This window comes from Medicago sativa, chromosome 1, assembly GCF_051527215.1.
Source record: "Medicago sativa cultivar Bolivia chromosome 1, Bolivia_mono, whole genome shotgun sequence".
NCBI lineage: Eukaryota > Viridiplantae > Streptophyta > Magnoliopsida > Fabales > Fabaceae > Medicago > Medicago sativa.
The window spans coordinates 72,803,520-72,947,698 of NC_140749.1; the positions used below are offsets into that span (position 1 = coordinate 72,803,520).

General features: G+C 32.8%; 9 protein-coding genes, 3 long non-coding RNA genes and 2 pseudogenes across 23 annotated transcripts; 9 read left to right on the plus strand and 5 right to left on the minus strand.

The window, feature by feature from the left end:
* Positions 1-5,739: 5,739 nt before the first annotated feature.
* On the minus strand, positions 5,740-7,975 carry LOC146957159 (uncharacterized). 2 transcript variants are annotated; one of them, XR_015022306.1, is made up of 2 exons: positions 7,307-7,975; positions 5,740-6,250 (listed from the first exon to the last, which is right to left on the minus strand). It is a non-coding gene; the product is annotated as an uncharacterized LOC146957159 (long non-coding RNA). The 2 variants fall into 2 exon arrangements; XR_015022307.1 differs by lacking the exon at positions 7,307-7,975 and adding an exon at positions 7,184-7,265.
* A 1,556-nt stretch (positions 7,976-9,531) lies between these two features.
* Positions 9,532-10,529, plus strand: LOC146957160 (uncharacterized). The gene is made up of 3 exons (XR_015017915.1): positions 9,532-9,745; positions 9,881-9,977; positions 10,057-10,529. It is a non-coding gene; the product is annotated as an uncharacterized LOC146957160 (long non-coding RNA).
* Positions 10,530-15,967: 5,438 nt separating this feature from the next.
* On the plus strand, positions 15,968-19,065 carry LOC146957161 (uncharacterized). The gene is made up of 5 exons (XM_085734530.1): positions 15,968-16,120; positions 16,210-16,305; positions 16,412-16,504; positions 18,064-18,553; positions 18,644-19,065. The coding sequence occupies exons 1-5, from the start codon at positions 16,097-16,099 to the stop codon at positions 18,823-18,825; spliced, it is 885 nt and encodes a 294-aa protein (XP_085590656.1). The 5' UTR covers positions 15,968-16,096; the 3' UTR covers positions 18,826-19,065.
* A 3,120-nt stretch (positions 19,066-22,185) lies between these two features.
* EDR1 (Protein kinase superfamily protein) lies at positions 22,186-29,684 on the plus strand. Its single transcript, XM_085741148.1, has 13 exons — positions 22,186-22,816; positions 23,638-24,060; positions 24,681-24,796; positions 25,003-26,120; positions 26,519-26,559; positions 27,228-27,296; positions 27,589-27,689; positions 27,828-27,906; positions 27,990-28,088; positions 28,274-28,342; positions 28,452-28,501; positions 29,117-29,293; positions 29,445-29,684. The coding sequence occupies exons 1-13, from the start codon at positions 22,367-22,369 to the stop codon at positions 29,578-29,580; spliced, it is 2,928 nt and encodes a 975-aa protein (XP_085597274.1). The 5' UTR covers positions 22,186-22,366; the 3' UTR covers positions 29,581-29,684.
* A 2,428-nt stretch (positions 29,685-32,112) lies between these two features.
* LOC146957163 (P-loop containing nucleoside triphosphate hydrolases superfamily protein) lies at positions 32,113-36,446 on the minus strand. Its single transcript, XM_085741149.1, has 10 exons — positions 35,653-36,446; positions 35,459-35,542; positions 35,181-35,342; positions 34,963-35,069; positions 34,626-34,810; positions 34,078-34,242; positions 33,769-33,987; positions 33,433-33,470; positions 33,130-33,257; positions 32,113-33,047 (listed from the first exon to the last, which is right to left on the minus strand). The coding sequence occupies exons 1-10, from the start codon at positions 35,825-35,827 to the stop codon at positions 32,415-32,417; spliced, it is 1,896 nt and encodes a 631-aa protein (XP_085597275.1). The 5' UTR covers positions 35,828-36,446; the 3' UTR covers positions 32,113-32,414.
* A 5,955-nt stretch (positions 36,447-42,401) lies between these two features.
* Positions 42,402-58,335, plus strand: LOC146957164 (uncharacterized). Of its 5 annotated transcripts, none has more exons than XR_015024981.1 (20): positions 42,402-43,710; positions 43,907-44,013; positions 46,064-46,222; positions 47,552-47,617; positions 47,722-47,811; positions 48,124-48,426; positions 48,601-48,698; positions 50,462-50,497; positions 50,599-50,719; positions 50,846-51,082; positions 51,754-51,849; positions 51,955-52,020; positions 52,181-52,219; positions 52,337-52,471; positions 53,149-53,510; positions 54,126-54,219; positions 56,661-56,852; positions 57,418-57,543; positions 57,934-58,002; positions 58,126-58,335. XR_015024981.1 is itself a non-coding variant. In XM_085741151.1 (19 exons), the coding sequence occupies exons 2-18, from the start codon at positions 43,915-43,917 to the stop codon at positions 57,514-57,516; spliced, it is 2,292 nt and encodes a 763-aa protein (XP_085597277.1). In that variant the 5' UTR covers positions 42,402-43,710; positions 43,907-43,914; the 3' UTR covers positions 57,517-57,543; positions 57,934-58,335. The 5 variants fall into 5 exon arrangements, 2 of the variants coding, with proteins under 2 accessions (XP_085597277.1, XP_085597276.1); XR_015024982.1 differs by having other exon boundaries at positions 42,402-42,502; positions 57,934-58,013; XR_015024980.1 differs by having other exon boundaries at positions 42,402-42,502.
* Positions 58,336-59,094: 759 nt separating this feature from the next.
* On the minus strand, positions 59,095-59,680 carry LOC146957165 (uncharacterized). Its single transcript, XR_015024983.1, has 2 exons — positions 59,542-59,680; positions 59,095-59,317 (listed from the first exon to the last, which is right to left on the minus strand). It is a non-coding gene; the product is annotated as an uncharacterized LOC146957165 (long non-coding RNA).
* A 4,634-nt stretch (positions 59,681-64,314) lies between these two features.
* On the plus strand, positions 64,315-70,539 carry LOC146957166 (gibberellin 20 oxidase 2-like). Its single transcript, XM_085734535.1, has 3 exons — positions 64,315-64,929; positions 65,530-65,851; positions 70,016-70,539. Exons 1-3 carry the CDS (start codon positions 64,400-64,402, stop codon positions 70,289-70,291), a joined length of 1,128 nt encoding a protein of 375 aa, XP_085590661.1. The 5' UTR covers positions 64,315-64,399; the 3' UTR covers positions 70,292-70,539.
* Positions 70,540-73,121: 2,582 nt separating this feature from the next.
* On the minus strand, positions 73,122-75,128 carry LOC146957167 (pectate lyase 1-like; annotated as a pseudogene).
* A 3,018-nt stretch (positions 75,129-78,146) lies between these two features.
* Positions 78,147-80,257, plus strand: LOC146957168 (uncharacterized). Its single transcript, XM_085741152.1, has one exon. The coding sequence runs from the start codon at positions 78,195-78,197 to the stop codon at positions 80,025-80,027; it is 1,833 nt and encodes a 610-aa protein (XP_085597278.1). The 5' UTR covers positions 78,147-78,194; the 3' UTR covers positions 80,028-80,257.
* Positions 80,258-83,076: 2,819 nt separating this feature from the next.
* Positions 83,077-90,149, plus strand: LOC146957169 (putative serine/threonine-protein kinase At1g54610). Of its 4 annotated transcripts, none has more exons than XM_085741153.1 (8): positions 83,077-83,218; positions 83,592-84,064; positions 84,338-84,622; positions 84,734-85,051; positions 86,932-87,159; positions 88,411-88,511; positions 89,027-89,144; positions 89,463-90,149. In XM_085741153.1, exons 2-8 carry the CDS (start codon positions 83,684-83,686, stop codon positions 89,787-89,789), a joined length of 1,758 nt encoding a protein of 585 aa, XP_085597279.1. In that variant the 5' UTR covers positions 83,077-83,218; positions 83,592-83,683; the 3' UTR covers positions 89,790-90,149. The 4 variants fall into 4 exon arrangements, with proteins under 4 accessions (XP_085597279.1, XP_085597282.1, XP_085597280.1 ...); XM_085741156.1 differs by having other exon boundaries at positions 89,466-90,149; XM_085741154.1 differs by having other exon boundaries at positions 83,597-84,064.
* A 14,969-nt stretch (positions 90,150-105,118) lies between these two features.
* Positions 105,119-111,406, plus strand: LOC146957170 (sodium/hydrogen exchanger 2-like). Of its 3 annotated transcripts, none has more exons than XM_085741159.1 (15): positions 105,119-105,548; positions 105,944-106,282; positions 106,628-106,746; positions 107,501-107,598; positions 107,843-107,902; positions 107,980-108,026; positions 108,110-108,304; positions 108,420-108,466; positions 109,147-109,213; positions 109,302-109,402; positions 109,514-109,615; positions 109,829-109,967; positions 110,065-110,127; positions 110,309-110,392; positions 110,767-111,406. In XM_085741159.1, the coding sequence occupies exons 2-15, from the start codon at positions 106,109-106,111 to the stop codon at positions 111,094-111,096; spliced, it is 1,626 nt and encodes a 541-aa protein (XP_085597285.1). In that variant the 5' UTR covers positions 105,119-105,548; positions 105,944-106,108; the 3' UTR covers positions 111,097-111,406. The 3 variants fall into 3 exon arrangements, with proteins under 3 accessions (XP_085597285.1, XP_085597286.1, XP_085597284.1); XM_085741160.1 differs by having other exon boundaries at positions 105,119-105,356; XM_085741158.1 differs by having other exon boundaries at positions 105,119-105,283.
* A 991-nt stretch (positions 111,407-112,397) lies between these two features.
* Positions 112,398-114,832, plus strand: LOC146957171 (protein CANDIDATE G PROTEIN-COUPLED RECEPTOR 2-like). Its single transcript, XM_085741161.1, has 6 exons — positions 112,398-112,922; positions 113,647-113,838; positions 113,918-114,080; positions 114,163-114,265; positions 114,353-114,434; positions 114,542-114,832. The coding sequence occupies exons 1-6, from the start codon at positions 112,647-112,649 to the stop codon at positions 114,617-114,619; spliced, it is 894 nt and encodes a 297-aa protein (XP_085597287.1). The 5' UTR covers positions 112,398-112,646; the 3' UTR covers positions 114,620-114,832.
* A 436-nt stretch (positions 114,833-115,268) lies between these two features.
* On the minus strand, positions 115,269-120,053 carry LOC146957172 (acyl carrier protein 1, chloroplastic-like; annotated as a pseudogene). The gene is made up of 4 exons (XR_015030054.1): positions 120,007-120,053; positions 116,497-116,563; positions 115,692-115,809; positions 115,269-115,559 (listed from the first exon to the last, which is right to left on the minus strand). The product of XR_015030054.1 is annotated as an acyl carrier protein 1, chloroplastic-like (transcript).
* Between the last annotated feature and the right edge of the window lie 24,126 nt (positions 120,054-144,179).

The following is a 144,179-nucleotide window of genomic DNA, read 5'->3' on the forward strand; positions in this document are numbered from 1 at the left end:
CGTGCATTTACATTGCTTTTGGAAATTTTAGTCAATCCTCACTTCTTCCAAGTATTTCAACTTATCCCTTTCTTATATTGTGGAGACTTTTTTACATTGTATAGAATTTTAGCAACGACAATTATTTAAGTGTATAATAATTTTCGACTTATAAAATTTTATAATATGTTTGCCAACTTCTCGTGTGTATTAGTGAGGACTTGTCCAAGGTATAATAATTATTTAAAAATTTATATCAATGACAACATGACTCGTGTATTATAATTACTTTAAGTTTTTATCAATGAAAACATGACTCTTGTATTAGTGACGACTTATCTCGTGTATAAAGATAATTTTTATATTTTTAACAGCAACAATTTTTCAAGTATAAAATAATAAATTTAAAAATTTATTTGTGACAACCTGTCATGAGTATAATAATCATTTTAAAACATGATCTGACGGCGTATTCCATGTATAATTATTATTTTTAACTCTTTAGCAGTAACAACTTATCCCTTTCTTATATGGCGCAGACTTTTTTACATTGTATAGAATTTTAGCAACGACAATATTATAAATAGCAGGAATATTTTTTTATAAATAACAGTCGGTTTTCTGCATCAAGGTTAGTTTAGTCAGCGACAACTTATCCCGTGCATTTACATTGCTTTTGGAAATTTTAGTCAATCCTCACTTCTTCCAAGTATTTCAACTTATCCCTTTCTTATATTGTGGAGACTTTTTTACATTGTATAGAATTTTAGCAACGACAACTATTTAAGTGTATAATAATTTTCGACTTAAAATTTTTTATAATATGTTTGCCAACTTCTAGTGTGTATTAGTGATGACTTGTCCCAGGTATAATAATTATTTAAAAATTTATATCAATGACAACATGACTCGTGTATTATAATTACTTTAAGTTTTTATCAATGAAAACATGTCTCTTGTATTAGTGACGACTTATCTTGTGTATAAAGATAATTTTTATATTTTTAACAGCAACAATTTTTCAAGTATAAAATAATCATTTTAAAAATTTATTTGTGACAACCTATCATGAGTATAATAATCATTTTAAAACATGATCTGACGGCGTATTCCATGTATAATTATTATTTTTAACTCTTTAGCAGTAACAACTTATCCCTTTCTTATATGGCGCAGACTTTTTTACATTGTATAGAATTTTAGCAACGACAATATTATAAATAGCAGGAATAGTTTTTTATAAATAACAGTCGGTTTTCTGCATCAAGGTTAGTTTAGTCAGCGACAACTTATCCCGTGCATTTACATTGCTTTTGGAAATTTTAGTCAATCCTCACTTCTTCCAAGTATTTCAACTTATCCCTTTCTTATATTGTGGAGACTTTTTTACATTGTATAGAATTTTAGCAACGACAATTATTTAAGTGTATAATAATTTTCGACTTATAAAATTTTATAATATGTTTGCCAACTTCTCGTGTGTATTAGTGAGGACTTGTCCAAGGTATAATAATTATTTAAAAATTTATATCAATGACAACATGACTCGTGTATTATAATTACTTTAAGTTTTTATCAATGAAAACATGACTCTTGTATTAGTGACGACTTATCTCGTGTATAAAGATAATTTTTATATTTTTAATAGCAACAATTTTTCAAGTATAAAATAATAATTTTAAAAATTTATTTGTGACAACCTGTCATGAGTATAATAATCATTTTAAAACATGATCTGACGGCGTATTCCATGTATAATTATTATTTTTAACTCTTTAGCAGTAACAACTTATCCCTTTCTTATATGGCGCAGACTTTTTTACATTGTATAGAATTTTAGCAACGACAATATTATAAATAGCAGGAATAGTTTTTTATAAATAACAGTCGGTTTTCTGCATCAAGGTTAGTTTAGTCAGCGACAACTTATCCCGTGCATTTACATTGCTTTTGGAAATTTTAGTCAATCCTCACTTCTTCCAAGTATTTCAACTTATCCCTTTCTTATATTGTGGAGACTTTTTTACATTGTATAGAATTTTAGCAACGACAATTATTTAAGTGTATAATAATTTTCGACTTATAAAATTTTATAATATGTTTGCCAACTTCTCGTGTGTATTAGTGAGGACTTGTCCAAGGTATAATAATTATTTAAAAATTTATATCAATGACAACATGACTCGTGTATTATAATTACTTTAAGTTTTTATCAATGAAAACATGACTCTTGTATTAGTGACGACTTATCTCGTGTATAAAGATAATTTTTATATTTTTAACAGCAACAATTTTTCAAGTATAAAATAATAATTTTAAAAATTTATTTGTGACAACCTGTCATGAGTATAATAATCATTTTAAAACATGATCTGACGGCGTATTCCATGTATAATTATTATTTTTAACTCTTTAGCAGTAACAACTTATCCCTTTCTTATATGGCGCAGACTTTTTTACATTGTATAGAATTTTAGCAACGACAATATTATAAATAGCAGGAATAGTTTTTTATAAATAACAGTCGGTTTTCTGCATCAAGGTTAGTTTAGTCAGCGACAACTTATCCCGTGCATTTACATTGCTTTTGGAAATTTTAGTCAATCCTCACTTCTTCCAAGTATTTCAACTTATCCCTTTCTTATATTGTGGAGACTTTTTTACATTGTATAGAATTTTAGCAACGACAATTATTTAAGTGTATAATAATTTTCGACTTATAAAATTTTATAATATGTTTGCCAACTTCTCGTGTGTATTAGTGAGGACTTGTCCAAGGTATAATAATTATTTAAAAATTTATATCAATGACAACATGACTCGTGTATTATAATTACTTTAAGTTTTTATCAATGAAAACATGACTCTTGTATTAGTGACGACTTATCTCGTGTATAAAGATAATTTTTATATTTTTAACAGCAACAATTTTTCAAGTATAAAATAATAATTTTAAAAATTTATTTGTGACAACCTGTCATGAGTATAATAATCATTTTAAAACATGATCTGACGGCGTATTCCATGTATAATTATTATTTTTAACTCTTTAGCAGTAACAACTTATCCCTTTCTTATATGGCGCAGACTTTTTTACATTGTATAGAATTTTAGCAACGACAATATTATAAATAGCAGGAATATTTTTTTATAAATAACAGTCGGTTTTCTGCATCAAGGTTAGTTTAGTCAGCGACAACTTATCCCGTGCATTTACATTGCTTTTGGAAATTTTAGTCAATCCTCACTTCTTCCAAGTATTTCAACTTATCCCTTTCTTATATTGTGGAGACTTTTTTACATTGTATAGAATTTTAGCAACGACAATTATTTAAGTGTATAATAATTTTCGACTTATAAAATTTTATAATATGTTTGCCAACTTCTCGTGTGTATTAGTGATGACTTGTCCCAGGTATAATAATTATTTAAAAATTTATATCAATGACAACATGACTCGTGTATTATAATTACTTTAAGTTTTTATCAATGAAAACATGTCTCTTGTATTAGTGACGACTTATCTTGTGTATAAAGATAATTTTTATATTTTTAAAAGGAATAATAAAATCAATAAAAGGAATGATTTACATGATAGACAAAAAGAAATAATTTTTTTAAATTTCATATGTAAACTGTGTTTAATATATTTTTTCTATCATTTAAATGATTTATTTATGTGGATAGAAAAACAGATTTTTAACTTGTTCTTGTAGAAAGATTAATGAAAAAATATTTGTTTTAATTTTGTTATTTATTATTATGTTTAAATTTCTCACTCTCAAAAGAGTATGTATACCCAGATTTCATGTGTCTTTTTTTTTGTTGAAAATAATAATTTAAAAGATATTTCATTCATATTTTACAGATAATCGGTCTACCGGAGAATGAAGAGAAACTTTTAATTCCTGCAAAATGAAGTGCATTAGCAAAAGGTAAGGAGTAAAAAGTGAACAAAAGCTCTCAATCAGAGAAGTGTAAGATGTTCTTGTTGAAAATGTGTTTGGATCTATGTTTCTTCTTCATCATTTTCTTAATATAATATAGAGAGCAGTTATGATTTTCTTAATATAATTTAGAGAGCAATAATAAAATTTTTTTGGACAATTTGTTAAATACAGTTTGTTATATAATATATCTATGTAGATCTACAAAAGTAGGTTTGTAAGATTTTTGTCTGACATAATAGATATATTTAGATATAAACGAATAAAAGATTAAAACTGTTGAATAAAATAAGAACTATTTTGAATGTAACACCGAAAACCAAAATCAAGGTAGTTTATATCTACTCACGTTTAGTATATTTTTTGAACTTTGTTGAATGAGAGAAGATGAAAATAAGAGAATGGTGAGATAGAGTATATGAGTATTCACTTGAATATATACTCAAATTTAATTTGATTGAATTTGAAATTTGAATTTGAGCACTTTCCCCCAAATTTGGTTGGTAATTGTGTAGAGGACACATAAAATATATTGATTTTAGACATACTAACACAAATCAATTGTTGTCATTGGTAGTTGCAATTTTTTCAAGTAAAAACAAACTATCTTATTTTCCTCTCAAACGTACTCAACCATCTTTAGTTGGAATTGAATGTTACTAAGTTTTTTATTAAGCAAACTAACCAACATACAAGTTATTAGTAGTTACATGACATCATATTAGCGAAAACTTGTCGAGTGCATGCTAGTTTAATTCAAGCAATCCCTAAAAAAAAAGTTCAATTCAATCAATGTCATCTTCTCTTGTGTATTTATTAATGAAAACTTGTCTCGTGCATGATAGTTCTATTTTTTTTACGGGGCATGGTAGCTTTATTCTATTTTGGTTTAAATGTGTAATTGGTCCCTGCACTTTTAACAGATTTTGGCATTGGTCCCTGCACTTTTTTTTATTTGGCATTGGTCCCTGCACTTTGTAAAAATATTGGCATTGGTCCCTGCACTTTTTTTGTTTGACATTGGTCCCTGCACTTTGTAAAAATATTGGTATTGGTCCCTGCACTTTGAAAAAATATTGGTATTGGTGCCACGTGGCATGAAATGATTGGGACCAATACCAATATTTTTTCAAAGTGCATGGACCAATACCAATATTTTTACAAAGTGCAGGGACCAATGCCAAACAAAAAAAAGTACAGGGACCAATGCCAATATTTTTACAAAGTGCAGGGACCAATGCCAAACAAAAAAAAGTGCAGGGACCAATGCCAAAATCTGTTGAAAGTGCAGGGACCAATTACACATTTAAACCTTCTATTTTTTAGGGAGCATGATCTTTCTATTTTACGGGGCATGATCTTTTCGTTGTGATAGTTCTATTGATGCTTTCTATTAAATTTTTAATTTACGTGATGCTAGTTAAGAATCCTTATATAATGTTTTTTTTACGGAATCCTTATATAATGTTGAATCACAACGAAATAAATACTTAAATTCAATTTTATATGTGAGTTTATAATGTATTAGTTACAAATAATTATATTATTTTTTTCCCCTAAACAAATATTTTTATAATTTTCCTTTGAAACGAAATATAATTTTCTAATAATGAATTAGTGACAAATATTTATTTAATTTTTTATTTATCAATGACAAATCTTTTAAAAATATTCCCTAAACAATCTTTCTTTGTATATTTTTTATTAGTGAAATATAGGGTCCCTAGTTTTTATAAATTATTAACAAAATTCAAGTGCACCAATAAAAAAATATAATTCATTTTATACAATCGAAGAAAGTTTTTTCTCAATTTTTTTTTTCAAGAAAGAATTTATTATTCATTCATTAATAGGAAAAAAAAAATTAAAACATAAAAAAAAAATTTAGAATGAAAAAAAATTGAATGGGCTCAAAAGCCCAACCCACACATTAAAACACCTATCATCACCAAAATTCATCCTTTTCCTTTAACCCTAGCCGCCACCTTACTTCTCTCTCTGGTCTGTGTTTTTTCGTTCCTTCTCTTCTCTACAACAACCATCACCTTCTCTCTAATTTTCAACAAAATCCAACCACCATCTTCAAAAAATTAAACCGCCATTCTTTTCCTCTCATTCTCCTCAAGAAGCCCCATAAATTTATTTTAAGTTTTGAGGATATTAAATTTCGAGTCTGCATCTTCTCCCATGTTTTTCGGCCACCGTGAGCCACATGCACGAAAATCATACTCTCCATCTGCCTACTGTGTGCATCAACAACAAAATCCACAAAAAATTACAGTTGGAGGAACTCCGTCGGACAATATCGCCGGAGACAACAACCTCTGTCTTGCCATCATTCATGCAACAACAACAACAATCAAAAGATTAAATTAGATAAGATTTTATTGTATTTTCAATTGTTGTAAGTTTTTTTAGATCAGTGGATCTGGTATAGCTTTTTTAGATCTGATACTAATGATATTCTTTGGTAATCCTTGTATAAGATTTTTGATAAAAAAAAAAAAAGATTTTTTTGTTCCTGCAAAAATCATATAAACAGAAGTCGGTTTTTTGGTAAATAAAAGATGACAATTTTCTTCTTATGAAATAGGAAGTGTTTTTTTATTACTGACGAATATTTTTTATTTGGCAACTCAAATTTTTTTTTTTCTCTCAACATTCACTCTCTGTAATTATTTGTTTTTATGATTTAATAAAAATAATTATAATTATATTTTACATTTCAAAAATTAAAATAAAGATAACATAAATGGTAAGGTTTTAGATTTTCCTTTCAGAAATAAAGGACATATTTCTCTAACTTTTCTTTTCAAAGATTAATTATCATATTACTCACAATTTTCTAATTATTATTTTTTTTATAAATAAAGAAGAGAATCTGAAAAAGTTGTTTTTTTGTATTTTAAGAATAGCAAGACATTATAAAAACATAAATAAAAGTTTAAATTTTTTTTTGTAAATTTGTTTTTTGATGGTAGTATTCATCATCTTTATTTGTACTGTATTTGTTTTTTTTTTAATCAAAACTTGTAATGAAACATGGAAAGAAGTATTTGAAGAAAATTGATCATAGGACAAAATCAGTTTCATTGGTTTAAATTTTCAGATTTTCTTTTTTTCATTCTACAGTTTGTTGGCTCTATCCTTTTTCTTTGACTATTTTTTTTGAAGTAAAAAGAAGGAAAAGGTAATAGAACATAAATACACCATATGAATAGAATAGAAATACACAACATGAATGATTTTTTGTATACCTTGATGTTGCACATGTCATGTTGATTCAGCTAGGAAAAAAAAGTGTAGTCATTTTGATATGATGATATGAAGAAATAAAATACGATAATACTTTTTAGCAAGAAAAAAAGAGTTCTTGTTACCTTCCCGTGTTTTTGATTTCTCTTGCACCTTTTTCAATAAAAAGGAAAATCTTCCTGCATAATAAGAAAAAGGGGACGAATTTGTGCAGAATATTGTATATAGAAGTATCTTAGAAGATGATGAAATATAGATGAGAAAAGTGAGAAAGAAAGAGGTAGAAGAATGAGTGAAATGGAAGAGGTAGAAGAATGAGTGAAATGGAGTACAGAATAGTGTATTTATCTTAGAATAAAATGAGTTTGAATATAAATTTCAAATTAGAGAGCCAATTTTTTTGGGAAGAGTGTAGAAATGAGTGAATAAAGTAGATATCTTTGAAAAAGCAAAAGGTTAAGTTAGCTTTCAACTAATCATTTCCAGGAATTAAAGCAATGTGTGTTGGTAAGACAAAGTATCTAGTTACATGACATCATAATACTTACATGGTGTAATCTTGTTAGAAAAAGCATTATTTAGACTTGTTTTACCCCTAATAATGGGACGTGGCAGTCAGCAAGGATAGGTAATAATGGATTTTCCACAACATACAATCTTCTTATATTAAGGAGGATGTTGCCCTAACCCTAGATTCCTACTAAGATTCACAATGCATGCTCCATGTGTAAGCCCTAAACCTAATTCAAGTCTCGCAATTACCTTTGTGTCCTCCTGCCTTTTTTGAGGGTTTTGAAAAATATTTATGAAAAAAATTCTCTCCAAAGATTCAAACCCATGACATGTTGGTTACTTCAAAGAATTTTGACCACCAAGCCACTTACTTTTTTTGTGATATCATTTGGCTTCCACTACTTGATATCCAACATTAAACTCCCTTTTCTAAAAACCAATTAATTCTTTTTCCTTTCTTTCCAAATGGTTTTGAATCCTTTTTTCTCCTTCGCAATCTAAACCCAAAAGTTTGTGATTTTCAACCATTTTTTCCCTTCATACAGTAACTTTTTTCCAAAAATTTGTTCATTGTTTAAATATGTCAACAACTAATGATATAGTCAATCTGATGCTTATATATGAAAATCGAAATAAACCATCTCTTTTACTTTATCTGTGTCATCTCTTTTTTTTCAACTTCAATACCCCATTTTTTTTCATTGTTCCATCTCCCTCTCTCTCACTTCTCTGAACCTTATGGATTCATGAATTCAGGGAAGTATCCCTACACTTGCAACCCCCTACGAAAGTGTTTTTTTTTTTTTTTAACCAAGTAGTCGTTCATTGTTGAACTGAGGCATTTCTTCAAAAATTATAGCACATGAATCTTAATAATCGATATCTAAGATAAATTTGACACATTACCACTATAAAGTATATAATTATTTACCAAAAGAAAACTAAAAAAAATGTTGGTTTTTAATTAAAAAAATTATTTCTTTGATATTTAATAAGAGTGGACTTTGGGAATTTAATAAAAGTGGATTTTTGTTCATAAAAGTGATTTTTGGTGTTTAATAAAAAAAATTATTTTATTATTATTTAACATTGATGGCTAAACATTGATATGTTAGTTTCAAAAAAAAAAAAATCTTCCAAAGCAATATTTGACTGTTCTCATTTCTAATACATATGCTAAATGCACGTGTGTGTAAGTTGGAATTGATAAAGATCATTTTCCCATGGTTGATTGAAAAGATACATATGTTAGTGGCAATTATTTTGATGGAATATCAATTGCCATAACTACTTTTAATTCTAATTATTGGGACTTTTCACTCTCAATGGGAAGAGCGTTACTCATTCAATATGAAGCTAGACCAACACTAAAAAAAAACTGATGTTACCAAAGACTGTTTGGTTGAGTAGTGGGATTTTAATGAGATACCACAAATTGTGCTATATATATGGACCATGATCATCACTCTATTATTCACGTATCCACTAAACATTGAATTCGCATATCTTAGTTCAGAACTTCTGTAAGGCGCTTGCTACCACCATGGCTCCACTCATCACTCCTGTTGCCGCCATTGTTGTTGGAAGATCAACATCAAACTTCGAGTTCGTGTCGTCCATGTTTGGACCGTGCCTGAGTTCACCAACCTAAATGAGGATAACTCTATTCACATGCTATTGCTTGATGACAAGGTTGGTATTTTGAAATTCTATTATGTGGTCTTATTTTTTGAAAAATGAAATATGACTCAAGTTGTCTTATGTTTCACCTTTGTTTATTTCAAAAAAACAGCTTGGGAAGATACAAGCATCTGCTAAAAAACATCTGGTGCCAAAGATTAGGTCAAACGTAGAAGAGGGATCTGCATACGACATTGAGAATGTTTTGGTGACTAAAAACGATCTTAAGTATCAGGTTACCCAACATAGGTTCAAGCTAAACCTTATAGCCAAGACAAAGTTCCTTAAAGTGGATGCAAGCACCATTCCTTTGAATCATTTCGATTTCGTCCCTTTTAATGAAATATAAGAGAGGGAGGAAAAGATTGTCGGTTAGTGTATACAGTTGGAGCAGTATATTAAGCATATAGATATTACAACTGACAGTAAATAATTTTCTTTTCATTTGTTCATGCATATAATATTTTTTGAACATAAGCATTTTACCTTCAATCCATTACGTGCAGATGTGATTGGACAAGTCGTTGAGAGAGATGAATTGAAAGAGAAGGATGTCAATGGCCGCAGGAGTAAGCTGATGGATCTTACACTGCAGGATTCTGAGTATATGGTTTAAAAATTACTCAATTTTTTATGTCAGCAAATTTTGGTGAGAAATAACCAAGTGATATGTATGTTTCAGAAGTAGGAGGGTTCATTGCACACTATGGGCTAACTATGCTGAGAGGATGAATTCATTCCTGGCAGCTCATGATCCATCATCACATGTCATTGTTTTGATCCAACAATGCAAAGCTAAAAAAATACCAAGGAATCATGGGCGTTTCGAATGCTTTTTTTGGAACTAAACTACTGCTGGATGGTGATATTCCAGAAGCTATTGAATTCAAGTCTAAGTAATATAATTTCAGTTTGTCTATATATGTTTTTTTTCAGTTTTTTAAATTATTACTGGACTTTAGTTTTCTAACTGACCTCTGCCCTTGGTTGCTAACTGACCTCTGCCCTTGGTTGCTAACCAGAATTGATGGTGGAGAAGTGCAAGTGTCCCAATGTATAAGCCAGAATACAACTTCAACAGTTGTCTCTTTGGTTGATGATATGCTTCAGACTAAGAGAATGACAATTGTAATCAAGTGTTTCAAATTCAATTGTGGTTTGTGTTATGAATACATCACTTGTCTCTTTGTTCTTGAGCATGTAGCTCAGTGTTTGTTTTAAATCATGTTCAATTGTGGTCCTTTTTTAGAATTGGTGAATGAAATAAGCTGGGTCGAATGTACTCAGAATTCCTATTGTTCAATTAATTTTATTTCCAGTATAATTTTATGAGTAACAAGTAACTATATATTAGTAATAATCACAATGCTGAGCTAACATATAATTCTAATTAAGATTGCAACTCAACTATCATTCATTATAAAACAAATGTCAGCTTAAACATCTTTGCGTGTGTTCTTATGCTCAATTTATGGTAAGAATAATCAATGCAAGAGTCCATCTGATGTAAGAAATGTTCATTGGTTCGAATGTTTTTTTTTTTTGAAAGAATTGGTTCGAATGTTTAATCTACAGAAGTTCAACCATGATTTCCTGAAGTAAACAGAAATTAATGAAACAATCTTTAGTAATTCCATTAAGCTATACTGCTGATTTTAATATTAGGAAAAACTTATTGCAGACAAAAAATCAATTATAATGGTGTAGTAGTTTATATTATGAGGGGTTAACTCATCCACTATTTATAGCTTCATTACAAACTTGAAATATATTAAGATCATATTCATGCAATGGTGATAAAGTTATCGTTCTGAACCATACAAACAATCTATGTCGCTTTTAAAATTTAACATGGTTACACATATGCAATTTGTATGACCCGTGCGGCAGCACGGGTGCAAGGTCTAGTAGGTATAAAATGGAAAACTTGAGAACAAGAATTTGATGTGGCCACCCTAATAGGAGTATAAGGGACTCCACTTTGGTGCCATTAATGGCAACAATGGCACCATACCATTGCATCTCCACCACACACACACATCACACACACATTCCCACACACATCCACACACATCAACGGCCAGGATTGGTTCTATGGCACCAATGGCACCATTGCTATGGCACTGAAGTATTTTCCGAGTATAAGTGATATCACATTGACACTGCAATATTTTAAGGTTTAGGCACCACTTTTGTGCTCATAACATTAAATAGGAAATAGTGTATTTATTAAACTTCTTTGTTGTACTCGAGAAAATATATTTTCCTCATTGGTTGGCTTGCAATTTATGTGGAGCCTTATGCCTGAAGCCAATGGCCTACCCTATCAGCTTGTTAATTAATGTTCCTATTACGATTTTCATCCCCTTAGCTTTGTTTGGGAGTTTGGAGGGGAAGGGAGGGTTTGAAAAGAAAGAAAAAAAAAGGAAGAAATGTGTCTACTCAGGTGGGTCGTGAGTTGAGGGGTGCCTTTTGTAACACCCCGTTTTCCCAACGTAAAAATTTTCATAATTAAAAATCAGAGTATTTCACTTTAAACGGAATGCTACACTTCTTAAAAATTCATAAACTGAATGAATAACAATTTATTCTTCAAAATTATTTAACATAAGTAATTCAAAACTTCGCTGCGGAAATTAGTTCAACAATAAAAATAATCTTTGGCACGCAGGCCTCAACATAAAAATCTCATAAGTCTTGTTCAACATTTATTCATAAAAATCTATAAGTAATACGTAAGGAATAGAAATAGAAGACATAATCCCATCCCGTTACGTATCAGAGCACCTAAGACACACTTGTGAGGAGTCCACTCACGACCGCAACTAATCCTGGTTACCTGCAAGTTACCCATACGAAGAGCAACATTTCCAAGCAAAGGGGTGAGATTTCTCAAACAATAATATTAAGCATATAAATCATATAAAGTACATTCAACAACTTAAACATCTTATAATTCATTAATCATATCTAACAACTTAAACTTCCTTAACTAGTGTCATTATCTTCTTATATTGGTCGTAAAACTATCTTAATACTAATCATAAACATCTTCATATATTATCAATTACTAATCTTAACATCATCATATAACATCAAATAATAGTCTCCAACAATCATCACATGACATCAATATTAATCACAAACGTCACCACATTTCATCAAACATTATTTATAAGCATCAACACCTAATATCAAATATAATCATATGCATCATCATGTAATTTCACATAAGTATTATTATCAAAACATAGCATTACCGAAAACAACTTCATAATCAAATTCGTAATCAACTTCATATATCAACATAATTATAACTCACGTAACATCTTATCATAAATCATTCATGTTCATTCATCATAGCACTTCATTAATAACTTATCAACTTGACAACTTAACAACTTGACAACTTGACATCTCAACATCTTAACAACTTCGACTCGACTATGCAACTTTTACTTCTCGAATCATCTTAAATCATCTTAGACATCTTCATTATGCATGTGGTACCACCACGGCATTAAGCCCTCTTCTCTAAGGTCATAAGGGACCTATCGGGCATTAAGCCCCCATCTCTAAGGTCGTAAAGGACCTGTCGGGCATTGAGCCCCCATCTCTAAGGTCGTAAAGGACCTGTCGGGCATTGAGCCCCCATCTCTAAGGTCGTAAAGGATCTGCCGGGCATTGAGCCCCCATATCTGACTAAGCAACGACACAACTCTAATGCAACGACATAACTTTCGTACAACTTAGACAACTTCATGAACATCTAAGACATCCTAACATCTTGACAACATAACATCTTAACAACTTGATGACTTCATAACAACTCGACGACTTAACAACTCTTATCATCTTAACGTCTTAACATCTTAGCATCTTGACAACATATGGATCACATAAATAATTCATATCATATCATAATATAACAATATCAAATGATAATAAACAACATCTTAAAACATCATATTCATCAATCATAAACAACTTCATATAACATCGTATTTAAACATCGACAATAATTCACTATGTATCTTTGTAAAAACATAATAAATTATCCACAACATATTTTCATGTCAAACCAAAGCTACTGGAAAGATATCACAAATATCAACAACTTTCATGTTTACAACAAGGATCAATTCAAAACAGAAACATATGAACAAAACGCAAAAACATGAAACAGAGAATGTTGTCACCGTACAATTTTGCTAAGACCTCCCTGTAGTATTTTCATCATAACTCAAAGACCAAACATCATTTTCACGTCAAACCAAAGCCACTAAAAAGCTAACAAAATTATCTAAAACTTTTATGTTTACGCCTAAGACCAATTCTGTACCGATCAATACCAGTTTTCATTTTAAATTCGGAAAAGTTGTGCTGAAAGTCTATAAATCGTTTTGACGTGAGACCAACGGCATTAGAGAGCTAACATCCATACCTACAACTTTCGTGTTTACACCTAAGACCAATTCCGCACCGATCAATACCAGTTTTAATATCAAAATTCGGGCAGAATGCAGATTTTCTTCAAGTTTCACCTAATCTCATGGTGCTAACCTCAAAACTACTTCCAATAATCATCCTATGGATTATCTAAGGTATGTACACAATTTCTACATCAATTCAACAAGTTTTCATCATCTAATCATCAAATCTCTCTCAAAACCCTAATTCTCAAATTCTCACAAACTCTCCCCAACTTGTTAGATGTAATCTAATGATTTAACAACTTAATATTAATGCAAAATAGTCTCACCCTCACCTTAGATTAATTCCTGAATCAGCAGCAGCGTTCTTCTTTCCTAAGGTATTCTCCTCTTCTCTTGACTTTTCACTTCTCTTCTCTTCTTTCTTGTTCTCATCTTTTCCAAACCTAAGCTTCTCTATTTATAATACTAAAATATTTTTCCCAAATCTATTTAGGCCCAACAACTTATTCTTCTTTCTATTCTAACCCCCAAATCCACTCACACTAATAACCCTCATATTCTAATAAATAATATTTATCTACTAAATATATAATAATACACCAAATAACAAATATATATTTATAACAATTAACAAATATATTATGCTAGTAAATACCAACATATAACATAACAAAATATCACTCAACAAAATATATTAATTAAATTATAAAAAGACATCTAATCTCAACAAATCATATATCCCTCATATACATCATATAAATATATAAATATATTCTAAAACTTATTAAAATAATTAAATAAAAAGGAGGGCGTTACACCTTTTGATTTGTGTTGGGAGTCTGGTGGGTCGATCGCTTTTGATTCGTGATCAGGAGCTAGTTTCTTTGACGCAAATTCTTTTAGGCTTTTTGATGTCTCCTCCGGCTTATCGGATGTTGAGTGGTGGGCGAATCTGATCGTTTGAAGCAACTTATCGTCGTCGGCTGCTTTTTTTGATCTCCGTTGGTGGTGTTGGAAAATTGTTTGTTGTTGATTTTTCAATGGGTGTTTTGGTGTATTTTTATTTTCTTTTTGGTGTAATATATATTTGGGATTTAATCCCTTTTTATATATAATATATTTTGCCATTCAAATTTTTTTTTTTTGAAGAAATAGAGGACATCGGGAGGAGAGAGTTTATTCTTCTTCAAATATAAAACTATCCTCATTTGGAGGAACTAAATATTGTATTAGGTTCTGAAGAGTTTGGATGAGTTTATATAAATTCTTTAAATTTAATTAATTTATGTTGTTATAATATTCTTAAAATTAAAAATGTATTAATCATAAGTATTAATTTATCACTCTTTAAAAAAAAAACACTGTTTCAAAAAATGTGAAAATTTCTCAATCTTTCATATGTTTCTCACCCCCCAAAACCCTTTCTTCCCCTCCCCTCCAAACTCCCAAACAAAGTCTTAGGCTTTGGGAGTTTAGAGGAGAGACGAGGGTTTTGGAAAAAATGAATGAGCAAGTGGAAGAAACATAAGACATTGAGAGAAGGTTTTGAGGGTTAATTTTTTATTAATACAGAATCTTCTTCATTTGGGATAACTTAAAAATTGTATTGAGGGAGGGTTTACAGAGATTTTGGAGGGTATTGATTTTTTCAAATTCAAACTATGATGCTATAATATTTTTAAAGTTAAAATTATAAATATTTCTCCATTTTTCTATATATTTCTCACCTCAAATCCCTCTCTTCCTCACTCCTCCAAACTCTCAAACAAAATCCTAATGATCGTGAGAGACTCTACGATGACTTAAACATACAAATAAAACTTGAAAAATGATGCAAGTCTGCTACTAGATCAAGGTTAAAAGAGTTGATGAGTTAAAGATCAAGATTCAAAATCTCGACTAAAAAAAATCATCTTCAATTTAAAACTCAAAACAAAGATTAAAAAAAAAAAAAAAAAGCAAACTTTGTTAAATCAAAACCCAAAAAAATATCCTAATTATTCACCTTCTGCTCCACGTTTCTACTGCTCTGCTGGCTCACACCACTAGAATAAAATAAAATTACATTGATTATAGTAACACCTAATTTTGAGCATAAAAAACAAAAATAGGTATATTTTAATATTTACACGTAATAAAGTGATAACTACAAAAACCTATTTTAAACTAAAATATTAAAGAGGAGTCTATTCACCTTCTTCGTTCACTATCTGAATCCAAAATTCACCCTAATAACCTTTTTTTTTTTTCCTTTCTACATTCTCAGTTCTCACCTTCCTTCCAACAATGGCTCCAAGAGGACGACCAAAGGTTCTTTCACATTCATCTAATTCATATTTCATTTCCACCATTTTTATTTTCTTCATTTCTCATTCTCATTGTTTCATTTCATTTCACAGAAAGGTGAGAGGAGAATGGACGCAGCTCTCGACGCTATGATTCCGTATGGTTTTCCTAACAAACTCGTTCGTCAAACCGTTGATCAATTGCTCAAAGTAATGCTTCGTTTCTTTTTCTCCGCTTAATCCTCGTTATTACCTTCTAATTTCGTTTCATTTTCGTTAATTAATTAATTAATAACAATGCTTAATTTGTGTTTAGGTTTATGACGGTAGTTGGTTTTTCATTGAAGAATCTGCTTATACTCTTCTCATTGATACTATTCTTGAAAAACAACAACAAAATCAGAATCAGGTAATTTTCTCTCTTCATTTTGCTTATCCCCCAAGCAAAGCATAATAAACAATTATTATATTTTCTAAACACGTTTAGTTTTTAAACTTTCAATTATTGATATAATTTGTGGGGAAAAAATTTAAGCATTTCCAATACTAGTTATTTTGATTGACAGATGTTAGTAGTTAGGGTTTGAATGTTAAGTCATTGACTTGTAGACAAAATCCAATATGATCGAAGGGAGAGGGGAGGAGAGGGATTTTATGATCATATTATTAAATTAAAGGATATTTAATTTCAAATATGAAACAAATATTCCCTCACTTTTGGAGATGAGGTAAAATTGGGTCAGGAGGGATTTTACTGCACTCCCCTCCAAATAATTGAACCAAACAACTCAAATTTAAGATAATTCTTCCCCTCCATTTCTCTCCAACCAAACACACCCTTAAATTACTACTTAATGAAATTAAGAAAAGTAAGAATCTCCTTTAATAGAACAGTTAATTAAGAACAAAAATTAATATTGGTCTGATTTGATTTGAAAGCAGCTCATGATATGTGATACAATGAGAAATATATTTATGGTTTTATAAGAAGAGTGTATTTGTAACTGTGTAAGAGATGGCGTCCCATAGAGTCAATAACGGGGACTTATACCTCATGTATAATGGTGTGATTATATACAAATAAGTGATATCTAATGACCCTTTTCAAGTTACAGATGTCTTGTAACTTGACTATAAATTTCTCTGCAAATTGACCGATGTTTGATGGTGGTGTACGTTAATCATTACGATTTGGTTGTTGTTGGTTATTTAACTACTCGTATAGTAGGTGAAACAATGATCCCAATTTGCTAATTTGCAATCCTCTTTTGTCTGTTGTTACACTTTGAATTGTATCTCCCAGTTTTATGTCCTGCTCAGCTCAAGTTATGATTCATGCTCTCTCTCACAAAATCAGTATTTTGTTTATGTTATGGGATGCAATGAGCTAGTTCCAATGTCCTACATTGTTTCAGGCTTAGGTCTGGTTATGAATCACATTTTTCCAAATTCAGTATTTGTTTCAATTTATGTTGATAGAGGGTATATCTTGACAGCATCTAGTGTGCAGTTGTATATCTTGAATTCCTTCATGGTTTCTTCTTTTTCATCTCAATGTTAACTTCAAATTATACTCATTCATTTTTTAAGAAAGATTATTAGCTCCAACCTCCTAGTATGGTTAATCAACATGTTATAATTTTGAGATATTCATATACTATTTTAACAATGCTTGAGAGGCTAAATGAAATTTGCTCAAAGTACTCCAATGAAATTTCTTTATCTTTTTGAAAGTGTTCCTCATGAAAATCCTCTACTAGCTCCTTAATCTAATGGCCTGTATATCATAAAGAATTTTGATTAATAATGTCCTGTTTTGTCTGTGTATCGTATAGAATTTTGATTAATAATGTCCTGTTTTGTCTGTGTATCGTATAGAATTTTGATTAATAATGTCCTGTTCTGTCTGTATATCGTATAGAATTTTGACTAATAATGGTCTGTGATCTTGTATTGCTATGTGTGAAGGATTATTTGATAGAGGGTAATCCAGGAAATGGTCCCAATGAGGCATCGGCTTCTGGTTGCTCAAACAGAACCCTTCTCCTACCTTGCTCTTCTAACATGGACATGTCCGATGATGCGCCATTACCTAGTCAGGCTGTTGGCACTATATCAGCAGCCAGTGAAACTGGTCATCAACTTCCTATGACTGTGGACACTGCATCAGCTACAAGCAAAGCTGTTATTGAGCTTCCCATCAAGCCCGTCAACAATTCAGCCGCCACCAGTCAACCAAGTAATCAACTTTCCATTATGGCCGCAGACACTGAAACAGCTGCGAGCAAAACTGTTAATGAACGTCCCATCAAGCCCGTTGACACTTCATCCGCCACCAGCCAACCTAGTAATCCACCTTCCATTAAGGCTGCAGGCACTGTATCTGCAACCAATGAAATTAACAACCAAGTTCCCATCAAGGCTATTATAGAGACTGTATCAGCAGACAATGGATATGGTAATTAACTTCTTATCCTTGTTAATTAATTTTATTTAATTTTGAAGCATAACTTGAGCATCTTGTGTACTACTGTCATCCTTCTTGCAGAAATTCCTCAAACAAAGTCCTCACAACCTATTGGAAAGCTTTGTCACAAGAGGCGTCGACCTTGCCATGGTTGGATTTCTGATGATGAGGAGGAGGAGGGGGAGTTAATAGAACTACCTGCATTGTATAAGCTAGTGAATGGGGTGCCCATGAAAAAAAAGCTAGTGAATGGAGTCAAGTAGTGTTTAAAGAGCAGGATATTACATGTAAGTAGTCTAAGAGTTGTATCAGATTAGCTCCAAGGTTTCAGAATGATAGGTGCTAGAGTGCTACATGCTCCCCTGTGTCTAGAATGCATGGCTTTCTATTACTAGACTATTCGTCAGACCATCGTATGGTTCAACAACAATACTTGTTTTGGCGAGTTAAGTTTTACTATATAAACCTTTTTGGTTTCTTAATTATAAATCTTACTTAGTTAAGTCTTTGGTGGATACATGATTATTAGAGTTATATTCTGATGACTATTGTTTTTTTATGTGACGAAAATTTTTGTGCGTCCATAATAACGATTACATGAATGATGCAATTACATTTTCCCCTTTAAGAGGGTTCAATCCTTTTCACATTCTTCTATCCATTTGATGGTGCGTTTGGATCCGCGGTGCAGCAAGTCATTATCGCATTTCAAGGAACTTTTCCTTGAAGCTACTTTTTATAGCTTTTGTTGAACGCATGCACTATGGCGGTGGGCAACATGGGCATGAAAACACACATTGAGTCTTACAGATTACCGGAATCCTAAGAAATCTTTGAACGAATATGCCAATAGAACTATGGGTAAAACCTTCATAAAGTTTCTTCAATATTTGTGGAATTGTCGTCCTTTGAATCAGAAATTATTGATATCGCACACGTATTATATTTTTATTCAGATAATTTTGTTTTTGTTTTTGTTTCAATAGTTGAGCCATTGAAGTATCTAAAATGCCATTTTTGTTAGACCATAGCATCACAAATACCTTGAAAGTGTCCCTAAATAAGCTATCCATGTTTTTTTTACTGCTATCCATGATATAAAATTAATTCATTTCTTGTTCAAAAAATTAAATTAATTCATTTGAATTGTTTGCTTATAACTCTGTATTCCAAGGTTCGTAACACTAAAAAAGAATTGAGCACAGAAAAATGTACAAAATGTATTAATTATATGTGTATATGGTATGGTATGGTTCAGAAATGAGAAATCAGTCGGTAAATTGAGAAACACTGAAGCAATTTGAACAAAGGAGTGAAATGTTCAAACCCTACAAATAAACATAGCATCTAACTATTATTCAAAAAAAAAAAAAAATAGCATCCAACTAAAAAATTGAAGTATGTGTAATTTGTAAGAATTTGCTGTCATCAATGGAGATAACACACTTCTTCAAAAAAATCAATATAAATAACACAAATACCATCGAAAGAGAAAAGTAAAATTTATAATATGAGTTTATTGATTATTCATTGATTACTCAATAAAGAAAATAAAAAAGTACTATTCATGAATGAATCAGACCACTACTTAGAAAACCCCATTTAGCTTCTTGAAGAAAAGAAGTTTCATATGCCGTGGAGAAAGTTCAACTTTTTATTTTGAATAAACTCTCAAACTTAGTTTATGAACTATCACCCCCTTCAACTTAGTTTATAAAACTTGGTCAAGGATAAACATAGTTTATAAGGTATATTTTAGTTCTCCTTAAAACTCTTTTTTTTTTAATTTCCAAAATAATTGAAGAAATTTGAAGTCTATTTTATTCTCCTCGTCCCAAACTTTACATTATTTCGACAATTATACACAAATTAATAAATGTGATTAATTTTATATTTGTATGAGAAAGATAAATCAAATCACATGATTTTACAAAACCAACATATGCATGTCGAAAGAGTTGTCCCATTTAGTGCAAATATGATCATTGGTGGAGGAACTTTGTAGAAAAAGAAATGTATAATTGTCCATGTTTTTTTAAGGCATGTTTTGTTGATCTTTAGAATTGAACATAAGACCTCAAAGAAAAACACATTTTAAGATCTTAATTCAACATCATTAGATCAACCTAAATGGGTTAAGTGGCGTTGACTTGAAATTTTACAGTGTACTCTTTTGAATTAGATTTTCCGTGTCAATTTTGATTGACTAGCGAAAGAAGAGTTTTCTCTAACTTTAAATGACACCTTTAACAAGTGGTCTAGTTAGATTAAAAAAGTCATGTGAACTTAATTCAGTTGGTAAAGACAATGCATAATATATGCAATGTTCAGGGTTCGAACCTCAGACACCACAAACAAAAATTTTATTTTTTAAAAAAATATTAATCGATTTTTAAATCAAATACACAAATAGTTTTAAAAAAATTTATTTCAACTTATTTATTTATCCCCACTATAAAATAAGGGGTTAATTATGTTTTTGGTCCCTACAAAATTGCGACCTTATAAGTTTAGTCGTTACTTAATTTTAATAGCATTTTTAATCCCTACAAAAAATTTCTGCACTCAATATTAATCTTTACTCAATCCAAATTTATTTAATTTATGCTTAAACTCTTAAGTTTTTCAACAATTTTTTACAGGCGTGTTAAGAACGTTATTAAAAGGTCCTCCGAAAAAATATCGCAAAAATTTGATTTCTACGTCCATATTTTTGTTACTTATATCTTAAACTTTTGTCGTTGTAAAAAAATCATATTTAATTTATTTCATGTTAAAAAATTATAGATTTTAGTAAATGAACCTTTCATAGTGTTCTAAACTTGTATAAAAAGAAGGCAAATTCTATGGTACACTCAAAAATTTGAGTGTACCGGTACACCATAAATCATTAAATTAACAATTAAATGAGTTTTTTTTTTAAGAAAAAAATTATTTTTTATCATTGACAATTATAATAATCAAATCTTATTTACCAAAAGCTTCGACGAAATAAAATTTACTTTTTTTTAATTTTTATTACTTATAATAAAGAATATTGATTATTTTTTATGAGAAAATGTTAAAAATTTAATATGATTCTTATAAACAATGAAATGATGTTTTTTCTTATGAAATGATGTTTTATAAAATATAAATATTGACAAATAGCTTTTTATTTCATAAAATGATCGTTAATTTATAATTTTATGGTGCAAGAGTACCGGTACACCTCAATTTGTGAGGTGTACCGTAGAAGTTCCCGTATAAAAAGAATCGTTAAAAAATTTAAGAGTTTAAGGATAATTAAACAAAATTTATTTTAGGAGGGACTAAAATTATAAGTAATTTTTTTCAATAGGGATTAAAAATGCTATTAAAATTAAGTAAGGACTAAACTTAGAAGGTCGCAATTTTGTAGGGACCAAAAACATAATTAACCCTAAAATAAGCGTCAACATAATTTTCTCCTGAGAAAGGATCACTCCTTCCACGTAGACTATTTTAATATGACATGTAGGTTCTGATGTCGTCATCAAACTGTGGCGCGCTGTGATATTAGCGCGTCCAACTCCGCGTGGTATTTTCGTTAATTATCATCCTTTTTCGCCCATTTTATTAACCGACCATTGCCATCAGCACTCGTTCCCCATTTTCACCCCGAAGTTTTTCCCTCCCAACACTTTCCTCTCGACTCCCTTCCTTCCAAGGCTTCAGAAGAAAAATTAAAATTTCCGAGTGGAAAAGAAAATCACAGTCACAGAAATACTCAAGTGATTGCGATTATAATTTAAAAAATTAAGAAGTGATTCTGATTTCGCCTGAATGAGTGAAAGAGGGAAGAAAGAGAGAATGAAGAACATCTTCAAGAAGCTTCATATAGGTGGCAGTAACAACCACGATCCTAATCGATCCAATGATACTCCGCCACGTGTACCATCGCCAACCGATGACGCTCAGAGTTCCGCCGCCGCCGCTTCTACAGTTACTCCTTCTTCGTCTTCGCCGTCCGCGACTGGAGTTGCTGCTGCTGCTTCCGGTGGTGGTGGTGGTTTGTCTGCGATGGTTAATCGGCAGGATTTTTTCTCGTCGGAGGAGGAGTTTCAGGTGCAGTTAGCCCTAGCTATCAGTGCTTCCAATTCAGAGTTTCGTGGTGGTGATGATCCGGAGAAGGATCAGATCCATGCGGCGACCATGCTTAGTTTGGGAGGAAATCGAATTGATTCGACACAGAGTAAGGATGATGTGGCAGAGGCGCTTTCCAGGCAGTATTGGGTGAGTTTCGTTGATTTTTTAAATTAATTGGTGGCAATGTTGGTGTTTTTTCATAATTAATTTAAATTAACATGTTTATACTTAGTGATTTTGATCTTAGGTTTTAATAGGTTTAGTCAATTTGTTCTTGTAGTAGATTTAACTGTGTTTGGAGCTTATTTAGGGATTTATGCCTTGAGGGATATTAAGAATTATGTGAATATCTTCTCCCCATTTATACTCTGAATTGAACTGTGATTGTTTGGACTAAACTATATTGATGATTTATGTGCGCCATTGGAAGTGTAATACTAATATATACATAGCTAGACTAGAAATAAGAAATGTGGATCATTATTTTTACAATCACTGGACGATTATTTATGTGCTTTAATTTAATCAGCAATTGGTTGTTTTATAGACACATGTGTTTGTGATTGACTTCCTCTGGAGAGGGATAACATTGAATAAAATTTATGTAGAGTTGAAAGTTGCAAGTTAATGATTTTATAGGGACTAAAAACATATTTAACCCGATTTTTTTTTAAGGAAATTGTATCAATGTGTCTTTATGCTTTAATGCCTCTTTAGGTAAAGTTTCTATACACACACATGCTTCATCATATTATATTAGTTGCTGCACATGGTTACTTGCAACAAGTGAACTGAACATGTACTCTTTCATTTATATTCGTCAGTTTGAGCACCAAAATTTAAACACTCAAATTATTAATTCTATTTTCTGAATATGCAATGTTCATCAGTTTTTTTTTATCTGCATTAATTCTTTTTTCACCTTTCCATTAATGTTGTCTTGCATTTATATTTTCTGTTGGGACCAGGAATACAATGTGCTTGACTATGAAGAGAAAGTAGTAGATGGTTTTTATGATGTATATGGGCTCTCTAATGACCCGGCAATGCAAGGAAAGATGCCATCTCTAGCAGATCTTGAAGCAAACCCAGGTGGTTCTAGCTTTGAAGTGGTCATAGTTAATCGAACAATCGATCCTGCCCTCGAAGAGCTGGTGCAAATTGCACAATGTATATCATTGGACTGCCCTGTCACCGAGATTGGTATTTTGGTACAAAGGCTTGCTGAACTAGTTACTAGCCATATGGGTGGCCCTGTAAAGGATGCTAATATTATATTGGCAAAATGGACTGAAAGAAGTACACAGTTAAGGATGTCTCTTCACACAAGTGTATTACCTCTTGGGTCCTTAGATATTGGGCTCTCTAGGCACCGTGCTTTACTTTTCAAGGTTAGCATCATGGCCTGCCAGGGCTTAAAACCTTGTGGGCCATATATAATTTGATGTTAAGTCTAGTCATTATCTGCAAAAAGAATTTGTTTACATGATATATGCAGTACTATTTAGTATTGCAATCACTTCAAAACATTTTTTGAAAATAAATGTTTTATGAATTAATAAAATTGAATCTGATGATTTTTCGTTTTAGAACTAATCACACTGGGTGGGAAAGTACTCCCTGCTATTCTAGCCTAGGCTTGTATTCAGAAATAAAATTTAAGGATGTATGTATGCTTAAATCAAGTACTCCCTGCTAATCTAGCCTAGGCTTGTATTCAGAAATAAAATTTCAGGATGTATGTATGATTAAATCAATCGGAAAATGCTGCTTAATCACTAAAGATTGAGTCATCAAAATTATGGCCGACTCTGTTCATCAGTTCCCCTAACACTGTTACAGGTTTCTAAGCTTTGATTCGTGGTGTATACCTGCTAAGTCTAGTTTTTCATATTGAGAATTAGTTGTCTTATTAGGTTTAGTATCTTTTCTGTGCATTTTAGATTAATCCTACTCTTCTCCTTTTCAATCTGTTAGCTGTGTAATACAGTTTCTGTTTTTATGTATGTAGATATTAGCAGACAACATTAAAGACAACATTAAGATGCCTTGTAGACTGGTTAAAGGTAGTCATTACACTGGTGTTGAGGATGATGCTGTCAACATTATAAAGTTGGAGGATGAAAGGTAAGCCTTTTGTTGTTCAAGTATTTTTTATGTGATTGTTGTTCACTTACTCAATTGTATGTGTATGTCTATATGTAGCCTTTTTTTTTTTATCTTCTATTATGTGTTGCCAATGGTTGATAATCATTGGAAATCTCCGTAAGTGTGCCCAGAAATTTGTGAATGTTCTGGTCCCTTGGTCTGATATTATACTATTATGCTTTTAGGGAGTTTTTAGTTGATCTCATGGCTGCTCCTGGAACACTCATCCCAGCTGATATTTTAAATGCAAAGGATAATGCTTTTAAGCCTTACAACCCCAAGATTGTGCCGAGTTTGCCTTCCAGTGTGGAAACTGAGCTTTCTTACTCAAAACCTATACTACCATCTAATGGTGAAGGCAGTAGTCAAACTTCTGTGATAAAAGGTCATACACCGTCTTGGAATGGAAAATCGTATACCGAGAAGTCAGAGTATATGCCTTCAAACTTTGGTTTGAGCACAGACGCTGCTGTTGGTCCTTCTAAAATTCCCAATAAAGGCAGTCCTAATCAACGGGAAAATTTGCCACCCTCATATGGTAATTCTCTGTACAAAGGTACTCTTGGAATGAATGCAGTTGGTGATGGGACAAGATTGAATGTCAATGTTGTGCCGTATGCACAGAACACCCACAATGACCCTCAGAACCTTTTTGCAGATCTGAACCCTTTCTTGATAAAAGGGACTGGGAAGCCCTCTGTGCATAACAAACCTGTGGAAAATAAACCTCTTGAGTACGGTACAAAAAACAATACCATTTCTGGTCGACCTGTGTCACCATTGATGTGGAAGAATCGGCATGCCTTCAACGAAGTCCCTAGGAAAACTAATCAGAACCCTAATGAATATAAACCTCCTTTATTTGTTTCCAATATTTCTTCCACATCTGGAAATACTGATCTCAGCACTTCCAATTCATCATACAATTCAAATATAAATAATCATATTAGTTCTCAAACTTCGGCACAAATTACTGGTTCAGTCTCTCCAGCTGGTGTAAGTGAACTGAACCGGACTGAGGGTCTCAATGCTGATTTTAAAAGGGGTGGTTTGGGAAGTTCTCAAAATGTCATGCTAGATGCGGTTAACGAACCCGAAAATACCGAGCTCAGACATCATGACAGGAGGAAGTGCACACATGACAGATTCATGGGAAGCAATTTCCAATTAAAAGATTCAGATAGACCTAGCTCTTCAATCGATTCCATTACAAATAGGGCCGATCAAATATTGGACGATGCAGATGTTGGTGAATGTGAGATTCCATGGGAAGATCTGGTTATTGGTGAAAGAATTGGTCTAGGTAATGTAAATAATTTGTCTTTATCCTATTGTAGGAATGTCATTAACATTTACTGTGAAGTTAATGTAGCACTGTTTTTTCTATTTTAGTAAGTATGTATGTGAAGCGTATAGTCATTAATCACCTAGATCTAACATTAATTTCTATTTCTATTTTTTTATTAATTAAATTACTATTTTTCCTCTTCTATTTGTGCTAGCATGTAATCTAAGGTTGTCGCCAACATGTCTTAACTTCTCAAATTTTCCTATTTTTTACTTATGATTTACCTTTCACTTGGATTGAAAAGGATTGTCAGTAGTTGTTTGGGATGTTCTTGGCATGTTTAAATTTTGCATGTCTGTTGATATGTTTCTTAGAGTATTAATCTGTTAATGTTTCTGCTTTCTTTGAAATAGGTTCATATGGCGAGGTCTACCGTGCAGACTGGAATGGCACAGTGAGTACTTTATTTCCTTTACATACTTGCATGGAAGATTATTATTGTAGATTGAATTGAAAGTTGTTTATATTGTATTATTGTCTTATTTTTAGTGATAAGTGATAACTGTTGTATACTCTGTCTGCATGATAGAAATGTAATTTAAATCACACATTAATAATAACTGCAAAGATCTGGCCGGCCCTTCTTTATACTGTCATTTGTTATATGTACTTGCTTCTTGCATATATGCCTTTTACTGGGAGAAGGGAGATTGGATGGTTAGTATAATTGACCTGCTTAAGAATGAGTATACCTTGATTAACCAAAAACTGAATATATGTGAAAAACTTTCTACTCGGCTCTTTTTTGTGCTTGCTTTTGTTATGCAATCCTTCTCCATTAATGGATATTCTGCTCTTATTATGGACCTATGACATCAAAATCATTTGCTCCAATTCTAACTAAGACTGCTATTTAAAGAGGTTAGGGAAGTTATATTTTAAATCGTTGTTAAATTCCATGTAAGTCTGAATAGATGAAAGAAGGAAACAAATAAGGGTGAAAAGCCTGTCTCTTGCAAGGCTAATAAAATCTCAAATCATTTTTCTTGGTTTACTTTCTTCATACCAGAAGCATTTGCCCTGAAGGTAATGAGTTCTTGTCTCCGATTTTCTGAATATCAGGAGGTTGCTGTGAAGAAATTTTTGGATCAGGATTTTTCAGGCGCTGCCTTGTCTGAATTCAAAAGAGAAGTAAGCACTATTTAGGCTTCTTGCATGCAACAATTATTTTTCTTATTTGCATAAAATAAATAGAAAGGAAACGGTGAATCCTTGTGAACTTTAAGAAATTATTATGTTTCTTTCCAAATGACTTATCAGAGGTTTAGTTTGAGATACCAATCTGAAAAAAATTTCGAGGGAGTGAATAATGTGTAAGAAATGCAATAATAAAATGAAAGGCAGTGATTATATAGGAAAGGTTCCACCATCGTTATGTCCTTTAAGGCCAAAGTTAATATGTTTTCCATCCTTTTGTTGCAAGGTACGGATAATGCGTAGGCTGCGTCATCCAAATGTTGTTCTTTTTATGGGTGCTGTCACCCGGCCGCCCAACCTCTCAATCATTTCAGAGTTTCTCCCAAGGTAGATATATTTTTGCTTTTTCCATCATCATTTTTTTTAAACATAATAATGGTACTTCATATAAGCGACATTGGTCTTTCAAGTTACTCTTTTCGTATTTGAGTGTCACACTGACATTACTGTTAATTTTTTTTACAGAGGAAGCTTGTACCGAATTCTTCATCGGCCAAATTGTCAGATCGATGAGAAACAAAGAATAAAAATGGCTCTGGATGTGGTATGAAATAATTATCCATCTTCCCTGTCAACCATTATATATACGTTGATGAACTTCAAATTTTAGAACATCCCAATTTACAGGCTAGGGGTATGAATTGCTTGCACGCCAGCACACCTACAATTGTTCACCGAGATCTGAAGTCGCCAAATCTTTTAGTTGATAATAATTGGAATGTTAAGGTATACGATTGAAAATTCACTGAGTTGTTCCGTTTGCCTTGTGTATGTGAAGGCTATTTTCGTGTGATTTGTGGTTTTTCGTTTTTTTAGTTTTTCTGGACATCTATTGAACTGTGGAGAAATCAATTTCAGTGCTAAGTGGATTTTACTTTTATGATCTTGAAAGCTAGCCGTTGTTTCTACAGGTATGCGATTTTGGGTTGTCAAGATTGAAGCATAACACATTTTTATCGTCCAAATCAACTGCTGGAACGGTGAGAATTAAGAAAAATGTTTTATTCTGGAGCTCATTTGTTTAGTCGCATGTGATATGTGCCTTATCTGTCTTTTGTATACCTGACATGATGATCGTCAACTTGTTAGCCGGAATGGATGGCTCCTGAAGTTCTCCGCAATGAGCCTTCAAATGAAAAGTGAGTTGTTATTAATTCAAGATAAAGGTCTTTTCTGGATTGTAATTGTTATTTTATATCCTATCTGTGTAATCAATATTTGTTTATGATTTGTGGCTAAATCTTTACCGAGTCTATAATGTGGAAGGTATTAAGCTAGTCCAGCTGCCAGCCTTCTCCCAACAATAAATATATCAACTGCTTCATAGCTCAAAATTGGTCCAGTGGCCGTTTTTAATAGGCTTTTGCTAGATGAAAAATATTTTTTCCCGAGATGCTGCATTGACAATTTTTTTTATGGTTTGCCAATTCATAGTGATTCCCTTTTCTTTTCTTTTTTTTTTTTTTGATAAAAGTGATTCCCTTTTTCATTCAATGAATTATATAAATTTCTCCTTCAATAAACAGTGTTGTAATGGCCGTTTGTACCCAATGATCTTAAATAAGTGGAATTTCATTTTTTCCATGTTTTTTGTGATAAAAATTTAATTATTGGTAGACTGCAGTTTGAGAAGGATGATGCCAAAATTTCTGAACACACACACACACCCCACACTAATTTATGTTTTCTACTCTGCTTTCAACAACAGCTGTTTCTTGAGCGTATCTCTGTTAATTATCATTTCAAATGTGCAGGTGTGATGTTTATAGTTTCGGTGTTATCCTATGGGAGCTTGCCACTCTTAGGTTGCCATGGAGTGGAATGAATCCTATGCAAGTTGTTGGCGCCGTAGGTTTCCAAAATCGTCGCCTTGAAATTCCTAAGGAACTTGATCCTTTAGTTGCAAGAATAATCTGGGAATGTTGGCAACAGTAAGTCTGTTCGACTTGAAGTTTGATTTTACTCTTCTTTTCTTCTATATTTTTTCACTTCAAATGTTGAGGAAAATGTGGATTTAAACATTATTTTCATTTGATGACCTTTTTCTGTTTCCTCTCTCTCTCTCTCCCACTCTTGTGTCAGGGATCCAAATTTGCGCCCCTCGTTTGCACAGCTCACAGTGGCTCTTAAGCCCTTGCAGCGTCTGGTTATCCCATCTCATCAGGACCAGGTAGCTTCACCTTTGCCTCAGGAGATTTCTGTAAATTCTACCCCATGAAAAATCTCCCTTTTCTAAAGTGTGAATAACTAGGATTTCTGCATAGTACTCTTGTGCGTATAAAGGTAACAAGCAAAATAAAATGAAAAAAGAAAAAAAAAAAATCAGCTAAACTTGTAACGGCAAAGTTTAAATTATTGAGGAATGCATCAAATTGTCAATTGCTGCTGCAGCCAAACAACTGTGGAGCGATTTTTTCATTGTGGTGATACCTTGTCCGAGGAATCAAAACTCGGTTAATATAATGTGTAAATTACTGTACTCAAGGCTCGAAATGGTTTCTTGTAAAGAAAAGAGGTCTCTAAATTGTCCATACCAAAAAAGAAGTCTCGAAATTGTCTTTGTTAAAAATGTTTTGCGCTGAATATCTTGAATTTAGTGTAGTAGTTTTTGTTCGACATTTTATCTTGTGATGGTATTTTCGATGAAAGGGTTATTAACATCCTTTTCTATGTGAGGGTTGGGTTACCATGAAGCATGAAAATAAATATCTTGTGATGGTATCTTCATGGAAACTTTATTCCCACCCTTTTTCTTTAAAGAAAAACATGAATATAATGAAGCATGCACTATAACCTCTTCAATATTTCATGATTTTGATGTCAGCAAATTTATATATTTAATCTGGAGGATAGAGGAATGAAAAAAAAAAAAACCTTACTGGAATTTAGGCCTTGACATGCATATTCTATTTTTCTCAATATCTCTCAGAGGACTCCATCCTTTTCAATGACCTATTCGTCCGTAGAGCAAAGAAAGCTCGTAGACCATGCTTAAAAGACTGGATAGTTATACAACTGATAAAGTTGTTCATCTAGTTCATTAGTCAAGTATGATTCAATTTGGTAGTAAAATAATTTTATTTTATACAATACTAGCGTACATACGGACAGTATGCGTTTGTTTGTCCGCTCTTCTTGAATCAATGTAGACGTAAATGTATTTTTTTTTTTTAAATCAAATCGATACTTAAATTAATATAAAATGATTATATTGTATATTTTATGAGATTAATAATAATAACCAACGGATGTTGGGTTTTGCTAAAGGGACTAGACTTAACAAATTGATTAATCAATAATCAATATTTGAGTTTCGGAATAATTTTCAAGTAGAATTTCATGTACCAAAAAGAAAATTGAAAAACCAAAAATATTACAATGCATTTGTTTCAAGTTATTTTCGTAGATTTTCGGAAATAAAATGATAAAAATATGTATTTATACGTTTTTTTACGAGTTTATTAAATTTTATTCTTGGATATAAAATATTCTGGAGACTAGAAAAAAAATTCAAAGAAAAGGATGGGAATAAAGTTTCCATGAAAATAAATTGTATAACTACCTTTTAACCTCCTTATTAGAAAAGTTCTTATGAATATTATTATATTAATCAAACATCTTTTTTAAAAATACCTTAGAATGAAACTTTCATCCTTATATTTTCAAGAAAGTTATTCCTAGGAATGAAACGAACACCCCTAACAGGTTACTGTTGCCTTAAAAAAAATGTTAGCATCATTAATTAATAGCTTCTCTCGTTCAGTGTGTGGTCACAAGTTTACATTTCTTGGTTTAGGCTCAAGATGCCAAGGATCGAACCTGCAACAACTAATTCTTACATGACCAGTGTTGAGATGCGATGATGGCACAAGTTTACATCTATTTCTTATCGAACTTAAATGTCAACAAAAAAGTATATCTTGTGAAATAATTCCATTCCAAGAAAATGAAAGCGAAACAGAAAACGGCAAGGTAAGTTAGTTGTTTTTTTTACTTATAATTTATTAAAACGGCAAAGCTGGGATTAGCATGGCAATGGGGCGGGGTGGGGACGGGTTTTACCTTCCCCGTCCCCATACCCGATTCTCATATACTTACCCGTTACCCTACCCATACCCAACGGGGATGAGAAATTGAATCCCATCCCCGTCCCCGACGGGTTCGGGTATCCCCACCCCATCCCCATCCCCGCATTGAATAATTTTCTTTATTAAAAAATAGAAGTTTTTTGGCATCCCAAAAGCAATGTTGTAATACATTATCCAACAATGCGCTCACTTTAACATTTGTTAGACGGAATGATTTAGTTGATCTTTAAATATCAATGGTAGTTTTTATTAACATGACAATTATCAAACAAAATAACATGACATATCAACATAAAGTAATTTTTTACATTTGGGACGGGTTTGGGTATGGGTTCGGGGTGGGTACCTATATACCCGTTACCCATCCCATACCCGTGTTTTGTAATCGGGGAAAACCCATACTCATACCCAAACCCAGTCAAAACGGGGAAAACCCGTCAAATTGGATTTGGTTCGGGCGGGTAACCGTGGGTATGGGTTTTGTTGCCATGCCTAGCTGGGATCCAAATTCCTAACTATCCATTTTTGCAAGTTGATCGAAAGAAAACATGACATACATCATAATAATGCCCCTTTCCCTCAAAAAAAAAAAATCATAATAATGCCCCTTATATAGGAATTTTAGTAACACACTCTTACATTACAAAATCCATGCTACTACATAGTCAAGCCTGAAAAACTGTTGTATTCATAATTCCTTTTAAAGGTTCGTGACAAACTTAGCTAAAAGTTAGTTGCCACTAAATAAGTTTTCATCACATAAGCAAATTACTATAAGGACCCAACATGCTCAAAAACCAAAAAAGACCATGTTAAACAAGTAATTAACAGATACCAACCACCAACACCCCCAAGAAAACATGCATATTAACACACCTTTGGCTACCATTTGTTAAAGACAAGTGAAAGGAGTTTAACACTCAACCACTTGATAACATTAGCAATATAAAATGTCTTGTAACCCTTAGATCAGATTAGACATCCTTCTTCTATGATGACATAATGTTACTCTCAAATTTGAATCTGATGAGGTAACCTTTGTACTTCGAGGAGTTACGACTTTTGATTCCAATTCATTGCAGTTAGGCCTTTCTGTATGAATGGTATTTGGAACGTTATTTGTTTCGGCATGCCGAGATTTTCCAATTCCAGTTGAACTTCGCAATACTGCTTTGATGCGAAGATCTGAATAACTTAATGATTGAGAACATGGAAACTGGATTGAATTTCTGGTGACTACTGATCTTAAACTTTTTGTTCTCCCCCCAATTTCTTGCTCAGAAGCAATTTGCCTATGCCGACTAGCAACAGTTGAACTCATGAATCGAGGCACTGAATTGGAGACACTTCTTGGAGTAGACTTCTTAGATGCTTTAGGAGTTTCGGTGACCTCTTTGAAATCATCTTTGAGGCTAGTAGAGGTTTCCAAGTCATCACTTTCCTGAAGATTATATGTGGCTGAAAAGAGCTTTTTATTCTCGCATAACTTTAACTCGACATTCTGTATTTGATCCCCTAAACTCTGACGTTGTTTTTCAGCTTCCTTAATGTCTTCCTCGAGCTCCATAATCTTCGTCTCCTTTTGTTTCTTCAATTCCTGCATTACATGTATGCGGTAATCAATGTTCAAACAGTTTCCACTTAGAAACTTGGTTTAGGACAATTTTTATTAAGTTTACCATGGGTACTTCTTTATTGGACTCTATTGCTCTTGCTCTCTTTGCAAAGTTTAAAGAACAAATCGTCTCGCAAACATCTTCTTCAGACGGGCTAATATGCACAAGCATCAAGACCTTCGAGCCATCACCTTAAGTATTTCATGATAAAGATCAGACATTTTTAATATTATAGGAAAAAAAAAATGTGCTTAAAACATAAACGGTCCATATTACATTTGCACATGCACGTTCTTACTCATCTCAATTTTTCACTATTTTGGTATACTAAAGTTCGTAGTGTTAGAGAAGAAAGTAGTATCATACCAAGAGAATCTCTCAGTAGTTGGGTCAGCTTGCTATTTCTGCAAACAAAGTAACATAAAATTATTGATTTGGATGCACTGGCAGTATAAAACATTCACACTGTTAACTAATAACAAATTATATTTTGCATGGCCTTTAAAGTAGTTATGAACTTATGATTAATGTCAAACATTTTTAGTAATCTGACAAATATGATTTTGATCGAGAGTGTAAAACTTTTATTACACAAACAATGTATATCACTTAAATCCTACTTTAATTGTCTAGCCGTCTTAGGCATAAACCGCATAAGAGGCATAATTAAACATGAGAAATCAACACCAGTATAATACTTGCCTGTAAGGTACATGACACCTCTTTCTCTTCAAAGCTGCAAGGACATCAGCTAGAGCTGAAAGAGAAAGATTAATAGCTCGGCCTTCGTCAAGTGTTAGTCCTCGGGCCCCAGTTTTTAGCAACCGCTCGCTGCCTCCAAGATCAACCATCCACAACTTACTTGTTTCGGTTTTGGCTTCTGAAGTATCCCCACGTCTAAATATGCTAATCCTTGTCAAGCTAGATATATAAAGCTAAACAGATAATGTAACTATCAAGCTGAGAAAACCATGAAAATATTTGGAGTATCTAATCAGAGCTATGACTCACCAATGTGACCTGCTTGATGCCTCATTTACGTTAGTCCACGACGTAGATCTGCATCGTCTTCCCTTGTTGTACCACCATCTGGCTTTAGCACAATCAGAAATTTGCACTTCTGAGAGACCCTCAATTTCCACCAATCCCTTTGGATCAGTCTGGATGTTGAGATTGCTGTAGCCAGAGTCTCAAACAAATTACCCTAAGAAACTCAATCATACATAATAGTGTACATTTTGTTCCACTTTTGAAAAAGACAAAATTGATTCAAGAGGTTTAGAAATAATTTTGACGTGTTTGGATGTTCTAAGTAGAATTGGTTTTTGCTTCTAGAATTGATTCTAACTTGAAGTTCAAATTTGAAGTTTTTGGCTCTACGATTGATTTTTAGCCTCAAATTTATTGTCCAACCCGCTTTTATATGAATATTTCTAAACATAAATAAATCATTTTACATTCAACTCGTTTTTAGCCATCATCAAATCATTTAAAATCGAATTTTTGTCACTGCTGAACAAAACGCGCAGAAAAGTTTTAGTGAAAATAGCAAAAGGTACCCATTTGCTAGAGGTTGGTGTGATCTACAAGACTGTCTGGGAGCCAGCAGATCCCTGACACTGCCCATGTAAACTTCCAACATACTCATTGAAAAAGTAAAAGAAGATGAACCATCCATGGATGCTTGACGAAAGAGCTCTTCGAGAGCACGAGGAATAATCCCTGGCTGCTCATTTGTACCATCCTAAAATTAATCATAGCAGAAGCCAACATACATATTAGATAATAGCTATGATGCTACACAAGCACATTAGATAATAGCTATGCTGCTACACAAGAACATACTTAGCAGTAACATTATTTAGCACATGAGCATAAAATATCAACATGACTGACCATGGTGAATGTCTTTCCTGTGCCTGTTTGACCGTAAGCGAAAACGCACACATTGTGTCCGTCCATTGCAGATCTTAGAATCGGCTCGACATCAACAAAAACACTTTCTGCAGATGTTCAAACAATAGTAAACACAAACATTTCCACATCAGTAAATTTCGGTGCTTCAATCAAATAATTAAAATTGGGAAGCAAAGACAATGATTTTTTATACTAACCTTGGCTTGCTTCTTGAGGAAAAACCTTATCAAACTCAAAATCTTTCCTTGTTCCTCCGAACTTAACCCGAATTCTCTCGGATCCAGCTGATACAGGTTCAGAATTTCTTCTCTTTTCGGTCAAATGATCCGGTCGAATTCTACAAAACACTCGAATGCTCCCTGAATATCAAAATGAAATTAATTCTTCAACCCTTTGATCAAAATAACATAACAACAGAATTTTAATCCATACATCAACATATAATAGAATCCCTAATCAACACTACAAGAACTACCTTTTATATCCAATATCTTACTCAATGCTTCTCTCCTCTTTTCATCCACTTTTCTCTGCTTCAGCCTCAGTTCCTCAACTTCTTCTGCACAAAACAAAATCAGCAACATTTATTTCACATTTAATTCAACAAAAACCAAAATGAAAAAAAATAAAAATAAAAAATGTAACTTTGTTTATTATTTATATACATACTTTGCAAATTGAATATGAGGTGTTCAATCTCATTCTTTTGTTGCTCAGGCACAACTCCAACATCAGTAAAAACCGTTGAAACCGGTAACAACCCATCAACTGAATCTGACCTAAAAACCTCAGTTTCATTTTCTGAAAACACCTGAATCTTCTCTTCTTCATTACAAACCATCATTTCTTATTTTATTTTTTTCTCCAACAGACACCTATTTATGGTAAAGTAAAGTAAAGTAGAAAACCTCGTACACAAGACAGACACTGATTGAACAGTAAAGGAAAGAAAACAATCACTGCTTCCTCGTACTACACAAATCTAAGAGAGATCTGTTCTTTTACTGACTCATCATAGGAAGTAACGAACAATCATATCATATATTGCAAATAAATTGGTCAACATGTAAAATAAAAATAAAAATAAAAATAAATAAAATGATGTTTATGCACTTGTTTGAATGAAACTTGAAAGCAGTTGAAGTAAAGAGAAGTTTCTAGAGGTTGAAACTAGGGAACATGTAACTAGTCATGCAACACGACAAGAATCTACAACAACATAATGAAGCATGCGTTATGATGAAGTTATTATGGTTGTTAGAAAAAGAAAAAAAACATTAACCGTGATTCTTGTAACGTGAACTATAAACCACAAATAAAATTATAAAAAGTGGGAAGGTGTGCTAGGGATCAAGGTTCAAATTCAAACAACACAACCACCTCGTGAAAATTCAAGAGCACCAGAGAAAAATATAGTACACTATTATTAAAAAATAAAGTGTTGGTGAGGAGTTAGTTTCAATGATTGAAGACTTTCATGTTATTGGAAATAAAATATGATTGATTGAACACTCTCTTATCATGTGGACCATGATTGTGATTAGACATACTTCTACGGATATCATATTATTGTACTGTCTAGTTGAGATGTCTTCTTAAGAATAACATAATGATTTTTACTTAACTAATTTTTAAAAATGTAAAATATAATAATATGTTAAGACTATAAAACATCAATTTGTGTCAAAAATATTCTTATACTTAGTTCATTATTATTAATTCATCATATAAATGCAACTATTTAAAAAAATAGGAATGAAATTGATAAAAAATTGTGTACTGATTTTTTAAACAACAACTTTGGTATGTTAAATTTTTTATATTGGGTGGGAATACGATTCTTTAACTAGAAAAGTTGTTTGAACATTCCAAAAGTTATCCAACATCGTATTTTTATTTCTCTCTTTTTTAATAAAATTAACAATTATTTTTGACGAGTTTATATATAGTTGTCAACTTTTAGTTGTTCAAACATCATTACTTATTTTTAACTATTCCGCTCAACCATTAAATTTTCTTTACATTCTCTATTGATATTGTCAAATAAAAAATAATTTAAAAACAGGAAATATTCTGATAAATCCAAATACATATATGAGTATATATGCTGTAATAAAGAAAAATAGTGGTGTAGGAATAATTTTGGTTGGTCCAGATGTTGAGCTTGAACAAATTGAAGTGTAAAGTTGTGTTTAGGAGTGGGAGGGAGCGTGAGGAGCGGATTTGTAATGTTGGTTGGAATCAAAGTGTAAAATATGTTTTGTTTTGGTTTTGGTTGGTTGGTTACACACATTTCACTGCCCGTGTCAGTGTTTTTTTTCTTCTTTCTTTTGAGCAAATACTTTGACTAGACGCAAGAAGGAACGTGGTTGGTCCATCCCTTCTCTGCATTTATTTCAAACAAAGAATTTCTCATTTATCCAAAACAAGGCTGGCATACGCTAGGGGGGAACGTGCTTGGTTCTTCATTTCGGCCAATTGTGGGCCTCTCTCTCAAGGTGGAATCCTTACACCGGTGCTTCCTCTATGCTCTAGTTTATGGAGTAAACATAGACAATTTTCTTAAAAGTGAAAACAAGTATTCTTGGATGTATGGTTTAACAAAGGGAAACGCTGAAGAATTTAAGTTTTTTTTCTTTTCAGAGGAAAGATTTTAAATAGTTTTTATAAATAAAAAAAAAATGTTAACCGGTGCTCTAAAGGCAATGATTAAACATCTAAAACAAGTAATTTTTCATGAAAAAGTTTTGTAATCATTAATTTATCAAAAGTAACCTCTTAATTTCCAAGACAAAATTTTTATTTGTAGATTCCTTAACCATTGGCCTCAGAGCACTAGTTAGCAAGACCCATAAAAAAAATTATATTTAAGGCATTGGAATTAAGGCGGCCACAAATCTAGGTACAGTAGTTTGCAGTCAACTGTCTCACTACTCTTCCAGTTGTATTTGTTAAATCTTTGATATTTTAATTATTGTTTCCTTTTAAAATGATATATTGCCCCCATTAAATGGAAATTTATACCATAAAAAAGAATTTAACTCATAAATTTTATAAAATTAAATGTGTAAATGCATTTGAGATGAAATTTTGAATAATTTCTTGCATATTTTTTAAGCATAAAGACACGTAAAGAACAATTTTAATTTGTATATGTTGACAAATCTTTAAATTTTCTAATATATGGTAGGATAGTGTTTATAATCTCGAGTATTTTACTCTATGATAAGATGTTATTATTATATCACTTTTGCATAGCTAAAAACTTTTTATAAATATTTATCATATACAATCGTGCCTCCACAAGTCAACATGACAACATTTATGGATTCGTCACTAAATTGGGGTATTTAATTTTTTTTTAAGAATGAATTTTTAATTTGATATCTTTAAATAATGCAATGAGGGAACTCGTTGGCAAAATTCTTTAAGAAATCAGGGTGATGGCTAAACACTTCTTAAATTAAGAAAGCTAAAAAAATAATTTTGTATTGAAAACAACAATTTTTAAACTTCTAAAATGTTATATTTCATCACTTTTCAACATAATATTTTTATGTCTATTTCCTTCAATGCTCTATGGACACTCCACACTCTTTTGCATTTAGAAATTAAAATATGTATTATCTTCGGTCTCGAATATAAGGAACAAAAAAGTTATCTTTGATGGATCTTAAAAATATGGGAAATGTTAACTTGTGCTCTTAAGGCACAAGTTTATTAATCAATTGTAAAAATTTAATTTTGGAAATCGTGCATTCAATGTCTTGAAAGTTTAAAAACTTATTTTTTCAATACAAAACTTATGTTTAAATTTTTTTTTAGATTCTTAACTTGTGTCCTTACTTAACTTGTGCCCTGAGGGTACAAGTTAGCATGACCTGAAAATATAAGCACGTATCAATCAACTACATATAATTTATTTAATGTTTGTATTCCTAAATTACCCTTCAATTAATGTGAACTTTATTCTTCAATAAAATTTTTGTTTCTCGTTGAACAAGTTCTCGTGAAGAGAAATTTAGAAATTACTACAATTGTAGTATTTTTTTTTTAACCTTAATGCAACATACTTATCTAGATTAGATCGGGGTTCATGTAGGCAATGGTCAAGGTTTGTCAATCACTTGCCTTGGTTCATAACTTTCCCTCTCCATTCTAATCTTACACCACTCTAAAATTTAACAAATCTCTTACTTGTCACATTATGATTCTTCTAAATCCTTTTAAGAGGCATTCTTGGGCATTATGGACTCGACAAATATGACAACATGCCCTTTCCAAGGATGCTTCATGTTCCTTACAAGTTATAAATCTCACAAGTTCCAACTCTTTGATAAATTTGGATTTACACTTAAGTCGCGTTTTCAATTATGCATTGAGTTTCAAGAACTTACTTTGTAATAAAGATAATAATGTCAATATTAATACTTCATTACTTGTTCAATCCACTCCTAGTCAATATCAAATTTGGCATTAAAGGTCAGGTTGCCCAAGTTCCGTCTTCATAAGGTGCTCAAGTATGTACTAAAACATTGTGATGTGCATATTCCTGATAAAAGCTTACTTGATTTTTGCAATCATTGTTGTTTGGGTAAAGTCCACATGCTACCACTGATGCATACACTTCTTCTGATACCAGTCCTCTTGAACTTATTTTATGTGATTTGTATGGTCTTGCCCCAGTTACATATTCTTGTGGATACTTTTTTTTTACTTATGTTGATGCCTATAATCATTTTTACTCGGGTTTATCCTCTAAAAATGAAGTCTCGCACACAATTCAAATCTTTGGTTTAACTTCAGTTAAATCGTAGAATCAAGTCTGTTCAGACTGATGGTGGAGGCGAGTTTCGCCCCTTCATCGACTTTTTAACCTCTCAAGACATCACTCATAAAATTATTTATCCCCATATACATCACCAAGATGGTTCGGTAGAGAGAAAGCACATATACATAGTTAAAAATGGCTTAACTCTTCTTGTTCAAGCAAAATTACCTTTCTGTTGGGACCATGCCTTCCTTACTACCACCTATCTCATTAACAAACTTCTACTTCCCTCATTTAACAAGGGTCGCAAATGTCTTAGTGGCATAATCTTTATCTCTAAGGATGTTCTTTTTTAATGAAACTATATTGTCTTATTTTAAACTATTTTCCTCTTATGAGCCACATTCTTTTAGTTATACCCAATTATATGTTGGATCCTTTCTCACTCCCATGTCACAAATACCTACTTTTAATATTTCGACCCCCCTTGACACTGCTTTATCCTCCAATGTTAAACCTTTTCCCTTGATCTAAATTCCCATTCATCCTCGCCTATGTCCAATCATACTTCATCTACATTCATCTTATCCAATCGTAGAGTTGAGTCGCATAGTAGACTCAACACATGTTGCACCTATTATGCTCATAATTCACCTAAAAACTCCCACTCCATGAAAACCTGAGCCAAGAATGGCATATTTAAACCTAGACTACATCCCATTCTTTATCTCACACTTGGAACTTAATACACCCAAGCACACCTTTACCCTTCATGAAATGGTGTGTTGTTATGAAAGGAGATTATGATGCATTGATAAAAAAATAATACACGGACTCATGCCTCTCCTTTAGCAAACAAGAAACATATTGGTTTTAAATGTGTTTCTAGAATCAAAGAAAACCCGTATGGCAAGATGAAATATACAAAACCAAACTCATCGCCAAAAGTTTTCACCAAGGAGAGGGTTTTTTTTAACTAAACCAGGACATTTTCTCAAGTTGTCAAACCTATAACTATAATAATAGTGTCGACTCTTGTAATCTCTCATCATCAGTCTATTCAATGATTGGACATTAACAACAATACCTTTCTCATTGGGTTCCTTGATGAAGATTTTATATATATGGTTCAACCCCTTGGTTTTGAAGGATTTTTTTTTTTTTTCCTGTGGTGGCCAGGGTTTGAACTCCGGATCTTGCACATATTATGCATTGTCCATACCAACCGAGCTAAGCTCACGAGCACTGGTTTTGAAGGATCCTCTGGTGTGCATGCTCTATAAAACTCTTTATGGTTTGAAACAACTCACAAGGACATGAATTGATAGACTCAATACTGCTTTTCTGTCTTTAGGTTTCACTATCAACAAATGTGATTCTTCACTATCCAAAATAAAATAAAACAGAGATAAACATTTTTTTTAAGGATAGAGAGATAAGCTGTATAATATCACAAATTATAATATTTAATATCTAAAACATATGTCTTATATCATTGCCTAAAAAACACCGTTAGCGTCATATTCTTTAACACAATCTTTTTCATTAATTAAAATTCATTTGAGTCCTAGGAAATCACAAGTGGTTTATGTATATTTAGTGGGATCCATGTGAAATTTAATCAATAAAAAAGAGTGTGCTGAAAAGTGTTAACACAAAGTGTGTTGGTAGCATTATTAAAAAACTAGGATAAGTTCCAAAACATCTTTTTGGATTGGTTAAAATTTACACAAAACCCACTGAACTGTGTTTGTCTCGAATGAATTTAGTGGAATTGATGTAATTTTTACTCCAAAAATAATGTGTTGAAAAATGTATATTAAAAGAGTGCTCTAAATGGTAGAAGATTTGTTGTTAGTGTTAACACACTCTAACGTACATTTTTTCCCACATATTATTTTGACCTGGTTAAAATTCACACAAAATCCCATCGATCAAATCGTGCTAGCCTCACATAAATTTAACGGGTTCCATGTAAATTTTAACAACAAAGAGTATGTTGAAAAATGCATTTAAAAAATGCGTTGGTATCATTACTTCTATTATTTTGTGAGGCTAGAAAATAAAGAAAAAGGATATTTGAAAAACGATAATTTTTTCTTTTAATGTTTTTTACCAATAAAAAGAAGTAAAAAAAGAAAGAGAATTATCATAAAAGTTGTCATTAATTAAATAGTTTAGTTTGTCAAATATCATTCACAATTCACAGGAAATGAATGTGCCAATATGCCTTATGCAATGGATAAGGATTTCCTGCTGTAATATTTACATGCAGTTGCACGCTGTAGCTGTTCTACACTGTCTGATCTGAAGTGAACGGTTAAGATCTGACATTGTGTGAAATTGTTGAAATCCGTGCTGTGAACTGGGACCGTCAGATCATAGATTGATGGCTGAGATTTGCTACTGCGGCAAACTGTGTGAATTTGCTACAGCAGCAAATCCTAATCCCTTATGCAATGCAATGAAACGAAGATGTGGTAAATTGATATTGAACCACGTAATAATCAGTAAAATCAGGAAGAAAGCAGCTAGCACACAGACACAACTGCGTAATTCAATTCAGATCTCTTTGCTTCTATCGCGCGTGAAAAGACAATCTTATCCTCAATTGAAAATCACAACAAACTCAGTCAAAATCAAAATCATAATCCTAATTTAATATACATTTTCACTGTCTTTCTTTCTCCTTCACTAAACTTGAAGAAAAAAAAAACAAACTGAGTAACACATTCACCACTGATCGAGGTTCGCACTTCTTCATTTTATATTATATTTCGAACCTTCTTTTTCAATTATTTGTCAGCACTTAATGTATACTTTTCATAATTAGGTTATCAATTTTCGTAACGGTTCATATTATTATTATGAATTTGATTTTAATTCTTACGTTTTTATATACTCTATTGCTTCGGATGAGTTTGAATCCACATTAAGGATGTGAATTGGAAAAAAAACTGATAATGTAATTTAAGCTCTCAATTTACCAATTATGATTTCCATTTTTTGCTTTGTCTACATAATGCCGCTGTTTTGTTTGAGGTTGCATTGCATTCGCTGCATTTCTTGCGTTTCAGTGAAGTTATTGATCCTACTGAGCTCAATTTTGTCTACGGATGGGTTTTTAATAATGGATAAGTGATAAGCTAGTTTACGCGGATGAGCTTATAGAGAATAGCTTATATCTTATAGCGGATAAGCTAGCTGATTATATTTGTAGTGTTCTGTAGAATTAGCTTTTAAATATGAAATGACATGAAAAAAAAAACATAAGTTTTAACTAGTATTTAATTTTTTGCAAGTAAGATTACGGGGTAAAATTGAGAGAAAAAAAATGATAAGCTATACCTTTTAAGCTTTTAACTAATTTAATTAGCTTATCAAAATAAGCTACAAGCTAGTAAAAATAAGCTATAAGCTCGTGAGGAAAAAAAGGGTTACAAAGGAGTCTTATTTTGTCAATGAATTTATAAGCTATATGCTCAAAGGAGCATTAGTATCATTTTTGTGATTTTGCATTACATGGACTGCTCAAAATCACTACAATTGCAATTTGCAAAGAATTAGATGGACTGGGTTTATTGGATATTGGATGTACTATGAATTGTTGCTGTATTTGTTAAGAATTAGATTTACTAGATTTATTTTAAGTTCAGAACTGTTGGGCATGGGTTATGCCTAATGCATTGGTATAGTTGACATGTGTTTCACAAGTGTTGCTGTTGCAGTTGTTCTAGAAGTGCCTAGATTGGTACAGAGATGCAGCGTTGCTTCTGCAGTTTGACATCTTGTTAGTGGGTTTTGTCTGACAAGTTTACCTGAGACATATTTTAAAAATTCAGGGTATAATTATCAAAAGTTTTAGGGTTGATTGTTGAGCATAAAAATGTCCATGCTTGACTCTCCAAGGTGTTGGACCTAGATTTTCTCTTACAACACTTGTACACTGCAGCAAGGTATTCCGTTATGGTTACCACATCTGCATTGTATCATGCCGACCATTTTCAAATATAATCTGTATATTTTATGTTATGTGGGCTGACTCGTGTAGTTGGAGCAAATTGTTAGTTATAGTATGTCACCTTTTTCATTTTCTTTAATTTACTCCTGGATATATGTGCTATGTGATTTATCATTTATTATCTGCCACAGTTTCGGCAATGCACAAGGTGGGTAGTGTAGGGAACCTAAATAATTCAACTCGCCCGCGTAAGGAGAAGAGGTTGACATATGTGTTGAATGATGCTGATGACACAAAGGTAACTCATTATTTCTTTGTTCTATCTATTCCAGAAAAATGGCCAAGTTTCATTTTTGTTATAACCTGCTTCTTTACCCCCATATAGACCTTTTCTTTGACATGTGCCCCAAACTTGTGAACTGGATGAGATTGAGAACCTGGTTGTTTCAAAAAAATTTCATGAAAAAAACCACCTTTTGAAAAAGAAAAACCACTTTTAAGAATTTTAACTTGTTTTTAAGCTTTTAAAAGTTATCTGAATCAATTTTAATAAAGAAAAGAAAAATCTGAATCAGACAAAATAAATTGTAATATGGGTATAATGCAAAATTGTTGAGTAACTTCTTCTGAGAAATATACTTAACAGAAAAGAGAGGAGTGAAATTGAGAAACTCTTATAGAGACCATCCTGTCCTACACTTCCATAAAGGAGAACTTCATTGTTAACCTGAGATTTAACAACACAAAAGTCAGGGTGAAATTCAAAGAAAACACTATTGTCTTTAGCAAATTTGCTGACATTGATCAAATTCTTAGTTCTTTATCAAATTTGCTGACACTGATCAAATTCTTAGTAATGGATGGAACATGCAGAAAGTTATGCAGAAAATGAGACGTAATAGACTGGGAAGGTGAGTTAAACCGAGAAGAGCCAGGGGAATGAATTTTCAAATCTTGTCCATTCCCTATGAAGATCTGATCTGGACCTTCAAAGGGAACACACTGTTGGATACTTTGGGAGTTGTTTGTGACATGGAAAGGAGGCACCCGAGTCAGGGAACCAAGCTGAGCTAGAAAATGGTGTAGAATTGGTGAGCAAGGCATTTCGTTGAATGGCAAAGGGAGGCCTAGGCTGGTTTGGAGGGCACATCCATCTGTTTGCAAAACCATCAGGAGAAAAATTACCTTGAGAGGGAGAGCCTTGAGAATAGCCTTGGTACATTTGGAAATCAGCAGGAACAGGGGCTTGATACTGCTGATTGAATCGACGATAACCCATTGAAGCAATGTGACCAAAGCGAAAGCACACCTGGCATTGAATATTACCAAACCTGCCACAGCCGCGACGTCTGCCTCCATGACCACAAAAACCACCTCCAGAGCCCAAGTTACAGAAAATAGAATCAGAACCATCCGAATTCGGTGTAGAAACTAGATTAGCTTGTGTAGAGCTTGGATCTGAAGGCAAAGATGAAGGATGAACCTGAGGTTTGGCCTGTGTAGAGCTTTGACAGTATTCGATCATGGTTCAGAACCAGAACTCTATGATACCATAGAAAAGAGAGGAGAGAATTGTGATCTCTTGAGTGTAAAACTCAGTGTACAAGAACTTATATAGGGTTCTTATCCTACACCAACCAAGGAGTCAACCTATACCCCTGTAACTAAATTTCAGACGAGTGTGAAGTGAACTGCTTCTACCTGAAACTGCCACACTGGCAGAATATTCTAGACACCTGTAAACTAACTTTAGAACATTCCAGAAAGGCAGAAAAGAAAGGCAAACAAAAAGCTACATAAACTGATATACTCATACAATACTGATTATTATGAGTATGATAGATGAGAGAAAATGTTAAAAAAGTCATTTTTATAATTTTGAACAAACACAAATTAGCTTATACTTCACATAAACATCTCAAAAATCAATAATCACTTTTTAATACAATATAAAAAACACTTCTTTTAATCCTACTGATTGGCTGTTTGTGTCGTTGTTGTAGTTAATAAAGTTGTATTCATATTGTTCTCTCTTTTTTTTCTTTCAACATTAGATCATTTGGCGGCGTATTTACTTTCCTCCTCATTGTTAATATTTATCACTATTTAACCTAATAAACAATCCAGTAAGAAAAAAGAACTTTATATACAATCAAAGCTTCATAAATAGTTTTTCTACTATACACTTTGGTACCTGTTACCATTTTTCTACTATCACTATTCTCCTTATTGGCATTTTTCTTCTAAAAATACATGTAATATATGCTACTTCTGCTGGTTTTAGTTGAAAGTTGAAAATTTTCTCAGTTTATCTATCTATATTGACTCAATAGTTTTTTTTTCCGCAGCATTGTGCAAGCATAAATTGCTTGGCTGTACTTAAGTCTGCAGCATCTGATGGGTCTGATTATCTTTTCACCGGAAGCCGTGATGGCAAGCTAAAAAGGTGGGCACTGGATGTGGATGCAGCGACATGCTCTGCGACCTTTGAATCTCACTCAGATTGGGTAATCCTCATCTATCTAATCAAAATTTTAACACTCACTGTAACTGTGTCTGGTGACCTATGGTTTATTAAGAATTACCTCATGAACACGACAGTGATTATTTTCTAAGGTTAGTGGTGATGCTTTAGCCACACTACCTCCCCCCTACCCCCTATAGTCTCCATCAATTTCCTAAGATAGATTGGTAAGTGAATTTCAAGTTAAATATCTAGTAATTTTATTGCTTAATTACCAACTTTGATGGTCAAGTTAGAAGATATATATGATGCAGCACGGGAAAGCTATTCACTATGCTATGTGCACATTATATAACATTCTTGGGAGCCTAGCATACATCAGATGGACCCTGTATGTGAAGCGCGATTGAGATGAATATTATTTTCCTACTTCTAGTCTTTTATCGGAGGTAGTCTGGAGTTGTTATAATTTCAGTTGATATATTCATATATGTTGGGAGTTCTTGGAATTTGGGTTTAAGGACTCTCAATCCCATAAAACGACTTGTAAGACGAGGTCTATCGAAGCTTGTAAGCACTCCCTAGGCCATCTCTACAGGAGTACAGTCTGTGGAACTCTCAACACACCCCACACTCAAGATTGGACATATGAAATATAAGATAATGTGGGTTGAATAACAAGGATATCAACTCCCCCCACACGTCCAAGATTGGACATATGAAGCGTGGAAAAATATGGATCTTGTCTCAGGCTCTCAGCAATATAATTTGGGCTCAAGGCTTAACTCAACCCTAGAAAACATGCTTGTAAAGGGAGGACTGTTGAAGCCTTATAAGCAAGGTTATCAAGATCTAGATTTAAATTGTAAAATCTTACAATTTAGCGGTCCTACTCACCCCCTCCGATTTGAATCGCGCACAAGATCCCTTTTTTGTGCAAGATCGTAGCAAAATTGTTTCTGGCTCGATTCTGTTATTTTCTTGGGATTGAAGTTACTCAGTCGCATGCAACCGTTCCTATTTCTCTGTGAAAATATGTTCTCTATATCTTGGAAGAGACGAAGAAGCTTGATTGTAAACCAATTGATACTAGTATGGACCCAACGTGAAACTTCTACTAACTCAAGGGGAGTCATATGTAAGCCAAACAAATATATGAGATTAGTGGAAAAATTGAACTATCTCACCATGATCATACCAAATATCTCATTTGCTGTCAGCATTGAGTCAATTTTGAAACTTACCTTGTGACAACTAACTATGCTTTTTAATACGAGTTTTTTTTTATACCAACTAACATCATAATTTATGATACATGCATTGAATAACAGCGTAAGGTATTGTTACATATATTAAAGTGTTTTTTGAACAGGTAAATGATGCGGTTCTTGTGGGTGATAGTACACTTGTTTCTTGTTCTTCAGATACAACCCTTAAGGTTGGTTAATTGTTAATTTGTTGTAATCAATCTCTGTTCTTCTAATGTGAAAGCAGTACTGATATGATTGTTATCCGTTTTTGGCTGATGTATGTTTGTGCCAGACATGGAATGCTTTGTCCACGGGAACATGTACTAGGACGCTCTGCCAACACTCAGATTATGTTACTTGCCTTGCAGCAGCTGAAAAGAATGTAATGTTGTTGGAACTTCCCATTCTTCTTTTTTAAGTGCATCAAGAAAATTTCGTTCAACCCAAACTTGGGTTGGCCTGGTGGTGTTGGCTTGGTACCTTGGAGTATGCTCCTCCTCAAGGTCTCATGTTCGATTCTCCTCGGTGCCAATTTGGGTGGGCTAGTTTTGCTTCTTCAAAAAAAAAAAAAAAAAATTCCATTCATATATTTTCCATGTTCATCATTGAATCTGATAGATTGTTTGATTCGATTTAAAGTTTGAATCTTATCAAATCCATTTTCTGATCCTTTAATAGTGTCGTGAATTAATAGAGCAATATTGTTGCCTCGGGTGGCCTTGGCGGGGAGGTTTTTATATGGGATATTGAAGCTGCACTTGCTTCAGCTGCAAAGTGCAATGAGGCTATGGACGATGATACTTCAAATTTTGTCAATAGTTCTGGCAACTCATTGCCACTGACTAGCTTGCGTACCATTGGCTCTAGCAACAGTATATCGATGCAAGCTCAAACTGAAGTATACATTCCGGTTACTGCCAAAGGCCATAAGGAATCTGTTTATGCATTGGCAATGAATGAAGGTGGAACACTTCTTGTTTCTGGTGGTACAGAAAAGGTACTACGCGACATCCATGTTCATGTCTATGTTCTAACTGTCTGTGGCTTCTATTATCACCTTAGAATTTTAAGGGGCATTTAGTTTATATTTATTTGCGCTAGCTTGATTATGGATTGTTGTCTCTACCATTAGCATGATTTATTTTTGCTTTTAATTTTTTCACTTTTCTAGGTTGTACGTGTTTGGGATCCAAGATCTGGATCAAAAACTATGAAGCTAAAAGGGCATACAGATAACATTAGGGCTTTGCTTCTGGATTCTACTGGCAGGTTTGTTCAGTGGTCTTACATTTTTAGTTTACAAACTTTACACACAACACACACACACACACAAGTGTGTGTGTATATATATATATATATATATATATATATATATATATATATATATATATAACGAAAACTAGGGGAAATGCACAAACCACAGGTTGCTAGCACCTAAACAGCACCCAATGAACCTGCACACCAGAAGAAAAAAAATAAAAACAAAGCAAAAGAAATGGCCACCTGAAGATTCCCAAGACAAACCAAATGATTTTTTTTTTTGTTTGTTTACATAAGGAGTTTTTTGGTCAGTGGTGAGAAACCATGTTAACCCATATGAAAATATAAATAAAAAATCAAAACAAGTGAACATTGAAAACCATGTTCGGTGGCTTTGAGTTTGAGTATGTTGGTCTCCAGGGGCGGACCTGGACTCACAATATTAGCGAGGCTAAATTTTTTTGTCAAATAATTAAAAAATACTAAATTTAATAAGAAATTATATTAAAAATAGTTGTAGCAACCAAAATTAGATGATCAAATTAAATTGACAACCATATTGACCTGGCCAAAAAAACCACCAACATTTGTATGAGTCTTAGCACAAGCCACAAGTGCCAATTGAAATTGATGAGCGATGGCTGAATGGGCATCATCTTGAAAATGGTTAAAATTGGTATTTTTTTTTTAATAATTTGTAGGCGTATTGGTATAATTGTTAGGGTGTGAGGTAAATTTTACTGTGTTTTGAGAAAAATCAAGAGAGAAGGTGTGTGTAATACTGATGGGCCGGGTTGACTGGAGTGGACATAAAAAAAATTAAAAATTTGGCCTGGGCTGGTGTGGCTATTGCAACACCCTGTTTGAACAGGTTCGCCCTTGTTGGTCTCACAATAGAATACTGTTGCAAGCGTAAAAGTAACAAACGGTTGTTTATTTATTTATTTATTTATTACTTTAGACAAGTTACTCTTTACAAACATTAGAGTTAGAACGTATTTATGACCTACACCTATCTCTTTCTTTTGTCTTTTTCCTTTGGCATTTCTAGTTATTGCCACAAAATATAAATAACTACAGCATAAATAGCATGCAGTATAAACCCCTATTTTCATCCTCCGAAAATACAATACAAGCATCATCATTTTAGCACTCAATATTTTTTTCGTCATTTAGTCTCTATAATTGAAAGTGTAATCATTTTGGTCCTTTTGTTAACTTATATTTGAAGACTAGTCCAGTATCTGCTTGTCATGTCATTGCCTTTCAGACAGCCTTCTAAGTTATATTATGGTAACCAAAATAATGGCATTATTGAGGGGACATTTGATGACAAAATTCTTGTAAGGACTGAATCACTGAATTGATGGTACTTGTATCTATGGACGTAGAGGATGAAAATGCTGATTACTAAGACTGAATATTTCATAGGCCATGTTTCAGTGGGTATCTATTTAATGGGTAATAGTATACTGAATTTTATTTTGGAACAAAATGGAATAGTATACTTTTGTGAGGACTGAATTACTGAATTGACTATGCTTGTCTTTAGACTTAGGATTAAAATGATGATTACTAACGCTTAATATTTTAATTGCCAATGTTCCAAGAGTTTCTATTTGATCGGCAATAGTATACTGAACGGAATGCTGTCTGGTTTTCTTTATCGTTGCATATACATATTATCATTTCATAAGTTATGTTAGGTTGAATTAAGTAATACTTTTTTCTTCCTACATCAGCTGAGATAATTATAACATTTATCTTTGTAGGTTTTGTTTATCAGGATCTTCAGACTCTATGTTAAGGTTGTGTATTTTTTTTTTTTTGACAATAAGATGGTGTGTGGTGTTATAGTATTTTATATTGTTTGTTATAAGCTTGACAAATTTCACACCTTTCCTTGTAGGCTTTGGGATCTCGGTCAGCAACGTTGTGTGCATTCGTATGCGGTTCATACAGATTCTGTTTGGGCTCTTGCTAGCAATTCAATGTTTAGTCATGTTTATAGTGGTGGTAGAGACTCTTCTGTGAGTTCAATTTTTCTTTAAAAATAAATTGACTATTTTAATTATTGTGACTTGAATTTCTGTGACGTATTGTTTTACTGTTTAACCTGTGTGGTCATCTTCTGACCTATTATTTGGTTTGTCCAGTTATACTTGACAGATTTGCATACTAGAGAGAGTGTTTTGCTTAGCACTGGGGAACAACCAATTCTTCAATTGGCTTTGCATGACGATAGCATATGGGTTGCATCAACGGACTCATCGGTTCACAGATGGCCTGCTGAAGCATGCAACCCTCAAAAGATTTTTGAAAGAGGCAATTCTTTTATAGCTGGAAATTTGTCATATTCAAGAGCGAGGGTGTCTCTAGAAGGATCTACCCCTGTATGTTATATTTATGGTTATTTCTCGAAAATATTAATTTTATTATTGCATCTGCTAAATGTTGTATTGCTCTGGGAATACGTCATGCTGGTTGCATATGCACATGTAAAGGTGAAATATATTTGTTAATTTGTCTCTCTTCCAAAGAAGTTTCTCTCCAAATATAAATGTTCATTTGATTAGGTTCATAGAACAGATACAATAGGAAGATAATATATTAATCTTATTTGATTTGATAATACACAGTATACATTAGGATTGCAGAGGAAAGGAAATAAAACAGAAGGAAATTAAATCATATTAGAGATAAAGGCCAAGCTGTCTTAATATTGTTAGTATATCTGATTTCATAGCTTGAAGCCACTCAGTAGTTTTCATGTCCATTTTTGTAACAGATTCAGGGATATACTAACAATATTAAGACAGCTTGGCCTTTATCTCTAATAAATCAAATCCTAATAATCTTAACTCTGGAAAATATCTAAACTGATAACAATTCAAACAAGCCTCCCCCGATTTCATCCCTTTATTACAGGGGTTGGCAGCATATTATTTTCACAATATTAACACTATAATATCCCTGAATCTTTTTATTTCAACAGATTCTTTCTGTTCTGGAGCAGGGCCACTAATAATTTTTCTTTTGGTTGCCATTCAAATATTATCAATAGGTTCCTGAATATAAACAGCCTATCTTGACTATTCCCGGCATCCCTGCAATAGTACAGCATGAAGTTTTAAATAACAAGAGGCATGTGCTGACTAAGGTAATCATGGTGCTTTGTGTTTGTGTTACTATGCTAAGTATGTTAATATTGTCACATGTTCTGTTGTATAATTATCTTCTGAGCTGATAAATGGCTTCTTTATAGGATACTTCTGGTTCAGTGAAGTTGTGGGAAATCACGAAAGGTATTGCAATTGAAGATTATGGAAAGGTGAGAATTGGTTTTACTTTCACTTGTTAATCTGCACGGAAGTCCTGTTTGATAAGGAAAAAACCTTAGTTGCACTTATTATTATTTCAAAGTTCAACTGTAGCTGACAATATCATTTGTTAGTTCAGAATAGCTAATACTTTACATGTGGATTATATAGGTACCATTTGACAAGAAAAAGGAAGAGCTATTTGAGATGGTATGATTGCATGTATTTGTCATCATCAATTCTTTTGCTTTTTGAATGACACTTGTTTTATATATATTTTATTTTTTTGTTATGGTTGGTTTATATTTTCTTTTCCTACCACTTCAGGTTAGCATTCCTGCATGGTTCACAGTGGATACTAGACTTGGAAGTTTGTCTGTGCATTTGGACACTCCCCAGTGCTTTGCTGCAGAGATGTATTCACAAGAGCTTAACATTGTAGACAAGCCTGAAGATGATAAGGTAAGTGAATGTATTTTCATAAGCAATTTGTATGCCTTTTTCTTGTATTTCTTATCTTTTGATATTTTCCCTATTTTCAAGTCTTCGGTATGTTATTATCAGTGTTGTCAAATGGCGGCCCATGGCGTGGCGGATTTTGGGACAACAGCCATAGGCAATTTGTGAACAGATGCTCACCATGGCTGCGCCATAGGCCACCGTGGCGCGTTTATATGGTGGAGTTTTAGCCTTCCCCCATCAACAGCATTAGTTATTATTGGCTGTAACAAATAATACTCACTTTAGATACTAAACATTGTTCATTCTCCTTTTGTTTTGCAAGTTACTAATGAATAATAAATTTACAATGTCCAGTTCATTTATCTGTTTACATCATTCATCTTGGGATCCATTACCGTCAGTGAAACATATTGACCTTATCTAATTTTACTTTGTTCTTGTTCAATCCCAATGATGCCATGTTGCTATAATCACTGATATGATTGTATTTATTTAAAAGTCATATTTCTGTCAAGGTACTCTATTATATGCTTCTACAGTTTTATTACGTCGGAGGCAGCATTTTGAAAATTATTGCACACCAAAATCCATGCTTATACATACATGCATGTACAAAGACAAACATACATATAAATGAAATACGGAAGCAGCTAACGACTCTTCCTTTTACTCTACAGATTAACTTGGCTCGAGAAACACTTAAAGGACTCTTGGCTCATTGGTTGAGAAAGCAAAAGCAAAGGATGGGAACTCCTGCTTCTGCTAATGGGGAATTATTATCTGAAAATGATATTGGTACTAGAAGTCTTTCACATTCAAGAATTGAGGTTGATGGAAGTTCTGAGAATGATACTATGGTTTATCCTCCTTTTGAATTCTCAATTGTCTCCCCTCCTTCCATTATTACCGAGGGAACTCATGGAGGTCCATGGAGGAAAAAGATTACAGATTTAGATGGAACTGAGGATGGTAAAGACATCCCCGGGTGGTGTCTGGACTGTGTATTGAGTAATCGGTTACCTCCTAGAGAAAATTCCAAGTAATTTTTTGTCTTCATGTTTATTGTTCTCTCTAAATTGTTGCATGTAGCCCATGCTTTTAGTAGCAAGAGTGAAAGATTGCTCGTTGTGGGTCATGGCAATTTGCATTTATTGTCATAGCATGATCGGAATATTTCGTCAATCTTATTTTCGTATTACTATGGCTGAAAGCAACATATTCAGCATGTTCCGATGTTTTAAAGGTCCTATTTTCCTAGTCTTCTGTGTAAGAACTTGACTTACTCTTGATAGTTATATAATGATTGTGCACTATACACCTCCCAAAAAAATATGGTGGCACTTTAATATAGCAATTATGATGGAAATCAACTTGTTATTTTATTGAGTTGTACTGGAGTGCTTCCTACTAGTCAAGTGGCATTTGTCGTTTGGTTTATGTAGTTCTTACAGCATCTTTCATCATTTTTTGCTCTCCTAAATGATGAATTTATTTTCTTACTTTTTTACACTGGGAAAAAAATGGAAGAATACTTATGGTTTGAGTTTCTTACCACAGTTGTAATTTTATATTTCTGGCAACCTCTGATTATTAATCTTGGGTCAGTTATATTCTGTTATCTCTAATATAGATATTTTTATCTCACCCTTTGCAGATGCAGTTTCTATTTATATCCTTGTGAAGGCTCTAATGTTCAGATCCATACTCAAGGGAAGCTAAGTGCTCCACGTATATTAAAAATTCAGAAGGTAAGTTTTAATATTTCATATTGACAAATGGTAAATAATAGTTTCATGTGCTTTTCCAGTGTTCTTTTGAAATTTTCTTCATTTCTATATGAAAAGAAAATGTTCTGTAGCAAGAGAACAATGTGCTGATCCTTTTTCTTTGAATTAATTGCTTTTGACATCAAATTGAAGACATTACCATTAACTTGCTGATAAATCTATTTTATCTATATAAAGCTGGCTATTGAGTTGAGCTTAACTCAACCATACAAATCCGGTATGTAAGACAAGGACTGTCCAAGTCTCATAAGGACTTCGTCAATATCTTTGGTAGGTTTGAGATCTTGATACACGTCCTCACGTCCAGGACTCTCATGTTTAGGGCTGGACATTTGGAGCATGGAGGAAAAGTACAGGTTGCCTGATAACATCCGGTGTTGTTAAAGGCCAGCCATGTCAGAATTTGGGCAACCTTCATAGGCAATTTGTGAAGGAATGTCCGCCATGGCGGCGCCATAGGCTGCAATGGCCTGTTTATTCGGCGGATTTTCGGCTATCCGCCATCAGAAATGCTGATAACACCACTTTTCACACCTAGCACCGAATATCGAGAGCGCGGACAAAGAGAGCTTCTTTTTCCAACCCCAGGTTTCCAAAAAACCACACACCTGATCTGTCCGGAGGTATACTTTCAGACGGAAAAAACTGTTTTTGTCCAAAAGTATACTTCCAAACGACATAAAAACTGTATTTTTTTCTTTTCTTTCCGGAAGTATACTTCTGAAGTGACTTTGGGGGTGGGAAAAGAAGCTCCTTGGACAAATACATGTTTCCAAATAACAGACCCGATCTTTCGGAGGCATACTTTCAGACGGAAAAAACTGTTTTTGTCCAAAAGTATACTTCCAAACGACATAAAAACTGTGTATTTTTTTTTTTCTTCTGGAAATATACTTCCGAAGTGACTTTGGGGGTGGGAAAAGAAGCTCCTTCAACAAATGCATGTTACCAAATAACAGATTTAGATTAGGTTTTGATACTATCTTAGAATCTATAGGTTGAACCTAACTCAACCCCACAAAACCGGCTTGCAAGGTAACGACTCTAAACATTACAATAACTACTTTGGCCATATCTCTAAGTTGGTGTCACAACAACTTTGTTTAATTTATCGTGGCATATGGAAAAGAACGTAGAGTTCTCAGTTGCGTATGCTGGCAAGCCTCAACTTGCACGGTGGAGAGCCCATGTTTCAGATTTCTCTGTCAGGAACTAACTGATGAGAGTGTTTTTCTAATAGTTTATTGTTATCTTTCTGACTAAGACAACTGAAATATATGTTTACCTCCACAACTGAAGCAGCCCAACGGATAAATATTTAACCTCCAAATATTATTTCACCAATAATTATCCCTCTAAGTGTTGTTATTGGCGTTTTCCACCTATGTCAAAGATGCCAAATCTTGGATGTTTTCAATACAGGACAATTTAGACAAAAATATGAAATTAGGGTATTATAATAATTTTGGGTTCCTCTTTTTCGTCAAGTATGCCAATGAGATAAAAATATCTTGATATGGGAATATTGGAATTATGGAATTTTCATATCTGGACAATTTAGATGCTTATTATAATTTTGGGTTATGAAATTATTATTATAGTTTGACTTTGAAATTATGGTTACTCAGATATCTAATTTTGGTTATACAATTTGTACATGTTTGGGTTATTCGGATGAAATTATGGTTATGCCTAGACTTAGATTTGGAATTTAAGATTGCAATCTTGACTTGCCGTTCTCGCCCTCCCTCTTCCATCTATTGTCATTTTCATCCCACAGCATTTTCTTTTTGTTCTCTCCTGCATAGCTTTTCTTTCCACCCCTCTCATTATAAGTGTTGGACATATTCGCCCGTTAGAAGTCGTTTTACACTAGCCCACTTTGTATTATATGCTCAAAGTTATGGATTAATTTTGGTCATTTACTGAAATAGATTTCGCAACAGTTGAGGTTACTATAGTTTTTCCATTTTGTCATTTTAGACAGTTTATTCTGAGGTCTCATGTTGGCATTTCTTGCTATATCTGTTATCATCAAAATGGCTTATGTGGGAAGGACCGAGGAAGGCTGTGAGCGGGAAAACAAAAAATTAGTGTTCGAATTTATTGACTGTGATAAAGTGCAGTGAAGACATATATATTTGATAACATAGTTGTAGGATTTTCAGTTCTATTCTGTTGATAAAAAACTTCAATATATTTTGGTTAATTGCTTCGGTCGCCTGTCACCAGAGAGTTATATTCATGGATTTATAGTTCTTTGCTCTGTGCTGTGTAGTTGACCATGATCATACTTTCCAAAAGGATTCATTGCTTTGTTTATGGATAAATTTTATAGGCTAAATTTTCCCAGCTCAATGATGCATTTATTAATGATGAACTCAATTTTTTTTTTGGTCTAGGTTATTAATTATGTTATAGAAAAGTTGGTGCTTGACAAACCTTTGGATAGTGTCAATGCTGATGGTAGTTTTCCCCCTGGTATTGCTGGATCACAGCTACAGCACCAAACAGTTGGGGATGGATCTTTCCGATCTGGCATTAGGCCTTGGCAAAAAGTTAGACCTTCTATTGAAATATTGTGCAACAATCAGGCAAGTTATATGTTCTTATCAAAAGATAGTCTTATGACACTGTATGTATTTAGTTTTTTAAATGATGCCAAGATTGAGCAAGTTCATGCTTATGTATTTATAGTTGGCCTTCTTTCAATTTATGCGTATGCATTTTAGAATCTGTTCACTTATCTTATGGAGATTTTTGGTTACCACACTGTTGTTTCCTGCAAGTTATTAAAATTTAAAGACATAATTCCATTCAACCTACTTCCTTTGATGTTTTAAAGCTACAACTTTTATCAGCTTCTAATATCCACGTCACAGAATTACTTGAAGAAGTCGTGGTCAACAGCTTTGAAAGTGTTTTGGTCTAATTATCCTGAAAACCAGTTTATATACCTTATACCAGTTTATACACACGGTGCCTTGAAATGATCAGCTTAAAAATGTGCTCTTATTCAACAGGAATAATACTTGGCAGAAAATTTATTCAACTACTTGATGTGATGAGATGAACAGATCATGATATAATTAAGATAATATTGAGATGTTATATTTTAATATATCTAACATAGCCAAGTTTTTTAATTTTGATTTCCAGATATTGTCTCCAGAAATGAGTTTAGCCACAGTGCGGGCTTATATATGGAAGAGAACAGATGACTTAGCCCTACATTACAGAGTAATTCATGGGAGGTGATTGCAAATGGCGCTTTCGTTGATGGTGGTATAGCATCTTGAACTCTGCTTAGCTACGAATATAATGCTTTCACGACCTACCTTCCTGCATTTTTTCTTTCTTTCTTTTTCCACTACCAACTGGAACAGGGAAGGAAGACCTTAGTTAAATACTACTCTGCAATCTTTTTTATTGATGCCTATGTTGCTCCCCAAATTGAGAAGGCTTTAAGCCATTTCTCTGCAGCTTAGATTATGAGAAATATAGTGCGATTATGAAGCCTAAACTTTCTTTCAATCTGTAGGAAAATATTTTTGCATGTTTTGCCAATGCTTAAATGATGATCATTGGCATCACAAACAACTTTTGAAGAATTTGTATGGAATGCATATATACACTCTCCTTGTTATCCTTATTTTTTCTTTGATCATTTTGCAGGTTTTCTTCTGATTGAGTTAAACACTTCTGATTGAATCTAGTCGGGTGCTTGCTTTGATCAATAGCATTGTATGAGAATTGTATATTCTAAACTCAATGATAACCAAATTTAGTAGCATTATTCAAACCTGCTTGAATAGATTTTGTGGTGTTAAAATTTGTGACTAATTTTATTTTTTGAATTACATCTAGCTGGAACATACTTTCAGTGGACGTGACCAGGACTCGTGAATTTTGTGTCTGCAAGATGAAGAGAGTTTTCTAATTGGCTCTATTGGGTATTAGTGGGGATGATATGGGTAGGTAGCAAATTTAGGGATGACAACAAAAATATTGTACATTTGATGTGTATGTTAAATACCTCAACGTAGAAATTATGTTCTATAGATGTATTTTCCTTCATATATTGTCTCTCTTTTTATTTATTTATTTTTTATTTTTTATAAATTGGTTATCATTAATTGCAAGCAGTATGATTCTCATTTTCTTAAATTTAGTATCAGTTACCCTTCATTTTCTGCTGAACTCTCCTGAGTTTAGAGCTCCCTGTCTTCAGCCTGCTGTCCTTGGTTGTATTGCGCTCATGGTTGTATTTGCCTTTTATTCAGAGAAATGATATTTGTACAATTAATTTGTGACAATTTTCTCTCTCATACTCACATTATGTTTTGACTTTATCTCTCTATTGTTTTGGTTTTCGTGTCAATAACTAATTTTCTTTGGAAATCTATGATTGTCTTATAAGTTGTCAAAGAAGTGGTTGTTCAAATAACACTCTTCGTTTATTTACGGTTATTCCTCTTACTCCTACCTTTTTGTGCCAGAAATGTGGATTTGGAAACTGAAATCACAAACATATGTATGCTTGAGCAAAAGACGAACAAGTAATTGCTTGTCATCAATTAGTGCAAATTAAATTTTTTATTATTTTCAAATGTATGTGTGCGCACCTTGTTTAGCCAAAGTCATGCAATCTAAACGTGCAAATCAGAATGATAATCCTTCAACAGAGGTTAATTTAATTGGTAAGTTGGTTTATATTCTGCAAAGGCGTGAGTAATTCTTGTCAATACGAAAAATTTGTTGGTGGATAATCCGTACACACCTCTGTTAGAGTCCTCTAAGCCTTGAGTTATAACCCTTTAATCTCCTGGGATCAAATTCACTTGAAAAATAATTAGTTTAATTGGTAAGTTGATAATTCAAACCAAATTAATTAAATTGGTTTATACATAGCAACAAATTGTTGATTTTGTATTACTTTATTAACTATTCACTTTAGAAAAACCAAATCTTTCAGTTTATCCAAACAAACAAGTGCAGCTAAGCAAAAACTTCTGGACTTGCTCACTGGAGACTCAACAAAACACCAAGGTAGGTGTTCCTAAAAGGTCAAAACAATAGGAAAACAAATTAAAAACCATGTAGTGAAAAACAATGTAAAAAGGGAAAACGCGCAAAGCAATTTATCATACCAAGAAAGATTAAAACAAACGAAAACAAATCAGAACTATTGATCATGGTGAAGGTCATAGGTATTTGGGTACAAAATAGAAAAAGAATTAGAAACAAATCATAAACACAAAAATAGGAGAGTAAAAAAAACACCTGTGGAGGATTGGTAGACATCCACATTGAAGATCAATAACAGTTGTAGCGAGAAAATGTCGGAGAAGAAGTGTTGTGTTGAAAGAAGCTTAATGAAGTTAATTTTGGCAGATGCAGTAAAACGGTCTACGGTTGCGGGTACCGTGAACTGGTGTCGTGATGAAGGAGATGTTCCATGTCGTGAAGGTCTATATGGTTGCGAGTGTGCACCCTCAAATGAGAGTTTCAGGCTAGAGAGTTTGTGCCCGAAGGAAAACACTAAATCAAAATGATGTCGTTTTGTTGTCATTTTTTTCTTTCTTTCTTACTTTTCCCTCAAATAGAGACTCCAAAACGATGTCGTATTGATATATATTTTTTTTTTAAGGAGAGAAGTTACACACAGTCTAACTATGGAACTGTCCCAACCGTCTTCGTCAAATTTTTCAATTTTATTGTTAGTTTTGTGATATAAGAGTTTTCAAGATTAGTTAGATCAAACACAAGTGTAGTTTCTAGTTGAACTGACAAATCTAAGCGGTTTTTTCTAGATTACCATCTCCAAATTAGTGGGTAAATACCCTCTGCTGACGTAGACCAATTAAAATGAACAGTATAAACTACATTAAATAAAGTCAAACATATAATTACATTTTACGTATTTTGAATATATTTTTGTTATTTACATATTCACCCCACATTCAATTAATGAGTTTTTATGTTTTAAATCAAAAAATCTAATGAAATCTTTCGTTGCCTCGTTTCAATTGTTTAAGCATATTTTATTTTATTTTATTTTCTTTACTTTTTTTTTTTTGTTTCATCTCTTCTTTTTCTGCAAATTTTTTTACACCATTTTTTTAGAATTTTTTTTACACTATGTCTTAGTGTTTTTTCAATCTCGGTTCTTCTTCTCTCACAAATTCACAAAATCCTTTTTTTTTAAATATAAAATGTTTATTCATCATGTCAAAAAACTAACGTTATATATTTAAAAAAAAATAAACATTATATTTTCCTAAGATAGAATATATTAGTCTAAAAATTATTTTCTTTGATAAGAATAAAAAAGATATTGGTATAAACGTTATGCAATTAATGAATTTAAAACACCTTTTTGTTAAAAAATATATTTTAAAATAACTAAATTTCTAAAATCATAGAACTTGATTTTTGTTATATGGATTTTTTTTTTACCATGTACAAGTTTGCACATGTTAAACTTGCATATATGAAGAAGTTTGAATTAGTAAAATTGAATCGGAACTTGTGTATTTTATATTAAATATACAAATTTTGTTATACTTTTAGTTTCTTTTGTTAATTTACATTTTTTATATTTTCAATAAAAAGTAATCGAGTATTTATATTTTATGTACATGTGTCGCTCCCTTGTTAATTTTATTTTACACTGATTTTTATTTTCTAAAATTTATTTTCTATTTATCATAGAGAAATATAACCAAATTATCTTAGGATCCAAATTATTAAATAATGTTTAACTAGTTATCACTTTTTATCTTTTAGCATCGTAATTTAATTTAAATTTTAACTATGAAATAATTAATTCAATAAGTTTAATTTTAATTTTTTTTAAATATACTTTTTGTTTTGTTTTGAATAAGTCAAATTAGACCATCGAAATTAAAACCGGAGAGAATCAAATTAGACCATGATCCGTGAGACGTGATCATTAGTATACCCACATAACGATCTTTACGCTTTAATGTTATACCACTTCACAATGAACCTTAACTAAGGATTCTTTAAGAATAGTGTTCTTATAATTAATGGAGTCTCACGATTAAGTCATACTACAATGATTATATCCTTTAATTAGCCGAACGATGGTTTTTCCATTCGCCGACAAAGGTTCGACCTTTCTACCAAATTGCGGATATAACAACAGTGAGACTTAACTTTTTATCAGATGAATGAAATATAATGATTCGTTCGTATGGATCAAACGAACTATAATGAGCTTTAACTTTTTATTAGTTAAATTGTGATTTTATTTTTTGACAAAAGTTTAACCTTTCTTCTGCATCATATAACCCAAAATGAAACTCAACATGCGATCAATTAAAATAGAACAAATTACACTCTCATCCTCTAAAAGAAGTTTGAATTACACTCTTCTCCACTCTTGAGTTAAAATATACACTTTTCTCTGTTGAAAAACAAAACTTATACCCCCATGAGATGTTTGAATTACAATCCCCTCCCTTAATAATTAAATGCACTACACTTTAATCTATTTTAACATAAATAAATATTTTTACAATATCTACAAATTTGAAAACACCATTTAAGAAGAAAAAATAATTCATTTCTTTGTAATTTAATTGTCAATGATGATTAAATTTAAATATTTTGTTATTAATTTTATAACTTAGAACATAGAATACATTTTAAATGCGAAATGTTTTCTAATATGGGGGGAGTGTATATTTAACATGAGAGGGGAGTGAAGTGTAATTCAAGCTTCTTTCATGGCATAAGAGTGTAGTTTACTCATTAAAATATGGTCATATCATTTTATAACCTAGGTTAAACCTTTTTTTATGAATCAGATGAACTATAGCGACCCTTCGCGATTACTCGAACTGTGGTTAACACTTATTTATTTATTGGATGAAATCAATGTATGTCCCACCACTTTGTGGGGGTTCGATTTTCAAAGTGTAGACCCACAATGATTTAAACCAATAAAAGAGTGAGTATTAAGGAGGGTGTTCAAAAGAGAGTGTTGTTAACCTTACTCTTCTGACAAATGTTTGAGCTTTCTTCTGAATCAGATTAACTATTGTGCGACTTAACTCGTTTTTGATCGAACTGTTGTTAGTTATTTTATGTCAATGATTTGACCTTACTTGTACATCAGATGAACTATAATGAGACTTAACCCGTGATTAGTCGAAATGTGGTTTGTTCCTTTTTTGACAATGATTTTGAAATTTATTCTTGAATGTATGAGCAACAATGAATGAGACTTAAATAGAGATCAATCAAAATTGTGGTTATCACATTGACTGAAAAGTGTTTGACTTCCCCTGAATTGGATGATATATTTTGAAAATTGTTAAAGAATATATTTATATTTATTGTAATGAAATAAATATTTTTTTATTTTTATCATATCTAATTTTTGTTTAAATATATTTATTCTATTTTATAAATACACATGTCTTTCCTATCATGATTTTATTTAATTTTCTCTTATACTATACTACTAAATAATTGCTAGAATCTTTCAAAAAAAATGGCTAGTATCTTATTTTGTTTCCTTTATCTTTCTTTCATCGATAAAAAAAGTAAAGAAAGTAAAGACTAAGTTGTATCTCTTTATATTTCTGGAAATATAAAAGTGAATTATATATTTTTCAGAGACTAAATTAGGTCTTATAATTTTTCTCAAAAACTAAAACAAGTCTTCGTTTTTTATAACTTGTCAAAAAAAAATTTAAGTTAAAAGCATTTGGTCATCTTATAGATAAAATAAGATAATGTTTAGACTAATATTGATAGATACAAGCATTGATAGATACAAGCATATGATAATATTTCTTAAAAAAAAAAGCATATGATAATATATAATAATCTAATTAAGAAAAAAATATATAATTGATGTCAGAAAAAAATAAAGTTTTGGAATTATTATTTTTTGGATCCAAGCTTGAAAAAAACAAGATATGGTGCAAAAAAGTTGTGGAAAAATAAAAATTTGAAACAAAAAACATTAAAGAAAAGAGAAGAACAAAATTAGTCTAAACAATTGAAATATGGAAATAAAATATCTCATCAAATTTTTTGATTGGAAAAATAAAAGCACATTAATTGAATATGGGGTAAAGATGCAAATAACAAATTATATGTAAAAAATCTTTCCATATTTGATTTAGTTAATAGAGTATACATTGTTCAATTTGATTGGTCGATATCATGAAGGGTAAATACCCTCAAATCATGAGGGGGTAACATATGTCTCACCATCTAAGCCAATTTTTATTACTTTATTGACAAAATAGAACTCACACTTCATAAACACGAATTACTTACATCTTAGTCTTAGTATTAAAAATGAGTTTGCTCTAATTTTACATTCTTTCCATACTTATGCAAATGCAATCCTATGTTTTTTTTTTTGGTTACAAATGCAATCCTATGTTTTAAGTCAACTTATTTTTTCTAGAAATAAAATGTCAACTTATATTTTAATCTTAATTTTTATTATTTTATTTAAAGTCAACTAATTTTTAATACAACAGTCAATGCTTTTTGGATATACTTTATGAAAAAAGTCCATTGGTAAATCTATTTCATCCCTCTTTTTATTATTGCTCCAGCATAAAATCAAGCATTCTTCCCAAATTTGGAACTTTTTAAATTTTAATGCGTTTCGAGAAAAGCGTGCAAGTTCAGGCACAAAGACCTTTCACGTTTTTTGGATATACTTTATGAAAAAAGTCCATTGGTCAATCTATTTCATCCCTCTTTTTATCATTGCTCCAACATAAAATCAAGCATTCTTCCCAAATTTGGAAGTTTTTAAATTTTAATGCGTGTCGAGAAAAGCGTGCAAGTTCAGGCACAAAGACCTTTCACGCATGCAGCATGACCTTCAATTCGATTTCATTTCATTTTTATGTAACAAAAATTTTGATTCCACTTTTTAAAGTATTTTTTGTCTTGTTGCAATTTAATTATTGCAGTTGCATTATGGATCCATGCTTCAACATGCCATTTCTTGGCCTATATTTGTGCCTATATATATAAATCCACCAATCTACATGTATCTATTAATTATTAAGTTCCACATTCCTTAACTTCCTCAACTACAATTAATTTATTTTTTTTTTCCCACATTAACGTTTGTGTCATGGATTCTGGTCTCTGCTTAGTGTCTAGTCCAAACCACCAAAACATGGTTCAAAATAATTTCTACGACCCTTCTTGGTTACAAAAACAACGTAACGTTCCAATGAACTTCGTTTGGCCAAAAGAGTATCTAGTGAATGCAAATGAAGAGTTTCAAGCGCCATTGATAGACCTTGATGGGTTCCTTAAAGGTAATGAAGAAGCCACAAACAATGTTGCAAAGCTCATATCCAAAGCTTGTTCAACTCATGGATTTTTTCAAGTGATTAACCATGGTGTTGATTTGAGTCTCATTGGTGAAGCTTATGATCAAATGGATGCTTTTTTTAAGCAACCAATTGATAAGAAAATTATTGCTCGTAAGATAAAAGGTTCAATGTGGGGTTATTCTGGTGCACATGCTGATAGGTTCTCCTCTAAATTGCCTTGGAAGGAAACACTTTCTTTCCCTTTTCATGATAATAATGCTTTTGAGCCTTCTGTCACTAACTACTTTGACTCCACCTTGGGAGAAGACTTTCAACAAACTGGGTAAGAATATAATATAATTCATTATATTGTGCTTTATATATTTGGGTCCCAAGTTTCTTATTTTATGAAGAAAAAATTATTTATTTTATTCAAATATATCATGAAATAAAAGTCATAAAATACCGTCTGGATCTTGCGCAAATGGTTGGTGTGTGCGTAGTGTTTTTGAGGGTTTTAAACCCTAGAGTATCGAGTTTGATTCCCGCTATATAAAAAAATTATGTTGAGAGTCCATGAGATATAACATGAAAAATTATTTATATGTGAATAGATATACATCGCCTTAATTACAAGTATATTTTGTATGATTGAATTAAGATCAACCTAAATGTTAATATGATATCAGAGACCTAAAATCTATTGGATCACTCGTCGTTGGGCACTAAGATCACATATCACTTTTAGTAGAATCTCTTGATTGTTTATGTTTTTTTTTCCACATACTCGAACTCAAGTACTTGTTTGATCGAAGATTACTTGTTTAAAGATTTCAAGTCCGACTAATTTCACACGGATCAATGTAATGTTGGTATATACACTACAACTCACACACAACATATATGAGTTGTAATAATTTGTTGTGCATCATAAATTGTGCAGAGTGGCATTCCAGAAGTATTGTGAAGCTATGAAGAAATTAGGGATGAAGCTGATGGAGATATTGGCCATAAGTTTGGGATTAGATAGGTTGCATTTTAAGTACTTGTTTGAAGATGGTTGTTCCATAATGAGATGCAACTATTACCCATCATGTCAAGAACCAAGTGTTGCATTAGGGACAGGACCACATTGTGACCCAACAACGTTAACAATACTTCACCAAGATCAAGTTGGAGGGCTTGATGTGTTTGCTGACCAGAAATGGCAGACGGTTAGACCTCGTTCAGATGCATTTGTTGTTAACATTGGTGATACTTTCACGGTATGTAGGACCTCTCAAAATATTACTATAGCATTACGTACATCATATGCATATGCATGATAATAATAATTACAAAATGTTATTTTTTGTATGCTTCCATATCTTTAAGAGAAATGATATTCTAACAACCATTTTGTGACAACCTATGTGACAACTTTATCTCTCATACTCACATTATCTTTTTACTTTCTCTCTCTATTGCTTTGGTTTCTGTGTCACTATCTACTTTTCCTTTGAAAATTGGTGGTTGTCACAAAAATTGTTGATTTTTGGTTGTTAGAATATCATTGCTCTATCTTTAATTTGTGGCTGTCTGTAACTCTGACATTTTATGATCCCCTTGCAATCAATCAACACTGACTGAGCAGATACACTTTTAAGTACATCAAAGATTCTGCTTCTCATCATCTCAAAACCCTAATTAAGTCTTAATTTCCACGTCAAATTATGAATGATCAAATTACAACGGTGAAATTGGAATAGGACATGAGCATTATTGTTAGATGTTATAGTATAATTTTAGATAACCCTAATTCGAACAATAATTAAACGGAGATTGCTTACTTTTCAACCTAATTTTATATTACAATTCTCTTTCCTTTTTTTTTTTTTTGTAAGTAACCTTAGTGATTATCAATTTACCCGTGGAGTGTTGGGTACGAACCCCAATCACTGCATATATTATGCAATGTCCCTATCAACTAGGTTAAACTCATGAGACACAGATGCCTTCCGTTAAAAACAAGAGTATCAATACCAAAAAGGATGTGAAAATTTTATATATGACTATATTTTTCTTGTGTAATATTTTAATATTTAAACACATGTCATGTGAAATACAACTATAATTTCCTAAATGTTATGAAAATGTGTAACTTCCCTTAAAAAAAATGAAAATGTGTAACAATATGTCCAAGTATTGATGCGTGTATGAAATATTTACACACATGTTTTAATATTTACACACATGTCTTAATAAAAAAAATAGTCAGTAATGCAATTTTATCGTGCACATGTTCTTATAATGGTTAACTAATAATATTTTTTCACTCATGTCAAATCTCATAAGAATCCAACACCAAATAAGATTATGATTAACCGTTCTTTTTTGTTTTGTTAAAGTTTTTGACCTGAGGTACTTTTATAGTAAATCAAATAATTTTAAATTTATCTAATAGTTTATATTTATTTATATTATAGTAACTTTTAATTTTGAAATACAACTATAATTCCCTAAAATGTTATGAAAATGTGTAACTTCCCTTCAAAAAAGAAAAGAAAATGTGTAGAGCAAATAGTCACTTTAGTCCCTGACTTTGCACCTCGCTCTCACATAGGTCCCTGACTCAGGATTAAATACAAACAAGTCCCTGACTCTACACTTCCGTTATCACTTTAGTCCCGGCCGTTAAAAAAATCTGTTAAGTGATTATGTGCCATGCTGATAAGGAGTATGACGTGTCACAGGGACTAAAGTGAAAGTAAAAAATGGTCACTTTGGTCCCTGAATCGAAAATCAATATCCTCAATTTACTGTTAGATCCCTGACTGTGTATACTTACTGTCAGTTAGGTCCCTGAATCGAAATTCAATATCCTCATTTTACTGTTAGGTCCCTGACTGTGTGTACTTACTATCAGTTAGGTCCCTGACATTAAACACGAAATTTCACTAAGATCCTTGGCAAGTTGTTAGTTTAACATGCTACTTACTCAACACTAAGGTATTTGTGCTAAATATCAAAATATTATTATAACACTTATAAAAATGATTACATAGTTTAATAACAAATGTTTCCATAACATAACTATTAAGTCATTAATGTCAACCATAGAGTAATTAAATTATTGCAACATATTTGGGCATATAATTCAACAAGTCATTACATAATGATTCAGCAAAATATTAAACAAAATATCGCACCACAGTTGTGCTTATAATTTAGCAATTTCGGTACATAAATAAACTAACAAACATCACATAGTTGGCCTCGGACCCGGCCCTTGGAGTTGGCAAGAAATATGTAAGCATTTGTAGTTCATTCAGACGTTCATTTGGATTTTAACCCCTAATTTCGTGTTTACTATCAGGGACCTGACTGACAGTAAGTATACACAGTCAGGGACCTAACAGTAAATTGAGGATATTGATTTTCGATTCAGGGACCTAACTGACAGTAAGTATACACAGGTAGGGATCTAACAGTAAATTGAGGATATTGATTTTCGATTCAGGGACCAAAGTGACCATTTTTTTACTTTCACTTTAGTCTCTGTGACACGTCATACTCCTTGTCAGCGTGCCACATCATCACTTAACAGATTTTTTTAACGACAGAGACTAAAGTGATAACGGAAGTGTAGAGTCAGGGACTTGTTTGTATTTAATCCTGAGTCAGGGACCTATGTGACAGCGAGGTGCAGAGCCAGGGACTAAAGTGACTATTTGCTCAAAATGTGTAACAATATGTTCAAGTATTACATCGATGCGTGTCTGTGTAAGTGTGTATGACATACTTTTTATATCAATCATTGGTCGTCTAAAATTTGAGGGATTTTCTACTAAAGTATGATTAGGTGTATATCTGCTCTTGCTAAATATTCTCTAAAACAGTACACTAGTGACTATTATATCTTTTGAAAGAAAAAGCTTCAATTGAGCCAATTAGCATGCTTTCTTTAATCCTTAAATATATGTTTTATGTTATATTATAGGCGATAAATCTGAGCTTGAGACTATGTCCACCCATCCTAAAGTCTCCCCGGTGTATATAATACGTTGTTGCATTATTTTAATTTTTTTGTCAAACATACTTTGAAATGGATATTGATAAAAATGTTTTGTATGTCATGGTTCAAGAAATGATTGCAAATTAACAAACCAAATGGTCAAACCTCATGTATTAGAACATATCATTATCTATATCTGCATACATTTGAAGCCACATTTTTCATCCTAGGCAGCATATATATATATATCATATATAGATTATATGTTATTATTTTATTCGAATTAATTATTATAGCAAGGCAGCAACCATCACACATCTTAAATGGATAAAAACACCGTTTTCATGCCTCAATTATTTGGAAAACGAGTGATGTATACTAGTAGATAGGAAGAAAGAAGAAATAGACTAAACTTTCAAATTGTTGGAACTACTCTTCAAGTTGCTCGTTGAAACTTGATAATTTTAAAATTATAAATTTTTGAATTAATCTTTAAAGTTTTGAATATCAAACAAGTCACCGTACTTATATGAATACTAGCTATTATATCTAGGGGATCACTTTGATATCTGAAGTTTTGTTGAACGCACACTTATCTTTTAATCATTCAATGTCATGCTATATTATTTCTTTATATTTAATTTAATTATTTTAAAGCAAATTTAAATTTTGAATTAATAGAAAGATGCCCAATTTTTTTTATGTATTGATCACTTTTCTTGCCAAAAAGCCTATATCAAGAAATGAATGAGTGCCACTGCTTTCTTTGTTAATAGATTATTTAATTGGAAGAAAGAAAGTTTATGTTTTAATGAGAAGGTTTATAAACGGTTGGTTGTGAGTAAAGCTAGGAGGTAGTTGTAATATTAGAAAAAGTAAGTGGACAAAAGTAGACAAATAATTTGAAGAGTTTTTTCTAAGATATGTAAGTACATTGTCACTATCTAGGTAAATAATTTGGATAATATTTATACATATGATGAAGTTGGTTAGACCATCCACAATGGTAGGGTCTTAACTATTTAAGACCCGGTACTTAATAGGTATCCCCATTGTGGAGAAATTTTTTGGGGGTCTTCTAAGACCCAGGGTCTCACTTAAGACCTCAATGCTTAAGTGGGTCCCACATTACTTTTGCTTAAAATAATCAATGTCATTGTACTATTGTTTTTCAATTGCAATTTACCTTGATTTTTTAATGTTATTGGTGGGTCCTATTTAGACCTTTTGTTGGAGGATCTCCATTGTAGTGGTTGAGTACCTATTAGGTACTATTATTAAAAAATAATAAAAAAGTGATGTGTCGATGTGGGACCCATTTAAGACCTCAAAGTTGAGGGTCTCCATTGTGGATGCTCTTATAAGACAAGGACCGTGTGTATAATTAAGGTATGCAGGTGTACCAATTCTTAACTTATTTTGTTTGTTTGTTTAGGCATTATCAAATGGTAGATACAAGAGTTGCTTGCATAGGGCAGTGGTTAATAGGTACAAAGAGAGGAGGTCCTTAGCATTCTTTCTGTGCCCAAAAGAAGACAAATTGGTGAGACCCTCACAAGATATTGTGAGTAGAGATGGGACAAAACAATATCCTGATTTCACATGGTCACAATTGCTTCAGTTCACACAAAATCACTACAGAGCTGACGAAGCTACCCTGCAAAATTTCACCAAGTGGTTACTATCTTCCAAAATTACAAACAGACCTTAATTAACAAACAAATATTTTTTGTTTTACTTATTTTTGTTTTTGCTAGAGGTTGAGATGCATTCCTTATCGCCTTAATTATTGTTAGCTAGCTCCATGTATTCATGAATTGAACATGGAGTTCTTATTTATGTAATTTGATTTCATTTCTTACGGCACATTAAGATTGTAAAATTCAAAAATTGGAAGGAACTTTACTCACATGTGTCAATGATATGTCTTGCTCAAAATCGAGTATATTTTAGGTCAAAGATTGGGCTTCCCTCTTTTTTTCTTTAGTCTCTTCTCCGTTTATAATGTTCATTATGGACAACAGGATGATGAGCTTAGTATATAGATATCGGTCAAGCATCATTTGATGGCTATAGCTTGGCCAACAAGAGATTTTAGTCCTCTAAACCTAGTATCGTATCTATTGAATATTTTATAAGGGTCTTCAATCATGAGACTTATAAGGGTGAAATGCTTAGAGTAATACGTTCCGTTATAATTTGTATTTATCTTTTTGTTATATCACTTTTGTAATGGAGTTGGCTGACTCAACTTAATGAAAAAAGTATTCGAATTGTTTTAAATTTGTTAACAATTTAGCAACTTAACTAGAGATGGTAAAATTATAATCATTTCTTAACAAGCATCCTTTGTTACATCATTTCTTTTTTGTTATAACACTTTTGTCCAAAAGGATCATTTGTAAAGCACAATTTTACTGAAAACCATGAGAAAGTCCTTACTCAGTCATGTGTATGTATGTTTCAAGGTTATTGTTTACTCATTCTTTATTCGGATGTGTATCCATGATCTCCGAAGTTCTTTTTACTTGATCATGTTTATCAATGGACTCCGAGGTTCTTCTTTAGACGGCCATGTTTATCCATGGACTTCGAAACTCTTATATACTCAGCCATTTTTATCGGTGATAAGGTTCTTCTTTACTCAACGATTGTATCCATGGATTCAAAAGTTCTTGTTTACCGGGCCATGTTTGTCCATGAAATTCGAGGCTCTTCTTTACTCGACCATGTTTATCGATAAACTTTGGTGTTATTGTTCACTCGACCGTGTTCATCCATGAACTTCGAGGTTCTTGCTTTACGAATTGAGCATACAAAATATTTTTATATTTTTATGACCAAAGTCCAAACATGACATTGTATTGTTCAAATTTGTTCTTTATTTTATTATGTTTTACATGGAACTATTGTGACCTCTGCAAACCATATGTCTTGCTTAAGGTTTAAGGTCTAAAGACTGACTTTCTCATTTTCTTCCTTGATTCATCCTTTTAGAATGTTCCTCCTGGACAATAAGACGATGAATCAAGCATACGAGTCATGAGCCAAGCATCTTTTGATGGCTATAACCCGTCCTCTATGTTTCTCAAAACAGATAAAACACACTATCGGAAGCTAGCTTATGGTAGGATCTGAGGGGCTTATGAACTAGGGGGAGAAGGGCAACCATCTGAATATTTTACGATGGTCCAATTCTTATGAGTTAACGAAGGTTTAATGTTGAAGTAATTAGTATGAGTTAGTTCAAGAACAAGTTGAGTGTTTGTAAGTAATTGCATTTTGTTTTCAAGTGGAAAAAAAAAAAAAAAAGTTGAGTGTTTGTAAGTAATGTGGGGCAAAGTCCAAATGATTTGAATTTTTGGGTCATGGATTCATTCATTACGCTAATTATAATTTATAAAGGTAAAAGGTGAAAAAAAAAATTACAAAATTATATTTTGCAAAATATGCAAAACATAAATATCATTATTACCTACATGACTCTGTTTTTTTTTTTTTAGAGTAAGTTACACTCTCCTCCCCTCAAAGATGTTTGAATTACACTTCTCTCCCCTCTTATGTTAAAATATACACTTTCCTTCCTTCTTATTCAAAACATATTAGAAAATATTTCACTCCCCTCCCTTGAGAGAAGCTTGAATTACATTTTCCTCCCCTCTTATGTTAAAATCTACGCTTTAATCCCTCAATATTTTTTTTATTTCTAATAATCTAGAAAAAAAAATAGTCTAACGCGCTTTGAAGAAAAATAGTATTACAGGTTCATTTTAATATAATCAAAATTTGAATACATATTTTTCACTATTTTTAATTCCCAATTTCATTAGCATGTAGTTTAAAATCCTATTATAAAATATGAAACAACCCAAAATAAAATTAAAATATGTGAAAAATAACTAAAGTAATGCTTATTTAAATATGAATTTTATACTCCAAATTATAAAATTAATAAAAAAAATATTTAAATTTAATTATAATTGACATATAAATTATAAAAAAAACAAATTTATGTTTTTTAAATCGTGATTCAAAATTAGTATATATTATAAAATGTTTTATTTATGTTAAAATATATTAAAGTGTAGTGTATATTTAATTATTAAGGGAGGGTGTTGAAATTCAAGAATCTCAAAAGGGAGAGGAGTATCAACTTTACTTTTCAAGGGAAGGGAGTGTATATTTTAACATAAGAGGGGAGGAGAGTGTAATTCAAGTATCTTTGAGGGGAGGAGAGTATAATTTACTCTTTTTTTTACAACCTATAGAGTCTCATCCTCGATCAAACCTCTAAAGTATGCTACAAGCCTAATTTCATATATACATACTCATTACATTGTTCTCTATATAGAAACATTGAAGCTTCAATATATTAGCAAAACAAATTGACTTCAATGGTAATTTGAAACCCATACTCTAGCAATGTAGCTATATTTGCTTTTTTTTTTAATAGTATCTCCATTAGCCACAATGAATACTATTCCCCAAAGTAATATCATCATGAGGTAAATAATCTTCTTTTTTTTTTCGCGAATTTGAACTCAACATATTGAGGTTTTACTGCATCGTAACACACCTGATGATCTAGTCAATGATCTCACAAATTTGGCATCAACAACTTCAAAGTTCTGTTTCGGATTATAATTGGGTTTTGTCACATTACCATCTTTTGTTTCTATAAATGATGCTCCATTTTCAAAAGCATCCCCAACTGAATAAAATTCTCACGTATCTCCAATTTCATTACTATTTTTCCTCCATGTCACCTACACATATTACGATTAATTAATTAACCAATTAATATAACATATTGTACCCATTTTATAATAATGACACATTCATAAAAATTTAGTATATGTATGATTAAAATAATTACCTCCTTATTCCCTATTGTTGGTGCTATGAAAAGGTTTGATTGACTCTTAAGACTTGGTTCCATATTTCCACCAATTGCATATTGCACCCATCCCATGTAGAGATTATTCGCAACATGTGCATATCCGTAAGGAATTCTGTAAATGTTCTTAGTTAGTAATAAAAATAATTGATACAGTTTTCATATCTAACTTTTAAATACTAAATTAATTTATTGTAAAAAAAAAACTACTAATTTTATAATTATCAATTATTACCTAGGCATGTGTTGGTGACAATTAGGCCCAAAATAGTTGTACACAACTGTCACTTTCATGTTTTTGTCTCTAACAAATCCATCATCGTGTCCAAGAAGCATAACCTTGTTTTGTTCTCTAAACCAATTGTTGGAGATTGTTACATCAGTGGAACCTCGTGTAACATCTAAAAGACCATCTTGACAATCATAAAGTGTGTTATGATCGATCCAAATCTTTGAAGCTGAAACCAATCGGATTGCATCTCCATCCACTTGACCCAATGGCATTATGTTTCCATTGGGACCCATCACCATTCCAGGAGCTTGAGGTCGACAATGATGAACCCTGATTCCGTGGATGATTATGTTGGTTGCCTAATAACAAATAATAAAAAGAGCAATGCTATTTATCAAGAAAGATTTTATCAAGAAATTGTCCCGAAATTAATGTTAGCCAATAAAATCTCAGCCTGGCCGGAAATCATGGGGTGGTGGGTGTTATATATATATTTTTTATGAAACTTTAATAAATAAGATTAAAATCTAAGGGTGATTATTCTGCCATGTCATTCTTAAATTCATCAAGAAAATCCATTCTTGATATCTAGCATTTTCCTAATAAAAATGTCATTCTAAGTTATGAAGTGATAGATATGTGTTTGAAATATAATAAGAAGAAAATTTAAAACTGTAACAATGATTGTGCAAACTAAAGGAAAATAACTTATTGACAAAGATAGAGAAAAAATATAAAATTTATATCTAGTTTTAATGTCATATAAGTGTCAGGGGCAACAAAATAAATACAAATTGTGTTTGTTTCAAAATTTGGATCATCTTTCACAATATGATGGTGTATAATTTTTTTTTTTTATCTAGGACAACATATGTAGCACTTTTTTATACATAAATTGTTGCACTACTAACTTGTGAAGATAACTGAGTTGATTATTAATTTTTACCTTATATATTTTACCTTATATATCATCAAACATGCATTATCAGCAATGTGGACATCGACACCTCGACCGTCAATGGTGGTGAAACTACTAATGAGAAGGGGTCTCACAAGATTAATGTTCATGTCCTTTTGAAATGTGATCCAAACTTTACATTGAATCTTAGAAGTTCCATATCTTAAGGTGTCAGGTCTTGGGTTTAAAGGGTGGTCACTCGAATCAGTAACTTTATAATGGATTAGGCCTTTACCTATGTTGTTTATCATTTTTCCTGCATAGCCCACCGAGCAAGTGGCAAGTTGTTGCCGATGTTTCCTCCATTCAGGATCAAGTCTCCAACATTGATCAATCACATTCATTTCCGTACCTTCTATTTTAGATTGCTTGGTAGAACTAACATGTGATGTGAAAGATGTGGCCATAACAAGTAAAATAAGGCACCAAAAGACAGAGTTGTTTGCTTGAAGACAAATCATGGTTAAATATACTTATTTTTTATTTAATTATAATAACAATTGAATTATTTAGAAGAGAGGGATAGTAAGGAGGAGAAGATCTCCGTGGTTTTTATATCGGAGAATAACAATTTGAGCAAGGTAGAATATAAGTTCAAGTTGTTGGTGATTGTTTGGGGTTAAGAAGTTTGTTCAAGTTGTTGTATCAAGCCTTGGCCAAGGGGCTCACTCGTCTAAGAAGAAACTAATAATAGAAAGAACAAGAGTTTAGTTTGTTTTAAATCCTTTGGCTTAAACCGTGACAATTTAACAATAAGCTAAATTTGATCAATAACTAAAAAAATTAATAAATAGAAAGCGATAAATATTACAAATGAGTTTAAGCCAACAAAAGATTGTCTATCAATTTTATTGTTATTGTATTTGTCAACATACGTATGTTTGATTTGTTTACGATGATTGATTAAGCTGTGTAGTTTTTTTTTTTTTGGTTACATTATTTGTGTAGTTTAAAACTTATTGATTTCAATCTATCACATAATATACTGTTGGAGTGTGTAATTTTTTTACAGTTTATTAATTAAATCTACATACCTTGTAAATATACATGCTAAATTTTTTGTCGTAAGCTTAATTCTAACTTGCTTCATCATAAAGTGTCTATAAATACTCCACCAAATGGACATGTGCACTAAAATCTCAACATGATATCTATGGTTTAATAGCTTGTACAGATTCAAAAGTAAAGAGAGTGTATTCTTTTTTTTTTTTTTTTTTTGACGTTAAAGAGAGGGAATTTTTCTTTTTAGTGCAAAAGAATAACAGACAAAACTTATTCCGTAAAATATTTTTGATCGATAAGAGGGTCCAATTCATTCAAAGAATACTAAAGTATTTTAAAGAGATTCATAATCGCAGTTATCCCTATTATATTCAATTTATCTAAAATGATGAGAAAGAATAGAACTTGGTGTGTACCCATATTTTAAAATTATTTATAAAATCATCATATTCATATCTTCTATTTTTGAATTATCATGTTCATCTTCTTATTCAAGACTCACTTATAAAGAAATATCTCCCAATGGGTAGATTCAAGGTTGACAAAACTTCTGATATTGTAGGGAACATGCTAAATTGGGATGATAGGACTTTGTAACTACTCCATCCGTCCCTAGTTATAAGCATTCATTGAGAAAAAAAAAATTGTCCTTAAATATATCCTCTCTTTCAATTTTGGCAAAACTACACAATTCGTCCCTTAACTTAATTTCAAGTAACATTTTCGTCCTTTATTTTTTTTTTGTCTCGATTTAGTCCTTTATGTTATAAAATGATAATATTTTATCATTTTTAATGAAATCCGAGTTTCTTGGTTTGTATGATGAAGATTTGGGTTTGTTTATGAGTTTAATGAGTTTTTGATAAATTTTGTTGGAGTCTTTTTACTAATTTTTTGATAAAAAAGGATAACTTTGTTGACATTTCATAATATAAAGGACTAAGTCGGGACACAAAAAAAAAAGATAAAGGACGAAAGTGTTACCTAAAATTAAGTTAATGGAAGAATTGTATAATTTTGTCTTCAATTTTCTGTATGCATTTATTATTTTTTTTCCAAACATAACCCTAATTAATACTACTAATTTACTTGAAATATGAAAAAGACAAATTTAAATACACTACAAACAAAGACAATTTAGTAATATCCCCACACAAAATGAACATATTAATTACACTTTCACCTTTTCTTAATCTTTGTGAAATTTGCGATGAGGGTTTAGATTAAGGGACAAAGGGAGTATAACTTTGTCGTTTAATTTGGAACTTGGAAAGTGGAATATTGCAACAAGATTGGTCTAAATAGTAACTACCGGTCTACACGTATAACTCTACTCTATACCGGAAATTTCTCATACATTTTCATACACTTACCATACTTTGATTAATAACGTGCAAAATTATAGTTAATTCAATTGAGTAAATGATTAATGTAATTCACGTGGAACGTTGTGATTATATGATGTAGTTGAATTAACCACAATTTTGATCATGAATTGAATTACACATCTACTCAACTAAGCTAACCACATTTTTTTTTAACTTGTTAAGCAAGTGTCGCACATGCATACAAAAAGTGAGTGTTTGTGTATGATTACTTCTCAATTATTTTCCAAATAGGGCCAACAAGTGATATTTGGCAGAATATTTCTATTTGGGATTATGCAGAATATATATTCACTGTTGATAGTCCCATTCTCCAGGGTCCTTCACGGAACAAAGGTGGAGAACTAATTCTTGATTTGTACAGAACATAAACCATTTTCCAACATTTGGAAAGAAGAAATTAGTGAAATATTCGGATGCAGTACCTTTTTTAAAATGTGTATCTTTCCATAAAAAAAAAAAATTTGTGTTAACCCTCCGATTCTAGGAAAGGGGTCTGATAATCCGAAGTTTGACCGTGATATAAAGAAACATTTTAATGGACCACACACCATCCAAAGATTCATTTATGAAACATCTTTTTAACTGCAATTATATAAGCTAAAACACAAGATGCCAAATAAAAGATGTGCCAAGCATTTGTTCCATGTCACACCTCTCCAATTAGTGCATGCATGCATCTGGTTCTTTCTACCCTTGCTGCCCCTAATATATATGCTTCAATCATGATAAGTTCAACTTTTTGAAAAACTAATTACAGCATAGCAAATTCATCTCCATCTCAGCCATCACCTTGTTGAATGAATCTTTATTCATGTAGCATGCTTTAATTTATTCTCTCTATGATGTACTGACACTATTGTTGACGGAATTTGATACAGTATTTTTCAAAGACAACATTTATCTTGAACACGAATATAATCCATATTCATGTTGATTTTTTGTAAAGTAGAAATAGCATATGATTCTTTACAATCAATTTGAATTTTTTGTCTCTTAGTTATGTAGTAGAAACGTGGAGGTATATGGTTAAGTTCCAATATTATTGTATTTGTTCCTATATAAGGAGAAAGTTTAGGTAGATTTTTAATTGTAAGATTTTGATCTATAACAAAAGAGATAAAGAGAGTTTAAGAAGTGATGGGAGAGTATGGTTATGCATACCGTAGCATCTCGACTTACAGTACCATAAGAAATGGAACACGTGAGCCTGCTGTTATAAAACCATTTGTTCCTTTCAATCCCAAAAGTAATAATGGTAGTAATTACTCAGAGGGTGCTGTTACCAGGAAAAAAATTGTACCAGTTACTGGCAGGCCTTATGATGAACCTGCAACAGAGAAATATCCCTCTTCAGAGGATGAATCTGATGATGATGAAAGGCGTCGTCAGTTAAGCCCTGTTCGTAGGTCTCCGCGTAAAGTTGATGTTCAGTTCCCAGCTAAGGTGCAGCAGAATCATGAAGGTAGCCCTGATCCTCAAAGGTACGGGCCCATTGTTGATCATGATCGCCATACACCACATCCTACTGCCGATGGACGTAAGCCAATTGGAGGTAGTACCGTTAACAACCATGATGGTAGTTATGGTACCATTTGTCCATATGGTGGTGACAGAGACGGACGCAGGCCAATTGGAATTAGTCCAATTAAGAATGGCAAATTTGGTGGTGGTCCTAATGGTTATGGTAGTGCTCATCGTGCAACAGCTATAGGGGATCCAAGTCCATATAAAGACGGGCGTAAACCAATTGGAGGTGGCATAAGGAGTAGTCATGATGGCTATAATAATGGATATGGTGGTGACAAAGATGGACGCATGCCGATTGGAATTAATCCAGTAAAGAATGATAAATATGATGGTACTAATCGCTACGGCAGTGATCACCGTGCAACACCTGTTGGGGATCCAAATCCCTACAAAGAAGGCCGTAAACCAATTGGAGGTGGCAACCTAAGGAGTACTCATGATGGCTATCATGATAACGGATACGGTGGTGACAAAGAAGGACGCAAGCCAATTGGAATTAGTCCAATTGGGAATAACAATTATGATGGTCCTAATGGGTATGGTGGTGACCATCGTGCAACGGGTGTAGGGGATCCAAATACCTACAAAGAAGGGCGTAAACCAATCGGAGTAGGTAGCCCAAAGAGTACTCATGATGGCTACAATAATGGTAAAGGATATGGTGGTGACACAGAAGTACGCAAGCCTATTGGAATTGGAAGTAACATGAAGAATAACAACTATGATGATCCTAATAGGTATGGCGGCGACCATCGTGCAGCAGCCGTTGGAGATACAGATCCTTACAAAGAAGGACGCAAACCAATTGGAGTAGGTAGCATAAGGAGTACTCAAGATGGCTACGATAGCCCTAATGGATATGGCAGTGACTACAAAAAAGAAGGATACAAGCCCACTAGGAACGGCAGCTACGGTAACGGCTATGGTAATAGTAACCACAACGATAAGCCGTTTGTAAGTAGTAGCAATCCTAAATACGATGATGGTGATAATGCTGCTAATTATTACAACAACAGATCCAATTTCAATGGACCAAAAATTAATTCATATTGGACTGCAGCACCAAGAAAAGGGACCCAACTAAGCGAGCCAATTCATGATATTAACAAGGCCATGGAGTTGTTGAAGAGGGAAGCTGCAAAGCGTGATCAACAGCATAGCAACAAAAATCACTACCACGATAGTCCAACTTCAGGTAATGCTTCTCCTCGCTTTACTGACAGGACTGGTTCAGGTGCTACCATGAGGCCTTATGGAAATGTTAACCAGCTTCAGTCACCACCACGCGATTCACAAACACGTGTCACGTTCATTGATGATGCAAGTGATTACGATGATGATGATTATTATGGGAGGGATGATAGAGGACGTTATGGATACCATGATGCAGTTATTGACAGTAGGGAGGCTGAGAAGAAGTTCAAAGGTCTGAAAATTAATTAGCTACGCTAGTATGAATTATATGGAGTTATTCTAACACTTTTCAGGTCATCACGTTTTAGTTATGTATGAATTAGAATATATGGTTGCCTTCCTAGTGTATGGAACTATGTATCATGGTGACATAGGCTCCTATATGGTTCCCTACCTTTCTGTACTGGTTAACGAGTCAAAAATATGTGTTGTATAAGGGTTGAAAGAATGAATAAATGTGTCGAGTGTTTATTAAGTAACTAGTGGCTAGTCATTCATGTCTACATGAAAATGGTGATTGGAGAAAATAAGATATACATGAATTACGGCAAGTCATACGCTTTATATATAAAGTAAAATAACCAATAGAAATATAGAGAAAGAGAGAACCGATATATATTCTCCCTCACCTTTGAGGGTCTTTGACCTCAAGATCTTTTAGAGCGTCTTCGTTCTCAACCTCACTATTCTTCTTCCTCGATCTGAAAACCCCACAATTTCATCTTCAATAACAAGGTGTGGTTTAGTGTGTTTAGGTGACCAAGTTGAAGTTGGGAACTTGTTTTACCTTGTAAAAGGCTTGATGTGAATGATATATATCTCAACATACATACATGATTGCATGCTTCCAAAGTAGAATTTAGAAGTTATATACTTCCAATTATTTTAAGTCTAAAGAATACATCTTCCAGTTCATTTTTTTTTTAAGAACATGTGCTACAAGACGTTCAATATCAATGTATATAATACTTATCAAACGTTGTAGGAAAAATTTAGAAAATGAGCTCGCATTTAAACGAGTTGAGAAAACAATCTCACAATAATTATGAGTTGACAATTTAATTGATGCATAAATCAAAGTTATTAAATATGTAAATGAGTGTATTGATTCTAAAAATACCATCTTATATACGTTCTAGAAATGTGAAAGACTTATTCCCTCAAATTTTTAACTTCCTTTAGGAACTAATAGTACAAAAAAAAATATTGGAATGAAAAATCTTTTAAATCTTCAAGACATGTTGACATACATTTTTAACTATTTTTCGCTTCATAATAGACTCGAGATGGCAGAATTGATCTTGTCAACGACAAACTTTTTATAATTTTTAAACTTCTAGTTTTACTGGTTGATGATTGTCATCGGGCGGTGGCTAGTGGTGGACGACATTGGGATGACGAAGGCCGAAGTTGAAGGCGCGTGGTGGTGAGACAACATGTTCAAGTTTCTAGTTCGGCCCATTGGTTGGTCATGTGTTTAAAGTTGGTTTTGTCCTATCACAAGTGGTCGCGCCACAACACATATATGATAGTATCATTTGATTTATCTTGTGGGTCTAAATGAGACGGTGAGATTTAACAAACTACTCATTAATTTGACTATAATATAATAACTTAGACATTAATCAAGGTTGGGTTTAAGATATTAGACTCTAACAATGCGTGACAAACTAAAATTCTAAATCCAAATGAAAGAGATACCAACATTTTAATGTCTGACACGTCTCGAATATAAAAATGCATAGAGTAAGAATGTAAGGTATATGATTTTTTTTATTAAAGTTTTGTTTTTCTAATATTTATTACTTTACCATAGAAAAAATATGTATCTTTATCTTCATTTTTTTACAAGATATATTTATCTTCGTATAATCTATATGCACTATAGTATAAAGAGAATACATGATATTTGAATAGCTTTTTTCACTCTCAATTATACTTTTAAACAAATTTATCTATAATATATTTGTTGTCGTCATTAAAAAAGATAATAATAATAATAATAATAATAATAATAATAATAATAATAATAATAATAATAATAATAATAATAATAATACTCCCTCCGTTTCAAAATGAGTGTCGCTTTAGCCAAAAAAAATTGTTTCAAAATGAATGTCACTTTCGGTTTTCAATGCAATAATAACTTTTTCTTTTCAATTGTACCCTTCAATTAATATTATGTTACACTACTTCCAAAGTATTATTTTTTCTTTAATGAAAAACAAACCAATAGTTGATTAGGATAATTTGGTAAAATTGCTATGACATTTGACTACTTTATTTCATTCCTTAATCTGTGTGCAATTGGCTAAAGCGACACTCATTTTAAAACGGAGGGAATAATAATAATGCTTCGGAAAAAAGAAAAAAAAAACAATACCAACAAATGTGACGGATGAAGTACTTTTTAAAATCATTTGTCCCCTAACATAAGGTATTGGATAGGGCCATTGATATTCCCATTTCCCACATGTAAAAACATCCTAAAGCTACACTATGTTCGAACAAACACCAAAATAAAATGTCCCATATTGTTCTCCTTTTTTTTTTTTTTTTTGTTGAAACCAAATTATAGGTAGGAAATAATATATGCATCACAATTTGCTGTGATTAAGAACATGTTTCCTTTTATTTATGTTATTCAATTATTCACGTACTCACTAATTATAGTTACATCATTTAAAAATATAATATTTTATTTTATTTCACTTTCAACATAATAAAATGGTTATACTAACCGGTGCTCGGGCACTGGTTAAGAATAAAAAAAGGAAATTATTATTAAAAAATAATTTTTTTTGACTTTTTAAAATTAATTACACAATTTCAATACAATAAATATTATATAATTTCCATTTTTGTATCATTAACCAATACCTGGAGATACCAGTTAACATTTCCCTTTCTTATATTATATTCTTTGGTCTCTTTTCTTTTTTTTTTTTTTTTTCAAACCAAACAAAGTATAATATTTTAAGAGCTTCATTGCTAAATGTGATTCCCTATAATAATTTTGTAAGTAGTTCCACATTTTTGTTCTTGAAGATTAGTTAATAATAATAATAATAATAATAATAACAAATAAGGTAAAATTTGTTAATTTTGTACTCATATGTTCAACCATAAATGTGACTTTTTTATTTGTTATATGATTATAAAAAGTAACAAAAATGTACATTTTTACCCATAATTTAGTTTTTGTTTCGGGCCTTAACAATGGTGACTCCAACAACCAAAAAGGAAGAAAAATGACTTTATTAAGAATATATTTTGGAGGTTTGACTTTGTTGTAAGTAGGAAGAAGATCTCATTCCATTCCCATCCTTCTTCTATTCCTTCTCTTTGTCTCTTAAAAGACGGCTCAACTCCAAACAGTAACATCATCAGACAACAACAACCTCTTCTTCGTTGAAATCCCTGTTTCAATTACTGTTACTGTAAGATACCCTCTTCTTCTTTTTTTCCATTTTTGTTTTTGCCCCTTTTGTTTTTTAAACCCATCACGTGCAAAAAAATATTAAAATTTGAATCTTTAACTTTCCTTGTTGATAGATCACTGAATCTTGCTACTTTTGATCTCAACTCAATTCCAATTTGGTTTTTAGGTTTGTTTATGCTCGTGCATCTTTGTGGGCCAGTATGAACAACTAGTCTAAATTATTCTCATCACATGATTCATATGTTTTTTTGATTTTATATGATGATGTCATCAATTGTAGTAAGATTAGCAAATTAGGGGTGAAAAATTATAAAGGGTGTTATTCATTTGTAGTGAATTTTGTAATCATGGTGGTGATTTTGTTTTTTTAGATTAGATTGATGCGGTGATCGTTCGTGATTAAAAACGGAACCTTTACATAAGCGAATGATGTCGAGGAAATGAAGGTTAGAGTTGAGGTGAAATGGGTTGTGTAATTAGCCGAGAAGTGGAATCGGGTATTGTGTCTGAGGTGAAGGAAGAGAAGAATTCGAGAGCTGAGTCGAGCAAGAGGGTTGAAGAAGTGTCCACAAGTAGAGCTGAGGGAAGTGTGGTAGAGGTTCAGAATGGTGAGAAGGTGAAGAAGGTTAAGGAGAAGGAGGAGAAGAGTGACGGTGATGGGGTTCAACGGCCAAAGGGTGAGAGAAGAAGATCGAAGCCAAACCCGAGGTTGAGTAACCCGCCAAAGAATTTGCAAGGGGAGCAAGTAGCAGCTGGATGGCCGTCTTGGCTTACGGCAGTTTGTGGGGAAGCCCTTAATGGGTGGATTCCGCGGAAGGCTGATACATTTGAGAAAATAGATAAGGTTGGTTTGTATTTATTGTCTAAAGTTTGAACTTTAGTTCATATATTGAGTGCATGTGATTTGTAGCTGAGGTTGTGTTTGATTGATGTTGTGAACTTCTGATAGTGTTTTCGAAATTTGTGATGCATTGTTGGAATGATCAATTTGTGGGCAGGGTTTCTTATTATTTGAAGCCAAGTAATTGTGTAGAATCTCTCATTTGCTTGTGCTAACAAATTTCTTCTATATTCTAATTCTTGTTTCATTTTTTATTATATTTTTCCCTTTGTTTAGATTGGTCAAGGAACATATAGTAATGTATACAAAGCTAAAGATTTAATAACGGGTAAGATTGTTGCATTGAAGAAGGTTCGGTTTGATAATTTGGAACCCGAGAGTGTAAAATTCATGGCTAGAGAGATCCTTATACTGCGAAGATTGGATCATCCCAATGTTATAAAGTTAGAAGGTTTAGTTACATCTAGAATGTCATGGAGTTTGTATCTGGTGTTTGAATACATGGTACATGATTTAGCTGGACTTGCTGCAAGCCCTGACATCAAGTTCACAGAGCCTCAGGTTAGACCAGGTTTGCTTTAATAATTTGAGAAAAGAAATAGTTATCATTTGGTATTCTTTATTTTCATTTGCAGTATTTGATGTTTCCAAATACTTGTTTATTGCTTGCAGGTAAAATGTTATATGCATCAACTGCTATCAGGACTTGAGCACTGTCATAATCGACATGTACTTCACCGCGATATTAAAGGATCAAATCTTCTGATTGACAATGAAGGAATACTCAAAATTGCCGACTTTGGACTTGCCTCTTTCTTTGATCCAACCCGCAGACATCCTATGACTAATCGTGTAGTTACCCTTTGGTACCGGCCTCCTGAGTTGCTTCTCGGTGCCACAGATTATGGTGTGGGTGTGGACCTTTGGAGTGCCGGTTGCATTTTAGGAGAGTTATTGTATGGGAAACCAATTATGCCTGGTCGTACAGAGGTGATAATTTAATGTCTTGTTTTGGTTTTATAGAACTTTCCGTTCCTCTAAATCTATGCCAACTGTTAGTGTGTTACTTCAACAAGTTTTCTATTTTGAAACAATCAAATAGAAGTTACATATCCTATTGCATTACCCTTAAGAAGGTATGCTGTTTGCATATCTGTAATGAAAATGAGGTCATGCGCTCTATAATAAAAAATAGAAAACATAAGAAACAATCATTGGCTTAGTTGCTGCATAATCTGATAAACTATCATATACAATTGCATAAGCCTCTGCTGAGCTTAAAACTTTATTGGCAAAAATAGAGTAAATCGAATTGTACTCAAAAAGTGTAAAACCAGTAATTGCAGAGTTTGTAACTGCTTGTCACATCTTCTAGTCTCTCTGATCACCGTGGATAATTGCTTTGTTGTCTATTCAATGAATTATTGCTTTTCGTTGCCGCATTCATATCCCTGGTTTAGCCTCGTGCAATTTAATTAACATGTTTGTACTATTGAAAACTCTTAGAATTTTGGTTGGGCCTAACTCAACCCTTGCAAAACCGGCATGTGAGGTGATGACTGCCCACCACTTATGTACACATTTCTAGTTCTTATCTCATTCAATGTGGGACTCTTAACAAGCCTCTATCATGAGTAGGACTGGACATCTGGAGTGTGACCTGAGTCTCCCGATAGCGGGTGGCCCGATAGATCTTAGATAGGCTTTTATACCATCTTAGAATTTGGCTGGGTCGAGTCTAACTCAACACTTACAAAACTGACATGTAAGGTGAGTATTGTCCATCACTTATAAACACATTTTTGGGCCTTATCTCATCTAATGTGAGACTCTCAGCATTACCCTTGCAAATGTTTCCAAGGCACTGTTGTTGGTCAAGCTTCACCTCCTTCATTTCTGTCTCTAAATTGTGTTATTTGGACTCATCTTAGAATTTGGGTTGGGCCAAACTCAAACCTTATAAAACTGGTTTGTCAGGCGAGGACTATCCACCACTTATAAGCACAATTTTAGGCCTTATCTCATCAAATGGGTGACTCTTAGCACTTACCCCTCCCTCATGCCCAGGGTTGGACATCAACATTAGTAGTGTGACCCTAGTGGTCCGATAACCGGTGTTCCAATGGATCCTAGATGGGCTCTAATACCATGTTAGAATTCAGGTTGAACCTAACTCTACCCTATAAAACTGACTTATAAGGTGAAGACTACCCACTACTTTTAGACAGTTTCAAGCTTTAATTTATCAAATGTGGTACTCTTTACAAAAACAAATGGGTAAAAAGGAGCATGATTATTGTAGGAGGCTGAACAAATGTCAAAAAGATATTTCATTGAAAATTTGAGGTTAAATGAAGTGGTGGAGCTTAATTAGATTTTACTCAATAGAAGAACTGCACACAATAGAAATTGTTAAACTATTACTAATTCGCATTGTCATTTCTCTAAAACATTTTATCTTTGCTGACTTCTATCAAGTCATATTTTGGTGTTATTACTTAGGTGTGTCTTAATGGTAAATCAAGTAATGCACCCCATAATTAGAATCATCTTCATGTCCTGGATTTATAAGGATTTAGAGGAGCTATGATGATGATGGAGATGCCCACGGACTGGTGTCTAAGAAACTGCGTTCTCTTGATGTCTGTAGGATTTCTGTATTTTTTAAAATGCATCTACAAGTCTATTTCATTAGTTGCTCTTTTTAAGGGATATACTAGATCTTATCTTTAGTTATAACACCTGTCAAAAAAAATGTTTAGCTATTACATCTCTTACATAGTTTGAGGGGTTGGCATTAAGCACATTTTCTGGTTATTTGAAATCTCCATCGGATATTTTCTAATCCTTTTCTTGAATATTTTACACAGGTGGAACAACTGCATAAGATATACAAACTTTGCGGTTCACCTTCTGATGAGTATTGGAAGAAGTCAAAGTTGCCCAATGCTACCTTGTTCAAACCTCGAGAGCCATACAAAAGATGCATAAGAGATGTATTTAAAGATTTTCCACCTTCTGCTCTTCCCCTTGTCGATACTCTTCTTGCAATTGATCCAATAGAACGGAAGAGTGCCTCAGATGCTCTAAGAAGTGAGGTGTGCTTTTGAAAATTCTTGATCTTCTTGTCATTAAAATGCAAGCATGGTGATTTTAAATTTTGTACTGCCTTGTTGATGGTACTATTTTATGCCAATTAGGCTGTTTCAATCTGTTTGATCCTGAGCTATTCTCGGTGCATATAGATTGCCTAGAACACGTAGTCAAGACTCGTATGTGAAACATATACCGCTGCATATTTTTCTGATGTTGAAAATTAGGCCTGTTCACAGTTCAGAAAAACCCAAACTGTAAACCAAACTGAACCAATCTGAAAAGGATCTGGACTATTAGTAAAGTTCATTAAACTGATCTGCAATGTTAAACACAGTTCAGAAGCTTTAAGTGATGGAAAATCATCATAGGCCATGATGAAGAACCCAATGTTCAGTTTGGTTTTGCATACAGAGACAGTTCAGTTAAAAACTATAGAACCTAGTGCACTGAACTGAATAACAAGTTTGGTTCAGTTTGGAATGAATTGTGACCAGTTCAGTGTGCTTTTTAAATGAATTTATTCTAGTTCGGTTCAGTTCAGTTTCCTTAAAAAACTGAATCTTGAACTGGCCTATTGAAAAAATCCCCTTGTATTTTGTACAAAAAGACGTTCTTGTATTTTATGAAGTGCTGCTATAGGAGAATGGTCGGTAAAATATTGATTGTTGACCGAGACTCTGAGGAAAAACGTTGGAATTCTGTACCAGCCCGAGGATGTATCTATCTCTTAAGCTTTGTTTATATTTTAGAATATGTATCCCTTCTTGGAATGGAATCAACAAGTTTGATTTGATATAAAATGGTGGGTTCTGGTTTATGGTAGGACTTGTATTTTATTACAAAACAACAAAGGAAAATCCCCATTGATTACATTGCTGCATAGCTTAAAGGCTTCTGCATAATGCCAAAAGGCCCCAGCTCTCTCAATCCTTCTTATTTATATGCAACATCTTATTTCTCTAATTATCCACTAGTTAACTCGAAAAAAACTAACTACTTAACTCTAGTTACCTTGGAAGGTCAATTTGTTGTCCTTTTTCTTTGGGATAATAAGTTGATAAAGGTCCTAAATCTGGATTCAATGACGTGTTTCAAATTATTAGGATAAAGTATGTGGACATTCCAAAATAAATGTTAATAAAATGAAACTTTTCTTGAATCTGATGTAGATGTTATCTTTGTCAAACTTAGATATTTTTTTTATATTCTTGACCATATATTTACTTTGCCTTACTATCCTATCTTTTTTGCAGTTCTTTAACACAGAACCTTATGCTTGTGATCCTTCTAGTCTTCCGAAGTATCCCCCAACCAAGGAAATGGATGTTAAACGGCGTGACGATGAAGCCAGAAGGTATCTGCTCTTAGGCTTTGCTTTCGGTATATTAGAAGCTAGACACACATTAAATGCTTGTGCGAATATTTAAAAAAAATGATATATAAAAAAGGATTAAGAGTAAGGAAGTGTGCGGAAGATATGAACATCAACGATAAAATGGAAGGCTTTCTTTTAATATTATGTAGTGATCAGGCGATATTTATAACCTGGTATATTTATTGAGTAACTTGCAGATATATGCAAATAATAATGCTTCTTTCAGAACTTTTTGGACAAAAATTGGAGACTGAAAAACTCTACCTAAGTATTTTCTTTGCTGACCCTTGTGACAGTATCACGTTTAATCATGAATTAAGCTTATCGCTGAATGTGAACATCACCAAATAATTAGAGTCTGTTTCAACTTTATTATTATAGGGATAGTTGGAGTGAAAAGTATTGTTTTGTTCTTTTTAGTTGCATGTGCAAGTTTAAGTTGGCCCCCTATTATATTTAACCAACTCCGAGTTTCTGTGGATATGAATGTTCAGATCAAGAGCTGCAGCCAAAGCTCGAGCTGATGGAGGAAAGAAGCATCGGACTCGTGACCGGGCTGTAAAAGCTGCTCCTGCTCCTGAAGCCAATGCTGAGCTCCAATACAATATCGATGTATGTTTAAAAGAAATACTTCTTTTCATATACTCATACATATAGTTTGATGCATTGGTTTATTAGATCTCACAATACTGGTGATTTTAGAAACATCATATCATCCAAAAATGCATAATTAAATAACATGATTGAGAATTCATTTTCATCCTTTATAATTGAAAATATGCAAAATCATAATGCAAAAATGATCTTTTAATGCATTCCCTGTGATATAGTTCATTTTCATCATCTATAATTGAAAATGTGCATTATTAATATTGAAATTTATTAAATAGTAACATTGACTAAAATATGATCCTATGATTTCATATGTAGCAGAGAAGGCGTCTAATCACTCATGCTAATGCTAAGAGCAAGAGTGAAAAGTTTCCTCCGCCGCATGAAGATGGACAACTTGGATTTCCTTTGGGAGCTTCAAATCATATCGATCCAGATATAGTTCCTCATGATGTCTCTTTGGATTCAATGTCATATACCTTTTCAAAGGAACCATTTCAAGCTTATTCAGGTCCCATAGGTAATACTACTAGCAATGGTTTCACAAAGCGGAAGAAAAACACTGCGAACGATGCATTGGATTTATCAAAACCATACAAAGGAACCCACAAGGATAAGGGTAAAGGAAAGAAAATCATAGCTTAAATATATTTATTAGTACATTCTTAGAGTCAAATTATAAATCAATCTCATTTTTTGGTGTTGGAATCCAAATGCTGTTTAATGCACTTCTAAAATATGTCATGCTTGCTTCCTAAGTGAAGTTAAGTCCTTATCAAGGTGTAAAACCTTTTTTTTCATAGTTTTTTTTTTTTTTTGTTTCCATTTAGATATAAGAGTTTTTTCTTTTTTTGAGAGGAGATACCGAGTCTGGTGATATTATAGAGAATTATTGTGATGTACATTGTGAATTTTTTTTTTTTTTTTTTTTTGTACTCGTGTCAATATCTGAAATCTGTTTAATTTGTTGAGAATTGCAATAAATTTGAGTTGTTGTGGTCCTCATTTATAAGTCTTCAGTTGTGTGCCAAAAAAACAAAATTTGTTGTGGTCCTCATGTATGCTTTCCACGTTTATTTTTCTTTTTTTTTTTCATGTTACTCCCTCCGTTCCAAAATTTTGTTTTTTTTAGTTTTTTTATTATTATTTTGTTTTAAAATAATGGGTGTTTTAGAAGTTCAAGATGGTTTGTGTTTATGAGATTGTTTGTAGTGAAATTTTTTTAGCCTTTAAATTGAAAAGAAAATAGGGGCAGTTTTCTATACCAATTCACACTATCTTATCCCGTATACATGACGATTTTAGAGCTATACCAAATGTTCAATGACATTGATTCCTTCATTTAGTGACCCATTCATTCTTTTTGTTCTACACTGGCATCTCCATTTGTGACCCCTCCCACTAAAAACATATCCACCCAATAAAATTGGAATAAAAAACATGACTTAAATCATAAACTTACGATTGAAAAAATGATAAGAGATTTGAACAAAATGAAATACACGTGTGTAGAACGATAAGGGTAGTAAGACAATACCAATCCAACATGTATAATAAGAACAAATTGAAAAACTAATTCTAGAATTATATGGACGATAAAGTTCTCTCGCAACGGTTAATGATGCTACGTTTTCAGTATTTGAAGGCAAAATTTCACTTTTAGTCCCTTAACTTTGGTCCTTTATCTTTTTTCATTTCAATTTGGTTCTTTTTGTCCATTTTCGTATGAATTTTTAAGCTTAAAATTCATGATTTTATTTTCTTATAGTCTTTCAGTCTTCAAATCTATGATCCTCGTCTATGTTTGCATAAGAATATTAGATTTGAAGCTTGAAAATGTATATGAAAATGGACAGAAAGGACCAAATTGAAATGAAAAAGAGATAAAGATCAAACTGTTACCTGAAATTAAGTTAAGAGACTAAAAGTGTAATTTTGCCGTATTTGAACTAACGATCTCTAATTAAGGCTTTTTCTTTTTCGAATTCGATCTCTAATTACGTTCGATAAGCAATGTATGTTATCTCATTCAAGCTCGGGTGACTAGAACTTAACCATTTTCACCCCAGCTCTATTGACGTGAGCTTGAATAGACTTAACCATTTATGTTATAATGTGATATTTGTTTGAAATGATTATACCACAGGCAATGCTATTATTTATCAAGAAAGATTTTATCAAGAAATTGTCCCGAAATTAATGTTAACCAATAAAATCTCAGTCTGGCCGGAAATCATGGGGTGGTGGGTGTTATATATATATATTTTTTATGAAACTTTAATAAATAAGATTAAAATCTAAGGGTGATTATTCTGCCATGTCATTCTTGAATTCATCAAGAAAATCCATTCTTGATATTTAGCATTTTCCATTTAATAATTTATTTGCAGATAACTATTGGTATAGTAAAAATTTAGAGTGATGTAATGGTGCTCTAGTCTAAGACAAATAAAATACCTAATTTATTTACAAAATTATCCAAATGGAGAAATGCCAATTATTGATATTTTAACTTTTTATACTATGCAACTATTTTTGAATTATTGATTTATTAAAATTATTAGTTTATAATTATTGAATGGTAAGATTTCTTTTGAGAAAAAGGCCATAAACGTGATGGCACACATATCATCATCAACAAATACAACCAAACGAAAAAAAATCTAAATTTATAGTAATAAATATTAGAGATGAGATTTCTAAATGATTTTTAATTTGAGAAAAGTTTTTCCCCAGCAAATCCCTGACTTAGAAAAACAAATTAAAACAAAAACTCAACGACTTTACATTTATGGGAACTAGAACCTCAAAGATTTTATCAGGAACACATATATAAGATGGGAATGTCTATGACTTAAATCATGGCCCCGCATGAAAATAATGATGATATTTGCACGTCTATGCATGGCCCCAGGAACTGGTAGCAATTATAATAATAATATATGCTGAAAAATAATTAATTGAACTTATTTATTGTAGACTTGGTGTCAAGTCGCTTTCTTAAGCATTTCCCTATAGATATTCATAAGCCAACTTCATACGTGTTGATCTCCATCTCCATCCCCAAGTGTGGGCTAAACCGTCTTTTTAATCTTGAATGTGTGAATGTTGTCATCTTAATTTCAAATGTATTAGACTAACAATGATATTTAAGTGTCTCTCTAATTAGGCATTTAGTTGTTTTTTCTCGAATGAGTCTTTTATTAGTCATTTTATTCTTCAAATGTATTTTTTGTTGGCTAATTTAATTCATAAAATTGAAACAAAACACTTGGGAATGCATTTGCAATTTTAATACATTTAAAGATTTTTTTTTTTGAAGGAATACATTTAAAGATTGTATAAAATACAATGTTTCACACATTCAAAGACTAAAATGGTTGTTTACCCCTAAAGTTGATAGATAGTTTGGTATTTTACGTGTGCTATGATGATATGTGTGCCATCACGTTTATGTTCTTTTCTCAAAAGAAATCTTATCATTCAATAATTAATAAACTAATAATTCAAAAATATCTCCATAGTATGACTTAAAAATATCGGTAATTGACATTTCTCAATATAAATCATTTCATAAGGTATTTTTTTCCTGGATTGGGACATCATCTCATAACCCTAAATTTTGATTATCAATTAAATAAATAAAAAAATATAGATATATTATATAAAAAAAAATCTTTCTATTTATAAGTAATTTTGACTATCGAAATTACATTAACTACTATACTATTAAGGCTTTGTTTGAGAATTTGAATGACGGACTTTGGAAGAGGGGGAATGCAAAGAAAGTGAGTAAAATATTTGATCTTCATTAAAAGAATATTTTATTGACAATGAAAAATGAAATGTTTATGATTGATATATTTTTAATTTTGAAAGTACGGTAATAACATAAAAATAATTTGAAGAATTTATTAACTCCAAAATCCTTTAGAATTCTCATCAGATACATTTTTTAAAGTTCTCTCAACTCTCATATTAGAGACATTTTGTATTATTGAGGGGGAGACTGTTTTTTTTCTTCTCTTTCCCTTTAAACGGCCTTCAATACTCAGGAACTGTATTGTTTTGTTTATGCCGCTCCATGAGAGTTTCTTTTATTTATTTGAATTTATTTTCTTTTAAAACAAAACCACCTCATCTCCACTATTAATTAAAATTGTTATTGACATTTTCCAATTAATTTTTATTTTAGTCAATTTATTTTACATTTGACATTGATTTGAACCTATGAAGCCCCGATACGGATACGGATACAGGTACGATACGATACGGGTACGCGAATACGTCAAAAATTTCAAATTTAGGATACGATACGGCTTGGATATGTTTACAATTTTTTTTAATATATATATATTAGACATAAACGCACAAAAAATAAATAGCGTGAAATCTTAAAACTAATTACACTAAGTCAAAATACAATGGGCCATTCACCAACTAAGATATCCTTTAAACCAAAACATACCATATAAACAACCGGCACTATGATGATATCAAGGTAGTATGAAGATAGTTACCCTTTTCAAGTAATGGCCAATATAATGATCCCAATTTACAAAAATTAATACTTGTGATCAAAATACAAATAAAAATTTTAAATAAAAATTAAATTAAATCATTCGGATACTTCTGGGATACGTATTCGGGAGTATCCTTAACGTATCCTTAAGGTATCCAATATATTTTTAAATAAAAATTAAATTAAATCATTCGGATACTTATGGGATACGTATCCGGGAGTATCCGCGGAGTATCGGTATCCGATACGTATCCAACACGGGTACGGCACCATTTTGGAGTATCCGGGCTTCATAGATTTGAACTCTATAATTTTAACTTTTAAGATGGATACCCCGTGGTTATTAACTTATTATAGAGGATATCATAAAGCTGTCTTTATTCAAAAAGAAACAATATGGTTCAAAAGAAACAATATGGTTGTTAGGATGCAGTGCTGGCATTGCCACATTTACATATTCATGAGATTTCTGTTGATGCGTTAAATCACATGCATTTTTGCCAAAAATACAGACAAAGGAGAAGAACTTTTGCATTTTATAAGTAAATTAATACAATTTAGAAAGATAGATTGAATCAGATCTGTTAGGTTTTTTGGTAGCCATCTTCTTCTTTTTTTACTAATAATATCTCCATGTTATGTCCTGTTACAAATGTTGTCGTTATGTGTATGTGTGTCTCTCTTTTTTTTGTAAAAAAACAAAAGTTTCATTTGACATGATATTAATTTATATATTAACACTATTAATAAATTATGAATTTCACGCCTCAAAAAAATTATGAATTTAAATGAACTAAATGTATATAATATTTTCCAATATCTAACAAATTAATGGTTTATATCATTAGTTTAATAAACAGTGTTTTTTTTCCTTCAAAAAAAACAGTGTGAATTATTTTACACATATATTCCATTATATTTTTTTGGTGGTGACATATATTCCATTATATTTCACATGCATCAATATGTTACAATATTAAGTAAAAAAAACATATGCAAATATTTATATGATAAAATATGATTGAATATTTGTATAAAATTTTACGTGCATGGAAATTATTTTCGAATTCTTTTTTAATTTTTAACCGGTAAACTTTTTGATATGTATATATTTGAATTTTTTTCTGACAATATAATTGAATAAATTATGGTTAATGTTATTTTAAATTTTGATATATAGACACACGTATAGAGAGAGACATATAAAAATGGAAAACGGTAGAGATTAGTCATAACTAAGTAACGGTGGAAACTTTGTACCGATAACATGATAACTCATAAAAATATAAATGAAAAAAGTCGTGTTCGATAAATCAATAATATAATGAAATCTTAACTACAATTATAAATGTTAGTCTCTCGGTATACTTACTTATAGTCATATCAATCTTTATAAGCATTTTTTTATTGTCATTTAAGTCTTCATATGAAAAGAGTTAGTTAATGTCAACATTGAGAGAGGATTTTAACGTCACAAAACTATTTTGACTAAAGAAATGCACAATAAAAGATTATTTTGGAATTTCGGTACATTGAAGGACTATTATAGTTACTCGTTACTCATTTCATAACCAAAATGACTATTACCTCTTAAATTTTCCTCTCATGTTAAGTTAAAATCTACAACTTTTCCTAGGAAATGATTTTGCATATTTTAATATAATTTTTTTAATGATTTATAATATAATCAAACCTATTATACAAATTTTCCCTATTTCAACTTCACAATACCATTACCATATGATTTAAACTTTATTATCAACTATGGAGAATAAACCTCTCAAAAAAAAGTTTGTGGAGCAATAAAGAACAAAATAAAAATATTTGACAAATGGATGCTTATGAAAAAACTAGATTCAACTGAATTTTGTATTCTAAAATCATGACAAGAAAAAAAGTTCTAAATGTTTTTTATTTTGGACCATTTTTTTTAATGTTAAAATAGCTAGATGAGTATAATGTATATTTATTTCTTTTAGTTTTCTATAGATTCTCTATGGTAGAAGTAAATCAGAAATCATATGTGAGGCACGTCGAACACTAAATATATGTACCTCTTTCAATCCTGATTCAATCATTAATTGGTTACGGTGTGGAGCATAACTCCTCCGGTTAGATCCAACTTCCGTTGACAATGTATATTTTATTTCTTTAGCAACATGATTGTAATTCAAGTGCCAATATCTTTTAAAATATGATGGTATAACTTATTCTACTAATTACTTCTTGAGAAGTAGATTCAAATTGTAGTGTTTTTATTGGTTTTCAACAAGTTCAACCCTTTCAAAGGGGAAAATATGTTTAAAACAAGGTTGAATAGTAAATATAAACACATCTTTTAACTGAGATTCGAATCTTAGATCATTCTGTTATTAGAGACATACTCCTTCTACTAGAATCAACGGTGGCATTGTAGATTTTAATATAAGATAACTATATTCATCAACAACACAAAAAGGCAGCATAAAAGTGAAATTTATAAATAAAAAAAAAACTTTTTATTTTTCTTATACCAATAAATATATACATTTTATACCAAATCAAGAATGTTGCATTTCAGTATTATTAATAGGAGTGTAAAATATCACTTAAAATCAAAGAGTTGATATTAAGGATAATCACCTTTGCTATGAGTCGCCTGCCATTTAGAAAACCCAAGCACAAAATTATTAATGAAAGACTTTAACCAGTCAATATATATAATGTCTTTTTTTTTAATTAAACAAATCAAAACTTAAAAATTGCTAATAAAAGACTTTAACAAGTCAAAATAAAAAATTTGAAAAAATAAATAAAAAGTCAAAACACAAAAATTGTTAATAAAATATTTTGTTTAAAATAAAAAGACTTTAACAAGTCAATATAAATGATTATCTGCAAATGTGTCTCTTAAATATCTTTTAAAAAAAACCAGAAAAGTTATAAATTATAATTACAGATTGTTTTATAAAACCATACACATGACGAAAAACATTAGTAGTGGCATAAACGATAAAATATTTATCCTAGATTAAGTGATTAATGAGCTCCATCAAAGATGAATTGTTCTGAAAATATGAGTTATGAAAACTCGAGTTTAATTGTTAGATGAAATAATTATTATTCAAACTTTACTTAACTCTCAAACGAACTCCTGGTCATGAGGACACTTTCTCTTGAAAATTAAAAGGTTAACACAAAACAACCGAAAAAAGAATTGTGTTTTTGGTCATTAATGTGTCTCTTGAATATCTTCTAGATTAGAAAAAAGTGAAGAAGATTATAATATACTAATTATAATTTAATTTACAAATCATACATAAAAAAAGTTAATAATCAGATATCAACTAGCTAAAAGATGGGTCATTCATAACTCAATTAGTTAAAAAGACTGTGTGCCACCGGTTCAAACAGAGTACACATGTTAGTTACTCATGGATAAAATAAAATGAGAAGTTTTTATTTGAAACTGAGTGAGACACATGCATATTAATAAGAAAGTGTGTTCCTTCATCGAAGTACCATTACTTAATAAGTTTTTCCCTAACAAATAAGTGTCATAAATAAATAAGTTCCATAAATAAACAGGTTCTACAGCCCACTAAACAAATATTTTTATTAGTGCATTTACTTTTCTTTAAACAAGTTAAAATAGAATTTATATTTTTTTAACAAGTTACAAAAAATAGAATTTATATTAAATGATAAAAGATGTTCATCTAAACACAAGATGTGTTAAGGAAGAGCAACAAAGTTTAAATACAACACTTTACCAAAAAGAAGAAGCAAAGTAAAAACAACTAACCAACGTCCAATCAGTCTAAAGGATGTTGCCTCCAACCAAATAATCCAAATAAGTTTCTTTTGAGCTAGTGACTTAAGCTAGGGATGGCAATGGGTACCCTTTGGGTAGGGTATTATAGTGCCCATCCCCATACCCGCGTTCATAAAAAATCCCCGTACCCGAGCCCAAACCCTCGTGGGTAACATGTTTGGTGTCCGTCCCCGTAACCTATGGGCATCTAAGAGCCCGTACCCACGCCCATTACCCGCACTTTAACAACAAAAAGACAAAAAATATCACAACTTATTTAAAATATGATCTAAAATCTCTTAAATCAACTTATAATTTATTGCACATCGTAGTATTTAACCAAATAAAAATGATCTAAAATATAAAAAACAAGTGCATATTACAATAAATATCGAATACTACAGATTAATTAACTAATTTTAGTATTACATAAAATTATAATTATAGTGTTTATAATGTGCGGGCATGGGGCGGGCTGGGCACTAGAGTTCTCGTACCCGCTCCCATACCCGTTCAAATTTGCGGGTAATTACCCGAGCCCGAGCCCATACCCAAAAATGCGGGTATTTACCCGCCCATTGAGGGTATTTTTTGCGGGTGCCCATTGGGTTTGAGTCTAATTGTCATCCCTAACTTAAGCTCAAGATCTTCTTAATCATTTGTTGAGACATACAATGCGACATATTCTCATAAAAAGAATTTTGTAGTTAATTCAATTGTGAAGTTTGATCTTAAGTTACATTTGTCTTATTAAGTTTGATTTTCTTAATCGTTTGGTGGTACTTTTCAATAAAAGAATTGTTGCTTATTTTTTTTACTTAAATCAAGCTAACTTGATATTATTAAGAGAATTCAAAAGAGGAATGTTAACAACATACTTTTTAACACACAATTTTTAACATATTTTATTTTATTAGGTAAAATTCATATGTATCTCACTAAATTATGTTAGTCTCAGGTAAATTTGGTGAAGCCCAATGAATTTTAACAAACAAGAAAAAAATGTTGAAAAGTGTGTTGCTGATATTATTCAATTCAAAATTTAATTTGGGGTGAACATGAAAATCATTGCGAGGAAGATAAGATATAGATGTCTTTGCTCAAACGTGAACATTACTATTTGCTTGTCGCATGTCAAACACATCCTCAAAATTGTTTTAAATTCTAAGAATAGATATAGAATTATTTATAATAGAGTCATGTTCTAATCTATTTAGCTTATTAATGTGAATGTCATCTATCATTATTTTACGATCTAGTTCAAAAATAACATTTGTGATATAAAAGCCAAGACATGAACTCACCCACCACCTACTTAGTTAGCACCACCAAAAGACTTGGCAATAGAATCCACCCTTCTTGCCAAAGTCACAACATGGGCATTCATCTCATTCACCATCGTAGCAAGGTCCTCAAAATCATCATGCACGAACTCATCATTAATAAGTATCTTCACATCAGCCAACAAAATCTCATAAACCCCAGTCTGCTCCTCTATTTTTTTATTTGTTTTCTCGAGGTTTTTCTCAGCCTTCTTAGTTTGAGCTCTGGCCTTAACCAATTCATCACCAATATCAAATAACTCATGTGCAACCTTCTTAGGGCCCTCAATATTTGGTGGATCCACAGCAAAAATGTCTTCATCATCACCATCACCTTCAACAGGTGGGTTTATCAATTCAAGGTATCGGTTGTAATCTGCTTCGAGTCTTGAATAATCATCCTTCAACTTCTAATACATAGCACCAATAGACCTCCTCGTAAGATACTTCTTGTATCGCTCATCCACCTTCACTTTGTGTAGTTTATCTCGCCCGTATTCAAGTGCACCCTGGTACAAAGCTACAATTTCTTTGGCTGTCCATTTGCGAGCCATCTATACAAAACATCATAAATATTGCAAGATGTACAAAACAGAATTCCATAAAAAAAAACTATATAAAACTCATTCAGAAGAGCTAAAAAACTCAAAACATCGAACATATATTCAGCAAGATGCACAAAACATAATTCCATGTAAAACTCATTCAGAAGAGCTAAAAACACAAAATATCAGACATATATTCAGCAAGATGCACAAAACAAAATTCCATAGAAAACTATATAACTCATTCACCAGAGCTAAAAATCACAAAACATCATGCATATATTCAACAAGATGTACAAAACAGAATTCCGTAGAAAACTATATAAAACTCATTCAGAAGAGTTAAAAAACACAACATCACACATATATTCAACAAGATGTACAAAACATAATTCCATAGAAAGCCAATATAAAACTTTAGAACAGGCAGATAAAATTATAACATAACAAATATAGCAGTACGAGTAATTTCAGAGAAATGAAACAAGATTGAGTAAACATTTAATAGCAGTACAAAGAATTTCAAGGGTATATTTTAAATAGCAGCACATGATAATTTTTACAGAGAAAAAACTCAAGATTCCAGTAAAACCAAAACGCAAAATAAAAACACTTGAATAAGATTATAACATTATAGCATAAGAAATACAAGAGTTCATAAATCAAAATACAAAACCCTACATTTCGACAATATATGTTTAATAGCAGCAGAATAAACACAAATAGGCAAATAACAAACATAACAGTTCATACAAACAAAGCAAAACTCATATCAAATCTAAATGCAGTTTTGAGGCCTCGCCTTAGCCAATTCATCACCAATATCAGATAACTTTTGTGCAACCATCCTAGTGCCCTCAATATTTGGTGGGTCCACAACAAAAATGTCTTCATCATCACCAACACCTTCAACAGGTGGGTTTATCAATTCAAGTTATCAGTTGTAATCAGCTTCGAGTCTTGAATAATCATCATTCAACTTCTTATACATAGCACCAGTAGTACCCTCGTAAGATACTTATTGTATCGCTCATTCTCCTTCACTTTGTGTAGTTTATCTCGCCCATATTCAAGTGCACCCTGGTACAAAGCTACAATTTCTTTGGTTGACCATTTGCGAGCCATCTATACAGAACATCAGACATATATTCAACAAGATGTACAAAACATAATTCCATAGAAAACTATATAAAACTCATTTAGAAGAGTTAAAAATCACAAAACATCAGATATATATTCAACAAGATGTACAAAACAGAATTCTATAGAAAACCAATATAAAACTCATTGAGAAAAGTTAAAAAAACACAAAACACCAGACATATATTTAGCAAGATGTACAAAACAAAATTCCATAGAAACCCAATATAAAACTCATTCATAAGAGCTAAAAAAACATAAAACATCAGATGTATATTCAGCAAGATGTACAAAACCAGAATTCCATTGAAAACTATATAAAACTCATTTAGAAGAGCTAAAAAACACAAAACATCGAACATATATTCAGCAAGATGTACAAAACAGAATTTCATATAAAACTCATTCAGAAGAGCTAAAAAACATAAAATATCATACATATATTCAGCAAGATGTACAAAGCAGCATTCCATAGAAAACTATATAAAACTCATCCACCAGAGCTAAAAAACACAAAATATCATACATATATTCAACAAGATGTACAAAAATAGAATTCCGTATAAAACTATATAAAACTCATTTAGAAGAGCTAAAAAACACAACATCACACATGTATTCAACAAGATGTACAAAATAGAATTTCATAGAAAACCAATATAAAACTCATTCAGAACAAATAGATAAAATTATAACATAACAAATATAGCAGTACGAGTAATTTCAAAGAAATGAAACAAGATTGAGTAAACATTTAATAGCATTACGCAAAATTTCAAGGGTATATGTTAAATAGCAGCAAATGATAATTTTTACAAAGAAAAAGCTCAAGATTCCAGTAAAACCAAAACGCGTACTAAAAAAACTTGAATAAGATTATAACATTATATCATAAGAAATACAACAGTTCATAAATCAAAATACAAAACCTACATTTCGACAAGATATGTTTAATAGCAGCAGAATAAACACAAACAGACAGATAACAAACATAACAGTTCATACAAACAAAACAAAACAAAACTTATATCAAATCTAAATGCAGTTTTAAGGCCTCGCATTAGCTAATTCATCACCAATATCAGATAACTCCTGTGCAACCTTCCTAGGGTCTTCAATATTTGGTGTAAAATGGTCGGGTCGGTGTAAAATGATTGTCGGGTTGGTTGATCCATTAACAATTTCATTAACAAATCCATTTGCATAACATTGCACTAACACATGTTATACTTATATTAGATGACGAAAACTGTTATTGGAGCACTTAATTGTTTGTATAATTTACCAGATAAAAATAATTAACATTAGCATTTGTATTTTATATACACAAAACCTTGGTGTGAGTGTAGTAGAATTTATTGAGTTAAATAAATTGGTCCGGTAATTGCTTTCGAGTAGACATCACCTTGTGGAAGAGTTTCATATTCATCATATGTAAGAGAACAGTAAAGATATATTGATGTCTGGAAATGTTGTTAATGTCATGAGGAGATTTTTTTTTTTTTTTAAACTCTTGTATAACATTGCAAAAAATATACCCAATTTCCAAAATCAACATTACCAAGCAAAACAAGTACTGAATTTACTGAACTTACTAAAATGTTAATCAACTAAAGAAAATCAGACATAATACTAACCAAAAATCAAACATAAAAAAGACAAAAGTACCGAACACAATCACCAATGTAACAGTATCAAAGTGCAAAGAAACTAACCCAAGAATTCACCCACCAGATACTTAGTTAGCACCACCAACAGACTTGACAATAGAATCCACCCTAATTGAAAGAAATAAAATTTATTTATTTTAATGCAATTTATCTAGTAGTTATGTAAAAAGCGAAGAGACACATTGGGCTTCCATAATCATCAATCATCATTTTTTATAGACATCTAATATTTTAAATCCATGGCGGTGTGCTTATTTAGTTTAGTGTTAAATAGTTTAAGCAATATGAATTATGCTCTAATAAACACTCAGTTTTCAAACCCAATCTTTTTAACAAAAAATATGTTAAATGAGTTTCACAGATAACTACATATCATTTATTTATTAGCAAATCCTTCAAAAAAAAATTATTTATTAGCAAAGTTTCGTAAAAAAATATATTTTTAACAAATTTGTTAAAACAAAATATTTTTAACAAATCCCCTATAAAAATATTTTTAACAAATAGTATATAATATCATTGCTAACCATGATTCACATAATGGAAAAGAGGATGTGCTTAACACTTATTCTAATTTGGCATCCATAAATAATACTCTCCCGTCCATAATTATAAGCACCATTTGAAGAAATATTGTGTCCTTAATTAAATCTAACTTTATATGCAATTTATTAGGTGCATTTTCCAAACATACTTTTTTTTTAAGGAAAACATACTTTTACTATACTACTAATTTATATTACAATTGAAATATAAAAATTTAAAATTACACATGTTAATACACAAATGATGTTTTAGGAATATCTACCAACAAAATGGACATGATAAATTCATTAATCATTTTTCTAATATATGTGAAAAAGTAAAGTGAATGCAAACATGTGTCCTAACTTTAAGAGGACACATTAAGGAGTTCAACAATGAGATATTCAACTTAAAAATCGTGTCTTCAACTTTTTAAAAGTCATAAATATGTGTTTTAAGAATACAAGTTAGTAAGGACAAAAAAATATATTATAATGAGGTACAAAACCTATTTGGATTCTATTTAAGATGGAAATAACTCAATATCGATTTTAAGTTTGAACTTAATACCGGTCAAAAAAAGCTTGAACCCGATATAGATGCTAAACACGGAAAGAACCCGATATAGATGCTATTTAAGTTTGAACCTAATACCGGTCAAAAAAGTTTGAACTTAATTTATAAAATAAATGAATGTTTTTTTTTTTGGTTTTATACATTTATTTATACGAGTCTACGAAAAGCGTAAATTTTACTTTTTTTTAGATGTAGATTTGACTCGTTATTAAATAATAGGATTTTTTGGTGTAAAATTTTCAAGTTTTAAAGGAATGGACCTTAGTAATTATAGATTCGTCTTTAACCCAAATAATTTGTCTTTAAATAAAGTTCACTAATCACTTAAAAATATGGTCAAGAATAGAGCTGTCAAAACAGGCGGCCCGACCCGTTTAGGCCCGGCCCGGTCGGGCAACAGGTTTTTTAGGACCGGACTAAAAAGCCCGGTTCGAATATGGGCTGGAAAATTGGGGCCCGAGCCCGGCCCTGCACGGGCTCCCGGGCTAACGGGCCGGCCCTGGCCCGTATCTTTTTTTTTTCTTTCAAAAATCAAAAAATAGTTTAACTGCGTATCCTTATATTTGCTTCTATAGTTTGTAGGATCTTGTCTTATGTTTGGTGGGTCTGAGTTAGAGGTTAGGGGGATACAACAATTAAAACAGTTGGAATTCAATCTCCTGTTTGTGAAAACCTTTTCTGGACAGCAATTATCCCTTGAGAAATACTCCTCGGTTAGTTACCCTTAGCAGACCTTGTCGTTAAATCATCAAAGCCCTTAAAGTATGCTTATCCAAAGATTAAAGCTAACCAATATTAACTCTTCGTATACACACACAAAGACAAAAAAAATTGTATTTTTTGGCGGGCTTGCGGGCCGCCCGGAGCCCTAACGGGCCTGCCCTAATGGGCTGCGGGCTTTTTCGGGCCGAGCTAAAAAGCCTTGAAAAAATTCGGGCTGCGATTATTCAACCCAGGCCCTACATTTTATTCGGGCTTTCGGGCCGGCCCGTACGGCCCGGCCCATTTTGACAGCTCTAGTCAAGAACCATTTCACCCAAAAATCAAATCTAAATTAACCCAAATAATTCGTCTTTAAATAAAGTTCACCAATCACTTAAATTCAATCGCCTAATTAATAAATAATAGAATTTGAACTTTACACCTCTTTAATATCTTTGTGTTTTGTATTGATATCGTTTCCGAGTGTTATTAAGGTCTTGCTCGAAGTATTTTTTGTTTTAAAGTTTTGAGATTTTTTTGTTGAGTTTTAAAAAATTTCAAAAATCAAAACATGGGCCAAAATTGCAACATTTTGTAAAGATCAAAGGTCAAAAGAACATATTTCATAAAGTTAGATGGTCAAAAGAGCTTATTTCCCTAAAGATAGAGGACAATATTTTCATTTTTTTGTAATAGAAAACAAAATCGCAACATTTTGAAACTTAGGAGGCGAATAGTGCACTGTAGCCTAAATACTACACCATATGTTCACTATTCTAAGCAAAAATCTATATTTTATATTCATTCAATTAATGATGTATACAATCTTTATTATAGACCATATACATCATTTAAGGTCAACAACCTTTGGTGCCTCCGGTGATAGGAAACCAAAAGTGTCAAAAGCAAATTGTCAAAACACGCTTTCTCATGTTTGACCACTTTACTTAATGCAATTTTTAAGGCCGCTTACTTTACCGTAAAAGTTCCAACCCATAATCCAATAAGTGATGAAACCTTAATCAAGTTCACACATAATAATGAAAGTGAAAGTTCACACATACATGTTTTCAAAATTGAATTGGGAAACTATTAACTTTATTTTATTTTCATTGACTTTGAATGGAGAGTATTCTGAATTGATACACCTATATAAGCTCTCAAATTTGTGTTAACTGTGTTAATCCAACCCATTGTATAACAACAACTACCGGAGCTATATAATATCTCTCTCCTCTAAATAGAATATCGACAGAGTGACTCAACAAGATTATTAGGAGTGATAATCTTCCACGGCAGCTCAAAAACAAACAACATCCGATTCATCATCACGCGTTGCTCGAGGTTAGCGTATTGTGTCAGATTCGTATTCTCTCTCTACCATTGTCTTCCAGAACTTTCTCATCTCTCTCCACGTGTATTTTCTCTCTTTCTTTTTCGTTTATTCATATTCATCCCTTCTTCTGCATAATTCATCACCCTGATCCAACCATTTCAAAACTCTTTCTATTTACCGGGAATTCGAACTAGGGATTGATTGATTGATTCTCTCACCTTTCTCTGTTCGAATTCTTTGGAAATTCTCTTAATGCTACTATCAATCATTTTGGTGAGCACTTACCTGTAATCATTTTGGGTCTAAAATATAATATATTTAAGGGTTTTCTGTAGCAGGGTTTCATATTCAATTCTTCAATTTTTATTACATAACATAAAATAATGATCTTTCTTAGTTATATACAAATTTTGAATTATCTAATTTATATTTATACATTTTAAGGAAAAAAACATGATTTAATTTGACGGGTTAATTCCTTTTTTCTTAATTTTTTTTTCTTTCTTTTGCCTTGTTTTTTGGAATTGGAATTAGGAATATATATATTACCAAATAGGTTCTAGGTATGAGTTTTTTATTTTTGTATATTGGAAGATATTTATATGAATATTTGTCATGTTTTGTATATTGGAAAATATTTATATTAATATTTGTTGTTATGATTGCAGAGATACTTGTGTTGATGAGATCAGAAGGTTCTTAAAATGGACAGCTCAGAAACATAAATATCTGGGATTCATTATTACTACTGGACTTTGAAATTTGGAAATTCAGCAATAATCTCAATTTGTTCTTAAATCTGCTTTTGAAATTTGTGGAGGGTGGACGACATCATGGCTATTGAAATGACTTCTATTGTTTCAAAACTATCAATGTTATCCACTTCCGATCATGCTTCTGTTGTTTCTATGAACTTGTTTGTGGCACTTCTGTGTGCTTGTATTGTCCTTGGTCATCTTCTCGAGGAGAATCGATGGATGAATGAATCCATCACTGCCCTTTTGATTGTAAGTTTTCAGTTTCCTTTAGCTAGTTGTTCAAATGAATTTCGAGTGAAACTAACTCATTCTCCAAATATTATGGGCTCTGTCTAACGTGCGCAAGTATGTTGTCTACACTGGATTCACGTTTGATCTAATGGCAAGACTTATTGATCCAATGGTGGAAACAAGCTTGTGCATGGTGCAAGACTTGTCTCACTTGTGCACCATAGAAAGAATTGGCTGAACTTTAACATGCAATGTTGTCTATATCAACATATGCTTAGTTTGAGCTATATTGGCTGCATCTATTTATTTATTTTTTGGTTTCTATTGGATGATGATGGCTAAATGTTATTGGATTCTTCTCAGGGTATTTGCACTGGTGTAGTGATTTTGCTGTTTAGTGGTGGAAAAAGTTCGCATATTCTTGTTTTCAGTGAAGATCTTTTCTTTATATACCTTCTGCCGCCTATTATATTCAATGCCGGGTAAGTTATTTTGCACCATCTTATTGTCTACTATGGAATCAATGATCAATGTTTGATTATGTGTGTGTATACATGTGATGTTCCAATTAAAAGGGGAGGATGTTTGGTTTAAGCTCTTTACGAACCATAAACCGGCGTCTAAATGAAGATCTGTCCACATTCATACCAATATGATGATTTGAAACTAGCACATTCAACAAATAATGCACTTCTTTATGCGTATTTTTGGCAAAAAAATTAATTTATGCAAAAAGAGGCATAATTAACGGTTTACTCAATGGCGGAGAAGTTTTTGGTGCACATGATATCTGTGAAGTCTGTTTGAGTTATATTCAGTACTAGCAGTTAATTTGCTTGCTTTTTTAAAAGTGACTTAGGATTTTTCCTATGTTTGTGAATTCATCTCTTTCATTTTTTCAATATTGTTAAAAAACTTGCCTCTTAAATTAACTACACTTGGTCCTCTTGGATTTTTCTTGTAGATACCATGGCAGATTAGTCTTTTCTGAGTGATTAGAATTTATATGACTGTGTAACTAAAACAGCTATTCTAATGGCCCATGACATGAGCATCAACTGTATTATGCCATATAAAAAAATTCATAACCATATCGTTTTCCCCTTCAAAAATACTTCATTCAGCAATCTGAAAATTATTTTTTCTTTATTCTTTTCTTCTAATTTCATTGTGCGTAAATGTGGTGGGTTGCAATTTTTGTTTATTTATGAATTTGTTCTCTGTAATATATTTCAGGTTTCAAGTAAAGAAAAAGCAGTTTTTTGTCAACTTCATGACTATCACATCATTTGGAGCTATTGGCACATTAATATCTTGTGTCATTATAACCACGGGTACGTCTTACCTCTTTAGATTTATCTATTAGGCTTATATAATACTTGACATAGTAAATTGTTATCAAATAATTCGTAAGCTCAGACAATTGTTAGTTCCTTACTAACCTTTGCTTTTTCAATTGAAAGCTTTTTCTTTGTTTAGAAGACATCTTAATCAACTAAAAGAAATATTAACTTATAAAAACCAACTGCAGAGGAACATGTCTAGCCATGTTGACTTAAATATGAGCCATTATTTCAGGTGCTACTTTTGCTTTTAAGAGGATGGATATTGGGCCACTGGAAATCGGCGATTATCTAGGTATTGTACTAGTCAATCTTATCTAGTTGGCAGCTACTCATTCAGTTTGCAACATACTAATTTGTGATAATTTTTAGCTATTGGAGCAATATTTGCCGCAACAGACTCTGTTTGCACATTGCAGGTTTGAAAATGATCTATTTTTTTGCATTCTTCCAGCAACTAATGCATCACAGTTAATTACTGACCTTATAAATGACGATGCAGGTGCTAAATCAGGATGAGACACCTTTATTGTATAGTCTTGTATTTGGGGAAGGTGTTGTGAATGATGCTACCTCAGTGGTTCTTTTCAATGCAATTCAAAGCTTTGATCTTAACCAACTGAACCCTTCAATTGCATTGCATTTCTTGGGCAACTTCCTGTATTTGTTTGTAGCAAGCACACTCCTTGGCGTTGTGGTAAATGCCTTTCTCTGTCTAGCACTCTCATGCACACATTACATAAACAAGATATATATCAACACTGCTTGATGTGACTTGTGTTTTGGTCTAATTTATTTCTATCACCTCGCAGACAGGTCTGCTCAGTGCTTATGTTATTAAAAAGCTGTACATTGGCAGGTATTTTCTGGACATCTTGCCATTTCCATTGTATTTTCAATATAACATGATATGATGGTATTCCAATCTGTTATATTGTATATATGCAGTTTATTCATAGTAAAACTTAAAATTGTTTACAATTGTATGCGAATAACCAAGTTCTGGCTATTTCTTGTATTAACCAATGTCTACACTCTACAGTTTACGAAAATTAGACTGAACTTGGTTTGGTGAAGCAATGTTCTATGTTAAATGGTTCATTCCTGCTTCAAGCCAGAATGATAGGATTCAATATAATTTTTTAAAATTAAAATGAGCTCATCACTTAGCTGGTTCTAAATGTATTCTCTCCATTCTAAATGTTCAAATATTATGTAAAAAGAAGCATTGAATCAAATAATATAATGAAGAGATAGGAATGAAGATGTAATTCCACAAAGCTTGGGGGAACGATTGTCTAGTGTAAATTATAAATATAAAACATCCCACTCTCCTGAACTCTTGTCGGGTGTGAATTGTTATCATTTTCAACTGTCTTAAATTTGTTGCTGTTTAGGAAAAATAATTACATTGTTTCAATGGAATCTTAGAATTACCCGTGTCTCTCTGTGTATTTGTCAGTTTTAGTGTTTCCATATTGAGTACTATGTCGGGATATTTGAAACAGTTAGTTTAAATGATTTTCTCCTTCATTCCAGGCACTCCACAGATCGTGAGGTTGCTCTTATGATGCTAATGGCATACCTCTCCTATATGCTGGCTGAGGTAGGTTTTAAAGAACTTTAGTAATGTTTTCTGGATGCTGCTAACATTTGTCACTAGCTTGATGCTGACTTATCTACATCTTATGCAGTTAACCTATCTGAGTGGCATTCTTACCGTATTCTTTTGTGGTATTGTTATGTCTCATTATACTTGGCATAATGTGACGCAGAGTTCAAGAATCACTACCAAGTATGTCTTCTAAACAGATTTTGTCAAGCTATATGCACTGTCTGAGTCTATCTATATACCAGACATGTCTTTTCTATATCTAAACATCTATTTTTGTCCAACTTTTCACAGGCATTCTTTTGCTACCTTGTCCTTTGTTGCTGAGATCTTTATCTTCCTTTATGTTGGTATGGATGCCCTGGACATTGAAAAATGGAAGTTTGTTAGTGATAGGTATGTCCTAAGTTCTCTTTACTGGTGATTAGTCATTCAGACGTTACCCTTTTTTACTGAGCGATTTTTATTTTGAATGACATCTTTTCATGTCCATAGATGGTATGATAGAACTGCTTTACTGAAGCAGTCCTTGTACTACTTGGTTTGACTGAAGTGTCCTTAACTGTTTTTTTCTTCCTATTCTTGTGCCACACTTGGTTTCTTCCGCAGTCCTGGAACATCTATAGCTGCAAGTTCAGTATTGTTGGGTCTAATACTTCTTGGAAGAGCAGCGTTTGTTTTTCCCTTATCCTTCTTATCCAACTTGACTAAAAAATCACAACATCAGAAGATTTCCTTCAGACAGCAAGTATGGCCAAATTTCTATTGAGTGACCTTTTCTGTATTTCTTGTGCTTAATACCAAGGTATGCTGACAAGTGTCTCTTTTGCTTCCCCTCATTTTAGGTTATCATTTGGTGGGCTGGTCTTATGAGAGGTGCTGTTTCAATGGCACTTGCGTATAATCAGGTATGAGCAGTACCACTGAGTTTTGGTTTTGGATATTTGAATAATTGGCCACTGCTTCAGCCAAACAATAAATAGCTATAACTGATCCTATCTATTGGGAAAAAGGTTTGATGGTTGTTGTTGTTGTTGTCACAAATGACGGAATTGATGCATAAAAACTGATCCTATCTATTTGATGCAGTTCACCATGTCGGGGCATACTCAACTACGTAGCAATGCAATCATGATAACCAGCACCATCACTGTTGTCCTTTTCAGCACAGTGGTAAGCCATTAATTTTGCAGTTTCTGACTTTCTTAGACAGTGTCCATTAGTTTCTCCTCACTGCACGGTTTATTTTATCAGTTCTGCATTACTGTTAATCTCTTTTGTATTAAGTTTGAAATAACTTTTTTGTTCATACAAGTATACTTCTTCACAATTTTAGTTCCTGCAACAATTAGTCTTTGGTTTTGGTCCATGAAATGTAGGAAATTCTTTTTGTGCGCAAACATGTTCGAATTAAATATTTGATGTGCTCTTATCATATTTGAACTATGAACAAATTGATTTTTCTACGTCATATGTCGAAACATAACTCATCTATATGAAAAATTGTATATAAATGAAGCTAACACAAGTTAATTACAATTTATCAGGTGTTTGGTTTGCTGACTAAGCCACTCATAAGGCTTCTACTACCTCATCCTAAAATCACAAGCAGCATGACAACCACAGAATCGACTACTCCAAAATCATTCATTGTCCCACTTCTAGGAGATTCCCGAGATTCTGAAGCTGATCTTGAAGGCCATGAAATTCACCGACCGAACAGCCTTCGTGCTTTACTATCAACTCCAACTCACACTGTTCATCGATTATGGCGAAAGTTTGATGATTCATTCATGCGTCCTGTTTTTGGTGGCAGAGGTTTTGTTCCTGTAGAACCTGGCTCACCAAGTGAACGCAATGGTAATCAATGGGGTTGAGAAAAGAAGCCATGAAATGTGTAATATGTGTTGTATACTACGTATGATTTGTGAAAAGTCATGCAACGTGTGTATAATGTATTTATTGCATAAGAACCTAGTAGTGAAATTTTTCTTTAAAAAAAAAAACCTCGTAGTGAAATTTTGTTGAGCTGTTTGAGTAGCTAGTATGAGATGGCTTGCCATCTCTCTGTCTATTATGTAAACTACAATATTTTTTAGATTCTCTGAGCCATTACATGTTTGTGTATGTGTTCAGTTTTTTGTGTGCAGCTTCTATCTACACTCTCCAATGATGGATTTTAGTTCACATTTTGTTTTTTGACTCAAAGTTTTGGTGTATCTGATTATCATTGGTTTTTCATTTTAATAGCAAATGATAATCGCTACTAGTTATTTTGTAAGTGGAGGGAGTTGACCATACAACCTCTAGCATTGTAACTCTTTTTGTTAACCATTAGGTTCTCAGGGAAAAGGGTCTGGTAATATGAAGTTTGGCTTCGGAAATTAAGTAAAGCTTGAACAATTGATCCATCCAAGAACAACACTCAAGTTTTATGAACAATTCGTCCTTAAGTTTTATCAACAATTCGTCCTTGGTGGAACTTATTATCCACTTGAACTTCTTCTTTCTTCAACTTATCAAATCGTTTTATTGGTTATGAATAACATCGAAGTTACGTCAATCGTTAGTTTATCAACGAGAGAAGGTATGATTTATGATCTCTTTATCGATTGATTTGTTTGATTTGTGAATGGAATATCTTATGCGTGCAATTGCTGAGACTAAACTAATCTTTTGAGTTACATAGGATCACATAGATGACAAAACTCTTTGTCAAAATATTTAACACCACATAACATATAATTGCTTATGAATGATTAGATTATCGAATTTGCAAACTTTATTATGAGTAATAACCTTGATTGGTTTAAAAAGGGAGTATCGGTCGAGCATCCTGGATGAATAATAATAATAAATGGAAAACAAAGGGAATCAATGATTCTTATTCAACCGAGTTGAAGTTGGCAACATGTCAATTACACATCAGAGATTGATAAGAACTGAGCGATAACTTGTCTTTTTTTTTTTTCTTTTTCTCTTCCACTAATGTTAGCCTCACTCTCACTTCTACTTATAAATAAGCTAACAAAGTCGTTCATAACCTAACCATAACAACTGTGTTTCCGTCTGTCCATAGTAAATTCTACTCTCCTCTCCATTGCTATTTTATCTTTTATAAAATATAAATCGTATTTACGATTGACAATAAAATATTAAGAACACCGACTTTAACCATAGTCGTCGTGAATAATCAAATTCCAAAACTCACCCAAGAAAAACAAACCAAACATAATCAAAATCAATCATCAACATTTCTCTAAAGTTCAACAATTTAACACGTTACTCTTCCGTAACTAATCTCTTCAACATCACTCAAATTAATCACTAACCTTATTTTCTCCATCGATTCCAATTCTTCACCTAAATTTAGAATTAGGGTTTTTCATTTTTCCCTTTTCCCAAAAACCAAGAATTTCTCGCACAAATGGTTGAAAAATCGGTGCTATCAATAACAAAGGAAGATTCTTCTTCTTCTACTGGAGTTTTAACAAAGGGATTCACCGATTGGGTTTTCGAGTGTCACGGGTTTTGGCACAATGCTGTTTTAATAATCGCTTCTTTTCTCTTCGTTTTGTATTTGGCTTTTCAAGCGAAGAAGAGCTTTTACAAACTCACCAATGGTCGCTCTTATATCATAATTTCGTATTATGCTTCTCTTTGGCTTGTTAGCATTCTCAATCTCGCTTGGTGCTTTTCCCAGGTTTCATTCTTTCTTTCTTGTTTCATTTTTATTTCAAGGATAGTTTATGAAAAAGAATTTTACTTTATTTTATCTAGCTGTTATAGAAATAGCTTATATGATTAATGTTATGTTATAAGTATTTAATTAAGCTGTTTATCTAAATGGACTTAGTTAGGGTCTGTTTGGATTAGTTTATTTGAGCTTATACAATGACATAAGCATGAGGCTGTTTGGGGGAACTTATGGAAACAGATTATGTTATGTTATGACCATAAGATGTTTTCAGCTTATTTTCGTAAGTTCTCCAAGATAGCTTATGAAAATCTAGGTAGTCAATCCCGGATAGCGGTCGACCCCAAAAGTGGGATAACGGGATCCCAGTTAGCAGGATCACCGGGGATTGCAAAGGATGGATTGTATAAGAGACAGAGTATAAAAAACAGAGAACAAAAAAAGATATGATAAAACAATTACTAGTTAGAGAACATATGTTCTTATGGAAATTGATTGCTTATAATAAGCACTTATGCTATAAGTTGCAAATTGAGTTGTATATCTAAACAGGGCCTTAGTTGCTGCTATTCTAGTTAGTTTTTTGTTTGTAATAAGTTGAAGTAGAGTAGCAACTGTATGAAGCTATTTATAACACATGTATTCATTGACTCATGATTGAATTCAATCAATTCTTTACTTTTATATCCTTTTTCTCCCTTTGGTTGAATTTGTTCTGGTGATAATTCAGGCATGGGAGTGCACTCCTGGGAAAGAGCTAACATGGAACTTGTTGTCCTTGTTTACTTCTTCTGGAATGCTGTTTCTGGAAGTGAGCTTGCTGGCTTTTTTACTTCAGGGAAATAATGCAAGTGGTGTAGAAGCATTGACACGAACTTTTGGTATATCCGGTATCATTGTTGGTTTTGATGTCCTGTTAAAGGTAATTCTTTTGTTTTCACTAGATATTTCATTGTCCTTGTGCTGGTTATGTATGATTAGTTTGGCGTTTTCTTTGTTAGGCTATATATCTATTTGCATTTGGGGTCCCGTTGTTCATCGACACTGATCATGGTACTCCTCGCTTGAAGTGGAACTTGTGGGTTATCCACAAGCTCGTGCTCACCGTTGTTTATGGGCTCATATTGTTCATGTATCATTCTAGGTGGAGAGAAAGGTTACCCGGTAAGTTAATTGTAGGGATTGTTACATTACGTTTGTTTGCTATTATTTTTATGATAGCTTATTTTTTTTCTTCCTTCTGCAGCAAGACCTGCGTTTTACAAGTATGTTATTATCATGTTCATCTTGAATGCAATTGCATTGTTTGCTTGCGGGCTTACTGGAAACGGCGCTGGTTTTGGTTTCTGGTTAGATTCTTCTATAGCTTGACACAATAGTTCTGAACTTTATTCTTTGGATTCTTTTTCTAAAGCTGTGTTTACTTTATCTCACAGGTTTTATCATGTCACTATTGTGTGTTACCATGCCTTTTATCTTCCACTGCTGTATATTACATTTCTGGCAGACTTTTTTCAGGTTACAATGCGCTTTACTTTATGGCTCGAGTTTTGTTCTTTACTATGTAAAATGCAGTATTGTTTGTAGTTTGGCAGCCTGACTGATTGTTCTTCTTTGTATTACAGGAGGAAGATTTTCACATGGAGAATGTGTATTACTCTGAAATGAAAGATGCTGGTTTTTTCGAATCAGACTGGGAGTGACGTGGTATTAACTGTTAGATTAGATTAATAAGTCCTCTATATACTAATAGCAGGACATACATTTCTCTAAATTTGAAAATGTAAATATGTTTGTAGATCAGATCGCTTGTATATCCTATTTCGGGGAAGAAAAAAAATATTGAGAGACAGTAACCTCCTGTAGTGTTTGATTGCTTTATCAGATTACGACCACCGCGGGTTACATTTATTTTAGATGTTTTTTTACGAAAGATATACTTGGTGCAGTGAATCATAAAAAGACTCGGGAGCATTTGGACAATCATTATTTTTCTTTTTACAATAAAACAACAACTTAACATTTCATAAAACAAAGAAGGCAAATGTTAACAAGTGCCCACTTGTTAAGTATTTAAATTTAGAAATATTTTATTAGTTGTGTGCTTAGCACCTTAAAACCCAAGAAAGAATATTGCATACAATCGGTGTTGGCATCGAATAGGCATTCCCCTGCAACTTTAAAGAGTCAATTCTGGATAAGACATAATGCAATAGCAGCTACTGCCTCTGTTTTTTTTTTCTTCCCATGTATATGGTTAAAGATATTTATTTATTTTAATAAAATTTAATGACATTCGTTTTATATAAAAAATATGATTTTATCATTGTTGTTTATCTTTATGTTTTCAAGATCAATTTAGAAATACAAATTTCATATCGAGTCAAATATATGATCGATCTATTCAATTGAAATATGCAAATAAGATTGTAGCAGAATATGGGACCCGACCACCCCAATAATAAAAATGATACGCGGATAATAACTATGCATGTCTGTCTACCAGCACATTTTACACCGTCTACGTAAGATATCCTCGATAAGATCTGCAGCATCTTGAACTGTTGAGATGCTCTGTGCACTATCGTCTTCAAGTTCAACACTGATACCAAATTCCTCCTCGAGCTCCATCAGAATCTCAACCTGATTGCATGTAAATGGAATTCACAACAAACAAAACAATGCCATGCCTACTAATTTATACTCGAACTTAGTAATTGAATCCGACTAGCATTATACACAAGCAATTGCAATGTCTGGTAAGATTTTACTTACCGTGTCAACTCCAAGCATTGCAAATCTTGAATTGCAAGTAACAATAGAGTAATCTGGTAAACCCAGTTGCTTGCTTCTTTACTATCTTGCACACTTTTTACACCGTCTATGGTTTAGCCTGCACAAGCACAAGGCATTCAGCATAAGCATTAAGATGGAAGACATACTCCCCAAAACACACAGAAGGAAATATAGTTAGACTAGCATAAAATATTGATCTATAAGGTATCCTAAAAAATCATGAAACACGGGGTTCAAGAATTCAGAACATTCTCTAATGAAAAATATGTTACACACAGGCTCTATATGCTAGTAGAATATAAAGCATGTATACCACTTGATCTTGTAATTTTATTTTCCACAGATATGCCAATTCATCTCTCCCATAAAAAAATCTCTTAACTGAGCATTGTCACAACTTCCAAATGTACACTTAACGAAGTGCAGTTGGTATAAGAAAATAATATCAAATACAGTTTTAGTACTTGTTTGGATTGACTTATTTGAGCAATTGAGCTTATATATTGGCATATAAGCACTTGTGAGTTGTGACACTGCTTGAAAGAACTAGTGAAATGTTTGTATGCTTTTTTTGAGTTTATTTCCATAAGCTCTCCATGACAACTAATGAAAACAACTTACAGATATTACGAAAAACAGTTTGACTTTATTTTATCCTGTGTAAGAAATAGCTTATTCATAACCACTTATATGATAAGTGTCTGCTATAAGCTGCAAAACTAGCTGTTTATCCAAACAGGCAAAAGGAAAAAATCGTAAAGACACTTATAGTGTAGAGACATACCTTGCATGAAACTGTAAGGCGAATTGCGCGTGGCTGTGAGCCAAAAGACATATTCATTCTCCCATAGCTCGAAATTTAGGAAGAACTCTTGCCAGCAGTTGAAGTTACAGCCTGTTTAACATATGCATTCAAATGAACATCATTAGAAAATTAATATGAACTATTTAAAATCAAGTAAAGCGAGTTAAGATGATCACAAAATGCAATGTTTGAATTCATTGTTCTATAATAATAAAGCAAGTGCTATAGTCACAAAAGCATTTGTTTATATCAAACTTTTCTAAAAAATGATAAAACAACACAAAGATACCAGTGTGTGATTGAGAGAGAGAATAGAGTGTGATGTATTGGTGGCCGTGGAGGTTGTGTGAAAAGAAAAATGAAGAGAGAATGAAAAAGAATGATAACAGAGGATTGAGAAGGTGGCGGAGAATATGACATTTTAGGATACGATACGTTTAGTGCATTTGGCCATTGGTATTTATACCTGGCTCTACTATATTCTATATGTAAGAAGTCCGAATACGTGTTACGCGTGCAATGCAATATAGTTATACGAATACGCGAAATTTTTAAAATTCAGGATACGATACAACTAAAATATGTTAACGCGATTTCTAATAATCTTCGTCGAAGAATCTGTGAGAAACATAAAGTGCTCTCTCTCTCTCTCTCTCTCTCTCTCTCTCTCTCTCTCTCTCTCTCTCTCTCTCTCTCTCTCTCTCTCTCTCTCTCTCTCTCTCTCTCTCTCTCTCTCTCTCTCTCTCTCTCTCTCTCTCTCTCTCTCTCTCTCTCTCTCTCTCATAACATGAATTTTTTTCATGTATGTCATAAATCATCGAACCCCTAACCACATACTTAACGGATCCAAATTCCTTAATCCATTGTTGGTGGGCCGAATTTTATTTTTTTAAAAAATAAATATAAAAAGGGATTATGTTTTCTTTTTATGGGCTTATCTGATAGGTTGTAGATTGGTCTGATTTTATAATTAATACATTTTTTTATTAAGGTAAGTTTTTTTTTTTTTTTTGGCTTTCGCATTAAAGGTGGGCGACTAACCCGGTTCGTGCGTAGAGGCATGCGCACTGGCCAAACGTTGTTCCCCCTAGAAATCGAACCCGGTATTCCCCGGATACGTCCTTGGAAGGAGCTCCTTGCCACTGGAGCCCAAAGAACTTGGTAATAATGAAAAAATAAAATTTTGATTTACCCTAATTAGTAATTAGTAATAATGTCTTTTATTTTTAAAGGATGGATGATAGATTAGTAATTATTAGTAATAACGTAAATATATTATTTCCTTAAATACTAAACCTAATTTGTGGCTATAAGTAAAGGTTCATGCTCAAACAACCAGTAAAGAGAGGTGGCAAGAAAGAAAAGAAGACGAAAAAAAGTTTTGAGAAATAGGTACGTCATATTCTCTAAATTTTTATGTGGTCTTTGCTTTTTTAACTTGATTTAATTTTTTTTTTTTGTTACGATGTTGCTTTTCATCTTTATGTAACTGATCTTTGTTATGATGTAGTTATGTTTTTTTGGGATGTGGTTGTTTTTTGTTTCGACATTGCTCTTTTTTTTACGATTCGACATTGCTCTTTTGTTCCTAATCCATGCTATTTTCATATCCATTTGGATTGATCTAATGACGTCGATTTAAAACTTTTAAGTGCATTTTTTTTTTTCAAAATCTCAACTTTGGTCCTTACTGGTTAGGTTGGATACCTAGTTAAAAAAACACATTATTGTTTCCAGTGAGTTTAGTGTAAATTTTCATCAAAAAAAAGGTGGTATATTTTTGACAGAATCAAAATAACCAAATTTTTTTTTTTAGGAGTAATAATCAAAAACTTCAAATCACAACAAACTCTGGATTATCAAGACTTATTCACCTAACAATTGGAGTGTTAAAAAAACGCAAAATTAATTGTTTTTTCAGTATTGTTTAAAAAAGAAAAATCTGAACCTATATAAAAAAAGAATCTGAACCTATATAAAATTTATATATAAATAGAGGATATTTGTTTTCTATACGGGCTGATTTGAAAAGAGAAAAGTTGAATTAGATTGAAGATTGATTTGATTTTTTTTATAACAAAGACATATTAATCTTTGGTTTGATACAAGTTTTAAAAAGGAAAAATTAAACTTTGATTTACCTCAATTAGTAATAATGTAAATTATTATTTCCTTAATTATTGAATCTAAGGGCTATAATCCTCTAAAAAAAACTAATGGCTATAAGCACAGAAGTTTAGACTTTCAGAATTAGCAAAGAGAGGAGGAAAGAAAGAATAGAAGACGAGAACAGTTTGAGGAATCGGTAAATCGTTTTCTCTCAATTTTTATGTCATGAAGTTGCTTTCTACCTTGATGTACTAGTAATTGTTTTTTTTTTTGTCATGTTGTAATTTTTTTTTCTTCTGAGGTTTCTCTTAGGCTTTGTTTGGGAGTTTGGAGGGGAAGGGAGGGGAGGACTTTGGGGGGTTGGAAATATATAGAAAAATGGACAAAAAATTCACATTTTTTGAAAGAACAGTTTTTTAGAGAATGATAAACTAATACTTATGATTAATATACTTTTAATTTTAAGAATATAATAACAACATAGATTGGATTTGAAAAATTCATATAGACCCTCCATAACCCCCCAAAACCCTCCCCCAATACAATTTTTGAGTTCCCCCAAATGAGGGGGATTTATTATTATGAGTAAAAAATTAACTTCCAAAGCCCTCTCCTCCCAATGTCTTCTATTTCTTCCACTTGCTCCTTCCTTTTTTCCAAAACTCTCCCCTCCCCTCCCCTCTTAACTCCCAAACAAAGCCTTACTGTTTCTAGTCCTTACCAGGTTCAATGAGTACTTCTTTCGTTAGATTAAATTTTAGGGTTAGGGTGACTCACTAAAAAGAAAAGACTTTGGGTTCAAAGAGTAAGTAGTGATGCTGGAATATGATCCTCTTAATTCAAGGCAGACAAATAATCGTTTTTGTCACTGAATGTGTAACAAGTAGTCACAATAGTTTTTCAATATATTGAAATTCTGAAATAGTTTTTGACTATGCACGTCTCTGTTAGCCAACATAATATCTAACGATTAAAATGCTTTGTTAATTATTAGTCCTCAATATACTTAATTAATGTTGTATTTGTCTCTATATGCACTTACTTATTGTCATATCAATTCCTATAAGAAAATTGAAGAACTATTTTATCGTTAGAGATTGTTTTGATTAATAAAGTGCACAATCAGCGACTATTTTAGAATTTTGATTCATTGAGCGACTATTATGGCTATTCGTTGCACATAGGTCTTTTTACAAGTATAATATAGTATAAATCTACAACAACAACAACAAAAATCTGGAAAAAAAAAAACTTAACAAAAATAAATAAATCAAAATACGAGAAGGAGTGGTGCTTTTTCTTCTTATATGATTGTCACAGAAAACTAAGTTACATGGACGCCGCCTTAGGTCCCTTTTTTTCCTTCGGGGAATCACTAACTGGCTTCGCGTTTCCCCATTTACGTTGTCGTCACCACGGGTCTCCATTTCCCGTGACCGTGCAATTAGGCATGGCAATGGGGTGGGGTGGGGACGGATTTTACCTTCCCCGTCCCCATACCCGATTTGAATATACTTACCCGTTACCCTACCCATACCCAACGGGGATAAGAAATTGAATCCCATCCCCCTCCCCGACGGGTTCGGGTATCCCCGCCACATCCCCGTCCCCGTGTTGAATAATTTTTTTTAATAAAAAATAGAAGTTTTTATTCATCCCCAAGAGCAACGTTGTAGTACATTATCCAATAATATGCTCACTTTAACATTTGTTAGACGGATTGATTTAGTTGATCCTTTAAATATCAATGGTAGTTTTTATCAAAATGACAATTATCAAACAAAATAACATGACATATCATCATAAGGTAATTTTTTACATTTAGGACGGGTTTGGGTATAGGTTCGGGGTGGGTACCTATATACCCATTACCCGTCCCATACCCGTGTTTTGAAATCGGGTAAAACCCATACCCATACCCAAACCCAGTCAAAACGGGGAAAACCCGTCAAATTGGGTTTGGTTCGGGCGGGTAACCACGGGTATGAGTTTTGTTGCCATGCCTACGTGCAATCGTCGTCATGAACCCCTATGATCTAGGTCAGGGAAGGAGATCAGACTGGGGTTGACCCATAAGCCCACATCCGCAAAATAAAAAACTAAACTATGGGCTAAAATCATTCTCAAATCAAATCTCTTCATTATGCCATCGTTTTGGACCAACTTCTAAAACCTCTGTAAATATCTTGTTGATATATTTTGATTGGATGCATGTGAATTTTTTTTTTACATCAATGCATAGAAATTAAAATTGGCCGCGAGATTAATAAAGTAGAGATAGATAGTAGATTTGCAATCATGTAGATTACAAGTGCGACCAACATGTCAATATAGAAATAGATAGCAGATTAAAAGTGCTACCAACGGATCAAAAACACTAGATTGTAACAATAGAGACAAAAAAAATCAGCTTTATTTTGTGTACAATGGAAGCAATGAAGTTTGAACAAATCCTAGTAGCTTTGATGGATTGTTAATTTAAACCAAATTAAATCTTAATCACATACAAATTTGTCTATGATCATTTCCTTGTGGGGTCCAAATTTACTTACGTCTGTTCAAGTTCAAATCTCAATTATGATAAACTTTGTTCAAATATAAATTAGAATTAGCAAGGCTTATTATTTGTCATGTATTGTTTCTACGTTTGATTTTGAATGAAAGCAATATAATGTTTTTAATGCTCTTTACACCCTTGTTTTAGTGTATCTCTTGATCTCAACAAGACGAAGAAAAGCATCAATGATCAACTTCAAGGCTTATTTGATTAATCTTACTGCGGTGGGTGCATTTGTGGCACCACTTCTTTATTATTTTCATAATCTTTATGTCGATATGACTTATTGGATTTATTGGATTTATGGAAAGGAGAATTCATTGCAAAGGAAACTTACAATCTCTCTTACACTTGCTACACCCATTGTTCTGATCATATTCAAGTTCAAAGCAGTTTCGCAGTTTATAGAAAAAATTGTGGAGCTTTTTGCTTCATATAACAAGCCATCACCATATTCAAGAACAAATATATGGTTACAATATCTGATGGTTGTGCGTCTTATACCAGTGAAGATGATTTTGCTCATTTTGATATATCTTACTTTAATATTCTACCAGTGCAAGATTCGAGAGATGCTATTATATGCATAAAGGCCCTTTACTTTGACCATCTTTTAATTTTTAGTTTGGGAAGGGGTAGGTTGAATTCTTAATCATTTTCATTTTCTTGGTTATCTTGTATTTTTGTTGGAACTATTTTTATATTTATCTTAATGTAAGCATGCTCTCGAATCATTCAGGTTCCTTTTTATTGAAGCCGTGACAAATTTTGCCTCTTTCCATGTCAATAGTCTAATTACGAAGATTGTATTGATAGTCCTAACATATGGATCAAGAATGCAGAACCTTCTCTGATGAAAAATATGTTAAGCAAGGCCCTATAATATGCTAGTGATGTTAGATTAATTATTTAATTAATCAATTATGGATTGATTGACAATAATCAATTATTATAAGTTAATATTATATTATAAATTATGGTCTATTTTGTTAAGTACTAATTAGTTGATGAATATGTGTGATTGGGTTATTCTTTCTAAATGGACCGTGATGGGGTTGGACCATTTAGCTAAGCCCAATGAGAGGTTCATGTCTTCAGCGATTTAGCTATTTAAACGTCATCACATTAAACAAGACGGCTAAGCATTCTGAACAACACTGTGAAAACCTAAAGCTAGACAGAATGAGGGTAGTTATCCCTCTCATGGTTGTCGGCGTTGTCGGCGGTTATCCTTCATCAACCTAATTCAAAGGTACGCAATTTTTTCTTCCTTTATTATAATTGATGATATGCTATAATTTGTATCTAGTTATCCATGGCTAAGTCACAATTTTTTATCAATTGGTATCATAGCCAAATAGATACAGTTATGGCTATCATTCTTGTTAATCGTATGAATATATTGTTGTTTGTATGATTCATGAGAGTCGCAATCGTGTATTGTATAATTTTCAACGTAATCTCTTTATGCCATATGTTTGTTTCTATCCAATGAATATGTTTGCAATACAGTTGATACTCTTAACATCGAATGAACTCTATTCTTATTAGATCAATTTGATAATAAATAGTTAATTGCTGATACAGTCTTTTGCTGAAACTTATATCCTATGACCTGCATATGAGAACTCATAGTCTTATTTTTCCGGATTCGCCAAACCCCAATAGTCTCCCAATGGTCCTATTTCTCTCGTTGGATTAATCATTCTCAAAATTTATTGAGGGTTTCTCTTATTTGATATCAACCGATCAAAAGGCCATGAGAATCATGTTGATGCGTTTCCAGATTCATGAGAATCTCAATTTTCTTGAATCGGGTTTCCACTAAGGTTGCATCAACCCGTTTTTTCTTTTTTTTTCCCGGGCGAAGAACATAATATTTAAGAAGAAGAAGGAAAAAAAAAACTATGCTAGAAATCCACGTGTGTGTATTAGGCGTGTGAGAGAGTTACCTGAAATTCCAAATTTTATTTTCTTTAAATGCCAAATAATTATTATTTACTTACTATTCTTATAATTTTGGCACATTATTTTGGAATTTTTGACACATGTAGATATTTCCTTAATTATTGAATCTAAGGGCTATAATCCTCTAAAAAAAACTAATGGCTATAAGCACAGAAGTTTAGACTTTCAGAATTAGCAAAGAGAGGAGGAAAGAAAGAATAGAAGACGAGAACAGTTTGAGGAATCGGTAAATCGTTTTCTCTCAATTTTTATGTCATGAAGTTGCTTTCTACCTTGATGTACTAGTAATTGTTTTTTTTTTTTGTCATGTTGTAATTTTTTTTTCTTCTGAGGTTTCTCTTAGGCTTTGTTTGAGAGTTTGGAGGGGAAGGGAGGGGAGGGCTTTGGGGGGTTGGAAATATATAGAAAAATGGGCAAAAAATTCACATTTTTTGAAAGAACAGTTTTTTAGAGAATGATAAACTAATACTTATGATTAATATACTTTTAATTTTAAGAATATAATAACAACATAGATTGGATTTGAAAAATTCATATAAACCCTCCATAACCCCCCAAAACCCTCCCCCAATACAATTTTTGAATTCCCCCAAATGAGGGGGATTTTTTATTATGAGTAAAAAATTAACCTCCAAAGCCCTCTCCTCCCAATGTCTTCTATTTCTTCCACTTGCTCCTTCCTTTTTTCCAAAACTCTCCCCTCCCCTCCCCTCTTAACTCCCAAACAAAGCCTTACTGTTTCTAGTCCTTACCAGGTTCAATGAGTACTTCTTTCGTTAGATTAAATTTTAGGGTTAGGGTGACTCACTAAAAAGAAAAGACTTTGGGTTCAAAGAGTAAGTAGTGATGCTGGAATATGATCCTCTTAATTCAAGGCAGACAAATAATCGTTTTTGTCACTGAATGTGTAACAAGTAGTCACAATAGTTTTTCAATATATTGAAATTCTGAAATAGTTTTTGACTATGCACGTCTCTGTTAGCCAACATAATATCTAACGATTAAAATGCTTTGTTAATTATTAGTCCTCAATATACTTAATTAATGTTGTATTTGTCTCTATATGCACTTACTTAATGTCATATCAATTCCTAGGGGTGTTCGCGGTGCGGTTTGGATCGGTTTTGAGGCAAAATGTCAACCGATCCAAAATAAAAATCACATGCGGTTCGGTTCGGTTTGGATGAGTATTCTAAAAAAATCCGAACCGAACCGATCCAAATATATGCGGTTTAATTTGGATCGTTTTTTGGATGTCCAAAATGCAAAATATATTTTTTTATTTACTCTTTTTTGAAGAATATAATTTTTTTATTAATATTAATATTACACAAACACGGTAAAATAATAGGTTTGATGCAAAATATATTAAAAAAAATAAAATTATAGTATGAAAATTATCGATTATTTTTGAAACATATGAAGTAATAATAATATAGATTAAATTAGTGCAATGTATAAGATTAAAATTTAACAAACAACATAATAATGCAATCTATAATACTAATAAAAGAATAAATAAGTATTAATATTTATTTTTGCGGTTCGGTTCGGTTTGGTTCGGTTTTGAAAAAGTGATCCGAAATCCGATCCGATCTTAGCGGTTTTTACAAAACAACATCCAAACGCATCCAAATATATTCGGTTTTTTGCGGTTTTCGGTTTTTTTGGATCGGTTTGCGGTTTTATTTTGGATCGGTTTGGATTTGAACACCCCTATCAATTCCTATAAGAAAATTGAAGAACTATTTTATCGTTAGAGATTGTTTTGATTAATAAAGTGCACAATCAGCGACTATTTTAGAATTTTGATTCATTGAGCGACTATTATGGCTATTCGTTGCACATAGGTCTTTTTACAAGTATAATATAGTATAAATCTACAACAACAACGACAAAAATCTGGAAAAAAAAAACTTAACAAAAATAAATAAATCAAAATCAAAATACGAGAAGGAGTGGTGCTTTTTCTTCTTATATGATTGTCACAGAAAACTAAGTTACATGGACGCCGCCTTAGGTCCCTTTTTTTCCTTCGGGGAATCACTAACTGGCTTCGCGTTTCCCCATTTACGTTGTCGTCACCACGGGTCTCCATTTCCCGTGACCGTGCAATTAGGCATGGCAATGGGGTGGGGTGGGGACGGATTTTACCTTCCCCGTCCCCATACCCGATTTGAATATACTTACCCGTTACCCTACCCATACCCAACGGGGATAAGAAATTGAATCCCATCCCCCTCCCCGACGGGTTCGGGTATCCCCGCCACATCCCCGTCCCCGCGTTGAATAATTTTTTTTAATAAAAAATAGAAGTTTTTATTCATCCCCAAGAGCAACGTTGTAGTACATTATCCAATAATATGCTCACTTTAACATTTGTTAGACGGATTGATTTAGTTGATCCTTTAAATATCAATGGTAGTTTTTATCAAAATGACAATTATCAAACAAAATAACATGACATATCATCATAAGGTAATTTTTTACATTTAGGACGGGTTTGGGTATAGGTTCGGGGTGGGTACCTATATACCCATTACCCGTCCCATACCCGTGTTTTGAAATCGGGTAAAACCCATACCCATACCCAAACCCAGTCAAAACGGGGAAAACCCGTCAAATTGGGTTTGGTTCGGGCGGGTAACCACGGGTATGAGTTTTGTTGCCATGCCTACGTGCAATCGTCGTCATGAACCCCTATGATCTAGGTCAGGGAAGGAGATCAGACTGGGGTTGACCCATAAGCCCACATCCGCAAAATAAAAAACTAAACTATGGGCTAAAATCATTCTCAAATCAAATCTCTTCATTATGCCATCGTTTTGGACCAACTTCTAAAACCTCTGTAAATATCTTGTTGATATATTTTGATTGGATGCATGTGAATTTTTTTTTTACATCAATGCATAGAAATTAAAATTGGCCGCGAGATTAATAAAGGAAATTTGCTGTTGACACATACCATATGGCTGGGACACACATGTAAATGACCTTTTTGCCCCCTCGGCAGTTAACTGCCTAGGAATTTGAAATCCGGCTGCAGTTAACTGCCGAGGAATTCCTCGGTAGTTAACTGCCGAGGATTATGTTTCTTCAGATGAAACAGGAAACCTGCTCCCCCTACACACTATTTTCTCATCACCTTCATACCACTCCAATCCACCCCAAAATCTAAAATTTTTTCATCAAATCTTGCTCCAAAATGATTCAAGCATCAAGCATAGGATGATTCAACACACTTTTGACGTAAAAAAACAGGTATTGTGCATTTTATTCGGTTTATTTTTTGGTATTTTTTGGATATGTCAGGGTAGTTTTACAACGTCAGCTACGTAACACTGTCATGGGGAATATCGGCAGTTTACTGCCGAGGAAATCCTCGGTACCTTACTGCCGAGGAAAACCTCGGTAGTTAACTACCGAGGAACTCTTGGGAAAAATTTTCAGGACGAAAAAATGGCAGCTACTGCCATTTTTTCAATTTTTTTTTTTTGTTTTTTTTGTTTTGGTTCATTATGACATTGATGTTTATGCATTAGTAAGTTGTTAATTTATATTTTTGTGTTGTTTAATTATAGTAATGACCGAGAACGCGGAAGATGTTTCGGGAGAGACAAAACGTAATTTTGTCCAAATTTCCGGAGATGTCAAACCGCCTAAGGTTGAAGTCAAACCAAACATTGATGGAGCTTCCGTCCATGTTGAAGCTTCTAAATATGTTAGCCCCGGTGTCGTCCCACTTCAAGCCCACGAAGTTGACACGGCTAGGTTTTTTTCTGACGACATTAAGTTTCAAGATAGAGAAGAATTGCTTGGGTGGGTACGTTGTCAAGCAAACAAGGCGGGATTTACAATTGTTACACAAAGATCAAGCTTGATCCATCCAATATTGCGCCTAGTGTGTGAAAGGAGTGGAGCTCACAAAGTGCCTAAAAAAAAACCGAAGCATGCGACAACGGGCTCAAGAAAATGCGGGTGCTTGTTCATGATTAGTGGATATCAAAGTACGCAAACAAAGGAATGGGGATTGAACATTCTTAATGGAGTTCACAACCATGCGATGGAGCCGGCTTTAGAAGGACACATTCTTGCCGGTAGATTAAAGGAGGATGACAAGAAGATTGTACATGACTTGACCAAGAGCAAGGTGCTTCCAAGAAATATTTTGATACACTTGAAGAACAAAAGACCACATTGCATGACAAATGTGAAGCAAGTGTACAATGAACGTCAAAAAATATGGAAGGCAAATAGAGGTGACAAGAAGCCGTTGCAATATCTAATCTCGAAGTTGGAGGAGCACAACTATACTTATTACTCAAGAACACATGGTGAAAGTAATACAATCGAAGATATCTTTTGGGCTCATCCAACATCCGTTAAGTTGTTTAACAATTTTCCAACGGTTTTGGTTATGGACTCCACCTACAAAACCAACTTGTATAAGATGCCAATGTTTGAGGTAGTTGGGGTAACTTCGACCGATTTGACATATTCGGTTGGGTTTGGATTCTTGATGCATGAGAAAGAGGAAAACTTTGTTTGGGTTTTAAAAATGTTGCGTAAACTTCTTACTTCAAAGATGAATATGCCTAAGGTGATTGTTACCGACAGAGATGGGTCTTTGATGAAAGCGGTTGGAATTGTTTTCCCGGAAAGTTATGGTATGAATTGTTACTTTCATGTGCAAGCAAATGTTAAACAAAGGTGTGTCTTAGATTGTAAATATCCTATGGGAAAAAAGGATGGGAAAGAGGTGAGTAATCGCGATGTTGTCAAGAAGATCATGAGGGCATGGAAAGATATGGTTGAATCGTCCACTCAAGAGTTATATGCAAATGCATTAGTGGAGTTCCAAGATGCTTGTAGTGATTTCCCACCTTTCCTAGCCTATGCCATGACCACCTTGAATGAAGTGAAGGAGAAAATAGTGAGGGTATGGACAGACCGTGTGTTGCATCTTGGTTGTAGATCCACCAATAGGGTAGAATCGGCTCATGCTTTGGTGAAGAAATATTTAGACAATAGTGTGGGTGATTTGGGTACTTGTTGGGAGAAAATACATAACATGTTGTTGCTTCAACACACTGCGATACAAACAGCCTTTGGTCAAAGCGTTACCATGTTGGAACATAGATTCAAAGATGTCACTTTGTACTCCGGCTTAGGTGGTCATGTGTCTAGATATGCTTTGGACAACATTGCTATGGAAGAGTCACGTTGTAGGGAAACGTTGTGCATGAACAAGGAAATTTGTGGTTGTGTTCAAAGGACATCTTATGGCTTACCATGTGCATGCGAAATTGCAACTAAACTCCTTGAAGAAAAGCCAATTTTATTGGATGAGATACACCACCATTGGCAAAGGTTACGCATGGGAGAAGAAAGTAATGAACTTGGTTTTTCGGTGGATGATGAGTTGAAGGGTATTGTAGAACGTCTCAAGAAACTCCCTTTCCAAATGAAGCTTGAAGTCAAGGAGGCTTTGCGGCAATTGGCATTTCCTGAAACCACCATGATGTCTCCACCACCACAAAAAGCAACAACCAAGGGAGCCAAGAAAAAAGTGGACATTGCGAGGTCTAAAGGAAGAATTACATCCACTAGCCGGATCCCTTCTTCTTGGGAGGTTGTTGATTCCCAAAATCCGGATAGTCAACCGTCACCATCACCAACAACATCATCATATAAAAGGAAAAAAGGTGCTCGTCTTGGTAAAGCACCAATTTCCCCACTTCCACCACCTTCTCGATATCCAAAGCCTAAGGCTATCCCGGTTATGAGGCCTATTGATTATATGCCACGCTTCATGCTTCCATTTATTGAAAAAGTGGTGGATGTTATTGGCGATGGACATTGTGGATTCCGGGCTATAGCCGAGTTCATGGGCTTAACCGAACAAAATCATCTCATGATTCGTACACATCTTATTCAAGAATTGAAAGATCATAGAGATGATTATGTTGAAGTATTTGCGGGTGAGGATCGTTATAACTACATTTTAAATGGCTTACATCCTCCCGCAAATACAAAAAGTTGTGCACATCTTGTTGATAAGTGGTTGACTTTTCCGGACATGGGGCACATTGTTGCCAATTATTACAAAAGGTGTGTGGTTGTGTTGACAAATCTTGAAGTTGGTAACTCAGAATCTTTTTTCCCACTAAGAGGGCCACCACCGCCGGGCAAGCAAAAAACTCCCATCATGTGTCTTGGGGTAATTCCTAATCACTTTGTGCTTATTTACTTGAGGAATGGTTGTCCACTACCTCCATCATCTACGGAGTGGCACAATCACAAGAAACAAGATGCGGTGACTTGGGAAGATGAGTATTTGGATCAACATGAGTTGTTCCGAAAGCTCATGGCTATTGAAAGTGGAAACAAACCGCCAAAACCACAAAAGGAATCAAACAAAGCGGCGCCTATTTTGTTGGACACTCCCGAAAAACCAAAGCAACAATTTGAAGTTATTGCGGAAGATGAGGAAGATTTTATGTCACTTGATCTTCTCCAATCACTTGGCAATTAACAAGGGATTTTTTTGTCGGTGTTAGTCCTTTTTTTTGGTAGAAATTACACCGACGTATATTTTGGGGTCAAAATTGTAATGCCAATTTTTTGTGGCCAATATATAAGTAACATTATGTAATTTATATTGATATATATGATAACATGACTTTTATTGACTTGAAACTAGTGCAATACTTATTTATAGCTTATTAATGTTTGCACATTTGATTTATTCGTTATTACATTCCATTTAATTTTGTTCTAATCTATGATTATTTTGTTAAAGCTTTTGTCAAGTGAAACATGTCAGAGGTTGCAAGAATTGAAGGGCGTGTTAGGTATTGCGCGTTTAAAAAGACGGTTAAGGTTATGATAACACCGACGGACTCTATTGATGATTTGAAGACACAACTTAACACTTATTTTGAGCATCTTGGTGAAAATCAATATACACGTCACTTGTCTGCTCTAATGCCAATGATAGACCTAGGAGAAGATAGAGATGAATTCACATGGAAAACGGCAAGCTATATGCCTTGGCTTATTAAAGACGATAGCGACGTCGGATTTATGTTTAGGAATATGGTGGAAAATAATGTATTATATATATATGTTCGTTCCATATGCAATTGTAATGAATGTAAGTAGGGATTTAATTTAATGATGTGTAATGATGTGTAATGACTTGTAATGTGTTGTTTGATTATGGACACTATGTTCCGTTTTGATGAATTTCAAACTTTTGTGTGGTTTGAACCAAATGTCGGTTTGATTTAATTATGGACATATGTAAAAGATATTGTATTTTTCTTGTTTATGACCGAGTTTCATTGTTGTATAATTTGAATTGCATATGGAAATGCTCTGGTAAAATTACAGGTAAAAACTGGCCGAAAAATGGCTTGGAAATGCTTAGCATTAATGCAGAACCTGCTGTCTGCATAAATGCTTTCCTCGGCAGTTAACTACCGAGGAATTCCTCGGCAGTTAACTGCAGCCGGATTTCAAATTCCTCGGCAGTTAACTGCCGAGGGGGCAAAAGCGTATTTTACATGTGTGTCCCAGCCTTCTCTAATGTGTGAACAGCAATTTTCTTAATAAAGTAGAGATAGATAGTAGATTTGCAATCATGTAGATTACAAGTGCGACCAACATGTCAATATAGAAATAGATAGCAGATTAAAAGTGCTACCAACGGATCAAAAACACTAGATTGTAACAATAGAGACAAAAAAAATCAGCTTTATTTTGTGTACAATGGAAGCAATGAAGTTTGAACAAATCCTAGTAGCTTTGATGGATTGTTAATTTAAACCAAATTAAATCTTAATCACATACAAATTTGTCTATGATCATTTCCTTGTGGGGTCCAAATTTACTTACGTCTGTTCAAGTTCAAATCTCAATTATGATAAACTTTGTTCAAATATAAATTAGAATTAGCAAGGCTTATTATTTGTCATGTATTGTTTCTACGTTTGATTTTGAATGAAAGCAATATAATGTTTTTAATGCTCTTTACACCCTTGTTTTAGTGTATCTCTTGATCTCAACAAGACGAAGAAAAGCATCAATGATCAACTTCAAGGCTTATTTGATTAATCTTACTGCGGTGGGTGCATTTGTGGCACCACTTCTTTATTATTTTCATAATCTTTATGTCGATATGACTTATTGGATTTATTGGATTTATGGAAAGGAGAATTCATTGCAAAGGAAACTTACAATCTCTCTTACACTTGCTACACCCATTGTTCTGATCATATTCAAGTTCAAAGCAGTTTCGCAGTTTATAGAAAAAATTGTGGAGCTTTTTGCTTCATATAACAAGCCATCACCATATTCAAGAACAAATATATGGTTACAATATCTGATGGTTGTGCGTCTTATACCAGTGAAGATGATTTTGCTCATTTTGATATATCTTACTTTAATATTCTACCAGTGCAAGATTCGAGAGATGCTATTATATGCATAAAGGCCCTTTACTTTGACCATCTTTTAATTTTTAGTTTGGGAAGGGGTAGGTTGAATTCTTAATCATTTTCATTTTCTTGGTTATCTTGTATTTTTGTTGGAACTATTTTTATATTTATCTTAATGTAAGCATGCTCTCGAATCATTCAGGTTCCTTTTTATTGAAGCCGTGACAAATTTTGCCTCTTTCCATGTCAATAGTCTAATTACGAAGATTGTATTGATAGTCCTAACATATGGATCAAGAATGCAGAACCTTCTCTGATGAAAAATATGTTAAGCAAGGCCCTATAATATGCTAGTGATGTTAGATTAATTATTTAATTAATCAATTATGGATTGATTGACAATAATCAATTATTATAAGTTAATATTATATTATAAATTATGGTCTATTTTGTTAAGTACTAATTAGTTGATGAATATGTGTGATTGGGTTATTCTTTCTAAATGGACCGTGATGGGGTTGGACCATTTAGCTAAGCCCAATGAGAGGTTCATGTCCTCAGCGATTTAGCTATTTAAACGTCATCACATTAAACAAGACGGCTAAGCATTCTGAACAACACTGTGAAAACCTAAAGCTAGACAGAATGAGGGTAGTTATCCCTCTCATGGTTGTCGGCGTTGTCGGCGGTTATCCTTCATCAACCTAATTCAAAGGTACGCAATTTTTTCTTCCTTTATTATAATTGATGATATGCTATAATTTGTATCTAGTTATCCATGGCTAAGTCACAATTTTTTATCAATTGGTATCATAGCCAAATAGATACAGTTATGGCTATCATTCTTGTTAATCGTATGAATATATTGTTGTTTGTATGATTCATGAGAGTCGCAATCGTGTATTGTATAATTTTCAACGTAGTCTCTTTATGCCATATGTTTGTTTCTATCCAATGAATATGTTTGCAATACAGTTGATACTCTTAACATCGAATGAACTCTATTCTTATTAGATCAATTTGATAATAAATAGTTAATTGCTGATACAGTCTTTTGCTGAAACTTATATCCTATGACCTGCATATGAGAACTCATAGTCTTATTTTTCCGGATTCGCCAAACCCCAATAGTCTCCCAATGGTCCTATTTCTCTCGTTGGATTAATCATTCTCAAAATTTATTGAGGGTTTCTCTTATTTGATATCAACCGATCAAAAGGCCATGAGAATCATGTTGATGCGTTTCCAGATTCATGAGAATCTCAATTTTCTTGAATCGGGTTTCCACTAAGGTTGCATCAACCCGTTTTTTCTTTTTTTTTTCCGGGCGAAGAACATAATATTTAAGAAGAAGAAGGAAAAAAAAAACTATGCTAGAAATCCACGTGTGTGTGTATTAGGCGTGTGAGAGAGTTACCTGAAATTCCAAATTTTATTTTCTTTAAATGCCAAATAATTATTATTTACTTACTATTCTTATAATTTTGGCACATTATTTTGGAATTTTTGACACATGTAGATATTTCCTTAATTATTGAATCTAAGGGCTATAATCCTCTAAAAAAAACTAATGGCTATAAGCACAGAAGTTTAGACTTTCAGAATTAGCAAAGAGAGGAGGAAAGAAAGAATAGAAGACGAGAACAGTTTGAGGAATCGGTAAATCGTTTTCTCTCAATTTTTATGTCATGAAGTTGCTTTCTACCTTGATGTACTAGTAATTGTTTTTTTTTTTTGTTATGTTGTAATTTTTTTTTCTTCTGAGGTTTCTCTTAGGCTTTGTTTGAGAGTTTGGAGGGGAAGGGAGGGGAGGGCTTTGGGGGTTGGAAATATATAGAAAAATGGGCAAAAAATTCACATTTTTTGAAAGAACAGTTTTTTAGAGAATGATAAACTAATACTTATGATTAATATACTTTTAATTTTAAGAATATAATAACAACATAGATTGGATTTGAAAAATTCATATAAACCCTCCATAACCCCCCAAAACCCTCCCCCAATACAATTTTTGAGTTCCCCCAAATGAGGGGGATTTTTTATTATGAGTAAAAAATTAACCTCCAAAGCCCTCTCCTCCCAATGTCTTCTATTTCTTCCACTTGCTCCTTCCTTTTTTCCAAAACTCTCCCCTCCCCTCCCCTCTTAACTCCCAAACAAAGCCTTACTGTTTCTAGTCCTTACCAGGTTCAATGAGTACTTCTTTCGTTAGATTAAATTTTAGGGTTAGGGTGACTCACTAAAAAGAAAAGACTTTGGGTTCAAAGAGTAAGTAGTGATGCTGGAATATGATCCTCTTAATTCAAGGCAGACAAATAATCGTTTTTGTCACTGAATGTGTAACAAGTAGTCACAATAGTTTTTCAATATATTGAAATTCTGAAATAGTTTTTGACTATGCACGTCTCTGTTAGCCAACATAATATCTAACGATTAAAATGCTTTGTTAATTATTAGTCCTCAATATACTTAATTAATGTTGTATTTGTCTCTATATGCACTTACTTATTGTCATATCAATTCCTATAAGAAAATTGAAGAACTATTTTATCGTTAGAGATTGTTTTGATTAATAAAGTGCACAATCAGCGACTATTTTAGAATTTTGATTCATTGAGCGACTATTATGGCTATTCGTTGCACATAGGTCTTTTTACAAGTATAATATAGTATAAATCTACAACAACAACGACAAAAATCTGGAAAAAAAAACTTAACAAAAATAAATAAATCAAAATCAAAATACGAGAAGGAGTGGTGCTTTTTCTTCTTATATGATTGTCACAGAAAACTAAGTTACATGGACGCCGCCTTAGGTCCCTTTTTTTCCTTCGGGGAATCACTAACTGGCTTCGCGTTTCCCCATTTACGTTGTCGTCACCACGGGTCTCCATTTCCCGTGACCGTGCAATTAGGCATGGCAATGGGGTGGGGTGGGGACGGATTTTACCTTCCCCGTCCCCATACCCGATTTGAATATACTTACCCGTTACCCTACCCATACCCAACGGGGATAAGAAATTGAATCCCATCCCCCTCCCCGACGGGTTCGGGTATCCCCGCCACATCCCCGTCCCCGCGTTGAATAATTTTTTTTAATAAAAAATAGAAGTTTTTATTCATCCCCAAGAGCAACGTTGTAGTACATTATCCAATAATATGCTCACTTTAACATTTGTTAGACGGATTGATTTAGTTGATCCTTTAAATATCAATGGTAGTTTTTATCAAAATGACAATTATCAAACAAAATAACATGACATATCATCATAAGGTAATTTTTTACATTTAGGACGGGTTTGGGTATAGGTTCGGGGTGGGTACCTATATACCCATTACCCGTCCCATACCCGTGTTTTGAAATCGGGTAAAACCCATACCCATACCCAAACCCAGTCAAAACGGGGAAAACCCGTCAAATTGGGTTTGGTTCGGGCGGGTAACCACGGGTATGAGTTTTGTTGCCATGCCTACGTGCAATCGTCGTCATGAACCCCTATGATCTAGGTCAGGGAAGGAGATCAGACTGGGGTTGACCCATAAGCCCACATCCGCAAAATAAAAAACTAAACTATGGGCTAAAATCATTCTCAAATCAAATCTCTTCATTATGCCATCGTTTTGGACCAACTTCTAAAACCTCTGTAAATATCTTGTTGATATATTTTGATTGGATGCATGTGAATTTTTTTTTTACATCAATGCATAGAAATTAAAATTGGCCGCGAGATTAATAAAGTAGAGATAGATAGTAGATTTGCAATCATGTAGATTACAAGTGCGACCAACATGTCAATATAGAAATAGATAGCAGATTAAAAGTGCTACCAACGGATCAAAAACACTAGATTGTAACAATAGAGACAAAAAAAATCAGCTTTATTTTGTGTACAATGGAAGCAATGAAGTTTGAACAAATCCTAGTAGCTTTGATGGATTGTTAATTTAAACCAAATTAAATCTTAATCACATACAAATTTGTCTATGATCATTTCCTTGTGGGGTCCAAATTTACTTACGTCTGTTCAAGTTCAAATCTCAATTATGATAAACTTTGTTCAAATATAAATTAGAATTAGCAAGGCTTATTATTTGTCATGTATTGTTTCTACGTTTGATTTTGAATGAAAGCAATATAATGTTTTTAATGCTCTTTACACCCTTGTTTTAGTGTATCTCTTGATCTCAACAAGACGAAGAAAAGCATCAATGATCAACTTCAAGGCTTATTTGATTAATCTTACTGCGGTGGGTGCATTTGTGGCACCACTTCTTTATTATTTTCATAATCTTTATGTCGATATGACTTATTGGATTTATTGGATTTATGGAAAGGAGAATTCATTGCAAAGGAAACTTACAATCTCTCTTACACTTGCTACACCCATTGTTCTGATCATATTCAAGTTCAAAGCAGTTTCGCAGTTTATAGAAAAAATTGTGGAGCTTTTTGCTTCATATAACAAGCCATCACCATATTCAAGAACAAATATATGGTTACAATATCTGATGGTTGTGCGTCTTATACCAGTGAAGATGATTTTGCTCATTTTGATATATCTTACTTTAATATTCTACCAGTGCAAGATTCGAGAGATGCTATTATATGCATAAAGGCCCTTTACTTTGACCATCTTTTAATTTTTAGTTTGGGAAGGGGTAGGTTGAATTCTTAATCATTTTCATTTTCTTGGTTATCTTGTATTTTTGTTGGAACTATTTTTATATTTATCTTAATGTAAGCATGCTCTCGAATCATTCAGGTTCCTTTTTATTGAAGCCGTGACAAATTTTGCCTCTTTCCATGTCAATAGTCTAATTACGAAGATTGTATTGATAGTCCTAACATATGGATCAAGAATGCAGAACCTTCTCTGATGAAAAATATGTTAAGCAAGGCCCTATAATATGCTAGTGATGTTAGATTAATTATTTAATTAATCAATTATGGATTGATTGACAATAATCAATTATTATAAGTTAATATTATATTATAAATTATGGTCTATTTTGTTAAGTACTAATTAGTTGATGAATATGTGTGATTGGGTTATTCTTTCTAAATGGACCGTGATGGGGTTGGACCATTTAGCTAAGCCCAATGAGAGGTTCATGTCCTCAGCGATTTAGCTATTTAAACGTCATCACATTAAACAAGACGGCTAAGCATTCTGAACAACACTGTGAAAACCTAAAGCTAGACAGAATGAGGGTAGTTATCCCTCTCATGGTTGTCGGCGTTGTCGGCGGTTATCCTTCATCAACCTAATTCAAAGGTACGCAATTTTTTCTTCCTTTATTATAATTGATGATATGCTATAATTTGTATCTAGTTATCCATGGCTAAGTCACAATTTTTTATCAATTGGTATCATAGCCAAATAGATACAGTTATGGCTATCATTCTTGTTAATCGTATGAATATATTGTTGTTTGTATGATTCATGAGAGTCGCAATCGTGTATTGTATAATTTTCAACGTAGTCTCTTTATGCCATATGTTTGTTTCTATCCAATGAATATGTTTGCAATACAGTTGATACTCTTAACATCGAATGAACTCTATTCTTATTAGATCAATTTGATAATAAATAGTTAATTGCTGATACAGTCTTTTGCTGAAACTTATATCCTATGACCTGCATATGAGAACTCATAGTCTTATTTTTCCGGATTCGCCAAACCCCAATAGTCTCCCAATGGTCCTATTTCTCTCGTTGGATTAATCATTCTCAAAATTTATTGAGGGTTTCTCTTATTTGATATCAACCGATCAAAAGGCCATGAGAATCATGTTGATGCGTTTCCAGATTCATGAGAATCTCAATTTTCTTGAATCGGGTTTCCACTAAGGTTGCATCAACCCGTTTTTTCTTTTTTTTTTCCGGGCGAAGAACATAATATTTAAGAAGAAGAAGGAAAAAAAAAAACTATGCTAGAAATCCACGTGTGTGTATTAGGCGTGTGAGATAGTTACCTGAAATTCCAAATTTTATTTTCTTTAAATGCCAAATAATTATTATTTACTTACTATTCTTATAATTTTGGCACATTATTTTGGAATTTTTGACACATGTAGATATTTCCTTAATTATTGAATCTAAGGGCTATAATCCTCTAAAAAAAACTAATGGCTATAAGCACAGAAGTTTAGACTTTCAGAATAAGCAAAGAGAGGAGGAAAGAAAGAATAGAAGACGAGAACAGTTTGAGGAATCGGTAAATCGTTTTCTCTCAATTTTTATGTCATGAAGTTGCTTTCTACCTTGATGTACTAGTAATTGTTTTTTTTTTTGTCATGTTGTAATTTTTTTTTCTTCTGAGGTTTCTCTTAGGCTTTGTTTGAGAGTTTGGAGGGGAAGGGAGGGGAGGGCTTTGGGGGGTTGGAAATATATAGAAAAATGGGCAAAAAATTCACATTTTTTGAAAGAACAGTTTTTTAGAGAATGATAAACTAATACTTATGATTAATATACTTTTAATTTTAAGAATATAATAACAACATAGATTGGATTTGAAAAATTCATATAAACCCTCCATAACCCCCCAAAACCCTCCCCCAATACAATTTTTGAGTTCCCCCAAATGAGGGGGATTTTTTATTATGAGTAAAAAATTAACCTCCAAAGCCCTCTCCTCCCAATGTCTTCTATTTCTTCCACTTGCTCCTTCCTTTTTTCCAAAACTCTCCCCTCCCCTCCCCTCTTAACTCCCAAACAAAGCCTTACTGTTTCTAGTCCTTACCAGGTTCAATGAGTACTTCTTTCGTTAGATTAAATTTTAGGGTTAGGGTGACTCACTAAAAAGAAAAGACTTTGGGTTCAAAGAGTAAGTAGTGATGCTGGAATATGATCCTCTTAATTCAAGGCAGACAAATAATCGTTTTTGTCACTGAATGTGTAACAAGTAGTCACAATAGTTTTTCAATATATTGAAATTCTGAAATAGTTTTTGACTATGCACGTCTCTGTTAGCCAACATAATATCTAACGATTAAAATGCTTTGTTAATTATTAGTCCTCAATATACTTAATTAATGTTGTATTTGTCTCTATATGCACTTACTTATTGTCATATCAATTCCTATAAGAAAATTGAAGAACTATTTTATCGTTAGAGATTGTTTTGATTAATAAAGTGCACAATCAGCGACTATTTTAGAATTTTGATTCATTGAGCGACTATTATGGCTATTCGTTGCACATAGGTCTTTTTACAAGTATAATATAGTATAAATCTACAACAACAACGACAAAAATCTGGAAAAAAAAAACTTAACAAAAATAAATAAATCAAAATCAAAATACGAGAAGGAGTGGTGCTTTTTCTTCTTATATGATTGTCACAGAAAACTAAGTTACATGGACGCCGCCTTAGGTCCCTTTTTTTCCTTCGGGGAATCACTAACTGGCTTCGTGTTTCCCCATTTACGTTGTCGTCACCACGGGTCTCCATTTCCCGTGACCGTGCAATTAGGCATGGCAATGGGGTGGGGTGGGGACGGATTTTACCTTCCCCGTCCCCATACCCGATTTGAATATACTTACCCGTTACCCTACCCATACCCAACGGGGATAAGAAATTGAATCCCATCCCCCTCCCCGACGGGTTCGGGTATCCCCGCCACATCCCCGTCCCCGCGTTGAATAATTTTTTTTAATAAAAAATAGAAGTTTTTATTCATCCCCAAGAGCAACGTTGTAGTACATTATCCAATAATATGCTCACTTTAACATTTGTTAGACGGATTGATTTAGTTGATCCTTTAAATATCAATGGTAGTTTTTATCAAAATGACAATTATCAAACAAAATAACATGACATATCATCATAAGGTAATTTTTTACATTTAGGACGGGTTTGGGTATAGGTTCGGGGTGGGTACCTATATACCCATTACCCGTCCCATACCCGTGTTTTGAAATCGGGTAAAACCCATACCCATACCCAAACCCAGTCAAAACGGGGAAAACCCGTCAAATTGGGTTTGGTTCGGGCGGGTAACCACGGGTATGAGTTTTGTTGCCATGCCTACGTGCAATCGTCGTCATGAACCCCTATGATCTAGGTCAGGGAAGGAGATCAGACTGGGGTTGACCCATAAGCCCACATCCGCAAAATAAAAAACTAAACTATGGGCTAAAATCATTCTCAAATCAAATCTCTTCATTATGCCATCGTTTTGGACCAACTTCTAAAACCTCTGTAAATATCTTGTTGATATATTTTGATTGGATGCATGTGAATTTTTTTTTTACATCAATGCATAGAAATTAAAATTGGCCGCGAGATTAATAAAGTAGAGATAGATAGTAGATTTGCAATCATGTAGATTACAAGTGCGACCAACATGTCAATATAGAAATAGATAGCAGATTAAAAGTGCTACCAACGGATCAAAAACACTAGATTGTAACAATAGAGACAAAAAAAATCAGCTTTATTTTGTGTACAATGGAAGCAATGAAGTTTGAACAAATCCTAGTAGCTTTGATGGATTGTTAATTTAAACCAAATTAAATCTTAATCACATACAAATTTGTCTATGATCATTTCCTTGTGGGGTCCAAATTTACTTACGTCTGTTCAAGTTCAAATCTCAATTATGATAAACTTTGTTCAAATATAAATTAGAATTAGCAAGGCTTATTATTTGTCATGTATTGTTTCTACGTTTGATTTTGAATGAAAGCAATATAATGTTTTTAATGCTCTTTACACCCTTGTTTTAGTGTATCTCTTGATCTCAACAAGACGAAGAAAAGCATCAATGATCAACTTCAAGGCTTATTTGATTAATCTTACTGCGGTGGGTGCATTTGTGGCACCACTTCTTTATTATTTTCATAATCTTTATGTCGATATGACTTATTGGATTTATTGGATTTATGGAAAGGAGAATTCATTGCAAAGGAAACTTACAATCTCTCTTACACTTGCTACACCCATTGTTCTGATCATATTCAAGTTCAAAGCAGTTTCGCAGTTTATAGAAAAAATTGTGGAGCTTTTTGCTTCATATAACAAGCCATCACCATATTCAAGAACAAATATATGGTTACAATATCTGATGGTTGTGCGTCTTATACCAGTGAAGATGATTTTGCTCATTTTGATATATCTTACTTTAATATTCTACCAGTGCAAGATTCGAGAGATGCTATTATATGCATAAAGGCCCTTTACTTTGACCATCTTTTAATTTTTAGTTTGGGAAGGGGTAGGTTGAATTCTTAATCATTTTCATTTTCTTGGTTATCTTGTATTTTTGTTGGAACTATTTTTATATTTATCTTAATGTAAGCATGCTCTCGAATCATTCAGGTTCCTTTTTATTGAAGCCGTGACAAATTTTGCCTCTTTCCATGTCAATAGTCTAATTACGAAGATTGTATTGATAGTCCTAACATATGGATCAAGAATGCAGAACCTTCTATGATGAAAAATATGTTAAGCAAGGCCCTATAATATGCTAGTGATGTTAGATTAATTATTTAATTAATCAATTATGGATTGATTGACAATAATCAATTATTATAAGTTAATATTATATTATAAATTATGGTCTATTTTGTTAAGTACTAATTAGTTGATGAATATGTGTGATTGGGTTATTCTTTCTAAATGGACCGTGATGGGGTTGGACCATTTAGCTAAGCCCAATGAGAGGTTCATGTCCTCAGCGATTTAGCTATTTAAACGTCATCACATTAAACAAGACGGCTAAGCATTCTGAACAACACTGTGAAAACCTAAAGCTAGACAGAATGAGGGTAGTTATCCCTCTCATGGTTGTCGGCGTTGTCGGCGGTTATCCTTCATCAACCTAATTCAAAGGTACGCAATTTTTTCTTCCTTTATTATAATTGATGATATGCTATAATTTGTATCTAGTTATCCATGGCTAAGTCACAATTTTTAATCAATTGGTATCATAGCCAAATAGATACAGTTATGGCTATCATTCTTGTTAATCGTATGAATATATTGTTGTTTGTATGATTCATGAGAGTCGCAATCGTGTATTGTATAATTTTCAACGTAGTCTCTTTATGCCATATGTTTGTTTCTATCCAATGAATATGTTTGCAATACAGTTGATACTCTTAACATCGAATGAACTCTATTCTTATTAGATCAATTTGATAATAAATAGTTAATTGCTGATACAGTCTTTTGCTGAAACTTATATCCTATGACCTGCATATGAGAACTCATAGTCTTATTTTTCCGGATTCGCCAAACCCCAATAGTCTCCCAATGGTCCTATTTCTCTCGTTGGATTAATCATTCTCAAAATTTATTGAGGGTTTCTCTTATTTGATATCAACCGATCAAAAGGCCATGAGAATCATGTTGATGCGTTTCCAGATTCATGAGAATCTCAATTTTCTTTAATCGGGTTTCCACTAAGGTTGCATCAACCCGTTTTTTCTTTTTTTTTTCCGGGCGAAGAACATAATATTTAAGAAGAAGAAGGAAAAAAAAAACTATGCTAGAAATCCACGTGTGTGTGTATTAGGCGTGTGAGAGAGTTACCTGAAATTCCAAATTTTATTTTCTTTAAATGCCAAATAATTATTATTTACTTACTATTCTTATAATTTTGGCACATTATTTTGGAATTTTTGACACATGTAGATATTTCCTTAATTATTGAATCTAAGGGCTATAATCCTCTAAAAAAAACTAATGGCTATAAGCACAGAAGTTTAGACTTTCAGAATTAGCAAAGAGAGGAGGAAAGAAAGAATAGAAGACGAGAACAGTTTGAGGAATCGGTAAATCGTTTTCTCTCAATTTTTATGTCATGAAGTTGCTTTCTACCTTGATGTACTAGTAATTGTTTTTTTTTTTTGTTATGTTGTAATTTTTTTTTCTTCTGAGGTTTCTCTTAGGCTTTGTTTGAGAGTTTGGAGGGGAAGGGAGGGGAGGGCTTTGGGGGGTTGGAAATATATAGAAAAATGGGCAAAAAATTCACATTTTTTGAAAGAACAGTTTTTTAGAGAATGATAAACTAATACTTATGATTAATATACTTTTAATTTTAAGAATATAATAACAACATAGATTGGATTTGAAAAATTCATATAAACCCTCCATAACCCCCCAAAACCCTCCCCCAATACAATTTTTGAGTTCCCCCAAATGAGGGGGATTTTTTATTATGAGTAAAAAATTAACCTCCAAAGCCCTCTCCTCCCAATGTCTTCTATTTCTTCCACTTGCTCCTTCCTTTTTTCCAAAACTCTCCCCTCCCCTCCCCTCTTAACTCCCAAACAAAGCCTTACTGTTTCTAGTCCTTACCAGGTTCAATGAGTACTTCTTTCGTTAGATTAAATTTTAGGGTTAGGGTGACTCACTAAAAAGAAAAGACTTTGGGTTCAAAGAGTAAGTAGTGATGCTGGAATATGATCCTCTTAATTCAAGGCAGACAAATAATCGTTTTTGTCACTGAATGTGTAACAAGTAGTCACAATAGTTTTTCAATATATTGAAATTCTGAAATAGTTTTTGACTATGCACGTCTCTGTTAGCCAACATAATATCTAACGATTAAAATGCTTTGTTAATTATTAGTCCTCAATATACTTAATTAATGTTGTATTTGTCTCTATATGCACTTACTTATTGTCATATCAATTCCTATAAGAAAATTGAAGAACTATTTTATCGTTAGAGATTGTTTTGATTAATAAAGTGCACAATCAGCGACTATTTTAGAATTTTGATTCATTGAGCGACTATTATGGCTATTCGTTGCACATAGGTCTTTTTACAAGTATAATATAGTATAAATCTACAACAACAACGACAAAAATCTGGAAAAAAAAAACTTAACAAAAATAAATAAATCAAAATCAAAATACGAGAAGGAGTGGTGCTTTTTCTTCTTATATGATTGTCACAGAAAACTAAGTTACATGGACGCCGCCTTAGGTCCCTTTTTTTCCTTCGGGGAATCACTAACTGGCTTCGCGTTTCCCCATTTACGTTGTCGTCACCACGGGTCTCCATTTCCCGTGACCGTGCAATTAGGCATGGCAATGGGGTGGGGTGGGGACGGATTTTACCTTCCCCGTCCCCATACCCGATTTGAATATACTTACCCGTTACCCTACCCATACCCAACGGGGATAAGAAATTGAATCCCATCCCCCTCCCCGACGGGTTCGGGTATCCCCGCCACATCCCCGTCCCCGCGTTGAATAATTTTTTTTAATAAAAAATAGAAGTTTTTATTCATCCCCAAGAGCAACGTTGTAGTACATTATCCAATAATATGCTCACTTTAACATTTGTTAGACGGATTGATTTAGTTGATCCTTTAAATATCAATGGTAGTTTTTATCAAAATGACAATTATCAAACAAAATAACATGACATATCATCATAAGGTAATTTTTTACATTTAGGACGGGTTTGGGTATAGGTTCGGGGTGGGTACCTATATACCCATTACCCGTCCCATACCCGTGTTTTGAAATCGGGTAAAACCCATACCCATACCCAAACCCAGTCAAAACGGGGAAAACCCGTCAAATTGGGTTTGGTTCGGGCGGGTAACCACGGGTATGAGTTTTGTT

Excerpts from the sequence above, each read along its gene's own strand:
- LOC146957161 (XM_085734530.1), top strand. The coding sequence starts at position 16,097 with ATGGCTCCAAGAGGACGACCAAAG. Across the intron at positions 16,306-16,411 it reads CCGTTGATCAATTGCTCAAA|GTTTATGACGGTAGTTGGTT; the intron begins GTAATGCTTCGT and ends ATTTGTGTTTAG. Across the intron at positions 16,505-18,063 it reads AACAACAAAATCAGAATCAG|GATTATTTGATAGAGGGTAA; the intron begins GTAATTTTCTCT and ends CTATGTGTGAAG.
- EDR1 (XM_085741148.1), top strand. The coding sequence starts at position 22,367 with ATGAGTGAAAGAGGGAAGAAAGAGAGAATGAAGAACATCTTCAAGAAG. Across the intron at positions 24,797-25,002 it reads ATAAAGTTGGAGGATGAAAG|GGAGTTTTTAGTTGATCTCA; the intron begins GTAAGCCTTTTG and ends TTATGCTTTTAG. Across the intron at positions 26,121-26,518 it reads TGGTGAAAGAATTGGTCTAG|GTTCATATGGCGAGGTCTAC; the intron begins GTAATGTAAATA and ends TCTTTGAAATAG.
- LOC146957163 (XM_085741149.1), bottom strand. The coding sequence starts at position 35,827 with ATGATGGTTTGTAATGAAGAAGAGAAGATTCAGGTGTTTTCAGAAAAT. Across the intron at positions 34,243-34,625 it reads CACCAACCTCTAGCAAATGG|CAATCTCAACATCCAGACTG; the intron begins GTACCTTTTGCT and ends CTCTGGCTACAG. Across the intron at positions 33,471-33,768 it reads AGGTGTCATGTACCTTACAG|AAATAGCAAGCTGACCCAAC; the intron begins GCAAGTATTATA and ends CTTTGTTTGCAG.
- LOC146957164 (XM_085741151.1), top strand. The coding sequence starts at position 43,915 with ATGCACAAGGTGGGTAGTGTAGGGAACCTAAATAATTCAACTCGCCCG. Across the intron at positions 52,021-52,180 it reads CAATTGAAGATTATGGAAAG|GTACCATTTGACAAGAAAAA; the intron begins GTGAGAATTGGT and ends TGGATTATATAG. Across the intron at positions 56,853-57,417 it reads AAATATTGTGCAACAATCAG|ATATTGTCTCCAGAAATGAG; the intron begins GCAAGTTATATG and ends TTTGATTTCCAG.
- LOC146957166 (XM_085734535.1), top strand. The coding sequence starts at position 64,400 with ATGGATTCTGGTCTCTGCTTAGTGTCTAGTCCAAACCACCAAAACATG. Across the intron at positions 64,930-65,529 it reads GAAGACTTTCAACAAACTGG|AGTGGCATTCCAGAAGTATT; the intron begins GTAAGAATATAA and ends TAAATTGTGCAG. Across the intron at positions 65,852-70,015 it reads ACATTGGTGATACTTTCACG|GCATTATCAAATGGTAGATA; the intron begins GTATGTAGGACC and ends TTGTTTGTTTAG.
- LOC146957168 (XM_085741152.1), top strand. The coding sequence starts at position 78,195 with ATGGGAGAGTATGGTTATGCATACCGTAGCATCTCGACTTACAGTACC.
- LOC146957169 (XM_085741153.1), top strand. The coding sequence starts at position 83,684 with ATGGGTTGTGTAATTAGCCGAGAAGTGGAATCGGGTATTGTGTCTGAG. Across the intron at positions 84,623-84,733 it reads TCAAGTTCACAGAGCCTCAG|GTAAAATGTTATATGCATCA; the intron begins GTTAGACCAGGT and ends TATTGCTTGCAG. Across the intron at positions 89,145-89,462 it reads AGCTCCAATACAATATCGAT|CAGAGAAGGCGTCTAATCAC; the intron begins GTATGTTTAAAA and ends TTTCATATGTAG.
- LOC146957170 (XM_085741159.1), top strand. The coding sequence starts at position 106,109 with ATGGCTATTGAAATGACTTCTATTGTTTCAAAACTATCAATGTTATCC. Across the intron at positions 109,403-109,513 it reads AGTTCAAGAATCACTACCAA|GCATTCTTTTGCTACCTTGT; the intron begins GTATGTCTTCTA and ends AACTTTTCACAG. Across the intron at positions 109,968-110,064 it reads AGATTTCCTTCAGACAGCAA|GTTATCATTTGGTGGGCTGG; the intron begins GTATGGCCAAAT and ends CCCTCATTTTAG.
- LOC146957171 (XM_085741161.1), top strand. The coding sequence starts at position 112,647 with ATGGTTGAAAAATCGGTGCTATCAATAACAAAGGAAGATTCTTCTTCT. Across the intron at positions 112,923-113,646 it reads TCGCTTGGTGCTTTTCCCAG|GCATGGGAGTGCACTCCTGG; the intron begins GTTTCATTCTTT and ends GTGATAATTCAG. Across the intron at positions 114,081-114,162 it reads GTGGAGAGAAAGGTTACCCG|CAAGACCTGCGTTTTACAAG; the intron begins GTAAGTTAATTG and ends TTCCTTCTGCAG.